The sequence below is a fragment of the Sorex fumeus genome, unplaced genomic scaffold (assembly GCF_029834395.1).
Source record: "Sorex fumeus unplaced genomic scaffold, SorFum_2.1 ptg000095l, whole genome shotgun sequence".
NCBI classification, from domain to species: Eukaryota; Metazoa; Chordata; class Mammalia; order Eulipotyphla; family Soricidae; genus Sorex; species Sorex fumeus.
The window spans coordinates 12,983,107-13,126,718 of record NW_026606152.1 but is presented as its reverse complement, the minus strand read 5'-3'; the positions used below and the strand labels follow the sequence as shown (position 1 = coordinate 13,126,718).

General features: G+C 47.9%; 2 protein-coding genes across 2 annotated transcripts; both read left to right on the top strand.

Annotated features, from left to right (window-relative positions):
- Positions 1 to 58,493: 58,493 nt before the first annotated feature.
- On the top strand, positions 58,494 to 60,008 carry LOC130040719 (arf-GAP with GTPase, ANK repeat and PH domain-containing protein 2-like). The gene has a single exon (XM_056132710.1). The coding sequence runs from the start codon at positions 58,494 to 58,496 to the stop codon at positions 60,006 to 60,008; it is 1,515 nt and encodes a 504-aa protein (XP_055988685.1).
- Positions 59,874 to 139,874, top strand: SPATA13 (spermatogenesis associated 13). The gene is made up of 11 exons (XM_056132762.1): positions 59,874 to 59,912; positions 83,002 to 83,146; positions 116,979 to 117,115; positions 118,277 to 118,456; positions 119,277 to 119,459; positions 122,981 to 123,160; positions 125,719 to 125,951; positions 128,680 to 128,809; positions 131,415 to 131,787; positions 134,538 to 134,612; positions 136,704 to 139,874. The coding sequence occupies exons 2-11, from the start codon at positions 83,131 to 83,133 to the stop codon at positions 136,877 to 136,879; spliced, it is 1,683 nt and encodes a 560-aa protein (XP_055988737.1). The 5' UTR covers positions 59,874 to 59,912; positions 83,002 to 83,130; the 3' UTR covers positions 136,880 to 139,874.
- Positions 139,875 to 143,612: the final 3,738 nt, after the last annotated feature.

The following is a 143,612-nucleotide window of genomic DNA, read 5'->3' as shown; positions in this document are numbered from 1 at the left end:
CCCCACTGGGTGGATCCTGCAGGCTGATTCCCCACTGAGCAGCTGCCACAGGTTTCCAGGAAATCCCAGCTGACGCTGATCTGCCCACTCAATTGCTCTGTGGGAGTTCCATGTGATTCAGGCTCCAGTGGGGCAGTGCTGTGGGGCTGAGCTCAAAGCACATGGAAGGCCGTGCCTGTGGCCAGCCTCGGGCATCCAGTGCTGCCCTGTGGCACGAGGCGAAGGGACTGGGCCCTGCAGGGCATCTGGAGGTCCCTGCTGTGTGCCCATGGAGCCTGGATTGTGGACCCGCCATAGGGGAAGCTGTGTGCTACTGTCCCTCTGGCCCCATGTCTCACTACAATCCACTCTCCTTCCTCGGCCGTGTGATGTTGCTGACAGTGGCAGCATCGCCAGAGTGAAATGACAGGCTGCAAAAGGAGCAGGAGATAGGCTTGGTTATGTCCAGCCATGGGATTGGATGGGGCGGGGGGCCGTGGCAGGGGCTGCTGTGGTCCTTGCTGGTGTGTAGCTGGCAGCGTCCTGCAGTGCATGGAGTCTGGCATCAGTTCTGGACTCTTACCTAACTTGTCCTTGAGGTCTGGGTGTTTAAAAAAGGGCTCTCTGAAGTAACTCTGAGTTTCCACTTTAAAAGCTTACCCAAGTTCCCGGGGTTGCTGTGTGGAAGACATAGCAGTCATATGTTAATTCTTTTCTTCAGCTAAGTAATGTTGAAGGTCAGTATTTGGGGCCAGACCTGTAGGACCCAGGTTCCATCCCAGGCACTCTATAGGGTCCCTGCTAGCAGAGATTCCTGAGCAGAGAGCCAGGAGTAAGCCCTGAGCACTGCCAGGCATGGCCTAAGTAACCTAAAACACAACAACTAAAGTCAACATCTGACCCAGATGATGAAAAAACTTGGAATAACATCTTGACAGTAGGGATTTGCGAGTTAAAGTACTATGTAATTGTTTTGTAAATTTTTAAAAAAAACTTTTTAAAATTAAACTCTACTTTGAAGTAATTATAGATTCACAGGCAGGATATAGCATGGTGTATTTACACAATACGTTACAAAGCATCAGTGAAGATACCATCATTGATAAACCCAAAATACATGGGCCCCTCCTGCTTTTTTACAGACACTCCTACTTTCCTTACTCTATCTATCCCTGGAAACCATTAATTTGTTCTCTGTATGATTCAGTCATTTTTAAAAAAAAAAATACAGAAGAGGAATCATATAGTATGCATTCATTTTTTTTTCAGTTAGCGTAGTTCTCTGAAGACATACAACCTTTTTAATACATGTAGGTTTGTGCTCTCTTGCTATATAAGCTGTCTTTTTACTAATTGTATCAGAAGAAAAAATTCTGATATTGATGCAGTTCGATTTATTTACATTTTCCTTGTATGGATCATGCCTTTAAGCTCACTTTTTAGTTAGCCTTTACTCCTAGATCCTAAAGATTTTCATTACATTTTTTCTAAGATTTTTTTTCTTTTTTGTGGGGGAAGCACGGTCCACACCTGGGGGTGCTTGATGACTCCTCCTGGCCCTGTGTTTGGGGGTCAGTCCTGGCTGTGCTGGAGGTGGTGAGGGTAAGTGATGCTGGAGATCAGATCTATGTCTTCCACATGTGCCCCCTGCACTCCAGCCCTGCAAGTCTCTCTCCAGCCCTAAAAGTCCACATAGTGTCACATGGTATAAAATTTGTCATAACTCTTTGAGTATGGCCCTGTACTCCATTTTTGTTGGAAAGGTTGCCTCTGTTCCATTTTATACCTTGACCCCAAATCATTTGGAAATATGTATGCCCTTTTAAGGGGAACTCTGAGCTCAGTGCTCCAGAATCCCTGTCAAGAGCATTAAGGCAGCAGCTCTGCTCTGTTTTCAGAACATTCGGCTACCTTCACTTTCTATACCACTTTTAGAATAGTAACTTTCTTGATCTCTACAAAAAAATCTTGCTGGACTTTTGGAGAGAATCAATACTGTTAGTACATTGAATCTTTTGTTTTTATTTAGGGGGTACACCTAGCTGTGCACAGGGCTCACTCCTGGCTCTGTGCTCAGATTCACTCTTGGTGGGTGGGGCTCAGAGGACGTATATGATGTCTGATATCGAACCCATGTTGCTGTTTGTAAGGCAAGTGCTTTATTTGCTGTCCTGTCTTTGATTGCTGTCCTTTCTTTTTTTGTTGTCCCTTTTCAGTCTCACTTGATTCTTAATCAATGAGTATGGTATATCTCTCCATTGATGTCATTAACAAGAATTGTACTTATTTTATTAGGTTTCTCCCTAAGCAATTTTTTTCTAAGTGATTGTTAATGGTATTGTATTATAATTATTATTGTTATAGTTTAGGGCTGCACCTGATGGTATTCAGGGCTTTCCCTCTTCACTTACTTGGGAGTAACATGTAGTACTGAGATTTGAATATAGGGCTTCTATATATAAGCATGCACTCGGTCTGGCATTGTATTTTTTAATTTCTGTGTCTGTGTGTTTATTGGTAGTACATAGAACTATCTTGCTCTGTGTGTGAGAGAGAGAGAGAGGAAGAGAGAGAGAGATTAGTCTGCCCCTACAGCCTTACAGAGCACACTCTGGTCCTAGTGTTTTTTTTTTTAATTTTTTTTATTTTTTTCCCCTTTATTTTATTTTATTTTTTTTACAGTCCTAGTGTTTTTTTTTTGTGTGTGTAGTCTTTCAGATTTTCTATGTAGATAGTCATGGCATTTGCAAATAGGGTTAGTTTAGTTTCTTTTTAATTTGTATGTTTTTTATGGCCTTCTTTTTAAAAGCAGAGTAGCTTTATTTATTAAAAGAAGTTTAGAGAGATGTGAAGTGGGACAAAGAGATACGTGTCCAAGAGAGAACACAGACTTTTCCAGAGGGGACAAAAGTCTTTATTTACTTTTCTTGTCTTATTTCATCTGATAGAACTTCTAGTACTATGTTAAGAGGGATGTTAAGAGTGAAAATCTAAGTCTCCACTTTTTGTAATATATACAATTACAGTCTTAGGGGGGAGCATTCCACCTTAGACCACTAATCTAGCTGTAGGGTTTTGGTAACTGGTTCCTATCACATTGAGAAAATTTCCCTCTATTCCTATTTTTCTAAGAGTTTTTAATAATAAATAGGTGTTGATTTTTTAAAATATTTTATTTTTATAAAGTTAAGGATTATTTATTATATTCAATATTCCAACATAAATCCCACCACCAATATTTACAATTTTCCCAACCACCACCCAATCCTGCCCCAATAGAAGGCCCTAAATAATTTTTTTAAATATTACTTGTTATGAGTAATTTGCTAAAATTGATCAAAAAAGATTTCTTTAGAAGAAAGTGTGTGACGATTGTTGTATTTCACCCTGGAGCCATTAAGCCCTTGTATAAATAGATTACTAACATGTTGTTACAGGTTAAGCCTTTTGTGTTAATATTTTCTTAGTTGGGATTGGTTGCCTTCTGCTTTACATCCCATCCAATATGGTGTGCTTCTCCTTGTATATCAGTGGTGTAAAGTTTGAGATGGCATTCATGACTGCATGCTCTCGGATTTCAAAAATTTTGAACAGGGTGATACAACTGGAGTTAAATTTTTAACTCGATGGTGACTTTGGAGTCTGGAAATATCTCTGCAGCTTTTTGATCTCTTTTGAGATTTACTTATGAGTCTCTGGATCATGGCTGGTTAATGAGTTTATATGGTGCTAGAGGCAGTTCGTGGGCATGATTGCTAGGCTCCTGGAAGAACAGGGAGATGGGGAGAGGTCACCCATCCCCAACTATATGAGAACCTGGAGATTTTGTCACAAAACCCACATACTTGAGCTTTTCAACAGATTCACTCATGGGTGAGGCTCATCCTGAGTGGAGTGGAGTCTGGCCATGAGCATGGCAGCATTGGAGTATGGAGGTTTTTGACTGCTGAGGTTTGGGCGGGTGGTAGGCTCACCAGCCCATCTCCTGGGTGCTCCAGATATGAAACTCAGCCTTGCATGGGTCTGGAGGCATCTCTGTGGGTGTTGATATTTTAATATTTTTTGGTATCATTGATGTGGTTATATGTTTTTCTTTGTTTATTCTGTTAATATGCTAGATTACTAGTTCAACAATAAATTAAATTATATACTGTTACTGTCCTCCCGTTGTTTATCGATTTGTCGAGTGGGCTCAGTAACATTGTGAGACTTGTTACTGTGTTTGGCATATCAAATACATCACGGGTAGCTAGCTTGCCAGGCTTTGCCATGCAGGCGAGATACACTCGGTAGCTTGCCAGGCTCTCCAAGAGGGGCGGAGGAAATTATATACAGTAATTATAAATATATAAATGAATATACTTATATCTGTCACTGTCCTCCCGTTGTTCATCGATTTGCTTGGGCAAGCCCAATAACATTGTGAGACTTGTTATTACTGTGTTTGGCATATCGAATACATCACAGGGAGCTTGCCAGGCATTGCTGTGCGGGCGAGATACTCTCAGTAGCTTGCTGGGCTCTCCGAGAGGGGTGGAGGAATCGAACTCGAGTTGGCCAGGTCGGCCACATGCAAGGCAAATGCCCTACCTACTGTGCTATCACTCCACTTGTATCAATTATTAATTATTGAAATTATTATTTTAATAACCGTTATGACTTTATCAAGGTGGGGACTTGGCCCTCCCCCTTCCTGAGATTGCACTAAAGTTTAGGCCGGGGACTGGTGTATATGAGAAATTTTTACAACTAGTTAGTGTGTGATCATTTTTATGGATAGCTGAGTTCGATTCTTGTTTTATCAAGCATTCCTGTTCATAAGGGATATTATTCATATTGGTCCCTAGTTCTCTTTTTTTGTCTGTGTTTATTAATGCTGTTTTATCTCAGTTTTGGTTTTTTGTTTGTTTGGGGGCAATACCCAGCATTGTCCAGGCTCTGTGCTTGGGGTCACTCCTGGCAGTGCTCCAGGCCAGGTTGTGCCAGGGATCTCACCCAGACAGAGCTTGTGTCAAGTCTGTGAGCCACTCCCGAGCCCCTTCTTTATCTGATTTTAGTATCAAGACAGTACTAGCTTCATAAAATGAACAGAGAATATTCCCTTCTTTTCTGTTTCCTAGTAGCGATCAACTAGAATTGATACTAATTTTTATTTTTTACACCCTTCACTCAGACCACCTGGTCCTGTACTTTTCTTTTGAGGGATTTTGAAATTATTGATTAAATTTCATTGATTATTAAGGACTGTGAAGTGTCGTTTCATGAAATCCGGTATTTAGACGTCTACAGAGTTATTAACAGCATTCCCTCATTGCATTATGAATGGCTGCTTGGTCTACAGGAATATGTCGTTTTGTTTCTAATTTAGTGATTTTCCTACTGTCTTTCCAGTATTGGTTGGTAATTTATTCCATTATGGTGGGTAATAACATTCTGCATGACAAAGTTCTTTTAAATTTATTAAGGTTTGTTTTGTGGTGCAGGATCTTGTCTGTCTTTGTATCACTTACGTGGAAATGTTCTCAGCGTTCTTGAGAAAGAGTGTGTGTATATTCTAGCTCATGCTCCCCTCTCCCTGCCACATCTCACCATTCTCCTTGGATTTAGATCCTCACTCAATAAAACGATTTACTTAAAATAATAAAGGACCACCAGGTTTGCTCCCTCGAATCCTCTAGATTCCCCAAGTCCACCAGGAATGATCCCTGAGTATAGAGCCAGGAGTAAGTCCTAAGCACTGTCAGGTGTGGCCACTAAACCAAACAAACAAACGAATATCTAAGTATGGTATATTCTGTTGTTGTAGGCTGAAGTGGCCTATGAATACCCACCCAGTTCTGTCGGTTGATGGAGGGGAATGTGTTGTTGTAATGATGTTGGTAGCATTTCTTTGTTTCCTGCTTTTATTTGCTTTTCTGGGAAAGCTCAGGGCATAAGATGTAGCAAAAATTTTGAAATAATGTCTTCTGGCAGAACTGAGACTGAAGGTTGTCATTTACTCTTGGGGTAACTCTGGCACTCAGCCAGGAAGAGAGGAGATTTTACTTTCTCTGTAGTAAAATGTATGATCCAGAATGTCTCATCTGTCCATAGCCTTGTGTTAAAATGTCTGAAGAAAACCAAGCTGGGTAGCCGAGTCAGAGGCCAGAAAACCAAACTTGCCAAGCTGGATTGGAGGGTATGGATATGTTTCAAGGTTAACCAGAATACACCACTTCTGCTTTAAAACACACACACACACACACACACACACACACACACGCATGCACACATGGACTTTTAAAAGATTAATTTTTTAAAATAAATTCTATTTGAATCACCATGATTTATAACACTGTTGCTTCTTGAATACTGTTCCAGAGTGAACTAATTTACTAAATGCTTGTTCAGTCACCATTTGAGTTAGAGACAGAGCACAAAAATTGTATTATTGTTATAAACTCTGGAGTCATCTATTCTAAAACATTTGCCAGGTAAGTCTTCTGTTTCAGACAGAGCACATACTTACCGAGGACATAAAGATAGAAGCACGGAGTCATGTGTCCTTTGTTGACCCACAGAAGAAAAATCTAGGAATTCCAGAGGCTTCGGCTGAGAGCCATGACTAGAAAAGTTAAGAGCCAATGTGACCTTGATGATTATTTTAGATTCAGGTGATGCAGTTTGTATTTGAAAAATACTGTTGAACGTGCTTTGCAGGGAAGCTGTGTTTTATCATCTGTTTGCATGATCACTTTCACTGGGGGTCAGGGGGCATTTCTCACTCCTCTCCTTTGCCATGGATCAGGGAGTCTGCACTTGCTTGACTACTGCTCTGTTTCTTTTTTCTTCAGTTGGAAATTTTTTTAGATACCAAATGTAATTTTCTTAAGCTTTCTGTTGTTTTATTGCTGGAGGAATAGAAGCCTCCGGGTAGCCTGGCCAGATGTATCAATGTAGGCTGTCTGCTCAATAACACAGCTGTATAAAGGCCCGCCCACCTAAGTGCTGTCGAACTGAAATATTCAGCATTTCCAGTAGCTATCAACTCTGCAGTTCACCTCGTATCATTTTGTAAACACACCATTAGTGTAACCTGTCTGACCAAGTCCATGTCAAAAGGGCAGTGACAGAAGACCTTGTCTTATACTTTTCCATGCAAAGCAGCAAGAAGCTGGAAAATGTAGGGTCATATAGCAGAGCATTTGCTTCCCTTCTGTGACATCAGAGTTTCCTTCAACTGTGTTTTTGGGATCAAGGAAACATGATGTTTTTCCCAGAAAACTTGTTGATTTGATTAATTAGGCCAGGCCAGTTCAAGGACAGAGAAAGCATATGGGTTCCTGGCTTGAGTCTTGGAAAGGATCCGGTCTTCTTTTGCTCACCTCAGGGCTATTTGATTTAATTGCTGTGTTCCCTGAGAAAATAGAACAGGTAACTTTTAAAAAGTTGCCTCTACTAAGTCAATTATGTAGAGCAGGTAAATGTTGTTTGATCCCTAAGTTGGTTGATCGTTGCTGATTGTTATGGATGAAAATCCCAAGTTTCATTTTGTGTCATTTTATTAAGAAGTCCACTCTTTTGTTCCTAGAATAAAAATAAATTGAAATTATACTGCTTATTCAACTGTTTTGTAATTTCTTTTATTTGTGTGTAGGGGGCTGCCCCCCCAGACCTGCACAGGGGCCACCAAGGCTACACTCACATTGCTTAAGGGGCCATGTGGTACCAGGGATTGAATTTGGGGTCTCAAGCATGTCGTAAGGCAGATGATCTCTGCCACTGTAGGCTGTTTCTGCAGCTCTGCTATATGTGTGCTTGTGTGTTTCAGTATGTGCAGTGCTGGGAATGGAACCCAGGTCTGTACGTATGAGCATAAGCTTTATGCACTGAGCCACATTCTCAGCTCTGGCTCTGTTATTTATCATACATGCATTTTGAGGTGTGGTTGGGCCATGCCTGACCCAGTTATTTCTTTTTGTTGGGGATGGGCATGTGAGCACACCGTCTCTGGACCAGGAATGTTGGTGAGCTAGATGGTGCCCAGGAGGCACATTGTAGGGGTGACAGCCAAGCGGGTGGGGAGCCGGGGAGGGACAGCCCAGCACCTCTGCAGCCATGCGGCATGGAGATTTAGTCGAGGAAGCCGCTTACCTGGGCCTTGCTTGTGGAAGCTCTTGGTCGCTGTGATTCCACCTGGAGTAGGCAGGGAGACTGCACCTGCTCCATCTGGGGTGCCCTGGTGAAATTGGCTCGATGTGGGCCTGGAGAGATCTCTGGCTCTGTGGTGTCTTCTGGGACTCTTTTGATCTCTTTCGAGATTTATTTATTGGCCTCTGAAGCAAGGCCAGTAATAGAGATTACAGGGTGGCGCTGGAGTTGGTTTGTGGACGTGACTGCCAGTGCTTCCATGTGTATTGAAAAATTGGGAAGGTAGCCCACCCCAACTCCGTGAAAGGCTGGAGATTTCAGTCACAAAACCCGCATACCCGAATTTTCAGCAGATTATGTCTTAGTGAGGTCCGTCCTGAGATGGTGGAGTCAGGCCTGGGATATGGCGGTGATTTTGGATTGTGGAAGCAAGTGGTTGCTGGGGGCTCTGCCTGGTCAGGTACAGGCCAACCTGCCCCCCTCCAATTTACCTCAGTCTGTTCAGCTATGCGCAGGTCCGAGATTAACTGTGGCTTTTGGTCTCTTTCGAGATTTAGCTATGGGTCTCTGAAATAAGGCCAATAAATGAGCTTGTAGAGCTGAGCTTGAGGTGGTTTGTGGGTATGGTTCCCACATACCCATCTTTTGGCCATTTAATTTCTTGGTAAACATGGCCCCAAGCTGTTGGGGTTTGGCCAAAGGCACAGAGGCTGTTTTGGGGTGTCAGGAAGCCCAAAGGCACCATGAGGCTGCTGATGCACTCGCCCCGCAGGTACAGGTTGACCTGTTAGTGGCACCATGCCCCCTCATCATTACTTTTTTTCTACTTATGTTATTGAACTTAAATAGAGCTCAAGGTTGCAGGGCTCCTGCTGTCAGTCCTTGGCTCCTCTGTGTGGGCTGGACAGTTCTCTCCTTGCATCTTGCAGTGGTCCTGCAGACTGTGGCAGGGGTCATACCAGGAGTATGTCTGGGCTTTGTCAGCTCTCTTCCGCTCATCACCATTACTCTATTAGGTTAAACTCTTATATATTTTCTTTTAAAATTTTATTTAATTTTTAATGTTTTTTTGGGGGGTAGGGGGGTACACACCTTGCAATGCCTAAGGACTTACTACTGGCTCTGTGCTCAGGAATCACTCTGGCTGGACTTGGGGGACCTTATAGAGTAGAGTGCCAGGGATTGCCTGGATCAGCCACATGCAAGACAAGCACCCTATCTGCTGTACTATCTCTCCGGCCCCTGGTAGGTTAAAGTCTTACAGATATTTGGAAGAAAGCAATCAGGCACTTTTTATTCCTTCAGACATGTTCCCAGTGAGTCTTTCTGATGGTTTGTCTTTGAGAAATATAGTAGCTTGTTCGTTGGGACCTGATCTTCCCTACTCTGTGGAAATGAATCTGGCTGCAGAATTAGTGACTCTGCTGAGCAGGTATGTCTGTTGTCATTCTCTCCTGCAAGTCTGTTTCTGTACTTCATGGAGTGAAGAGCTCTGGCATGTTTTCCATGCTGTGTCAGCCTGAGTCTGCCCAGGTGTGGGGTGATATTGCTCCTACCTGCAGGCAGATAAGAGAGGAGGCCTGCAGCCACTCACTCCAGAGGCTCTGCCTGGGGGTTACAAGGGCAAATTAGATATTAAAAAATGAATTTGGTCTTTAAAACCCCTCAGTGTAAACCAATAAATGGCATGATGACTTCTCCCCAAACCTAATACTTGCCCACCTTACATGATCTTTATTTTATTTAATGTTTAAAATTGATTTTTTTGACTGGAAAAAAAGTGTGTGTGTGTGTGTGTGTGTGTGTGTGTGTGTGTGTGTTGAAATATACAGTTACAAGGTTGTTCATGCCTGGGTTTCAGTCATACAGTGTTTCAGTACCCATCCCTTTACCAGTGTACATTTCCCACCATCAATGTCCCCAGTTTCCCTCCTGCCCCCCTCTCCATCTCCCCACCACACCACACCCCCAGCTTGCCCCCATGGCAGGCACTTTCATTCTTTCTCTCACTCTCTCTCTTTCCTTCTGAGCATTATGGTTTGCAATATTGGCACTGAGAAGTTGTCATGTATATCCCTTTACCTCCTTTTAGCACTCAGCTTTGTCTAGAGTGATCATTTCCAACTATCATTGTCATACTGGTCCCTTCTCTGTCCTACTTGGCTTACATGCTCTTTAAAAAATGCCTGTTGCGTCAAAATGGTTGGTTGCATTGCATTAGTGGGTAGCTTCTGTGTGAGACCCCCGACCTGCGTGGGTCCGTCATCTCACGGTAAGAGGGTTTTGACTACCTCTTAGTGAGGTAGGGCATGCCTCACTGAAACTGGACGTTCTGTGAATACTCATAAGTGCTTTAATGAAATAAGTTTGTTCTGTTGCTGTGCATGCATTGCTATGAGGATAGAATGATTTGTGGACAAAGGATGTATAAATAGAAGATTAGAGTTTCTAAACAATGATCCAGGTGGACACATTCTGCCTAATGACTGAGCCAAGATGACAGTCCAGCATTTTATTCTGCACCACTCTTACTAACTCAGTGTTTCCCAAAGTTGGTGGCACCCTACTCCCCACTGGGCAGTCATGGAGGGAACCAGGGGATGTGCAGTTAGGGGAAGCTCTGTGTGTTTGCTTAGAGAAGGTAATTTTTTTTTCCAAAAAGAGAAGGGTAGCCCAAGGCAACCTTTGACTAGCATGAAAGTTAGCATGACAGGTAAGCAACTGGCGTGATTTCTTCCTCTCCCCTCTTTAATAGCAGTTTCATTGCTATATAATTTACTTGTCACATAGTTTATCCATTTAAAGTAGATAATTCAGTTATTTTTATTTAATTAATATTTGTTTTTGGAGCACACCCAGCTGTGCTCTTTATGTCCACACCAAAAATGTATATGTATTCACAGTGGCACTACTTCTAATTTAAAACCTTCCTATCAACTCATGAATGAATGCAGTATGGCATACATATGCAATATTTGACAAAAAACAAAGTGACTAATACAAGCTGCAACACAGATAAACCTTTCACCAGAAGGGTGAGTAGAAGAAGTCAATATGCCAACCCAGCTGTGCTCAGAGCTTACTCCTGATTCTACTCAGGGATCACTCCTGGCAGGGCTCTGGGGACCATGTTTGGGGGTGCTGGGGATGGAGCCCTGGTCAGGCACGTGCAAGCACATGCCCAGTCTGCTGTTCTAACTCTCCCGCCCGACTTGAGTTGCTTGTGGCACATTCCCAGAGTCATGCAGTCATCCCCACAGTTAGAGCATTGTCAGCTTCTTGGAAATCCTGTCCCCAGAATTCTGCCCACAAGCTGTCAGCCCTGGGAGATGCTTATCTCTATCCAGTCACTAGATTTGCCTCTTCTAGACTTTTATCTAAGTGTAATCCTACAGTAGGTGGCATATTGACTTCTGTTACTCAACCCTCTGGTGAAAGGTTTATCTGCGTTGCAGCTTGTATTAGTCACTTTATTTTTTGTCAAATATTGCATGTATATGCCATACTGCATTCATTCATGAGTTGATAGGAGGGTTTAAAATTTTTTTTTATTTTGGCTATTAGAAGTAGTGCCACTGTGAATACATATACATTTTTGGTGTGGATGTAAGTATATATATTTTTAAATTTGCAGGCGTGTAGCACAGCGGTAGGGTGTTTGCCTTACACGCGGCCGATCTGGCCGACCTGGGTTCGATTCCTCTGCCCCTCTCGGAGAGCCCGGCAAGCTACTGAGAGTATCTCGCCCGCACGGCAAAGCCTGGCAAGCTACCCGTGATGTATTCGATATGCCAAACACAGTAACAACAAGTCTCACAATGTTACTGGGCCCACTCGAGCAAATCGATGAACAACGGGAGGACCGTGCTACCGTTCTAGAACACCAGTGGTTCTCAGGGCTTACTCCTGGCTCCATGCTCAGGAATCACTCCTGGTGGGGCTTGGGAAATCATATGGGGTCTTACGGATAGAACCCAGGTCACCCACATGCTCGATAAGTGCCCTACCCACTGTACCATTTCTCTGGCCCCAAACATAGTTTTTATTTCTCTTAGGTGCGTATCAAGTCCCTTGGCAACTCTGCGCAGCTTTTGGAGAAGCCTCAGACTGTTCTGTTCCATGGTGACCATTGATGTTCCATCCACATTCACATGAGCCAGGTCCAATTTTCTCCACATCCTCACTGGCACTTGTGGCTGATTTTTTTTTTTTGGACTGGTAAAAGTCAAGCAGCAGAAAATTTTCATCTTTTCCACCTTAAATTATTTTTTCCAATTGAGATTCTGTGTTTTACAAAACTATTCATAACAGTTTCTCATTCACATAGTTCCAGCACCACACCTTTTACCAGGCTACCACCTCCTTCCCCCAAAGAGTGAGTCATTTTGTCATTTGTCATTTTCAAACCACCGTAAAGTTGAAAGATCATAAGTCATACTATGTAAGTCAGGGAGCAGCTCCATATGTATAAATATTGATATCTCTTGAAAAATAATACTCTTTGATGCCATTAAATCTATGTCATTAGGGGGCTGGAGAGGTAGAACAGCAGGTAGGGTGATTGCCTTTGACATAGCCAACGTGAGCTCAATCCCTGGCATCCCATATGGTCTCCCCACACAAAACAATTGTTCATCAATTTGCTCGAGCGGGCCCAGTAACGTCTCCATCGTGAGACTTGTTGTTACTGTGTTTGGCATATCAAATACGCCACGGGGACCTTGCCAGGCTTTGCTGTGAGGGTGAGATACTCTCGGTAGCTTGCAGGGCTCTCCGAGAGGGGCGGAGGAATCGAACTCGGGTCGGCCATGTTGGCTGCGTGCAAGGCAAACGCCGTACCTGCTGTGCTATCGCCCCAGGCCCAATTAATAATAAATTATAAATAGTAATACTATAATGACTGACCAGCAAAACATATATGGCAAAACCAATAGAATTGGATGGTGAAATACACAGTTCAATAGTAACAATTGAAGGTTCCAATTCCCCACTCACAATAAACTAACAAAAAAGCAGGAGGGCATGGAGAACTAAACACACCGTCCAAGTAGATCTCGCTGGCATTAACAGAGCACTATCCTCAACAGTCTCTGCATTCTATACTGGGTGGAGATGTTTTCCAGGTGAGAGTCTGTGTTCATTGTCTCTAAGCCTACAAACAGCTCTCCGTAGATTCCAAGAGACAGAGACCACACAAAGCACTTCCTTTGACTGCTGAGGATTGAAGCTAGACATGATTACAGCCAGAGAGGTGGCTCAACAGCTGAACACATGCTTTGCATATACGTGGGGACCTGGGTTTTGTCTTTAATCCCTGACACCACATAGTCCACTGAGCACAGAGCCAGCAGTAATCCCTAAGCACTGCAAGGTGTGGTCCAAAAACCAAACCAAAAGAAAGAAAAAGAAAAGCATTGATTCAGTTCCACACATAAGCCCCAAAGAACTGAAAGCTAGGACCCAACACAGTCCTCACCTATGCTGATGGGAATGCTATTTTCAAAAACCTAAAGGTGGAAGCAACCTAAATGTCCCTTGACAGATGAATAAGTCAAAATCATAGGCAATACTAACACTGCAAAGTCACTCACTCTTAGAAAGAAAGGAAGGAAAATGACATAGGCTACGGCATGCACAAATCTTGTGGAATGGGTCTGCCACAAAAAGACAAATGGTGCAGTTCACTTAGAAGAGGTATTCAGAGTTGTCAGGAATATGAGTATGTTTTCTTATAACATTTAGCAGTAGTTGCAGGGGCTGAGGGAGTTACTATTTCATAGGACTGAGTTTAATTTCTGTGAGATACACACAGTGGGGGTGGACAGTGAGAATGGTCATATGGCAATGTGAATGTGTTTCATACAGCTGAACCATAATGACTGTGAAATGACGGTCTAGTCAGTTCTGTTATATGTATTTTACCAGCTAAAAGAGATAAATCAAACCACAGTAACAATCGAAAATGCAGATTTTTAAAAAGGTATTTGTGGGAACGGTAGAAAGAGTACAGTGGGCAAGGTATTTGCCTTGCACGTGGCCAATCTGGGTTCAATCCCTGACACCCCATATGGTCCCCTGAGCACTGCCAATCATGACTCTGGGGACATAGCCAGGAATGATCCCTGAGCACCACTGGGTGTGGCTCCCAAACAGAAAACAAAAAATATTTGAGACCTGAAAAAAACTTAAATTTAAAAATAAATAAAACTACAAGAACAGGTGACACCAAGACAGGAAGTGGTGTGGTGGAACAGAGCCTGGCAGTACCATGAGATGGAGATTCTGAGGAGAGTTGGCACAAGAACATCCATGTTCTGAACATGATTGAACTGTACACTTAAAAATAGGGAAGATGATCCCCAAAACACAAAAACATTAATTTGAAAAGATATACGCACTCTATGTTTATCACCACACTAGAACAATATCCAACATACAGAAACAACCAAAACGTCCCACTCTGGATGAATCAATCAAGAAGTTGTGATCTATATACGCAATAGAATTCTATGCAGCCCTACGAATAAAATCATGCGATTTGCAGCAACATGGATGCAACTGAGGATATCCTGCTAAGTGAAGTCAGAGGGAAAAAGATACACAATGATCTGTCTCACAGGTGGGACTTAGAGATACACAGCAAGATAACAGCAAACGGCCAAAGCAATTTTTTGGCAAAACTGATTCATACATACAATTGAGCTGGGGGGAGGGTTGAAATGTACTCTATGGAAACTGCACTGGGGGTATTGGGGCAGGGAGATGGCTTGAAGGAGAGCAGATAGTACATACTTTGAATGCAAGAGCCCCAGCTTTGGTCCCTAACTCCTCACAGTCCCCCAGTCACCACTAGGTAGACTCCACAACACAAATTTTGTTTAGAGCCTGGTTATCTAAAACTCTTCCTTTATTAGGTTTTCTGACAAATTGCACATGTTTTGTCTACTAGTTTCTTGGAATGCCTCAGAAATTGCTGTGGAAGACAACATGTCTGCCTTAACCACAAACTCCAGAGGAGGTGACTAAAAGCGCGGGCTTGGAGACAGACCCTCGACCCAGGGTTAGGAACTCATTAGCTCTGTGGTTTTCCCCACGTCCTCACCTGTCATGCAGCCACGATTCTGAGACTGCAGAGAGATTCTCGGTGAGAAATAGTTAGCATAGGACCCTGCATTATTAAGAAGTGCTCAGTCTCAAGTCTCATGTTCTTCATCATTTCAGGACGCCATACAGTGGCTGGCTCTTGATAAATGTTTGAGTGAATATTATTTTCTTTCTGGGGGCCACGCCTTGTTGCTTATTCTGTGCCCTGCACTCAGGGATCACTCCTAGAGGGTTGGGGAAATCAGGTTGGCTACAAGCAAGATTAGGGCCTTAACACTGTCTTTTCTCTCTGGCTTGAGTGAATAGTTTCATGGAAATTATTAACCACTTGTAAAAACCAACCATAAGAAAGTGTTTCCCTCCACCCCCTCCCAAGCAGCTTTCACTAAGAAGATCTGAGGTTGGAATTCAATGGGCTGAGTACATGCTTTCCACACAGGAAATCTGGAATCCCTCCCCAGTCTAGCATTGTCTCCTGACCACCTTGGAAGTTGTCCCCAGGCCCCCAAAGAAAATGGTCTGATTGAGTGAGTGAGATGCGTCCTATTTCTACATAGGCTGAGCGTCTAGAATTAAGAAAGAATTTTTTCCTCCTCTGCTCCTATTTTTTTGTTTTGTTTTGTTTTCGGGAGGCCAAACCCAGTGGTGCTCAGGGCTTCCTCTTGGAGGGTTCACTCCTGGCAGGCTTGAGAGACTGTCTGGGGTGCTGGGAATCGGCTGTGTGCAAGGGAAATGCCCTACCCCCTGTTATATTGCTGTGTCCCTGCCCCATCTTTAAAAATGAGACTTGGGGGCTGCAGTGCTGTTTTATGGTTATTATTTGTCCTGCATTATGGCATATTCTTGAAACAAAGCTTTTGTTTCTAATAATGTGTGTTTCTAACAGTAGTACCTTCAGTTAGCCATGCAGATTTTATCAACACTGGAAATGCCCTGGGTTGATCTCCCTCATTAGTCAGGCTCAATGTCAAAGAAAGGGTAAGCCATTAAGCCAGTGGCCCTCATGAAATTGTTTCTGTTGACCTGGGTTTTCTGGGGTTAAAATGTTTTCATGGTGATTTAATAAACCAGGGGAAAAAATTCAAACATAAGCAAAAGTAGAGTGAACATGTTAATTTATATGGAGAGAGAGAGAGAATATCTCCTATAATCTTTAAACTGAGGTTATTTTTTCAAAAAAGAATAAATTCTCACATATATTAGATTCAACAAACGTCAAAAAATTATTTTCTCTTGGGTGCCGCCTAGATTTTTTCAGATAATGCTTCACATCCACAACGCAACACCTTGAATAGCTATTATAATTCCCTCTATAATCAAGGAGGAAATTAAAGTTCCTAAGATTGATAATTTGTTAAAATACACAGAAAAACTCATTTCTTTTAGGACTGCTGGGAGAATTAACATCAAGTGTAAAGTGAAAAGTTAACGGGCTGTGGATCTGCGGTTGGAACCTTTGTGGTGTGTGGGGCCGTGTTTGGTGCCTGGCTGTGAACAGGTCTTACATAGGAAGACAACCACTTCCTTGGGGAAGTCAGTGTTAGACTCATTTGGATGCTGAAGATTCTCTGTGGAAGAACTTGGTTTTGTAGGAATCCAACAATAAAGAACTCTGCTTTAGGTGAAACCAAAACTAACCCAGCTCAACAGAACCCACCTCTGTTGTGTGGGTTACAGATAGGCTGGGCCATCATTTTTCCAGCCATTGCTTAGACAAAGCAGATGCCCTCACACACTTGGGAAAGTATATGTGAGTATGAGTGTGTGTGTGTGTGTGTGTGTGTGTGTGTGTGTGTGTGGTGTCTGTAAGCCTGCAATACAAATAGAGGCCAGCCCAAACAGATAAAGATTATCACTTTTACTGCTGTTGCCAAGTTTTTTTTTAAGTCTGTATATTTAAACATGTGAATTTTGTTACCCTCTCTCAGATGTATAATTGTTGTTATACATTAACTTAATGCCAGGCAATAGCACAGACTTGCAAAACACACTGGTGGGTTTTTGTATTCCATGCAGGACAAAGGTCACAGCTCCAATAATTTCATGGTCTGATGCTCCTGCTGTGCAGCTGACCCTCAGATAAAATCCTGTCCACTGTCCTCTGAGACCTCTTTATTGGCCTTCAGAAGACTTGGGAAAGGAGGCCGAGTCTGACTTATGGTGGGTTTTGAACAAAGTCGTTCTGTGGTGATTTTTAATGAGGAAAACACTTTGTTTTCCACCTGAACTGAGTTTTGAGTCCAATGTTGGAGCCTGCAGTGCCCATTGCTCCATTGTATTTGAGTCGGAGTCAGTAGCAAACACCTTCAGGGCAGGCAGTGGGAACCAACCAGTCTCACGGAGAGCATTTATGTTGTGTTGTTTATTTATTTATTTATTTTATTAGTGAATCACTGTGAGGTACAGTTACAGGCTTACAAACTTTCATGCTTGTGTTTCAGTCATACAATGATCGAGTACCCATCCCTCCACCAGTGCCCATTTCCCACCACCAAAGGTTCCAGCATCCCTCCCACCACCCCCTCCATGTCCCCTCCACCCTACCCTGCCTCTGTGGCAGGGCAGTGTTTATTTTTTTATTTTACTTTTTTTTTTTTTTGCTTTTTTGGGTCACACCTGGCGATGCACTGGGGTTACTCCTGGCACATGCACTCAGAAATAACTCCTGGCGGTGCTCAGGGGACCATATGGGATGCTGGGAATAGAACCCAGGTCGGCCGTGTGCAAGGCAAATGCCCTGCCTGCTGTGCAACCACTCCAGCCCCGGCAGTGTTTATTTTATCCAGGGGACCTACTCAGAATTTATTACCAGCTCGTGGGGGGCAACTGGTGGCCTTGGTAGGGCATGAAGGGAGGACCGAAACGTCCCCCTTCCCATGAGGTTTTAGTCGCCCCCACACCCCCGGCTCATACCTGCTGTCCACAAGGCTCCCATGCAGCCGCCATCTTTCTTTCCAGAGAGGAGAGGGCGAATGGGGCAACACCCTTTCCCCACCGGCAGACTTGATGGCCTGGATTAACGCATAGTCCATTCACTTTTCTGCTCCAAGCTGCCGGGTTCTGCATTAAGTCCTTGTGCTTCTGGGGCCGTGGCTATGCTGGAGAGCCACTCACGGGGGGGCAACTGGTTTGCATGACTGAGACCTAAACCTGAAAGCTTTGTAACCTTTCCCACAGTGATTCAATAAATAAATAATTAAAAAAATGGCATGGAAAAAAAAAGAATTTATTACCAGTTCAGGCATTTGCCCCTTACTTTTCTGTAACCTAATACAAGCCTTTCCTAGTAACGGAGGTCAGTGCACCTAACCTCAATGTTCTCTTTGTGCTTCTGAGCAGCTGCTGGTCTTTGTTACACAGGACAGCACAGCAGAGGCTGCTGACACTGACAGTACCCTACACGCACGAGAAGCACTTGGTGACACTTGTTGGATGAGATTTTTCCCCCACGAGAAGTTTTATCCATTTGCAATGTTTTTCCATAAGCATGATTTTCAAGACCTTGTGATGTAAAATAACCAGATTCAGGAATGTAATTTACTTTAAAGCTATCTGGAGATCCATTGAGTAAGAAATAATTCAGTGCAGAGAATTAAGGACTGGAGATTTGAAAGGACCACATTTAGTTGCGACTTTTTATATCACTGCTGGAACTAATTCGTCCTTTTATTTTCTACTAAGTTACATGTGTGCCACTTATTTGAAGGTGTGTGTGTATTTATATACACATATATATATATATATATTTGTGTTATATATAGATAGATAATCTCACGAAGCAATGTTCATGAGAAACGGACTAGTTCCTGACATTCCATTTGCTTTCAACGAAACAAACATCTACTAATGCAGCAGTTGTGTGACCTAGGACAAGAACTCAACATGACTAAGGACTGACTTTATTCAGCATGGTACCCTCTAGTTTCATCCACGTGGCAGCAAATTATATAATTTTCTCTCTTTTTTTTTTTTTTAGAGCCGAGCAGTATTCCATTGTGTCTAGTACCATAGTTTCTTTATCCAGTCATCTGTTCTTGTGCACTTGGGTCGTTTCCAAATTTTGGCCACTGTGAACAGTGCTGCAATGAACATAGGAGTGCAAATATTTTTTCTGTGTAGAGTTTTTGGGCCCCCAGGGTAGATGCACAGAAGTGTGATTGCTGGGTCATATAAAAGCTCAGTTCTTAGTGTTCTGAAGCATGAGGAGTGTCAATATTGTTTTCCAAAATTGTTGAGCCAGTTGACATTCCACCAGCAGCGGATGATGGTTCTTTCCCCCGCATGTACAACACTGGCTGTTTCATTCTTTGTGATGTATGATAGTCTCATTGGTGTGAGATAATATCTCATTGTTGTTTTTGACTTCATTTTCCTGGTGATAAGTGAGAGCGTTTTTTTCACCATGGTTTTTAAGATCCTGTTTCAGTGATTCATAAAGTTAAGGTTTGGGGAGAACAAGCATCACACCTGTCCAAATGTATGTCAGATACTGTTCCCCCACCAGGGTTCCAGTGTTGTCACCTGGTCTCAGTGTGCCCCCACCCCTCACCCCGTCATCTTTGCTTCATCTGCTGACCACCATCTTGTTCACAGAATGTAAGAGTCCTTGTGTGTTCTTTTGCCAGTTTGTTTGCTTCAGTTATTTATATTCCACATATGAATGGAACCATCCAGTAATTGTCTTTATCCTCTGGCCTTATTTTACTTGGCTCAGTCCCCATGAGTTCTAGCTGTGTTATCTTGAAAGTTCCGATTTTTTCATGTAGTGTGTGTGACCAAAACATCTTTTTCCAGTCTAGCCCAACCCAGTAACAACAACAGGTTAAAACTGTCCAACTACCAATTGTTTTGATTGGAGAGTTCAGACTGATCACATTTAGGATTAATTATTGACACATGGGCGTTAATGACCACTTTCCGATCTGATTACTTTCTAGTTATTTTGTTTTTTGCTATTTATTTTCCTGCAAGTTTCTGTCTGCATTTTCCTCTAGACAGTTTTCCTCTGATTCTCTGGATTTCTTCAATGTTTTTCCAAGTGTCTGCTCCATATTTTTGTTTTGTGGTTACAGTGAAGTTTGATCCAGCTGTCTAGATCTAAGATAATCTTTCTTGATCTGTTGGTATTAACTCTTCATTTTTAGACTAAACAGATCTGTATGGTTCTTCCTACCTTTTCGTGTTTTGTTGGTCATTTTATTCTCGTTTATGCTTCTGTATTTTTGTTTATCACTACACTTTTTTAAAAAATGTTCTTTGGTTTATTTTTTTTTCCTACAAAACATTCCTAGTTCAGTATTTCAATATTTCTTGTAGTGATGGTAAACACTGTTAGCTTTAGTTTATCTGGGAAAACCTTATTTTTCCATTATATTTTTTGAAGGATAACTTACAGATTAGAGGTTGTTGTTTTTCTGTTTTTTTTTTTCTTTGGGGCCACACCTGACGATGCTAGGGTTTACTCCTAGCTCTGCATCTCTGCACTCAGGAATTACTCCTGGATCGGGGGACCATTATGGGAATCCAGGAATGAAATCTGGGATGACTGCAGGCAAGGCAAATGCCCTACCTGCTGTACTATTGCTAAGGCCCCAAGATTAGAGTATTCTTTTATCTACTTATTTTTAATGTGGAAGTGCTGCTATTTATTCAGCCATTGATTAAGCTGATTTAATTAGGTACGAACTCCACATTGCTTGCTTTTTTTTAATTGAATCTCCGTGACATATAGTTACAAAGCTTTTATGTTCCAGATTCAGCCATACAATGATCGAACACCCGTCCCTCCACCAGTGCACACTTTCCACCACAAGTGTCCCAGTATACCCCTCCCACCCTCAATTCCAGTCCTCACCCTGCCTCCATGGTAGGTAGGCAATTTCCTCAGTACTCTCTCTCTACTTTGGGGCATTATGTTTTGCTTGAATTTTCTCACCACCATTCAAGCCTACCTGCCAGGGACAGATGCTAGATCGTTTATTGTCCATTGCTCATTTTGAATATCTTGGGTGCCACAGCTGCACGCCTCTGGAGTCCTAGATTGTAAGTGGTTGGGTTCCAGAAACATTTCTGTAGGGCACCAGTCTATTTGGGGATTAAATTGTGCATCTCTGGACCAGGACTGTTGGTGCGCTAGGATGGCTCCCAGAGGCACAGTGTGGGGGTGACAGCCAGGCGGATGAGTGGGTGGGGAGCCGGGGAGGGACATCCTGGCACCTCTGCAGCCATGCGGCATGAAGATTTAGTCCTGGAACCCATATACCTAGGCCTTGCTTGTGGAAGCTCTTGGTGGCAGGGATTCCATCTGGAGTAGGCAGGGAGACTGCACCTGCTCCATCTGGGGTGCCCTGGTAAAATTGGCTTAGTGTGGGGCCCGGAGAGATCTCCGGTTCTGTGGTGTCTTCTGGGACTTGCGTCTGTGTCTCTGGCTTTTGATCTCTTTCGAGATTTATTTATGGGTCTCTGAAACAAGGCCAGTAATAGAGTTTACAGGGTGGCGCTGGAGTTGGTTCGTGACTGCCAGTGCTTCCATGTGTATTGGGAAGTGGGGGGAGGTAGCCCACCCCAACTCCGTGAAAGCCTGGAGATTTCAGTCACAAAACCCTCATACCCGAATTTTCAGCCGATCATTGGTGAGGTCCGTCCTGAGATGGTGGAGTCAGATTGGGGATATGGCGGCAATTTTGGATTGTGGAAGCAAGTTGCTGCGGGGGGCTCTGCCTGGGCAGGCACAGGCCAACCTGCCCCCCTCCAATTTGCCCCCATCTGTTCAGCCATGCACGGGTCTGTGATTAACTGTGGCTTTTGGTCTCTTTCGAAATATAGCTATGGGTCTCTGAAATGAAGCCAATAAATGAGCTTGTATAGCTGAGCCAGAGGTGGGCATGGCTCCCACATACCTAACTTTTGGTCATTTAATTTTTTGGTAAACTTGGTCCCAAGTTATTGGGGTCCGGCCAAAGCACAGCGCCAATTTTGGGTTGTCAGGAACCCAAAGTCACCATGAGGCTGCTGATGCACTTGCCCTGCAGGTACAGGTTGATCTGTTTGCAGCACCATACCCCCGGACTAGAATATTCTTGACAAGACATTTTCATTTCTGTAAGCTATGAATATTCTATTCTACTTTTATAGCCTCTAGACTTTCTGCTGAGAATCTGGTGATAACTTGATCATAGTGCTTCTGTGTATCACATACTTGCCTCCAGCAACCTTTAATATTTTCTCATTATTACATATTCCCCCTCGGGCTGTTTTCAATGGTTCGTTTTTTAGTGACCTCCCCAGTGGTGCTGAGCGTCACTCAGATTGTACCTGACAATACAGGGATGTCATCCAGTGCTGGGGGGGGGGGGGGTCACTGTCCATGCCAGTATGTGCTCTCACCCTTTCAGCTGTTTCTCTACGCCTTTGTCATTGACCTTTGATCAGTCAACAATGATATATCTTGAAATATGCCTTTTTGCACTTAGAAATTTGACCATTCTTTCAACTTCTCAGATTCCTATGGTTACTTTTTTCCTTAGCTTTGGGAAATTCTTAATTATTTATTTCTTTGAATAGACATTTTTTCTCCCCCCCACCTCTCTCTCTCTCTCTCCCTTCTCTCATCACCTTCTGCCATGCCCATTAGCTTTATCCTACCTCTTCTAAGATTCTAATTGAATTCTTGAATGGTTTCTTCATTCCTCCCCCCCCCACCTCATCCCATCAACCTTATTTTTCCTCTTCTATTTGAGTCATTACTGCTATTTTATCTTAAGTTTCACTTATTATCTTTCTTTCCTTTTTTATTTTTGTTTTATTTTGGGGGCCATACCTGGCAATGCTCAGGGGTTACTCCTGGCTCTGCATTAAGAAATTACTGCTAGCAGTGCTTGGGGGACTATATGGGATGCTAGGGATCGAAACCTGGTTGGCCATATGCAAATCAAGCCCCCTCTCGCTGTACTCTCACTCTGGTCCTCTTTTCCTTCATCCTTTACTGAGTCCCTGCTTTCCTCCTGTTTACCCAGGGCTGGTCCATGGCAGAGCTCAGCAGAGCTGCTGGGAGTCCTTTTGGGCATACTGGCTGGTGCCGGACACAGACGTGGGGTTGCAGCCCACAGCTTCGTGCTTGCTGGCAGCACTGTATTGCTGAGTTGACCCAGCCCTCATGTTTATGGGCTGATTCACAGGCACCACGGCCTTCTCTTTGGAGTTCTCTGTCATCTGTTGGGCCTGCAGATGTGGAGGGAGAGGAGCCATCTGTTAGCAGGAGCAGGCAGGTGGTTACTCTCCTGGACGGGGAGGTGGAGCTGGAGGCTTTCTGACAGCTGGAGTCAGAAAGTATACTTCTTATCCTGGTCTGTGCTGCTGGTGCTTTAGTGAAGGCTGGGTTTGTACTTATTGGAGCAGGAATTGCAGGCTTGCCCCACTGTGCCGTCCCCTCTGCACACTCGGATACACAGGGGAGGTTTGGGTAGGCAGAGGCCCTGGCAGCAGCCACAGCTTGGTCTGATGGTGTCTGTTCAATTGACGCTTGGACAGCCGTGAGCAGACGGGTGGATCCTTCTCCTCTCTGAGGAGTCAGACACTGCCCTGGAGACTTGTGTTCCTGTTTGTTTGTTTTGCTTTGTGCCACACCGGTAGTTGTCAGGACTGACTTCTTATTCTGTGCTCAGATGGTCACTCCCTCCTATGCGATGCTGAGGATCGAACCCAGGGCAGCCTCATGCAAGGCAAGCACTCTACCCGCTGCACTTTCTCTGCGGCCCCAAGATGTGTGATCCAGTGCTGGCCTTGCGTTCCTAAGTACTTGGTGTTTGCTTTGTAGCCTGCAGTCAATGTGGAAACTAAACTCAGAGGGTGCTGAGGATTGCGGGATGGAGGCCCCTTAATGCAGTGTCTGCTGCAATGTCATGCCACATCCCACTTTGGCAGCTCCTCTGCGTGGTTAGTATGCAGAGGCTTTAAAGCACTTTTCTTGGCCTCAGCAGTAGTGGGATCTTTGGTCTTTCTCCTGTTGTATCCGCATCATGAGCACTGGGTATACTTCTTCCCAAGGACTGGTGCTTGGGTTGATTAGGCATCTCCTACAGGCTGACAAATGTTCAATTAGCTGCGTGCTTGGTGTTCTGTGGATTTGTTTCCCTAATGTGGTTTCTGCCTCTGTGTTCTCTAGGCATGTAGCCCATAAATGTTAAGTCTGTTTGCAATTGTATTTTTTTTTTTACAAAATCACACTTTATTTAAAAGAAGTTTGCTGATTATTGACAGGTCTGTGTGTCTAGTCTTTCAATCAGTCTCATTTTGGAAATTTTCAGTCAAGATTTTTTGTTTAATAGCTGTGGCATTTAAAGATCCCATGATACATCTTACTGATGATGTGAATTTAACAGGTTTATCCAGAGAAGCAAAACTAATAGGATGTGTGTGCATGTGTGTATCTGTGTGTATGCACAAGTGTGTGTGTGCATGTGGTGTGTGCAAGTGTGTTTTGCTAATATGTGCTGATATGCGTGTGTGCATGTGTGCATTCATGTCTTAGAATAGATAGAATAAATGAGCTCGTGAGGTTGTGGGAGCTGATTGATCTAAAACCTGCAGGCTGGAAATTCCACCTGGAGTTGAGTCATATGTTTGTTTGTTTGTTTGGGGGCCTCATATGTCAGTACTCAGGGGTTACTCCTGGCTCTGCACTCAGGAGTTACCTCTGTGGATGCTCAGGGGGCCATACGGGGACGCCAGGGATCCAAGCCGGTTGGCCACATGCAAGCCCTACCTGCTGTGCTGTTGTCTCAGCCCACCCTGAAGGGAGTCTGAGGCCATCTACTCTGTCCTGGGGACCTCTGATTTTAAGGCTCTCTGCTGACTAGTAAAGCCCACCCTCAGGATGAAGGATCAGCTTTCCTCAGACTCCCAATTTAATCTGAGTTTCAGGAAAGAAATCTTTCACAGCCACAGTGACAGCTGGGCAAGTGTTTGAACAAGTAGCCGCGCCCCATGGCCCACCCAGGTTGATGCGAGAAGTGACCCATCCCTCACCAGCAGGGAAATGGCCCCAGATTACTTATGCTGATGGACAAGTCATCTTCTATCCTTCGCTCGTCAGAGGAGGGAGGAGTAGACATTGCAAACTGGGGAAAGATAGAGGGAAAGTCAACAGCCAGTAGAAGCAAGTGATTTAGGAAAGGAGTTCAGGGAGTCAAGAGGAAACGAATGTGGGAGCAGAAACAGGAGCAGCCCAGCCATGCTGGGGACAGTCCCCTGCAGTGCCAGGGAACACACAACTGGAGAGTAACAAGAACACACAACTGGAGAGTAACAAAGTGAGTCCAGCTGAAGTGCTTTTAGCTCATCATCGGGAGCTAAACCGTGCCCCTGTGGTTAACTTGAGGGCTGCAGAGACCTTGGAAAGACGCTCAACCCTCTGCTTGGGTACGCCAGAGCCAAGCGTGATGCTCTTAGTTGCAGGCACATTTGACTGGTTCCTGTAGGTTTGGGGGAAAAGTGCTCAGTTAGAATAACTTGTTTGAAAAGGAGCAACAGAAGCATTAAAAATCAAGTGGAGAGACAGAGGGAGAAAGCAAAAGTCTTAAGACATCAAATAGAAAATAGCAGTGCATTTGTATAGCAGCTCATCTGCAGCAAATTCTAATGGGCTAATTTATCAAGAAAGTGATTTCCTGTCTGTAAAGTCATTCTTACTCTACCCTGTTTGGTTGAAAGCACTTTAGCCTGGGCTCAGTATGGAGTTGTGGGATTATGCAAATAGAGCAGAATCCACAAAGGGCCATTTGTTACTTGCTCCAGGGAAGCACTAGGTTCTTTGTAACCCGACTTGGGCAGGAAACTGTCTTTCAAAGAAATGTCACCTATATTGTCACTGCCCCAGGTCTGCCAGGCCTTCAGAGCCCATTCAGTCCTCCATGGCTCACAGGCCAGAAAGCAACAGGCCAAACCAGTCCTTATTGCAGGTTTTTTCCCTGCCCCAAGTTAGACACCAGCACCAGCCACACGGGAGCGGGCAGAGGAGCCAGCACGGGAGGGCTCTTCTAAGGAGTCCTAGACATGGCTTCTCGTCTGAATGTCTTCTTTCAATGCTGCTGTACCTGCTGTGTTTCTGAGGGAACATGAAGTGTTGGGGATCAGAGCCACGGCTCTTGCATGCAAAATATGCGCCCCAGTTTTTGTGGCCCTTGACCCCTGCCCTCAGCCAACCTGCCTCCACCTTCCCTTAGCAGCGTGCGGGGCTGGGGACTGCAGTTCACTCGGTCTCTCACACTGCACTTATTTTGAACACTGGCATTTGTCATTTGGGACTTTTCCATCTGAGCGGAGCCAGTCTGCTCTGTGTCCAGCCAGTCTCTAACTCTGCAAGAGATGAGTGGAGTTCTCTGGGACTCATGATTCTCTGCAACCTGAGCCATCGTCGACCTGGCTCTGGCTCCTTGAAACTGCGTGCCACTGTGTCACCTGCTCTGCCCAGATGCTGGCCTCTGTTCTCCTGCTCCTGGCATTGACTGTAGGTGTGATTACGGGAGATCAGTTTCCAGCATGGTTCTCAGCTCCAGTGCTCCTATGGCCTAACCCCGCATCTTGACCCAGCATGCTCCACACCCGGCTCAGCCTGGTTCCCTAAGACAGGCCGCTCTTTGGAATCAAGACCAGAGGTTTGGGCCACCCTAATGTCTGATGTGGAGCAGAAGCACAACAGTCCCCTCTGGCCAGGACAGAGTCTCCATTCCAGGAGAGAGCTTGTCTGCCCCTCACAGGCTGTGCTTGGGGTCAGGGCCGTGAGATGCAGAGCAGGTGTTGCTGGACAGGTGGGGGTGTGTGTCAGGAATGGGTCTCCTAGTTCTTGGCATCACACACAAGGTACCACATGGGACATGCATGGTGAAGAGTTAGGAAGAGTGAGGGCTGACCTGGGCCTGCAGATTGCCCTATGAAGCAGAGTGACCCCGTTTATTCTGGTCTGAAGGGGGCATCCAGGTGCCCAGGGTGGGGTCAGGGTGGCTTCTGGGTGGCTGGGACTCTTGATTGGTGCATGCAGGGGACAGAAGAACTCCCAGAGCCTGTGGGGACGTTGTGAGTGGGGGTTTCTCAGTTTTTCTAACATGGCTGTGGAGTGGCCACATGGAATATCTGGGAGGGTGTGTGCACCCTCAGAGCAGTGGCCAGGAAGAGTGTGTTTAAGTAGACAAGGGTTGGTGCAGTGACAGAATTAGTTGAGCAGTTTAGAAAGGGCTTGGGATCCCAGAAGCACGAGTTAAAATGTACAGTTCACTCACCTGACCTCCCGCTTTCCTGCACATCACACACAGGAAGGGGATGAGCCTCCCTGCTGAGCAGGCGTTCTGAGCAGGTGGAGAGCAGTTAAGGCAGTTCCTGCAGAATCGGGATCCATTGCTATAAGCCAAGAAAAGACAAAGTTCCAAAGACTAGAGAAACATAAAAGGAGACGCAGGTGGTCCCCAAGAGTTTGTGGGGAACACTTGCACGCTCAGCTGTTCACATTCTGGCTCTCTGATAAAGAGTTTTTATGGTAAATTAGGTGTGGTCAGAGAACAACAATTGCTAAGCAAAAATACAATAATTATAACACTTTACTATCACCCATGTCCTGTGTGAATGCTTACTTGAGTCTCAGAATATCTTAATGTCTACGATATTTTCAGACCCTGGTTGACTACAGAAGCCATAAGGACCAAAAGTAAAAGTGCCGGTCTGGGGGTGGGAGCAGCTGAGTAGGCAATGATGTCAATGTACGTTGATTCCCAGCTGAGCAGGAGTTGCAGGAGTGGTGGTGTGAGGGTGCAGAACTTGCACACCCGAGTGGCAGGTTTGATCCCTGGCATCACATGGTTCTCCAGTACTGTACGGATGTATTCTGAGCACCGCCAGGAGTGAGGGTAGAAAAAAGAAGAGAGACGGGAGAGAGGGGGATGGAGAGAGATTGAGAGAGACTGTTCCAAGTGTTCTGAACTTTGCATCATTCTAAACATACAAATCGAATGAAAGAATAAAGAAAATTCCTACAGTTCCAGTTCCTGAGATTTCTTTTCCACTCTTGGCCATCAGGATAACTCAAGAGTGTGCCTTAGCACTTAGGGGAGGGGGGACCCGTTGGTGGACTGTCCATAGTGGAGCCAGAGACATAGGTGCGGGTAGGGCCAGCACTCTCCTACCCAGGTTCTGGGTCCTGAGAACATTCAGGGGTGCAGGAGCCTTGGGAGTAGGTTGCTAATTCTCCCTCCACCTTCACTCCTCAGGTGACTTTCAAACATGTTGATGAATTGGCTTAGTGATAGGTAACAGATCTAGAACCTAGAATGGGACTGCTAGTTTGTATGTTTCATTGTACCTCGATGTGCTCAGGACAAGGATTTCCTGGCTAACACTTAAGTTTATGTGATTTGTGCACTACCGAACTAGTATAAAAATAGGCTGAATCATTTGTGCTCTGTTAAAAATTCCACCTTCTGAAAGACTTGTGGAATGAACCTACTGGGGGTTACCCTCTGATTTCATCCAATCAAATTTCTTATCCATAGGACAGTGCCAAATACTTCCTGGAGTAGGACATTTTAAAAAAAGAGTCTTGTAAGGATGAATTATCATGGAAAGTGAACTATACAACTTCAAAGAAGTTTCTTCCTCCCCGATTCCCTGCCTTTGGCAATGCATAGCCTACTTTTTCTGGATTTCCCTGTTCCTTTTCTGGGGGCCACACTGGTGGTGATCAGGGCACTCCTGGAGGAGACTGGGGAACCAAATGGGATGCTGGGAATCAAACCTGAGTTGACCACGTGCAAGGCAAGCACCCTTCACACTGTACTATCTCTTTAGCCCATGGATTTTCCTGTCACTGTCACTGTCCTCCCATTGTTCATCGATTTGCTTGAGTGGGCCCAGTAATGTCTCCATTGTGACAATTGTTGCTGTGTTTGGCATATCGAATACGTCTCGGGTAGCTTGCCAGGCCCTGCCGTGTGGGCGAGATACTCTCGGTAGCTTGCCGGGCTCTCCGAGAGGGGCGGAGGAATCGAACTCAGGTCGGCCATGTTGGCTGTGTGCAAGGCAAACACCCTACCCACTGTGTTATCACTCCAGCCCATGAATTTTCCTATTTCAGATAAATGAAATCATATGCTAGTGTCCTGTTCTGACTGGCTTCTTTCACTTGTAATAATTTTTCCAAGGTTCTTAAATGTAGCAGGCATTAATACTCCTTTTTTATGGTCATTAATGTTCAAATACATGAATATGTGATTTTTGGTTAATTCCTGCATGGATTGAGGGATGCTTGGGTTGTTTCCACTTTTTGAATATGAACAAGATTGTTACTGTAAGTATTCATGTGCTTTTTGTATGTGTGGAGACGATGGCTTCCGTTTATGTATAGGCCTAGGAGTGGAATTGTTGGGTCACATTTAACGGTGTTTTTCTTGTTTGGAGAAACTGCTGAATTGTTTTCTCAAATAGCCACACCATTTTCACAGCTACCCGTAAGGTGTGAAAGTCTGATTCCTTCCCATCCTTGGTAGAACATGTGGATCTGAACACAGTGCATTATAATAGCACACTCCTCATAATTTAGGCGCTGATTATCTGGTAAGTGGGTTTTCTGGGACTTTTATTTCTCTTTGTTTCCCAAGCTACCGATTTGTTGGTTTCACATGAAACATATCTAGTTTCACTTCTCTGGGGACAGAAGGGTGAAGTAGAACAGGGTGAAGGTAAATTGGTTAATGTGGGTACATATTAACACCTGTTAGCAAATTATCTAGGAGGGTTTAAAGGGCGGAAAGGCTGAGTGTATTTGCTTAAGTGATGCTTTGTATTAATGGCAGGTAGCCCCGTGGATGTCTGGGGATATATTCTATGGTGCTAGGTATGAGAACTTGTAAATTTTCTGCTTTCATTCATGAAGCTACTGAGTGCTAATTAAGCATATTCCATAGCACCTGAATGCTCATTATATGGGGAAAACAGCTGCTTAATTTTAGTGCCTTTGTTTGCATATAAGTGTTAATTCTGAGGTGCCTGGAAATTCAACTAAAGTGATTACTCAGTGCAGATAATTCAAAATATCTTGGGGCACTGGAGCAATCTTTCAACAGTATCCTGGATTATTGACACGGGGTGAGGAGTTTTCGCAGTTAGGACTTGTGCTTGTCTGTGAAGCCTGTAACCATGGCTGGAGCCTCCCAGAGGGGCTAGGGTGGGGCATACAGGCCTCTGCCACCTCTTTCCAGCAAGCACATGGACTGACACTATTCCGCAACATCCACCTATTAGATCTCTGAAGCTTAGTATGAGGTAGTCTTGAATTAAAAGATGTTCAAAATAGTTGCTCTGTCCTCTCCATGCTAAAATGTTTTCCATTTGACACAGATGTTTACACTCCTGTCATCTGTTCATTTAATACATGTTAGTCACTTTCCACACTGTGGATATAAAAAATATCAAGATCTTGGGGCCAGAAAGATATATATAGATATATATAGATATATAGGATAAGGTGCTCCCCTTGCATGTGGCTGACCTGGGTTTGATCCCCATCATCTTACATGGTTCCCAAAAGTAATTCCTGAGTGAAGAGCCAGGAGTAACCCCTGAACATGGCCAAAAACATATGTAAATAAGTAAATCATGAATTTTGGCATGGAGTTCCTAGCTCAAAGAGCTGCAATACCTGCCCTGCCCATCTGAGGCTCTGAACTCAGCCCGTCTGTGGTAGCTTTCACATTCCAGGGTCCGAGTGCAGGGCTGAGCACTCGACTTTGAAAGTCTCACAGCCAGACTGCAGGCTCTGTGAGTGGCCCTGGGTCCTTCAGCACTGCTGGGAGGCCCCGAAATCAAAGGAACTGAAGGAATAAATGGAGAGAGATGGTATTGGTTCTCTTTAAGAATCTGTCAGGCATTACATTGAGGAAATTAGACTAAGTGATACAGCAAGTCAGCACAAAGCCACATACTGGGAAGAAGAGGCCAGAGTGCTCTGGATAGAGGTCTGGGGACCGGGCAGGTGCTGAAATACCCAAGACTGAATTGTGGGGACAGCAGCATTGAGCTGTCCCACCTCTCATATTTGCCCTGTGATTTGGTCCAAGTGAGTGACCCTTTCTAAGTAATCACCTTGCTTTTACTGACCAACCAGGAGCTTTAGTTCATATGGAAATTTCTAGAACTGGACCAGTTAAAGTGGTAGTGGGGCAGAGACACATCAGATTCTGTTACTTTACCAGAATTTTAAGGAGTGGGGTGGTGATTGAAATCCCCACCTGGCTGTGCTCAGGAGCATTCCTGGAAGCGCTCTGGAGGTCATATATAGGGTCCAGGAAATTGAACCTGGTTGCCTGCATGCAAGTGCCTTTCATCTGTACTATCTCTCTAACCTCATAATTTGTATGTTAAATTCAGACTTCTGCTGGGTGGCCTTGGATTTCTTTGCTAAGACTCTTGGACTTTGCATCCTCATCTATGAAGTGAAGATAATTGGAATAATCTGTGGATCAGGGCCTGTTCCTGATCTTCTCACACATGTGGACATTTGATCTGGAACCTGGAGAATAAGTGGAACAAAGAGATCATATTTAAAAGCTAGAAAAGCAAAACAGGTTCTAATAGTATGTTGGAATATGACATCTGAGTAAAATTCATAGCACAATGGAGATTTAAAAAGCACGTAGGTGGTAGAAGAATAGAAGGGAAAGCCAGAGGCCTTTGCAGAACATCGCTGGCATATCATGTATTTAGAAATACAAGATTGCAGTGGATTGGAAAAACAATTCTGGTTTCTCTTTGTTCATACACATGAATAGTCAATTATAGTGTCTGGCACTTGGTGTGCAAAACTAACTTGCTAAAGAAATCGACAGATCAGTAGAAAGAAGTACATTTTAAGAACATAAATCAGACATAGCTTATGAATCAAACTAGAATACTGGGCTCACTAAGAAAGGAATTGGAGGTGGGGGACAGAATCGGCCCTGGGCCTGAGGGTGGAAGAAAGGGTCTTCTCCCATGGAATCATGGTCATGTGATCAGAACCTCTGGGGACCCAGCCAAAGTTATTAGTACACATTTAATTTTATTTGGTGGGGAGAGATTGTTTGGGCTACAGCCTCCAATGCCCAGGACTTCCTCCTGGCTCTGTGCTCAGGGATCATACTTGGTGGTGCTCATATGGGATGCTGAGGACTGAACCCAAGTCAGCCGCATGCGCTGTCTCTTTGGCCTCCCAGCCAGAGTTCTAACATCCAGCATTTGCATTGGGGACAGGGTCGTAACACTAACCCCTATAAGCATCTCAGGGTGGAGACTTCTTTTCCAGGTTCCTTTCAAAGGCTATTCATATCTGTCGTTGGAAACATTGGGCTCCTGTAGATCTGACACTGACGCAGCCAACCCTTTACACTCACACTAGATCTCTTTCGTCACCGAGCAGATAGAGTGTCCGGCTAGGAAAATGGTACAGTGCCTCTTCATCATACCACTGTTAACCGAGATCATGCTGAGGAAGTGAGCTTGTCCACTGCAGGAGTCCTTTTCTTGGGCAACCAGAATCTGAAGGAAGACTCTGACCTCTTTACTGGAGGTTGCCATAGAATGTGCTGCTGGATCTGCCCCTGACTAAGGCAGGATTTCTGTGAGAAGAAGGCACTGGGATTCTGCGAATATCAGGTCTGCCTGCAGATCTCCTGCACATAAATCACGGAAGTCCCGGGAAAGGAAAGTCCCAGGATGATGGCCAGTGTTTGTTAGTAGGAAGATAAAGAAGGTGTGTTAGGTGGGGAAGAGGCATTGCAGGAAGTAGATGTTTGGGAAACTTAGAACAGAGTTCGGATGCATGGAAAATGTATAAAGGAGTAATACAGATGGCAGGGATTACCTGTGTTTAATTATTTGTCTCACTAATTAGTGATAAAGTGAGGCAATTAGAGGTGAAACAAGTACACATGGGGAAGCAGGTGGGCAGGGCATCCAAGCAATCCTCTGGGGCCTCCTTCCGGTGCCTCTTGGCCAATCAAGTGCCAATTTAGTCCCAGCACATCAAGGATGTGGTGCTTCTCAGACCCTTCAATGCTGGGGACCCCTTGGCCAGCCCAGCACTGTTCAGAGCGCCAAGCGGTGCTGGAACCCAGCCAGGGCCAGCTCTCTGGGCATGCAGGGCCCCTTCCTTAGCCCCCCGCACTCAATTTCTTCTTGCTTTGTTTGTTTGGGGGCCATACCACATGGTGTTCAGGGCTTACTGCTGTCTCTGTGCTCAGGGATCACTCCTGGTGGTTCTCAGGAAACCATATGAGGTGCTGGGGAATCAAACCCTGGTTGCCATGTACCCTGCAAGGCAAGGTCCTTGACTGCTGTGCTATCGCTCTCCTCACCACCCCCTCCGTGCCACTGTACTCAATTTTGAGGTCGGTTTCATGGCATCATAAAAGATAACAAAAATGTGTTTCATAAAGTATAATCAACTGCAGCCTAAGGGGTCCAAGTTTAGAAGCTGGGATATTCAGTGAAAGTGGTCACATTGGTACAGACAAAACTGTTCCCCAGGCATCAAAGTTGACGGTCAGAGCAGATGTTTGCTTAAATGAAGTGTGTGCTGCAGGTCTGCTTCAGCTTTCAAGGAAGAATATTACTCAGGAGCTAGTTTTGTGACAGGAGGTTTGTCACTTTGTTAGGTAATGGGATAAACCAAACATTTGTGGGTTGGCTTTTTTCTTTTAATTTTCATAAGTGAAACAGAGTCCTTAGCAATTTCAACAACCTTTCCATGTAAATGTTAGCTTCCCTTGTTCCAGAGCAGAGGGAATGATCTACTTAAAAATAATAATAATATTTCAAAATTTTATATTGTTGCTCATCTCTAATTTTTGCACTATTAATGTGTAATGATACCCAGTGACAGGTCCAATTATGGCTGAGGTTTTAACAAATGGTTTATATTAGTATTTTATAATCACAATAAATTTTGGCTTAATTGCAAAGTAATAAAAGTGAATTTGAGGCTAAAAAAGAGTTTAGTTTTAAAATGATAAACAAACGAAAAACCAACTGTATCTCATGGTGTTTCACTAATTTAAAAAAATGAGCAAGCAGCTGCCCAGTGTGGGTAACTAGTGGTGTGGTATGTTGGAAAAGTGACTCATTACTGAAAATCTTATCTATGTGGTAAAAAAAATTGTCTATTGCTTTTATTATTTTTTTTCAGTCTTTAGAAAAGGCCTTTTGGGGGAAGGATGTGCTTTTAATGATGGTCCTCAGATGTTTAATTATATGCTTCACACTCATTTATCCATTTCATAATTAATGTAATTGCACTCATGATGCTCGTGTGACACAGAACTTGAGTGCCTGTCAATTGTGACAGATTCAGAGAAAGAACTTACAGGATGGGAAAGGGTAAGGGGACACTGGTGAATACGTGGATCAAATACGTGAAATTGCAGTTTTCAGAGCGTTGGAAACTGACTGCCCAACAGACTCACCTGCACGTGTGTCAGAGATTGATTTGCTCGTTAATGAGGGAGGTCTGGCTGCTGCCCTGGCCAGCACCACCGAGGAGCGCAGATTCATGCAGTTTGTCCCGAACATTTGCTGAAGTGTTTGCTAAGTGAGAGGCAGCTGGTTAATGTCCAACAGGGCAGGTCAGCCCACCGTCTCCGCAGAAACTGCTTCTCTCCTGGACAGAAACCAGATCTACAAATTAACCTGTGACTTACCCAGCCCCAGGAACTGGCAAGTCTAAAATAAGGTCCAATCCCCACAGAGAAGGAACCTTGAATGGCCCCATTAAGACCTTCTCTCACCGTTCTTTGTCTTTTTTCCATGTCTGGTTAATATTTTAAGCAATGGGTGAGGATTGAAGAAGGTCCATGAGCACCAGGTGATGGCTTGGATGCTGACAACTTAGTGAATCTGTGTGTGTGTGTGTGTGTGTGTGTGTGTGTGTGTGTGTGTGTTCTGGAGGCAGATTCTTCTACTGAACTCAAGTTACCCGATAATATATACTTGTTTCTTTGTGGGCATCCCAAACGGTGTCCCGGGGCTCCAGCCCCACTCCTGGAGCTACTCTGCCAACTGGGCCACATGGTTCCACTCTCGGGCCAGAGACTGCAGGGCCTCCGGGCCCAGAGATGCCAGGGGTTACTGAGGCGCTCTTTTGTATTCTGAAAAGTTTCTGGGGCTAGACCTGAAGGCACTCCAAGGGGCATGCAGTGCCCCAGATCAAGCTGGGATCTCATGCTTGCAACGCTTTTGACCCGCATACTTTCTCTTCTGCATATGCATTAGTCTCTCTCTCTCTCTCTCTCTCTTTAAAAACATTTAAGCAATTTTGACTTTTTGGAACACACCAGTGACACTCAGGGATTACTGCTGACTCTGCGCCCAGGAATCACTCCTGGCAGTGCTCAGGGGACCATATGGGATGCTGGAGATCGGACCCAGGTCAACTGTGTGCAAGGCAAATAAATACCCTACCACTGTAATGTCACTCTGACCACTGTAATGTCACTCTGGTCCTGTATTGCTCCCATTTAACTCTTCACCTTCTCCCTTTCCTCACCTGTTCCCTCATTTCGTTTCTAAACTGATGGTGCTAAACCAGGTTCACAGTCTTCTCTTTATAAACCCCGTGCAGATAGAGACACATCACAAAGCCTGTTTTGGAGACAGCTTGCACTGCTGTGTGTTCCTGAGGTGGGGGTGGGGAATGGGGAAACAAAAGTGAGTAGAGCTCTGAAACCCGTTGCCATGCAATCTGTTAATCAGGAGCTTTCTGCAATTGGTGTCATGGAATCACTGTGGTGGGCTCATTCTTTCTCGGTCTTTGTGCAGTTCACATTAGGTCCCTAAAAAAGTGCTGTTCACAGTAGAATCTGGTAAAGCAGAGTTGATTTTCCTGTTCTGCAAACCCGACTGTCACCTAGTCGGCTGTCCCCGCACTTGGTCAATAGGATGTAGAAGATCATCGTCTGAGGAGCTCAGCAGGCTTAGAAGGTAGAGTTTCCCCTGCATGGCACACTCAGCACACCTTTCCTGAAGGGGACTTTCTGAAAAGTGGCTTATGGAAAACTATCCTTGGAGGAGACATGCCACTAGGAGAGGGGGTTGGTTTGGGGGCCACACCCAGCAGTGTGCAAGAGCTGCTCCAGGCTCAGTGCTCAGGGGTAGCTCCTGGCAGTGCTCTGAGGATCATGTGATATAGAGACTGAGTCTGGGCATCCTGCATTCAAAGCATGTGTTCATCCCACTGAGCTCTCCTTCCTCCCTTTCTCTCTCTTTCTCTCTCCTCTCTCTCTCTTCTCTCTCTCTATCTGCCTCTCTCTCATAGAAGAGATCTGTTTCTTCGTAGGATCATGAAGGGTGGAGCTATTATCAGAGGTTACGAATCTAGCCTCTTCTGACTTGTCATTCTTCATTATGTGATCCCAGAAGTTTCCAGGTGCAAAGCCTGAACTTGGCTGGATGGCATGCTCCGTTTCTTGGATATGTGTAAATTCTCTGCTCCCAAATGGGGAATGCTTAATTCTTTATACAGATTCTCCTAGTATATTTAAAAAACATTTTTCTAACTGATTGAATTTCTATGGTTATGATATTGATATGATATGATATGATATGATATTGCTAATTATGATTTCCCATAGACATAATTCTAACACCATAACCCTCTCCAGTGTACCCACCTCTAAGGACCCCAGTGCCCACTTCCCCCCCAACTCAATTGTGTGGGTCAATTCTTCCTCCCATTCTGTTGCCTTTGGACCTTTGTTGCTACCTTGCTGTGTATATTTAAGTCCCACATATGAGTGAGATCACAGTGTACCGGTCTCTTTCCTTCGGACTGACCTCACTCAGCATGATATCCTCTAGTTCCATCCATGTTGCTGCAAATGGCATGATTTTGTTATTTCTTGGAGCTGCAGAGTATCCCATTGTGTGTATAGACTACAAGTTCTTGATCCATTTATCCATAGTTGGGCATTTGAGTTATTTCCATATCTTGGCTATTGTGCCAAGTGCTGCGATGAATATAAGTATGCATATCTCCATTTGAATGAACACTTTTGTGTTTTGAAGATGGAAGCCAAGAAGTGGTATTGCTGGGTCTATGATAGTCCTGTTAGTATTTTTTTTTCGGGTGGACTCCATATTGCTTTCCATAAAGACTGAATCAAATGAGAATGTAGATGAATCTCTGCCTTTTAAGGCATCACCGTGACAGCTTTTCTCAAAGTTGTATTTTCAGTATGAGTGCCAGAATCCTTCTATTCAAGAAAGGGTCGATTGGCAGGTGGTTGTTCAAACCGTTGTTTGTTCTTTTTTTTTCTTTTTTTGCTGGAGGGGGAATCTCCCAAACCCCCAGTATTAGGGGACTCAGGGGATATTCCCAGTGTATTCTCAGTGATTCTGGACAGTTGGACCAGATGGTTCCTTGTGAAGGTGTGGCACTATTTAGGCCTTATGATGCCAGAGACTACAAGGGCCGCCCCTGCGGCATTTTGAACTGGAGACACTAATAAATTCACAGGCCAGTGTGAATTCATACACTACCAAAAAGCATATGTACATCATAGAGTCTCCACAGACTCCAAACACTCTTCTCCCCTCCCCCCTCTTCTCCCCTCTTCTCCCCTCCCGTCTCCTCCCCTCCCCTCTTCTCCTCTCCTCTCCTCTCCTCTCCTCTCCTCTCCTCTCCTCTCCTCTCCTCTCCTCTCCTCTCTTCTCCTTCTCACCCCTCCACAGATTCCAGACCCTCCTCCTCCTCCTCCTCCTCCTCCTCCTCCTCCTCGTCCTCTTTCTCCTCCTCTCTCCCCTCCCCTCTTTGTCTTCCAGCAAATCTGGCCCAGGGTCTCACCTACAAGGCAAGACTGTGCTTCTTTTGATCCTCACACTTCTCCTGTTGAGTGTGTGGACCCAGAGTTTATTAGAACTTCTGAGGGTTGCAGGACAAAATGACAGAATTGGATCATGTTGACCATCTGATTTATTACATTCAGGACAAAGTTAGGTTCTCCATTTCTCTCTACTCCCTTCTCCCCTCCCCCTCCCTCCCCCCCTCCTTCTCCCTTCCCCCTTTCTTTCCTCCTCTTCCCCTTTCTCTTTCCCTTCCCCTCCCTTCCTTCCTTCTTCCATTCTTTCCTTCCTTTCCCCTAGCAGTAAACAGGAGTCACTCCTGGTGGTGCATGGGGGGCTGTTTTGGTTGCTAGGGATCAAGGCCTTAACCCATATCTCTCTAGCCCCAAAGTTGGGTTCTTTTTGAAATAAATTACTTTTATGTTAAGTATTCCCATCATGGCCCTGCTTCAGTCATTATAATGTAATTTTTAAAACCATAACTGTGAATATTTATGATAATAATGAATAAATTTTATCAGAGAAAGGAAAGGCTGGTTGGATGGAGACCATCAGTTGGTCAAACCCTGTCTCCTTCCTTATTAGCTCCATGACCTTGAGATAACTCTGGCCTGCGGCCTGCTGGCTGCTCTCCTGCTGCTGGCTAGGCTGTGAGAGGTATCATTGCTTTCTGCCATTTCTCCTGAGCTCTGCAACCTGTTTAACTTGAAAACCACCTGACTGCAGTACTCCTACATTAAAAAAAAGAAAACCACCTGACTGTTACTATCCCTCTTTTTACAGATGCCTGAACTGCAGCTTTGTTATGTAACTTGTTCTTTGTTTAAAAGCTACTAAACATTGAAAACTGGAGTACTGGTCTGGCCCCTAGCAATCATCAGACTGTCTGTTATTAAAATTATTCGTATTTCCTGATCCATTCTTCTTACACTTATCTAACTTCTAAAAATTGTTTCATTACATCATCAGTTTATATAAAGAATATTTATACCTGACACATTTGTCAATTCAAACATGAACAGGTAGCAAACGTGAACAGTATGAAATAGAAAATGTCACCTTCTGTGAATGTTTTTAATTGTCCTCTGCCACCCTTCCCAGGGAACAAGCCAATCATTCCACATTTGGGAATTCACTTTTCTTTCTTGGTTTCCCACAAATAAATATAATCCTCATTATTATTATTATTATTATTATTATTATTATTTTGCTTGTTTGGGTAACACCCAGCGATGTACAGGGGTTACTCCTGGCTCATGCACTCAGAAATTACTCCTGATGGTGCTCAGGGGGACCATATGGGATGCTGGGAATCGAACGTGGGTTGGCTGCATGCAAGGCAAAAGCTCTATCTGTTGAGCTATCACTCCAGCCCCAGTAGTGTTATTTTTTTTTATTAAATTTATTTATTTATTTTGAATACCCATCCTTCCACCAGTAACCATTTCCCACCACCACGGATCCCAGTAACCCTCCCACCCCCCATTCCATCCCCATCCCATCCTGCCTCTGTGGCAGGGCATTCCCTTTTGTTCTCTCTTTCCTATTCGGTGTTGTGGTTTGTAAAAGAGTTAAGCCTGATTTTCAGGGAAAAAACGTTGGAGAATTTACTTTCCATTGATCACTTTATATATAAGAAGATGTCGCGCAGCCGCATAAGCGGCCTCGCAGTTTGCAGTGAGAGTCCTGGTTCCTGCATAAGCGAGCTATGCTTGTAGAGGCTCATGGTCACCCGGTTCCCTCTAGAGGAGGCGGGATGCGGCACCTACCCCATCTGGGACTTCCCTGTGATCTTGGCTCTCTTTGGGACCGGGAGCATGTAGCTGTGGAGGCCCCTGCGCGGCCTTTCTTCTCTGTGGCTGTGTGCTGTCCAGTAGTGTTATTTTTAATGTAGTTGTCAAGTTGAATAAATTTACGAATGCGGTATGACCTTAAAGCAATTTAGTTTTTTATTCTTCATGATTCCTTCAGTTATCTAATTTTCCCCCAGCCTTCATGGAAACTCAAGCAATTATCCTAACTTAACTGGTCACTTTTGGGTCATCAAAATCTCAAGGTCATTTTTAGTTAAAAAAGATACTATTCACCTTTGTAATTAAAATGCTCAGTTTTATATTATAATTAAAATTTTAATCTTGGCTTTAAAATTGAGGCTCTTAAGATTGATGGGGAGGTGGAGCTGGAGAGCTGGTAACAGCAGGTAGAGCCCTTGCCTTGCATGAGGCCTACCCAGGTTTGGTCTTATATGGTTCCCTGAGCACTGACCAGGAGTGATCCCTGAGTATAAAGTCAGAGTAACCCCCGAGCATCGCCGGGTGTGCCCCCCAAAAAGGAAAGGTTGATTTGGGGGATGCCTTTCACCTCTTTGTCCCTCTCTCTCCCCCCACCCTCTAGGAGGTGTCCCAATGCTTGGACCTTTTATGCATATTATCTTTTATTATTTTTTTGTTGTTGACTTTGATTTGGGGGCCACTCCTGGCTCTGTGCTCAGGTGTCTCTCCTGACAGTGCTCTGGGGACTGTTATGCAAACCAAGTCATGCAAGACAACTGCCCATTTGATTTATTTAACTGTTAATTGATTACATTTCTATGATGTACAGCACTGGGTATTTATTTTTTTGTTTTGGGAGGAGCAAACCTGTTGGTAACCTCAGGGCTTATGCCTGGCTCTGTGCTCAGGCATCACTCCTGGGTGGGGGGGGAGGTCCCCTGGGGCGCTCAGGGGACCATATGGGATGCCAGGGATGGAACCCAAGTGGTCTATGTGCAAGATAAATGCCCTCGCTCCATCCTTTCGCTCCAGCCTCCCTTCTGTGAATTTCCAGGCCAGCCAGCTGTGCTTACATGCACCCAGCTTCTGTTTGACTCGGAGCTGAGAAGACTTTCTCGGTCCCTGTACCTCAGGCCTCATCTCCCGCTCATTCAGGAGATTCGTTTGTGTATGCTTATACAGTAAAGAGAGCTTTCATGCTTCCATCCAAATGGGTTGGGACATGCTTCCTTGCCTGCATGTAATTTCTTCTGTGTTACTAATCCTTTCCCTCTGTATGTGACATGTTTGTTACATGTATGAACTGATGTCTCCATGCTAGCAGGAACCTGTCATTAGTTCACATTAGGATTTATTCTTGGCGTTGTCATTCTCAGGCTCTGACACTTGACTCTTGTGAAGCCACATGGCTGCTCACACAGAGCAATGTCCCTGCTCAAACAGACCCTAGTGTCTCCTCTGGATCCCCCTCCCTGAAGCTCTCATCTACTCTCTGCCTCCATAGCTTGGCCTTTCTCAGAAAGCTAAAGAGCTGGGATTGTGCTGTAGATGGCTTTCCACACTGGTGCTGCTCATCCATCAAAGGTGCTTTTTTTTTTTTTAACCTTTTCCACTTGTTTTTCAGGCCTTGATTGTTCCTTCCTCTTTATGACCAAATAGCATCCCGTTGTGTGGATGAGCCTCGCTAGCATTTCCATTGGCCAATGGAAGGACATCTTGACTGTTTCCAAGTTTGGGCAGTTATGAATAAAACTGATATAAACTTTTTTACTGTTTAGTTTTGCTTCAGAGTTTCGTTTGTAGAAATCTGATATTGACTGTATGTTTTATTTAATTTTGTTGTTTTTTGCTCTTGGGCTATATGTGGCTGTTGTGTTTAGGGCTTACTCTTGATGGTGCTCAGGGGATCGTAGGTGAAGCTGGGAGATTAAACTGAGGTTGGCAATGTTCAAGGTGAACACCTTACCTGTGAATTATCTCTCAACCCTTTTTATTACTTCTAACATGCAAAAATCCCACTTGTGAGTATGTGTGTATATCTGTGTGTATATGTGTGCATTCACGTATATGCCTCTGTGTTTATGTTGTATTATGCATATGTGCACAGTTATATATGTATACATATATGTGTATATGGATATGTTTATATATGTATATATGTGTTACATATGTGGGCTGGAGCGATAGCACAGCGGTAGGGTGTTCGCCTTACAAGCGGCCAACATGGCCGACCCGAGTTCGATTCCTCCGCCCCTCTCGGAGAGCCCGGCAAGCTACCGAGAGTATCGTGCCCACACGGCAGAGCCTGGCAAGCTACCCGTGACGTATTCGATATGCCAAACACAGTAACAACAAAGTCTCCAATGGAGACGTTACTGGGCCCGCTCGAGCAAATCGACATATGTGTATGTATGGTATATGTATGTATTTGTATAGCTATATATGTGGGTATGTGTGTAAATATGCATATTTGTTATGTATGTGTATATAAATGTGTATGTGTATAAATGCATGTATAGGCAGGAGGCTGCATTTGGACTGAGGGCAGCTGGGAGAGCACTGGGCAGTGATGGACCCCAGGACCCTTGTACAACATAGTGCATGTGGAGCTGCTTGGGGCACTGACAGCCACAAAGATCAGACTGACCAGGTGACTCCCCTTGGGTTTGAATCCCCAGTTCCCACGTGCACACAGCATGATCTACTGTGTGTCATCCCTCATGACATGCACAATTTCCAGCCCTAATGTGGCCAGAAATAAAGGATGCAATCCTGACAAGCACCCCTTGAAGTGAAGAGCAAGTGTGTGCAGCAGGGAGGTAGGAAGTGCAGTCCCGGCCAGGACCAATGCAGCCCTCTGCACGGCAGCTCAGAGGAGCAGGCACCTCAGGAAGCCCAGGAACTGAGTGCCCACATGACCTCCAGGGACCCACAGCCTGACTGTGCGCAAGCCCTGGGCTCCCAGAGTGGGGAAGTGGGCTAGCAGGAATTAAAAGAAACAGAAGCTTTCAAACTAGGATGCTCCATAGAGCTTTGGAGGAAGGGACTCTGAGGAAGGAGATTCCAAATAAGGAATCGTCGCTGAATGGAAACCCCAGCAGAGCTCTGGACACTGCTTATGGCTTCCTAAGTTAGGGCTCTGTCCTTATCAGCTACTTGACCACCCTGATGGACAAGCGTGCAGAGAGCTTCAGTTTTACAGCCTTCTGTAGTACACAAGAGGGTTTGCTGAGATTATTCTTTCTGATCTCTTGTGTTATCTTTGATGAGTGAGAGTTTCTAATGCCAAATAATAATACAGTTAAAAGCAAGATGAAAAATAACACCCACCCTTGTTGGGAGGTTCCTCCCAGGATGGGAGATGCGTGATGAGAGTAGACTATAGACTGAACATGATTGCCACTCAATGCCTCTTTTGCAAACCACAGTACTCAAAAGGAGAGAGATAACAAAAGGGAATGCCCTGCCACGGGGAGGGGGGGGGGATGGGAGGTGGGAGGGATACTGGGATCAGTGGTGGTGGAGATTGTGCACTGGTAGAGGGATGGGTATTTGATCATTGTATAATTGAAACCCAAGCACAAAAATTTGTAAGTCTACAACTGTATCTCATGGTGTTTCACTAATAAAAATTTAAAAAAAGAAAAATAACAACCACCCTTCGCCCTGCCCCCCCCCCAAAAAAAAAGCCCTCTGTTTAGTGAGAGAGGTGTGGTTTTCATCTGCTTTTGTCTTCTGAACAAAAATATTGCAACTATTATTCTGCAGGAGTCTTCCTCCTACTCCCTTTCAGGTGTTAACCCTTAATATAAATTTTCATCTCCAATTTATTCATGTGCAAAAAATCTCAGGAATGTCTAATATTAGACCTTCAATTAGAGAAGCTTAAAAAAGGGTCTTTGGGCTGGATAGATAGTACAGGAGTAAGACACTTGCTTTGCACACAGCTGACCAGGGTTTGATCTCTGTCACCGCATATGAGCCGTGAGTAAACCCTGAGACAGATGGGTGTTGCCATAAAACCGAAACGGGTGGGGGGGGGGGTAGAATTTAGGTCGCTGACTGAAGTCAATACTAGGGTTTAGGGGCTGGCTGGGTAGAGTACCCCCACCTTGTACCAGGGTCTTGCTGAACTCTGGTGCAGATGGAAAAAACACCGAAGCACGTATATGTAAACTGGTCTCAAGAATGGGCTGTTCTCTGTGGGACCAATCGCCCTTAGGATCATGGGCAAAATATTTACTGTTGCTGGGTTGCGTAGTCAGAGTCTGTCCAGCTCTTCAATGAGAAGGGGCTTTGGGAAGTGGGGGGTGGGGGTGGGGGACAGCCACAGAAAGTCCAAATTCTTCACATAATGAGATTATGAGTGTTCTTCTGAAATGAAATTTGAGATCTGTTTTAAAAACAAGCGCACAGAACATAGAACAAAGACTCCCCTAAATCCGTTTTGGGGGGGTGGGTCTCCAAGTACTCCGAGGGTCCTGAGGGCCACACCCAGTGCTGTTCCCGGGGCCCCAACTGCTCTGTGCTCAGGGCTTCTGAGTGATGCTGGACCCACCCAAAACCACACTTAGCAGTGCTGGGGGCCTCCAGGCTGCAGCCCTTGGAGCTGGGCTGGGACCATCAGTTCAGAGTGGAGGCAAGGCAGGGGTTCTGGATCCAGGTAGCTGAGTTGGTGCTGAGACATCCTGGCGTCGTGTTTGCACTGTGAATGTTTCCTCAGATATTCACTAGAAGCTTGCCGGTGCCAGGTGCTGCCATGCCTGTGCTGTGGCAAAAGGTGACTGGGAGGCTTATTTCCAAGGAGTCTTTGTGGAGGCAGCAGGCACACCACTGGGGTTTCTGTCACAGGCCCATGTGCACGTGATGAGGGCAGGCCTGCTCTACCCACTGTGTGCAGAGAGGGCCTGCACAGTCTGTGTGTCTCTGGAGGTAACCTGTACAGTCTGTGTGAGCTTAACGGGATCCTGTACAATCTCGCGTGTACTTGGCGATGGGCCTGTACAATCTCACGTGTACTTGGAGGTGGGCCTCTATGTCTAATGTGTCCTTGGAGGTAGGCCTCTATATCTCGTGTGTGCTTGGAGGTTGGTCTGTAAAATCTTGTGTGTACTTGGAGGCTTCCTGTACAGTCTCATGTGTACTTGGAGGTGGGTCTGTACAATCTCGTGAATGCTTAGAGGCAGCCTGTAAAAACTCATGTGTGCTTGGAAATGGGTCTTTATGATGGTGTGTGTGCTTGTAGGCAGTCTCTGCAATCTTGTGTCTGCTTGGAGGTGGTCTGCACAATCTCATATATTTGGAGGATCCCAGCACAATCTCGTGCCCTGGGAGGCGATCTGCATGATTTTATACCTGCTTGTTTTCAGTTTTCCCTGGTGCAGGGACATTTGAAACTATAAAGTCATCAGAAATCTTTTTGAACCAAATACTTTTGGGGAAAGTTTTCACTGAAGTGGTCAATTATGAAAAGGCTTTTTTTTAAAGCCAGAGTTATTTCCTTTGGTAGTAAAAGATAAAGATCATTAAAAATTACCTTGCTGACTAATTCAATGACCTTAAATGCAGTTTTTACATTGTCTGTAACTGTCACTACTCACCAGCTACAAATTGTTCCTGTCTTCCCAGTTTGAGACTCTGAGCTCATGACATGTTAATTCCACATTCCTTCTTGCCCCCATTCTGCAGAAACCCTCCTATTTTCTGTGTCCTTGGTTTTCCCTAAGTGTTGCCTAAGGGATAGACATAGCACTTAGCCTTTTGTGAGGGCTTGCTTGAGGCAGCAGATGGCAGACCCCTCTGACCTGTGCAGACAGATTGATGTCCATCGTGTGGATGCCCCTTACCTACACGGCACTGACTCCTGCATCTGCCAATGCTTCCATCTTTTGACTTCTGGGAATAACATGGCTGTGAGCATTAGTGTGCAAAACCTTCATTCAGGCCTGGCTTTCAGTTTGGGTTCAGAGGCTGAGTTGCTGGAGCACTGTGGCTCTGGGTTAGTCAGCTTGCAGCCCCCAGAGAGGTGCCTTACAGCTGTATAGTTACTACCGTTACCTTTCTCACCAACTGAACACAAAGCTTCTCATTTTTCCCGGCCAACGCCTGTTCCTTCTGTATTTTAGGTAATACCCACCTCTGAGTTTGCCAGAGTCTGGCAAACTCCCCGTGGTGTACCAAATATGCCAAATACCAGTAACAATGATGGGTCTCATTCTCCTAAAGAGCTTTGAATATAATCTCAAGGTTAGGATGAAAGAGACGTTACTGGGGCCTGCTTGAGGCAATCGACGAATCGACTAATAACCCACCCCTGATGGGTGCAGCTGGAGGCATGTTCTTTATTGTTCTTTATTTAACACCAAAAAGTGTGCCAGCCTGACACACCATGGAAAGCATGTACTCTAGGTGACCTGTGCTCAGTGACCACTGCCTTCGCCTTACCCCGAGATGGGACCTAGTCGTCCTGAGCCTCCAGGGAGGTGCCGTGGCTGCAGACTTGGGTCTAGGCTCCAGCCTTTTCTCTTGCATGATCTCAGAGCCCAGTCTTGGACTTCCGGTCTGCAATGGGTGTGATAATAAAGATGTCTAGAGAAGCCTGACCTGGAGACTCCTCTCTCCTCCCTGCCCTTCCCCTTTTTTTTTTTCTCAGTCAGTCCCCTCTGCCTCTCTCTCTCCCCGATTGCCTTCTGAGGGACGGAGAGAGGAACAGTGGTGCGGGCAGTGGAGGCCAGGCAGAGTTGCCCACCCCACTCCTTTTGGCTGCCCAGGATTTTGTCACAGCTCCTTTGTCAGCAAGCAGAGGATAGGTCTGTCATGTCTGAATGTCTGATGACCAGAGTGACTAAATTCACTTGAAATGAAGCTATGGTGCCCACTCCCAACCCCTACCCCCTCCACCCCTCCATCTCCCCCAACCCTCCAATTGGCAATCCCTGACCAGGAGGAAGTGACTTCAGTTTCTCCTCCGTTTCCTCTTCCAGGCTCTTATCTCTGGCTGTCACTGAGGAGATGCCACTGGACCTTTGCACTGGCCTGGCCCCAGTCTTAGCATTTGTTACTCTCCAGAGTGAGGCCTCCTGAGCCCAGCCTGCTCGCCCCAGCTTTGGGGTATATCCCAGCTGCTTCCTGGGCTCCTCGTGTCTGTTCCCAGATCAGCATGTTGGATTTGGGGCTCTGCCTCTGGCCTTCGGATCTCCCCACTAACAACCTTCCTGTGGGAATGTCACCAGCTGGCCCAGCCAGCTATCTGGAGTCACACCTGTCTCTTCTTCCAATCCCTGTTGGTCATCAGGCCACGTGGGCTAGGTCTTCGCTCCCCTTCCCTGCCCCTGCATTTGTGCGGCTGTACCTGCAAAGTGCCGGGATCTGCAAATAAGTGCAGGTTGCCGGGTCCTGGCTTCCCCCTGCCCCCCCCCCCCCTTTAGCCTAGTCTTCAGCATCAGCCCTGGGACACTTCACACACACACACACACACACACACACACACACACACACAAACACACCATCCCCCCTAGGCTGGCATGGCAGCACTCAGCACCTCTTGGCCATGGTTGCTTATGGGTCCTACAGATGCCCCTGATTGGCTGGTAATGCCCAGATGAGTTCCTGAAGCCCAGGCCTCTCCCAGACCTCCCAGTCTTGGCCAGGGCACCAATGGAACAGCATCAAGTTGAAGAATGAGGGCCGAGTTAGTTCCTGAAGATGAGGATGAAAGATAAATCTTCAGACCAAAGCAGAGGAGATCTGTGTACGTTGTGAGGTCATCAGTGTTGGTTTCTCTCTAAACTGCATTCAGGCCAATGGTGGCCATTTTGGTGGACCTTGCTGGGGTGATTGTTGTAGTAGCTCGACTTGGGTGCTTCTGTGAGCACCCAGAGGCAACCGCGGCTGTGATTGCTGGCAAGACATTAGACATTTGCACTGGACATCTAGTCTCGGGAAACTCCTGGGGCCTAGAGAGCCAGTTGCTCTGTCATTAGACTTCAGAAATTATCATTAGAGAATAAATGAAGCAGTTGCTTTGGCAAGTGCCTCCCTTGCAGGAGAGACATGAAGCAGGTTGTTTTGTAAGTGAGAACAGATACAATTAAGTCAGTCAGAAGCAGTTTTATCCTGAGCAGCTGCTTAGTGAAGAAACAAAAAAGGCCAACTTCTAAGTGCTGGGACCATGCATCTGCTCACAACCTGTCTTCCGAGAGGTCCCTGCTCAGGTTTGGGGAAGGACCAAAGTCAGATCTGCAGGTGAGGCAGGAGAATGTTCCCGGGCTCCTAGGAAGCGAGGCAAGTGTTTGTTTGTTTGTGGGCTACCCCCCATAGTACTCATGCCTTACTCCTTGGTTCTACACTCAGCTGGGCTCACCGGCAAGGTTCAGGGGACTACATATGACTGGGTATTGAATCCAGTTGGCAGTACGCAAGTTAAGTTCTTTCCTGCTCTCTCTAGCCTGGAAAGATATTTAGAATAACTTGTCTCCTCAGTGTGCTGCCCTGTTAGGAGGTGGAGGGTTGGTGAGAGAGTAGATGATGGGCGGACGGAGTCAGTGATGGAGAGAGAGGATGGTGAGATGGAGCAGATGAACTAGATGATAGAGATGGACTAGATGGTGGAGAGATGGACTAGCTGATGGAGTAGATGATAGAGATGGAGTAGATGGTGGTGAGATGGGATGGATTAGACCATGAAGTAGAGGGAAATGATGGAGACAGGCTAGATAATGGAGATGGAGTAGATGATAGAGATGGATGAGATGATGGAGTAGGTGATGGAGATGGAGTAGATGATGGAGAGCAGTGACTGGAACCACAGGATTGGTGGGCACCTTACCATTGCCTCAGCACCTTTGCACAGCATCAAGTGGGCCCTTCCCCCCAGCAGGCATCTGTAACAAATAAGTGATGTGGGAGTATGGCATGTGATAGTAGGGTACCTACTTGTTCAACCGTCCTTAAGTGGAAAGTATAGTGAAGTTCCAGAGAAGCTGCCAATGAGCCCCGCTGAGTCGGGATCCTCACAGCCCTGCAGAGAAGTTGGGACTGATGGAGCCTGGAGAACAGCTGCTGCTTCCTCTGTCACTCACTTTCCTCTCTGGACTTCTGCTCCTGTCTCTCTCCAGGCCAGGTGGCAAGTGAAGGGCATCTTGCTTTCCTGAGTCCAGGCAGAGGGTGAGAATACGGATTCCTTGTCAGTCTCTGGGAGTTTCCTTTGTCTTTGAGCAAACAGTCTGTGCACCTCAGCATTCCTGGGGAGATTTTGGGCGGTTTCCTGAGGATGGCCTGCAGAATCCCTGGCACCTTATCACCACGGCAGGCACAGAAGGGGACCCAGAAAGGGAGCTGTTTCTCCATGGTGTCACCTCGTTGCTGTCCAGGGCCACTCATGGGGAGATGGTGTCGGGAAGGACAGAGCCTCTTGGGGAAATGCAGCTTTCAGTTCACGTGGAAGGAAACCGTTCACAGTATCCTGTCTGCCACTCGGCAGCTGCTTTCGGATGAAGACTAAGTGGGAATACCCAGCCAGAACGGAACAGGCAGTGGAGCGTGGAGTGTGAAGGGACTCTCCGGACCTCTCTCTTGAGTGACAATAACAGAGCAATGCTGTGACATTCTCTCACCAGGCCTAATCGGCTCATGGTTGGAAATGCAAGCTGGAAGTTGATCTTTTCCCCAGAACACAATGTTCAGAACCGTGTTCTGTGCTTATAAACCCACTACTTTTCTTGAAAACAAAAACAAGAATCTTGAGTCGTTCAGGGAAAAAAACAACACAGCTACATGTATGTACAAACAGTTATTAAGAATGTTTACCCCAGCACTCAATGTACAAACCACATGATCCTTCTAGAACCTTCTCTGCAGCCTGCAACGTTTCAGACTGAGCACAGTGATGCAGGACTCTGGATGCTGCTGAGTCTGCCTCAGTGTCTTTGTTCCAGTGACCTTTTGGATTAGACCCACCCATCTAAGAAACTGTTTTAATTGTTTTAGCTCTGAATGCTTAGAGCAGCAGCGGTACAGGTTCCAACATCTCTAATGTTGGTTGCAGAGTTTTGCTGATGTCACTTACGGCATCAGGGGTGGGGCATCAGTTGTAGGACTTCTGTGACATCACTTCTGGTATCGGTTGCAGGTCTTCATTATTGATGTCACTTATGGCATCAGCTGTAGTTCTCCCGTGATGTCACTTAGGGCACTGACCGCAATCTTAGGTCGCCCTCAGTATGGAGCTTGGCACTTGCTGTTTAGCCTTATAACCAGTGGATGGAGGTAGATAGGGATGAAGTCCAAGGAGTCACAGCATAAGCCATCTTGTGGCCCAGTGTCTCAGGGCTCATTCCCCTTTGAGGTTTTAAGCGGAGAGAACCAGAGGCTGTGGCTTGGTGAGCAGTGGCTTGGTCACGGCAGGGAAGGACAGTGTTGAGCATCATGTCTGCTCTCCAGACACCCTCCTCCTCCTGCCTGACCCACCTGACCCCTGACTTCAGAGACAAAAGATTTTCCTGTCTTGTTTGTAAGGTTTGTCTGTGTAAATGTTCATTTTCTCCACCCCCGCTGCCCCACAGGATTGACAGAGCAAACATCCAGCTCCATTGAGAAACCCCATTCTCGCCCACAGGAATGTGGCTTAGCCCAGTAACCCAGATAAGGCAAGCCAGGACAGCCCTGCGCTTGGACAGAGTTGACACTATTCTCAAAGAGACGATGATCTGGTCTCATCCACGCTTGATGTCTTTAGACTCTCCATTTTCAAACACATCCTGATTGGACATTGAACAGAGTCAGTCACCCTCTTTGCAAGCCAGTGTCTTAGTATTCAGAAAGAGACTCTGAGGGTGCTGGACCCCCGGGGATCTCCTTCACCCCTGTTGAGGTGTGCGCAGGGGGTGGGAAGGAGAGGGTGGGAGGTTTTCATAAAGAGCTGGGGAGTGGGGAAAGGAACTTCCCTGTCAGAACTAGAGCCCAGAGTCTCTAGTTGACTTTTCTCCTGACCTGAAAGTATTATAGATGAGGGTACAGTTCAATTTTCTCTTTAGTCTGAACTACATATAGTCTGGATTATTTATATATATGTGTGTGTATGTGTGTGTACACATATATATATGTAATGTCAGACTATAGAGAAGTGGATTTCCCATAGGTAACCCTTTAAAATGCAATCTGTTCATAACCGGAGGTTCTAGAAAGTTTAGAAATTCTGTTTTCTGGTTAGAATCTTGTTTTCAGGAGGGCTCTGGAAAACATTTTAGAATGAATAAAGCAAGGCAAGGAAGAGAGAGGGAGAATAAAATGTGGAGTCTCAGCTAATGAAGCCATCCTTAAAATCTTTCTTTCTATTAAACTTCAGTTAACTCAATTTCAGGTTGTCTCAAATAAAGGTAAAGGTAAGGTAAAGGCCCTCCCGTTGTTCATCGATTTGCTCGAGCGGGCCCAGTAACGTCTCCATTGGAGACTTTGTTGTTACTGTGTTTGGCATATCGAATACGTCACAGGGAGCTTGCTAGGCTCTGCCCTGCGGGCGAGATAGTCTCGGTAGCTTGCTGGGCTCTCCGAGAGGGGCGGAGGAATCGAACTCGGGTCGGCCATGTTGGCTGTGTGCAAGGCAAACGCCCTACCGCTGTGCTATCGCTCCAAATTCTATATAATTGAAATAAAGTAAAACTATTAACTGATGTTTTAATATTTATCCAAATTTATTTTAGCCACACATTGTGGGGGTTTTGCTTTTTTTTTGCAGGACCACACACCTTTAAGGCAAATGATCTACCACTGAGCAATGTCTCAGCCCACATCTGAACATTTTTTAATATCCATCTTGACTTAATGATAGTTAAGTAACTTGTGTATTCATTTCACAGACACATAATCTATAAATGGGTTAGTTTAATATGACTATTTGGCTTGATTATTCTCAACCTACATATTATACATTTATCCTTAATTTATGGATAAGAAGTTTACAAAGGGAAAGGAGAGAGTACAGGGGTTAAGGTGCTTGTCCTGCAGGTAGCTAACCCTGGTTCCGTCCCTGGCACTGAATGTGGTCCCCTGGCTGCTGCAGAAACACTTTACGAGTAATCCTGTTTTTAATCCTTCTCTCATCTCCCACTATGCTTTTCTCATTGGCTGCTCTGGCCGGAAGCCATCTGTCCGGGGAGCCTGGGAATCTCTCACCACAATACAGAAAGACATGACTGGGAGAGAATCTGAGAGCAGACGCAGACATACACAAAAGCTCTACTGCATGGGAAAGGATCATGGGAAGTAATTCCACATGGCTAGGCTGAAAGGGATTGTGTGCTAGCTTGAGGAGATCCATCGTCTCGAGTTCCTTCAGCAGCCTGGAACATTACATGCAGTGAGAATCTTTGCAGTCTGAGAAGGATACCATGGGGAAGTCACAGGTGAGAACGGCTGACAGGCAGATTTATCAGAAGGCCCTTGCAGCTGTCCATGTAGACAGACCTTTCATCTATTTATTTAGGTTTGGGGGGCCTCACCTGGCTGTGCTCAGTGTTTATTCCTGGCTCTCTGTGCTTAGGGGTCTCTTCTGGTGGGGTTCTGGGAACCCTGTGATGTGGATTGGACCTGAGGCAGCTGCATGTAAGACAAGTGTCTTAACCATGTACCATCTTTCTGGCTCTCAGAAGCACTTTTTAAGTGGTAAAAGTAAGGCGATGGTGGTACATGATGAGCAGGTATTGTAGGGATGCACTGTAGAAAGAAACTTTGAGGACCGATGAGATCTATAAGAAGTTGTCACAGCTTATGTGTGTGTGTGTGTATGTGTATATACATATATATATACACACACACACACAAACACACATACACAATGGAATACTTTGCAGCTCTGAGAAATAACATAATCATGCAACTTGCAGCAACATGAATGTAACTAGAGGGTGCCACGCTGTTGAGGGAAGGCAGTTGGAAGGAAAGGGATACAGGAAGATCTCTCTCATCATATGTGGGACTTCAAGGGAGCAACAAAGAGCCAAAGGCAACACAACTGAGTTGGGGGGATTGAGAGGGAGGAGTATTGGGAGCCTTGGCGGTGTTGGGATTAGGTGTATGAGAAACCATTATTAACGGTATTGTAAATCACAGAATATCAATCAACTAAAAAAATTAAAGACAAAAGCCAATGAGAATTGGAGAGAGACATCTAGAGGACAGCCGGCAGTCCTCCTTCGGACCAGAAGGGGGCAGTGCTGGGCCAGCTCACAGCATTCAGCTGCGGTCACTTCATGCTTTTGCCGCAGGCCAGCAGGGGACTGTGCTGGGCCAGTTCAGTGTTCATCTGCAGTCACTTGGTGCTTGTGTTTCTCAGACCCATCGGACCCCTGTGGCCTCATCTTAACAATCAGGCCTTGATGTTCCCCAGAGCTCTGCAGTGCTGTGGGTCAGGGAGCAATACTTTGGCTCTGTTCACTCTTTAGATGTTTTTTCCTGTTTTGCCTGTCACTTAGTAGGAACATATTTTAACAGTCATCTTGTTTGTGTATTTAACCTAGTATTTAACTTGGTATATATTCCCAATCAAGTACCAATTCTTAATTTAAAAATTGTCCCGTGAGAGATGTTTCCAGAGCATTCTCATTACAGCTGAAAGGAAATCTATTCAAATTCATTTACCCCAGACTCTCACTTGTAGACAATAGATTTCACAATATCCCCTCCTAAAATTCTTCCTTCCAATTCTGTTCATAAATATGTCAGGCTGAGCTCATACAATTTACAAGACTTGGCACAAAACCACTGATTGAATTGTTCCCCTTGTTAATAGAGGTCAAAGTACTAGTTCTAAATAATACAACATGGTATGCTACTCAGAAATTCCAGGAGAAGCTTTTCTTGGTTTTCGGTTTTCTTCCAAGCATTTGACAACAATCATGGTATTCAGCTGCTCAAAGGAAATGGAACTTCCTTGGAAATCCCGCCTCTCCGGGTGCATAGGAAGGAGCCTAAAGATTTTGGAGACTAGAAGCGTGAGACACCTTCTGTGTAAGGGTCTCTGGTATTTTCAAAAGCATGTTGTCCTGATTTGATACTAAATTTTCTCTGTGTTTAACTAGACCTCTACTAAAACTTAAAACAAGTTGGAGTAAATACTTAGACTTTCCAGAGTTGTGTGTGTGTGTGTGGGGGGGGGGGGGGGAGTCTAAGAATTTTCACATTAAAAACACATGGTAGGGGCTGGAGTGATAGCACAGCGGGTAGGGCGTTTGCCTTGAACGCGGCCAACCCAGGTTCGATTCCCAGCATCCCATAGGGTCCTCTGAGCACCGCCAGGGGTAATTCCTGAGTGCAGAGCCAGAAGTAACCCCTGTGCATTGCCGGGTGTGACCCAAAAAGCAAAAAAAAAAAATAAAATAAAATAAAAACACATGGTAATACAGAATGATGAATTACATTGGGATAGATATTAACAAAACAGAATAATGGCTACAACTTCACATCAGTATATTCTAAATAATCAAAGTGTATAGATACCATCAAGCTGCTTCTTAGGGGCCTCATAGTTTCGTTCTGAAGGAAACCATCCCAGTAGGTTCTGATGAAGCAACTTACAAGACCCCTGTATCCACAAGTGGGGTCCCAGTATTCACAAATAACCTGACCCCTGTAGCTAAATCTCACCGTGTTAGCTTAAGGGACTCCTGACAGTTGAATCCAACAAGTCCATCTTTTATTCTGATCACTGCTTTACCGTGAGCCATTCTGCCCTACTTCCTGCTGGGTTACTAGTGTGACCAGAATGTTCCTGGTCTTAACCCCTGAGAGCTCCTGAAAGCCCCTGTGCTACCCATATTCTACTTGCTGTTGGGTTACTAGTGTGAACATCACATTCCTGGTTTGAGCCCTGAGAGCCCTGAGGCTGATCGGGTGACCGGTGGGAGAGCATCTCCTGGGAGGCAGCTGGTCACCTCACTTCCTGCCTCCCCATCAGGCGAGGCTCCCGCCTCTCTTCTGCGCATGCCCATCTCCCTTTCAGCTGAACCATCACATCTCTCTGTCTGAATCCTCATGGGGCCAGCACATATCTTTGGGCTCAGACGACTCTGCGTTAAATCAGACCCTCCCCGCACTCCTTGAGTCCTCAGGCCAGCGGCCAGCTTCACCTCCACTGTCTCATATCCCAAGGTGCTTTCTAGTTGTGATGCCAGGTGGTGCTGGGTGCTGGACTGTCCCCAGTGCCCATGCCAGCCACGGAAAGAGCCTTTGCACTGCATGACCCACGACTGGCCCCAGCTGTGTGGGGAGAACAGCTTCCTTTCAAGCTCAGAAAAGCTGAGACTATGATAATCCCATGTCCCTCCTAGAGCAGGCGAGGCTGGATGGACATTTTGGGTCACTGACAGTAGAGTTGCCACCCAGCCTCAGTCTGGGGGACTCCATATTCTTTCTTCATTGGAGGGTTAAGATGCAGGGGCCGGGACGCTAGCTCGAAGGGCTAGAGCACCCAGAGCCACCCAGTGCTGCTGTGTGTAGTCCCAGTGGCCCCCACACTGCTGGCAAGGTCCCCCCAAATAAAAGGATCTTAATTGCACAGGGTTTGTGGAGACCCCATCAGTGCACAGGCAAGTTGGGTTTTGTTGGTTTTTTTTTTTTTTTTTTTTGTGGTGCTGCGCTGCAACCCAGAACCTTACCCAGGCAAGACCCAAGCTCCACGCTGAGCCCCAGCCCCACTGCACAGCAGTCCTGGAAGGGATATGTCCAGCCAGAAGCCCCAGAGGCAGGGGTCTTCGCCTCCTCAGAAATTCCTCTTCTCTGGTCATGATGTTGGAGTACATGCAAAAGGAACTTAGAGATTTGGGAGAACAGAAGGAAGAGACTCTGTGAACTCAACATTTCTTCTAAGAGGGAGGAGTCCAATCAGGACTTAACCTCAAATTCTGTCACCCTGTCCTCTGTCCATACTGTTGCTTACCTTGACAGTTATCTTGCCCAGTGCTGGGACTTAGATCAGGGCCATGTCACAAAGCACCGAAGCTGGGGTCTGCTCTGCGCTGCCCCTGTGCATTCTTTGTGCATTCGTTTGAAGCAGCCAAAAAGGAATGTCGGTTTTAGCTGCGACAACTACAGCAGTTTCCCAAGAAGTACTCAGCCTGACCATGCCACTTGGTTGTCCTGAGAATCAGTTACAGTTACTCTGTTGAGTTTGTAGGTTTGTATTCGTGCTTTGTGGAGAGTTGAACTAAAAGCAGAATCTCCTAGGTGCCTGTGGGATAGCTTAAAGGACTGTGGGGCTGTGCTGTCCTTTTGGGAGTCACTGCCTGCGATCTGAACACCAAGTAGACCCCAAAGCACCGAGCTGGATTAGCCCCTGAGCACTGAAGTAGCACCACCAGGCTTGGCTCCTAAACAAAACAAATAAGCAGTCAGTATTGGGGGCCACATGTGGACAAGTGGAGGCAGCTAAATAGCTTTTTGTGGTCATCAGCTTCCTTTTTTCCTTCTTTCCTTCCTTCTCCTTCCTTCTTTTCCTCCCTTCCTTCTCCTTTCTCCTTCCTTTCTCCCTTCCTTCTCTTTCCCTCCCACCCTTCCTCCTTACCTCCCTCCTTTCCTCCCTCCCTCCCTCCCTCCCTCCCTTCCTTCCTTCCCTCCCTCCCTCCCTTCCTTCCTTCCTTCCTTCCTTCCTTCCCTCCCTCCCTCCCTCCCTTCTTCTTTCTCCCTTCTTTTCTTCCTTACTTCTCTTCCTTCCTTCCTTCCTTCCTTCCTTCTCTTTTCCTCCCTTCCTTCCCCTTCCTTCCCTTTCCTTCCTCCCTTTCCCTCCCTCCCTTCCTTCCTTCTTTCCCTCCCTTCCTTCTTTCTTTCTCCCTTCATTTCTTCCTTACTTCTCTTCCTTCCATCCTTCCTTCCTTCCTTCCTTCCTTCCTTCTTTCCTTCCTCCCTCCCTCCCTCTCTCACCATCCTTCCCTCTCTTCCACTTACCTTTCCTCCCTCCCTAGTCATTCATTGAGCGCAGGGCTCTAAGCCCATTCTAGAAGACTGAGCAGACCATGAGCAGGGCCCATAAGGGATTCTGGTTTGGGGAAAGAGTGTGGACACAAATTGGGGGCCTCAGGGCTTGTGAGAGGAAGGAGAGGGACAGTATTTGGTCTAAGTCATTGTGTCTGGATTCCTGGTCCTTCAGTATCACCCTCCCTTGCCCCCTGTTATCTTGATGGTTGAAGATTCACAGAATCTTCCAGGTGGTAACACATTGGTTGTAGCTCTCTCTTTTGGGGTATCTGCCGTGCTCAGGGCTTACTCCTGCTCCTTGCTCAGGGATCACTTCTACCGGAGCTCAATGAACCATATTGGGGAAGGGGAGAAGAGGGGCATGAACCCCTGTCTGCTAGGTGCAAGGCTTGTACTGTCACTCCTGCTCCTTCTGGGGCACTTCATAGAGAACAAGCAGCTGAATGCATCTTGTTCCTCATTACACCGAACCCACTTAAGCTATGTTGAGTTCCACGTGGGCTGCCAATTCACAGCCACATACTTCGGATAGCTTTTATGTGCAGTGTTTCATAATTAAGATCTTCCATTTCAAATAACGAAAGAAGATAGTTGAGTGGATATCTGGGCTTATTTTTTCCATTCCTACTGTTTATCAAAGGTTTATTATTATTATTATATAGCACAGCGGTAGGGCATTTGCCTTGCACGCAGCCAACATGGCCGACCCGAGTTCGATTCCTCCGCCCCCCTCGGAGAGCCTGGCAAGCTACCGAGAGTATCTTGCCCGCACAGCAGAGCCTGGCAAGCTGCCCGTGACGTATTCGATATGTCAAATACAGTAACAACAAGTCTCATGATGGAGACGTTACTGGGCCCACCAGAGCAAATCGTTGAACAATGGGAGGACCGACCAACCGTTATTAGTGAAACACCATGAGTTGTAGATTTACAAACTTTCCTGCTTGGATTGCAGTTATACAGCCATCGAGTACCCATCCCTCCACCAGCAGTGCCCATTCTCCACCACCAATGATCCCAGTAGCCCTCCCACCCACCCCCCACCCCACCCTGCCTCTGTGGCAGGGCATTCCTTTCTGCTCTCTCTTTCCTTTTGGGTGTTGTGCTTTGCAATAGCGGTATTGAGTGGACATAGTGTTCCATCTATAGACTACTTTAGCACACATCTCGCATCCCGAGTAAGTCCTCCAAACACCCTTTTCTTGGTGTTCCCTTCTCTATCTGAGCTGCTTTTCCCCCCAGCATGTGCTGCCAGCTTCCAAGCCGTGGAGCAGACCTCCTAGTACTTATCTCAACTATTCTTGGGTGTTCGTCTCCCATTCTTTTACTTTATATTCCCCAGATGAGTGCAGTCTTTCTATATCAAAGGTTTTTACTTAAACAAGCTCAGCAAATCCAAGAGATTACGGCCCTGTTTGAATGCATCACCCAGAATTTATCTTTTTTTCCCAACAGCCCGCATCCTTCCCCTCTGCCCCATCTCTGCAAGGGGTGCTCACTGCGCTGTGTTTTGCGTTGCAGGCGCTGCCCCGCGCCGAGGAGCCGGAGCCGGATGCGCGCTGCAGCGGGCGTGCGAGCCAGGCGGCTGCGCCCCGGAGGGCCGACGACCCCGACGACCGCGACGACCGCGAGGACGGCGAGAGCAGTTGGGGGCCGGCGCCCGCCGACGCGCACGCGAGCCGGGAGAGCATGAGCGCAGCCCGGCAGGGCGGCGGCGGGCGGGCGGCGGCGGCGGCGGGGCCCGGCGCGGGGCCCGCCCCGACGTGTGAGAACGGCGGCTGCGGCGCGGCGGACGCCCGGGAAGCGCGGCCCAGCGCGGCCAAGCTCCTGCGTCTGCTGTCGGGGGGCCGCCCGCGGCTGGCCGGCGCCGAGCGGCCCCGCTCCGTGGTGCTGGTGCGCAGCGCGTCCACCTGGACGGCGCTCGCGTCCCTCCGCAAGGCGGGCTCGTTCAAGCGGCTCAAGGCGTCCGTGCTGCAGGGCATCCAGAGCCGCGGCGACGGGGCGCGCGGGGCGCGGGACAGCACCGCAGCGCCGGGGCCGCCGAAGTCCGTCCCCAACGGCGCGCCCTGCGCCTGCCCGCCGGCCCGGGGCCCCTCCCCCGCGCGCGCGGGCGCGTCGGACGGCTCGGACCCGGAGGAGACGGCCGACGACGCCTTCCAGCGCAGCACGCACCGCTCCCGCAGCCTGCGCCGCGCCTACGGCCTGGGCCGCATCCGCCTGCTGGACGCCGACGCGCCGCCGCCCCGCGCCCCGGGCCCCGCCGGCCCCAGGAGCCGGAGCTCGGACGGCGCGCGCTCCCCGGCGCAGAGCACTTGCAAGCGCAAGTTCGCCGCCAGCCTGGCCGAGCTCAAGAGCGCGCGGGACCAGCCGGCCCCCCGGAGGACGCTGAGCAGCTCGTCGGCCGACTCGGAGCGCTCGGGGGGCTCGGAGAGAAGCACCAAGCGCTGGAAGAGCCCGGTCCGCGTCCTGAGGCTGGTGAGCGGCTCGGCCGAGGGCGCCTGGCGGAGGGAGGCGGCCCGGGAGCCCCCGCCGAAGCCCCGGCCCCGCAGCGCGCTGCACGACGACTACTCTCGCCGCGCGTCGGCGGGCAGCGAGCAGGCGCGCAGGGGCCGATCGGCATCCCTGCACAGCGTGTACGCAGCCGTGGACTTCGGGTCCGTGCCCGTGGTGGACGTGGACACGGCGGTGTTTCCCCTCGAACCCGCACCCCCCGCGGCATCTGCGTCCGCAGACGCTGGACCAGGAGCCGGTGATGCAGCATCCAGCTCAGCTGCGCCGGGAAGCGCGGCCGCATCCAGCTCAGCTCAGGAAAGGCGTGGAGAGCTGTCGGATGCCCAGAAACCCGGCCGCCCGGCTCCCGGGGATCCCGAACACCTGATCTCCCCGCCCAGGCCCGCCACGCCCAAGCCCCGCAGTCCGCAGAGCCCGTGTGCTGGGGGTCTCCGCAGCCTCAGCTCGCGGCCCTTGAGCGCGGTGACTGGTGAAGACGGAGCCCAGGTGCCCTCATCCCTCCGGGATTCTGCATCCAGCAGGAGCGACGATGATGGCCTTCTAGACCCGGCCGGCAACCATGCCCCATCGAGTCCCAGGGAGGAAGGGAGAGAAGAGGTAAGGACTGGGCTTGTCCGGGTAATGCTGCTGTGGGTGTCTACCCTGGCGTTGCCCTGCGAGTTCCGAGTCTCGTGCCCGTCTCCTGGAGAATGAGCAGGGCCCGGCGAGCGCCTGGAACTCGGCGAGATGTTGTTGACCTCCTGTCCCTGGGGAATGTGTGGCATCTGTGAAACCCTGTGCAATGCCACTGAACCTGCAGCTGAGCTCCATGTCCGTCCCCAGCGTGGATGTTAGTGGCAGTGTCTTCCCTCCCCCCTCCCCGCTCTTTTAGCGTTTGAGTCGCACCCTGTGGTCTCAGGGTTTACTGCTGACTCTGCGCTCAGATAACTCCTGGGGGGTGGGCTGGGTTTGGGGGGGGAACTATATGCGGTGCTGGGGAATCGAACCCAGGAGCCAGCAGCGCGCAAGGCAAGAGCCCTATCCTTTGAACGATTTCTCAGAGCTTTCCTTTTCCCTCCCACTTCCCCCTCGCCCCATTCCAGTGAGGTGTCTGGCCTTAAAGAAGTTTCTTTGCCGTAATGGCGAGGTTTGGTTTCTGTCACCCCCTGCTTTAAAGAAATTTCTCTGAGCGTTCTGTTTTCAGGGTGGAACTGAAACCTCCACTGCTTCTATAACTGGTAGCTGTTGAAGCTTCAGGAGCAGTGTTCTTTTCCTGCGGGTCAGGCATCTCATTCATTTTCCTTCTCTGCATGATCTTCCCTTTATAACTGCATTCACTGGCACCCCCTACAGAGCTGAGAGAGGAGGAAGCCTGTCCACACACCTGTTGCAGATCACTCCCCCAAATGCACCACAGGTATAAATTGGCTCTCGCCTTAGTAAATCAGCCCTTAACGTCCCAGTCTTGCCCCAGCCCCTGGGGAGGAACTGAGTTTTGCCTTCATGCCCAGAAGCCAGGTCTGTCTCCAAGCTGCTCTGTATTTTTGCTACACAGAGAAACTTAGCAAGAGAAGCCTGTGTGTCACAGTCAGCCTCAAGAATCCCAGGCACCAGGAGGAGTGACCGCCTGACTTTCTGTGGAGGGAGGCTTATGGGGAAATCTCAGGGCTGGTCACCTTCTAGGAGTTTTGTCTGTTCACTCCCTTGCATATTTCCAGAGAAGCCTTGTGGGATAGTTGTAAGGACAGGGCTGGTTGCCAGCCTTGGGAAAAGCTTTCAGTCCTGCAGACTGTGGTCGAAGAATTGACTGAGTCCCAAACCTGTCTGGGCTCTCCTGGTGAGGCTGAGATGGATTCTTATTTCTGCCACCAGCTCTACTCATGGAGGATTTGTGCAGATCTAGAAGGTTCTTGATGTTAAAGGTTAGCGTGAAAATTGTGTAGATGTTGATAATTCTACAAAATTCCTTCAAGAGTACACATGTCAAATCTGCATGCAGTGTAGTACTGTACTCTCCTCCCGTTGTTCATCGATTTGCTCGAGCGGGCCCAGTAATGTCTCCATTGGAGACTTTGTTGTTACTGTGTTTGGCTTATCAGATACGTCACGGGTAGCTTGCCAGGCTTTGCCGTGCATTTCCACAAAATTTCTATGTAGCCATCAAGCTTCCTCTTGTTCTTTTATTGTTTGTTTGTTTTTGATTTGGGTCCACACCCAGCAGTGCTCAGGGCTTATTCCTCGCTCTCTGCTTAGGGATCACTCCTGGCAAGGCTCAGGGAACCATATGGGATGCCCTGGATCAAATCCAGGTTGACCACAATCAAGGCAAACATTCCACCTGCTGTACTGTCAGTCTGACCCTTTCTCTGATTTTCTTTCAAAGTCACACCGTCATACTGTCCTCCCGTTGTTCATTGATTTGCTCAAGCGGGCCCAGTAACGTCTCCATTGGAGACTTTGTTGTTACTGTGTTTGGCTTATCAAATACGTCACGGGTAGCTTGCCAGGCTCTGCCGTGCGGGCTCTCTGAGAGGGGCGGAGAAATCGAACTCGGGTCGGCCATGTTGGCTGTGTACAAGGCAAACACCGTACCGCTGTGCTATCGCTCCAGCCCTTCTTTCAAAGTAAATATTAAATTTTAAAAGTCTGTGATGGTTTTGCTCAGTTTACATTTTATACATTGCAATCTTCTCTGTCAACTGGGAAAGAAGTGTTTGTAAAATATAAAATGAAACATTCCCTTTATTTGACATTTAGGGAGGAAAAAATCAAAAATGAAATGAAAACATATGAAGAATTGCAATAATTTTAACCATTATGGGTTCAAAAGTTTTTGTTTAGTGGCTCATTACAGAAAAAGAAAGTTGTTTTTACTCTATTTTAATGTACAGTATATCATTTTTATTTGCTTATTTGATAATTCTACCATTCAGAGGTTGTACTTACATTTAATAGTAGGTTAATCTGTGGTTATTGTTGACTATAAAAGTTGTTAACTTTCGGGCTCAGCAATAAGTTGTTTTACTGAATAAAACAATTTTATTAAATAAATTAAAAGCTGTAGAAAATGGAATTTAAAATAAGTATGACACAATTTCTAGTAAAGGAAAATGTATTTTTATTTAGAGTATGTATTTACAATGGAATATTCTAAACGTGACAAAGTAATCTTTTAAAATTGTCAGCAGTTTAACAGGAATTTATGTGGCTTTAATAATCTTTGGGAATATCAGAATGTTCAGAAAATCAACTCATGAGTGTCACAGTCCTGCCCCCTAGTGGTAAGCGTGTTCTAAGCCCAGTGGCCTGAGAATAACAGGAGTCCTGACAGACACTTCATCAACATTATCACACTATGGGGCTGGAGACAAAGTACAGCAAATAGAACATTTGCCCGCTGCCAACTCAAGTTTGATTCCTTCATCCCATATGGTCCCCTGAACCTGCCAGGAATGATTCCTGAGTGGAGAGCCAGAAGAAAGTAAGCCCTGTGCACCACCCCGCCCAATGCAGTTTACCTTTCCTGCTGTTGAGAGCCCTAACTGTTCTCTTGAGAAGGGCCAGGCACTGTGTTGTTGCTGCTTTTCCTCCCTAAGCACACAGTAACTCCTTTGGGGGGCGTCAGAGAGCCCTCAAAGAGAGACCTGTATGTGCTACGTACAAACTCAGTGGGCTTGGATAGTGCGATTTATGCTCTATAGGAAACTTTTCTTTCCTTATGGACTTACATTTGGGGTTACACTGAGCACGACTCAGCTACTCCTGGTATGTTGCTTTCGGTTCATGCCTGGTGGTACTCAGGGGACCATGCGGTGACACAGGTCATATTCAGGGTTCCCACATGCCGTGCCTGTCCTCCAGCCCTCTGAGCATCTCCTAGGCCTCGATGAGGATCTTTCAAATGAGAAACCATGTGACTCCTTCACAGGGTGTTCTGTGAATATTAATCTTTTGGTAAATGTTTGCAGTTGATTGTTGTCTTAGCTCTGCTACTGAAAGTTTGGTGATATTGGGATAATTGTTGAACTTCTCTTGTTTCAGTCTTCTCAAGGGTGCCAGGTAGAGTTGTTTGATTTGCCCCAGACTAGTAAGAGTTGAAGTGAGGCATATCAGACACTTAACCCAGAATTAACACTGGTTGTCCCCCTTGTGATTGGTGATTTATTTTATCCTACGTGCACGTAACCTGATTTCTTTAGATTTCAACTGCTAGTTAGCATTTCTTTCTTTTTTTTTTCCTTTTCCTTCAAAGTAGTTTTGATACTCCGTTGTCATAGTCTCAGATAAAACTGAACTTTTCAAATAATTAGTTTGGCTTTGTGTTCGAAATAAATGCATGAGAGTTAGGGATTCCAATAAAACCAAGTATTTCTACGTTCACTCAATAATGAATCAAATGTATTGCTACCAGATAAAACACTTAAGTATTTTATCTGTAAGGCAGCATTCCTCAAACTTCCACACCTGTCTGCATACTCAGCGGCTGGAGGGTCGGCATACTTAACCACAGGTCTGCACTATGACCCACTGAGGTATGTCCTTGGTTTTCAACCTCTCTAACCCTACAGACCAGCAGTTGTATGGGGATCAGTGGTTGAAAACTTTTATTCTAAGGTTTACTGGATGATATCAAGGAGATGATGAGTAAGTTAAAGTCAGCTAAGTTACAGAGGAACTGTGCAGAATGTACTACGTTCCATAAAAGAGGCAAACCTGTAATGCTAGAGAGTGGGGGAGAGTTTCAGAGGAGTTTCTTGCTCCTGGGCCATGGTGTAAGGTGACCACATTTTTACAGTGGGCTTACTCCTGGCTCTGCGCTCAGGGGTCATTCCTGGTGGGATTCAGGGGACCATATGGGGTTCTGGGGATCGAATCTGGGTTAGTCGCTGTACTGTCGCTCCAGCCCTTGAGTATTAACCAAATTTCAGTTGAGGAAAGGCGAGGTGGCTGTAGAGGGTTATGAAGAAGAAGGTGGGACATTTCAGTGACCAGATAGGCTTAGGCTTTCTAGATCTAGAGAACGGGAGTGACATCATGAGGTTTGGTAAACTGGGGTGGGGGGCGTCGGAGGGGGCTCAGATCATGGGATTCCAGTTCAGGAATTCATATGCTACTGAGTACAGGGAGCCAGGGATTTTTCTGAATAGAAAAGGCAACCCCCAGAGCTATATGTTTCAGAACTGCAATGATGCAGCACATACGAAGTAAGAGAATTAGAAAGTTTACCAGAAAGGAACCAATGAGTTTATTACCCAGGGGAGCCCAGAGGCAAGAAGGCTCTGAAATATGGACATAGAAATGGAATGTGTCAGGTAGGAAGAGAGGAGTGAACGAGCAGCACAGAGTAAATAACAGTATGCTTAGTCATTCAGCAGTTTTCTCACCTACCTGATATTCCAGGTAGAGGAGAAAGGAAGGGTGGTTGTCCAGCCCTCCTCCCCAAGCGATCTGTATTCTTTTAGGTTTACAGTATGATGGGTTGATTCAAATGTCTGCAAATCGTGATGGTGATGCAAAGTGACAGATGTCTAATGAGAAGTGTACAAAGTACCCTGTGAGTACAAAATGATTAACTCTGGTGCAGAGGAATGTCGTTAGAGACAGGTAGTGGCTGGGGCCCTTCAGAAGACCAGGGTGGGGGGCAGAGGCTTGAAAGGAGGAGTATGGAGATCAGATGGCTAAGCTGAGTGGTTCTCTCATGTCTTCTGTTGTTCCTCCTCTACAGAGGGGGCCTCAAGGAGGTAGTGACAGCGGCCGCCTCGCTTGGCTCACGGGGTCATCGTGTGACTGAATGAAGCAATGCTAGACGTGAGCTCTGCATGCTTGTGTCCACACAGTGACTAATACTCCATGCTCAGGGAACTGCAGCTTGCTCATACCGACTTTTGTATGGGGTGGTTGGGTGGAGAAGGGAGAGATAAGGTGGAGATTGGAGGATTGGTCTGTAGGTAACTATGAAGGGCCTTGCTTGCCACTTTGGAGTTTGGACTTTCCCCCAGCACAGCCCAAAGTCAGAGAAATGTTTAAGCAGGGAACCAGGAGGAGGCCCAGCTCTGTGTGCAGGATTGGGTAGTGGGGGTTGGAGGATGCATGTCTCTCGGTGGTCTTGTCCACAGAAATGGGGTGGGGGATTGGATTCCACTATGATTTCCCAGTTAGTATTTTCAATTAGTGTTTGACGATTTGGGCTGGAGCGATAGCACAGCGGGTAGGGCTTTTGCCTTGCACGCGGCCAACCTGGGTTTGATTTCTCCATCCATCTTGGAGAGCCCAGCAAGATACCAAGAGTATCCTGCCCACACAGCAGAGCCTGACAAACTCCCCGTGGCGTATTCGATATGCCAAAAACAATAACAGCAAGTCTTACAATGGAGATCTTACTGGTGCCTGCTAGAGCAAATCAATGAACAATGGGAGGACAGTGCAACAGTATAGTGCTTGACTATTTGGGGAATGAGAAAAGTCAGAGTTCAGCTGATGGGGGGGTGTGGGAGGACCAGTGGTGAGATTAGAACTCAAAAACACACAAAAACAGATTAGAACTGAATGTAGCTCTCTTTTGGTTTTGATTTTTGGGACACAATAGTGGTGCTCTGGGCTTACTATACTCAGGAGTGATCTCTGGCAGGGCTCTGGGGACTATATGGGATGTCAGGGATCCAACCTGGGTTACCACATACAAGGCAAGTGTCTACCCAGTGTATGATCTCTTCTGCGTGAAAGTGCTTTATCCTCCTTCCACTTGACAGGAGCACACCCTGAATCCCTTTGTCAGGAACTGAGAAATATTTATGGGTTTTATCCTTTTTATCCTCATGGATTTCTGGTTCCAAAATTGTTGGAAGGGGTTGTTGAACCACTGGGTCTCATGGTGTTAAAAGTTTAACTGAAAAAATATCTGTTCTTTAGAATCACAGTGTGGTTATCACAGTGTGTGGTGGTCCATTAGGGGCCATGATTTACAAAAGGTGTACATAATAGAGCTTCAGGCATAAAGTGTTCCAGCCCCACCCACCACCAATGTCAGCTTCCCTCCATCAAGTTGTCGGATTACCTTCCCCACCCCACGCACCTCCTTAACAGATATTGTTTTTATTTTTGGGTTAAACCTGGCGGTGCTCAGGGCTTATATCCTGACTCTACACTTAGGTGGGGCTTCGGAAACCATATAAATTGCCAGAGATCAAACATGGGTCGACTGCCTGCAAGACAAGTGTACCATCTGTCTGGCCCCAACAGGCACATTCTTAACTTACATTATTGTACTATGAGCATGAGCTTACCCACAGGGGTTTCTGGTTTGCCCCAGGATATTTCCAGGGTGTGCCCTAGTCTCTTCAGTGGAGATTTTAGCTTGTCCTGGATTCCACTGGCACCTAGGAACCATCTTTATATTTTATATTTTGTTCCTTCCTCAAGGAAAAAAAAGAAGTGGGTTTTTGTGGCACCACATGCATAAGGTCCTGAAAACAAACCTTTCATAAAACCAATTTATAGCCCTAGGGCAATCCTAGCAGGTGACTAGATTCTCAAACTGTGGAGCTTTGTGGTGGTGGTGGTGGTGGTGGTGGTGGTGGTGATAGTGATTATGGTGATGGTGATGGTTGATGGTTGATGACGATGGTGATGATGGTGGTGATGATGGTGATGGTGATGATGATGATGTGATGATGGTGATGGTGATGATGATAATGGTGGTGATGATGATGGTGATAGTGGTGGTGATGATGATGGCGATGGTGATGGTGATGATGGTGGTGATGGTGATGATGGTGATGATGATGATGATGATGGTGTTGCCCCCAAGATGCTGAGGGGTTGTGTGATTTAATTAGTTGTAGGTTCACAACATATTTTTTGACAGATTGTTCAGGAATTAATCTTTTTTCCCTATTTTTCAAACTTCATTTAAATGCCATGGTTTATAAAGTTGTTTCTAATACAGTTGTTTTGAGTATGCAATATTCCAGCACCAATCACACCAGCAGTGTGACCTTCTCTCTGCCATTGTTTCCAGTTTCCCATGTACTCCTGAACCTGCCCCTTGGCAGGTACAAAATAATTTATTTTATAATGCCTGTTTCAATATAAAAACAAAGAATAATAAAAGTGGAATTATTAAGTAGAATTTTGTGAAAGTTTAACAGTAAGAGAAAGTTCGTGAACATTTTATATCTCACAGTGGTGTTGTTAAAGTCAAGGCCTGAGGATTTACTGAGCTGTTTGTTTTTAGTTGAGCTTCTGTATTGTTGCTTTTGCTTATTGAGCTCAGTGGACTTTGATGCTACTTTCCCATCTAATTTGCTGTGCTCCTACTGGGCTGTGAGTACTGTGGAATTTGGAGGTTACCTGGGAGTTTCATCAGCTTAGCATCTCTGTAGAGATGCAGTGAAGCAGTGAAATTTGAAGCAATGAAGTTGGGCTGTTCATGTGGTGGCAGTGGCAGGGTGTGTGTGTGGCTGCTGGGGCTTCAGCAGGGCAGAAATTTGGCCCACCCCCCTCCAAGGGCACCCCAGAGTTTTCAGCCCAAAGACTAGTGTACCTGTGAGTTTCAGTGGATTGGCTTGGCGTCTCTCCCGAGGTGATTGGTGAAGCTTTGGGATTTACACCATTTACACAGTGGGGCTGTGGGATATAGGTGCTGCTCTGGGGCTGGGATAGGTGGGGGTGGCTCGCCCTGACCCCATGAGAACTCCAAAGCTTTCAACCCAAGAACCACTGCACTAGGAAGTCTGGGTGGCTCAGCGTCTCTTCAGAGATTGGTTGTGAAGCAGTGAAGTGGGGCTGTTTGTATGGTGGCAGGTGCAGGGTGTGGGTGGGGCTGCTAGGTCTTTCGGCTGTTCCCTTCCCAAGGGCGCCCCAGAGTTTTCAGCCTAAAGACTGATGTACCCATGAGTTTCATCAGCTTGACTTCCATCTCACAGGAATTATTCTTTGGTTTGCCCAAATAGCTAGTTGGGAAATGGAACACACAGAGGCTGGCACTGTGTGTTAAAATTGCACACACACACACACACACACACACACACACATTCACACACACTCAGTGTGTTTAAAGAGTTCTCCTGGAGGCTCTGAATTATCCTCAAAGCCATTCTTAGAAACAGAGATGAGATTTTATAGAGAGAAGTAAATCAAGTGGCCAAAGAAAGTCTACCCAAGGTGTTTTTAGTAGTTGTTGAGATATTAAATGCGTATCTCACTAATTGCAAGAAATAGTTTGGTGATTTTGGAGGGACTTACAATCAAGAACACTTCTGTAGCCCAAATGTATCTCCTGTGCCTTTTGCGCTTGATTCCTGCTCATACTGAGGACTCACAGGCAGCTGCTGAACTGCTATTTTTACACCTTTTCATCTTTTTCTTTTTAAAAGGGGAAAAATGGTGGTCACTTCCTGACATTGCTTCAGGTGCGCCAGGGCTGCCAGGAATTGCACAATGGGTCCTGGATGTGTTCGTGGTGTGCTCTGCCACTGATCTCTAGCCCCAGGCCTCTGTGTCTCTATTGTGTGTATGTGTGGGGGGTAGGCTGGCTTGGAATAGTTCTTTACAGTTGTGCTCGGTTCTTACTCCTTGCTCTGTGCTCAGAGACTCACTCCCAGCAGTGCTTGGAGGACGATATGTGGGGCTGGGTTTGACATGGTACACGCAAACCAAGTGTTTTAACTCTTGCACTCTCTCTCTAGCCTCCCAGGCTCTTCATTTTTCACTTGTATTGGGCAGAGAACATGCCCTCTGTGGTGGCTTCTGGCACGATGCTCAGGGTAGGCTGCTCGTGATCAGACTTGGAACTCCTGTGTGTAGAGTATGTGCTTCAGTTTTTAAACTTCTCTGATGCCCAGTCAGTTTTTCTGTCCTTTCATACACAGGTACTTCTTTTGCAGTGGAAAGTTTCAGAAATATTTCTGAATGAATATTTAGTATTTACTAGGCAATGAAATATAAAATATAAAAAATCACGATCACAATCATTCTGTTGTTCGTCGATTTCCTCAAGCAGGCACCAGTAACGTCTTCTTCCTAGCCCTGAGATTTTAAAAGAGCCATTTCAATGCTCTTTCAGGATTAGGAGAATGAAACCCATCATTGTTACTGGAATTTGGCATATTGAGTACGACACGGGAAGTTGCCCAGACTCTGCCGTGCGGGCAGGATACTTTTGGTTGCCTGCCAGGTTCTCCAAAGGAAAAATAAGATTGATAAGATGTCCCAGCTTCCAGGAGCTGGGTTTTATAGTCTCTGTGTCTTGGCCGTTGATGGGACCAACCTGGCGCTGGCGGCAGCTGGTGGGTTTGACGCCTGCCTACTGGAAGATGGGGGCCTGGGTGGAGAAGGCCCAGTCCCAATTCGAGTAGGCTTGGAGATCTCAGCCCTGGGACCCGCATGCCTAGGTTTCTCTGCCAGTTCTTTCATGCATGAAAGAATATATATATTTATATTTATAAAAATATATATTATTTATATATAATATATTTATAAAATATAAAAATATAAAAAATGTAAAATGTAAAAATGCTTCTTAAATGTAAAGTCTAGAGGCCAGGGGTTGAGGCTCAGTGATAGAGTAACTTCCCTTATGTATATGAGGGACTGGGTTCTATCAAAAAAAAAACTGAAAAAAATCTGAATACACAGCTAATTCTTGAATTTGCCGGTGGCTCATTTCTTGAATAGCTTCTCTCAAGTGAAATGTCATCAAATAAGCTTTTCTCATTAAGTAAAAGTAGGAGAAGGGGACCCAATTATGTGCCTGTGGGGCAAGGAGGGGTCTGGTCCCCAACGCGTGTCGACCTTGTCAGAATAACTGTGTAGCCAATACTGAGTGATGTCCTGGGATCTCTATCAGTTCTCCACAGTTTGTGGGACCCTTAATGTCTAGACACTGCAGGGCCTGCCAGAACCCCCTTGTCTCCCCTGACCTACTGCTTTGTCCTGATTTGTGGATCACAAAGGCTTGGCTGAAGCCAGCCCTGATTAGGGAGGAAAGAGGGGCTCTTCTTGTGGGGGAAATTGTAGTTTATAGCTTCCCTTTTAATGATGATTTTGGTCACAATGGAGACATTACTGGGCCCACTCGAGCACATCGATGAACAACGGGAGGATAGTGACAGTGACAATAATGAAGTTGACATCAGTGTATTTACTTCTCTGATTTTCACTTTCTTTCCTTTTTGTTTTTTGTTTTGGGGACACACCCAGCGATGCTCAGGGCTCACTCCTAGTGGGCCTCAGAGTACCATATGGGCTGCCAGGGTTTGAACCAGGGCCACAGTGGACAAGAAAAGTGCCGTAACCCCTTTACTATCTCTCTGGCTCCTAGAGTGACTTGAGTCACAAAACTAGATCTGATTGTGGAGGAAGCAAGATTCTCTGTTCCTCTTTCTCTTCCCTTTTCTTTTTGTTTTGGAGGCACACCTAGTGGTGCTCAGGCTTAATCCTGTCCCCGTGTACAGGAATCACTGCACATAATGGACACAGGACCATACACAGTGCTGGGAATCAAGCCAGCCTCAGCTACTTTTGAGCCATACCTGGCAATGCAAGGCAAGTCCCTAAGCCCCTTACTGTACTGTATTTGCTGTACTGTATTTCCACCCCCGGGCCAGTCTTCTTTTCCCTCGCCTACCAGCGTGTTTTGCCTATTCTGCCCTGGGCCTGCCAGCACTCTAGTAAGAAATAGAGTGCAGTGGCTGGGGACATTATCACGCCTGGACCCCAGCACTGCATGGTTCCTGAACAGTGTCAGAAGTGATCCCCAGAAAGTAACCTGCAAGTACTCTAATGTTTAAACAAGTTCAGTTATGCAATGAGTTTCTAACATTCAGATCTAAAACATGATTATTTATTTGAGGATACTTGTCATTTTTAAGGCAACATTAAAAGAGGAAAGAGATAATTTTGATAAAGATGATACTTTATATTTACTGAGAAAAGAATGCTTGAATAGAGCTATATTCTTCAACATGTGTTTCAGAGATTTTTTTTTTAATATTTTTGGTGGAGGGGCAAGGTGGGCATATCCAGCGGTATTCAGGGGTTACTCCTGGCTCTGCACTCAGGAATAATTTCTGGCAGTGCCCAGGGGACCTATGGGATGCCCAGGGTTGAACCCCGGTCGGCCATAGGCAAGGCAAATGCCCTGCCCACTTACTGTCTCTCTGGCCCACGGACGAAATATTTTTAAAGCCAGGATCACAGTGGACATTTATTTCATAATACGATGGTTTTAAACTGTCTCTTTTCTCTTGATAAGTCCAGGTCTAAAACAGCAACCTGCAGTTCTATTTCTTCTCTTCATGGGTGTGAAATTCAGCATTGCGATGCCATTGATTTTGAGATAATATGGTAGTCTGGGTTTTCTTTTTCTTTTCTTTTTTGTTTGTTTATTGTTTGTCTGTATATTTTTAATACTCAAAGCCCTGAAAATAAAGTTTCTGAAAAGAGAGAGAGTACAGTGGGTAAGGCATGTGCTTTGCATGTGGTTGCCTGGGGTTCCAGCCTCTGCATCCCATATCATCCCCTGAGTACTGCCAGGAGTGATATCTTGAGTGCAGAGCCAGAAGTAACACCTGAGCATTGCCAGGTATGGCTCAAAACCAATAACCAAAAATCTTGTGAGGGATTTTGGCAAAGGCTAAGAGAAAAAACCTCATTAGTAAAAGGTTTTTCAATTAGTATTTGAGCCAGCTGAATTAAATGAAGTCTTCTCTAGAGCACAAGCATTGGAATTCTGAATAAATTGCTTATTCTATCCATAAAACAAGGCAGAGGCAGAAACTCTGTGTTTGAAGTGTGTCTTCAAAGACAGGCAAAGACAATTGAAGTATCTGAAACCAATACTATACTCTGAGGGAAAGGAGAATCAATTGAGATACGTCTAATGAATGGCCCACCTCTGCTAAGGGACAGACCCCAACTTTCACAGAGCACAAGACTTCACTCCTGTTCTTTTGTTTTGCTTATGCAGGAATCTTTAAAAGTCACTTCAGAATTACAATTCTAGGAATAAAGTTAAAACTTCTTAATTTGGGGAGCTTTGGACCACACCCGGCAGTGCTCAGGGGCTACTACTGGCTCAGTGCTCAGGGGTTTCTCATGGTGTTGCTAGGGATTGAACCTGCTGATCTTTGACTCATAGAACTTTACATTTTAAGTGATATATATATATATATAGCTCCTGGGACTGGGGGGGGACCTTGAGGGGTGCCCATAAACCAGACCCTCACACCTGATTTTACAGTGGGGTAAAATCCTTTAAGAGAGTGGTAAAAGGGGGATAAAAGCTTTATTTGTGACAGGGAATAAAGGGTAATTACCACAATAAGATCCAAGTACAAAATAAAAAAAAAATTTTGTAGGAGTACTGCTATTTATTCAGCCACTGATTAGCTGATTGAATTGTGCATGAACTCCACCTTACTTTTTTTCCATTTTTTATCATTTTATTTATTGAATCACCGTGAGAGCAGTTACAAAGCTTTTGGGTCTAAGTCTCAGTCATACAATGAAACACCCGTACCTTCACCAGTGCCCATTCTCCACCACCAAAAATCCCAGTATACCCCCATCCCACACCCTCCCCCTGCCTGTGGGGCAGATGATTTCCACATTACTCTCTCTCTACTTTGATCACATTCACTATTTCGACACCAGACCCACCATTATTTGAGATTTTACCCCAACACTCAGATCTGCTGAAAAGGCAACAATAGACAATTTGTGTTCTATTGCTGGTTATGAATAACATATGATGTCGTGTGGCTGCAGTAGGGCCATGTGGTTTTGAAATTCCGAAATTTTAACACTTAAATCTGGAGGGATTTCTGCCAAAAGCCACTGGGTTTAGAGATCTGCTCCTGAGTCTCTGGGATCATGGCCGTTGAGCAGCTTGATGAGGAGCCAGAGAGGCCGTTTGTGGGCAATGACTTGGGGCCTCATTGGGGTGGGGAGGACAGGCCCGGCTCCGCCCCCGCCCCCATCCCGTGAGGCCCAACAAGTTTCGTCACTGTGGGCCCAAGCCTGACTGTCCAATGGCCTCTGGAGGATGACAGCCACCAAGTCACCAAGAGGGAGCAGGCGGAGGGACAGCACCCATTCCCCCCCACTGGGGTGACCCGGCGACAGTAACCTACTGTGGGGTCTGGACGCATTTCTGCGAAAAGCCGCTGGGTTTCGAGATTTGTTTCTGAGTCTCTGGGATCATGGCCGTTAAGCAGCTTGATCAGGAGCCAGAGAGGCCGTTCGTGGGCGATGACTTGGGGTCTCGTTGGGGTGGAGAGGACAGGCCCGGCTCCCCTGCCCCCCCATCCCGTAAGGCCCAACAAGTTTCGTCACTGCGGGCCCAAGCCTGACTGTCCAGTGGCCTCTGGAGGATGACAGCCACCAAGTCGCCAAGAGGGAGCAGACGGAGGGACAACACCCTTTCCTCCCTGGGGTGGCCCGGCGACAGTAACGTACTGTGGAGTCCAGATGCATTTCTGCCAAAAGCCACTGGGTTTTGAGATATTTTTCTGAGTCTCTGGGATCATGGTCGTTAAGCAGCTTGATCAAGAGCCAGAGAGGCCATTCGTGGGTGATGACTTGGGGTCTCGTTGGGGTGGGGAGGACAAGCCTGGCTCCACCCCCATCCCATGAGGCCCTGTGTGTCTCGTCACTGGGGGCCCAAATGTGACTATCCAGTGGCCTCTGAAGGATGGCGGCCACTGGGCCGCCAGGGGGAACAGGCCAAGGCACGAAACCTATTCCCACCTGGGTTGGCCCAGCACCGGTAGCCTACTGCAGAGACCAGATGCATTCCTACCTAAAGCCACTGGGGTCTGAGATTCGTTTCTGAGTCTCTGGGATCATGTCCATTGAGCAGTTCAATCAGGAACCAAAGAGGCCTTGCCTCCAATTATATAGCTGAGCCGGAGGTGGTTTGTGGATGTGTTTCCCACATACCTAACTTTTGGCCATTTACTTTCTTGGTAAACTTTGCCCCAATTTTTGGGGGTCTGGCCAAAGGCACAGCAGCAATTTTGGGGTATCTGGAAGTCTGAAGGCGCCATGAGGCTGCTGATGCACTCGCCTCACAGGTACAGATTGACCTGCTGGCAGCACCATACCCCCTTACAAAATAAAATTTAATGCACCATGTTTTCGATGTCAGAGGTGAAAACTTAGTTATATAAATGAAAATAAGTAGTATACTATATTCTATAAAATACTTTGAATTTTATTTATTTGGCTTGGGGTCCACACCTGGCTGTGCTCAGAGCTTATTCCAGGTTCTTTGCTCAAGGATCCTGGCAGGGCATATGGGATGCTGGGGATAGAATCCAGGTTGGCTGCATGCAAGGTAAATGCCCTTCTCACTGTATTCCAGCCCCCAAATACTTTGAATTTCTTTATTTACACAGGTTAAAATAATATCACAATCAATCATCACAGACTATAAGTTTTATTGGAGCAAGAAATATGGAATCAATTAGTTATGTACCTCTCCAGGCAGGCCAGCTGAAGGGTGGGAGAGGACCTAGGGACATTAGTGTTGGGACACTGTATGCCTGAAATGACTCTAATCACAGTGTCTTCATTAAAATTAAAAAAGAAGAGGGCTTGGTCATTTTCATACTTCAGAACTAGACTGAAGTTGGTTCTTGAATGTTGCTCTCAAACCGGTGTCCATCCTTGGGTGCTTCTCAGTTTCATCTCAGATAGTGCAGTGGGGAGAGCCAACTCCAGTTTGAATCCACAGTACCATGCATGTGACCCCTGAGCACAGCAAGGTGTGGTCCTTACACCCAAGTCAAAGAGGACAGGGGAACAGGAAACAAAGAAAGTTCCAGGTTATTCTCCACTGTGTCGTTTCTCAGTTGGAGGCAATATGGTGCCCCCCTCTCCATGAGTCACTCATACCTTTGGGGAGACTCCCAGACGGTGCTCTGGAGGCCCGGGGGTGTGCCTGCAATTCTCAGTCGGCCAGGTCTGCTGGTCATGCACAGGCCTAAGGGTGTGTGCTGCCCAGGCCCTTTGGTGCCCAGGATCCTGGGGACCAGCTGGTGCTGAAACTGGAGGGAATCTCTGTACCTGGCCCAAGTATCTGCTTTCTCTCCCCGCTTCTTCCAAGCAACTCTGCCCTTAATGTCAGGAAAACCTCCAGCACTGTTAGCAGATCGGGCCTCAGCCAGGGCCAAGGGATACAGACTTTGAAAGCAGATGCACTGGGGTTGCAAGCCTAATTTGCACCCCCCTCCCCAACTTTTGGGGTTGTATTAATCAAGCAGATGATTTTGTGTGTTTGCGCACCAGTGTTCTCATCAGTAAAACATGGTAAGAAGAACCAGCCTCGAATACCAGCCTCCCTGGAACCTCAGGAGGAAGTCCCAGTTTTTGCTACTTTTGTCCCAGCAGCCTGTTTGTTGGTTTTGGGTTTTGTGGCACATGTGGAGATGTTCAGGGGCTACTCCTGGCTCTGTAGTCAGGAATCACTCCTGGCTCTGCAGTCAGAAATCACTCCTCACGCTGCTGGGGGACCAGCCCAGCTGTGCTGACAGTCTTGTCTGTGTGAATCATCTGGAAAATGAGAGAGTTCCTGCCATCTTGCTGTTCTTCCTGGTAGAGGGCGGAGACCAGACTCCAGGGTGGTGAGGCCCAGCTGCTCACCTTTGAGCCCCGTAGTGCTCCTGGCCCAGGTGTCTTCCCTGGCAGCCTGGAGCTCTCTGTGGCACCTGAATCACATGGTGTCACCAGGAAACTCGCTGCCATCTTTGAATACAGTTCAGTCTCCTGTTCATACGATTTTTTTTTCTATATTGGCTTGTTGTGTTCACTTCCCATGCCTCGGGTAGCCCAGGGCTTGGCTGGCTTGAAGCCACATTAACTGGAGAGGCTGAGATCTCACACATCGGGGCCAGGCTGCACCCTCAGCACGTTGCCTCTCTCCCTTTTTCTTCTAGTTCTGCTGAGGGTCATGGCAGATCCTGGCATTGGTTGGTTGATGGGTACTTTGCCTCAGTGCTTTGTCCCCCATGGCTTTCTTCCCAGGGTCTGTGTCTGCATGTAGGTGATCCCCTTAGGACACCACCACCCAAGCTCAACTGGATTCCGGCTCCAAAGACCATGTTTCTATGTATTATGGAGATCAACCCAAGTTCAACAGGGTCTGTTGGTTGGGTTTGCACCTAGAAACCTCTGGGACCGACTCTCCTCTCCATTCCGGAGCTTTCAGCCTGTGTTACTCAGAGCAAGCTTCTTTTTATTTTTTATTTTAAAAAAATTGATTTTTTTAATTGAATAACAGTACACAGTTACTAAGTTGGTCGTGATTGGGTTTTAATTATACAATTTTCCAACACCTGACCCTTCACCAGTGTACACTTCTGACCTCCAGTGTTCCCAGTTTCCCTCCCTCAACCCCCCCCACCTGCCTCTATGGCAGATTCTCTCTCTCTCTCTCTATATATATATATAGAGAGAGAGAGATGCTGATATATATATATATCACCTTCTCCCTCTCTCACAGAGCAAGTTTCTGAGTAGCTACCATCCATCTTTCCTCCGGTTGATCATTTCCAATCAGAGAGGTTTCAAAAAAATGTTTTGAGTTTTTGTAAACTAGAGGTAACAAGATCTGTAAGATCTGTCTTGACTTTTTTCTTTCATAAACAAAGATCTTGTAGGGACAGGAAACAGATGAGAGAGAGACAGAGAGAAAGAGAGAGAGAAAGAGAGGGGGGAGGAGAGAGGGACAGAGAGACAGAGAGAGACCACTGGCATGTTCTTTAACATGAGCTTGAGGAACAGTGGGTAGAAAGGCAGCCGAACCAGTGACAAGCCAGTTGACGGAAGTTTATGGCCTGGGTGTGAATGTGCAGTGGAGAGCTCCCCGTTCACTGGGCACTCAGCAGCTATTGATGAGGCCGTGTGTTAGGCGCAAGGAAGGTGTTCCCGGAGCGTGGACATGAAGAAATGCTTGTTTTTCCCATGTGTGTGTGGGTCCCCACCGCCTGATGCCAAGTCTGGGGTAGGTGAGGATCACTGGTGAGTGTTGGCTGGGTCCCAGAAGGCCAAGATTCCAGCTGGGAATGTACATCCCAATTCACAGGCCTGTGGGCCTCTCTGGCTCCGGCCCCCTGAATGTGAGCTGAAGTCAGAGGGATTGGAAGCCGCCCCTACTGCCTGCTCTGCTTTCTGCTTCTGTGTTGTGCATTATTCTGTGAACCGGCCTTGGCACTTCTTAGAACACTGTCCATTTATTTGGTTTTGGTTTTGGGGCCACAGCGGGGGTGCCCAGGGATCTCTTCTGGCGGTTCAGGATCGGGGGCCCTCTGTGGTGTTGCGGGTGGAGCGCGGTCAGTACCTTGCTGTCCTGTCTCTCTGGCCCCACTATCCTACCTAGGGGGAATCTTTCTTCCTGACTCTCTGTGCTCTCCTGTGGGGACACTCAGGGAGGGGGCCTCTGTGATAGGACTGAGCCCCCTGCCGCATCCCCTGCTATCTGACTTCCTGTCGGGCCCAGTCTGAGCCTCTTCTGGGTGGCCTTGTACTCTGACATTTGTGTTACCTTAAGAGAGCTTTTTATAACCTAATTTAAAATGTTTTCTTTTTATGACCTTTTAAAAAAAACATGTTTTCTCTTTGGAATCAGTGAAGGAAGGCAGGCTGCAGGCTGTCTAGGTGCAGAAGGGATAGACCAAGCGTGTGGCCTTGTGGCCAGCTGCCCAGACTAGGTTCCATGGCGCTATTCTCCTTCTGACCCTGTTTTCAAGCCCTCTTCCCCCGGGCTGAGAATGCAGGGGGGTTGAGTCTTAGCTTGCACATGGACTTTATTTGGCGACCGGGTTTAATTTGGCTCTCGCGTCTTCTGTGGTGCATCATTCTAGAAATAATCGCTTTCCCATGCTTTCTCTCATTTCTCCATGGTGGTGTCAGAGAGGAAAATGTTCCTTGTACCTTTTTCTGCTCGCTCTTTGTCACAGTGCAAACTGAACAGAAAAGGTGGGGTTTTGTCCATGCAGGTGGGAGTTCACAGAAACCGTAATTGAGGAAGGAGTTTATTACTGTAGCACTGTCCTCCCGTTGTTCATCAGTTTGCTCAAGCAGGCACCAGTAACATCTCACAACATTTTGTGACACTTGTTGTTACTGTTTTTGGCATATCAAATACATCACGGGGAGCTTGCCAGGCTTTGCCGTGAGGGTGAGGTACTCTCGGTAGGTTGCCAGGCTCTCCGAGGGGGGCAGAGGAATTGACCCTGGTCTGCTGGGCAGGTCGCATGCAAGGCAAACACCCTACCACTGTGCTATAGCTCCAGCCCAGGAAGGAGTTTATATACCGTTTTATTAGGGGTGCGAGGGGGCCTTGAGGGAATACCAGCAATTGTCAGGAAAGCTCTGGGGACTGTTGGGGTATCCACTCCTGGGGCATGTTTCCAGGACAGATACTTGAGTGTGGGCGTCTTCTCTTGGCAGTCACTGGCTAGTGGGGCCTCTGTCCCCACACAGGGTCTCCTGGCCAGTGGGTCATTTGGGGTGCCTCAACTTTCGGGAAGACAGGAGGGTCCAGAGATCAGACTCTTCTGAAACGCTGTCCCCCACCCCCAGTATTATTCTGGACCCAGGATGCTTGAATTGAAGGGGGTGTCCCACAGAGAAGTCTCAGTAGGTCTCAAGGCTCATGCTGGCTAGATCCCATTTGTTTCTCAATAGAGGCGGGGTGGGGCACATGCTGAGAGGCCCACACTGTGGGTTTCCTGGGCACATGCTGAGAGGTGGGGTTCCTGGGCACATGCTGAGAAGCCCACACTGTGCTTCTCTCCAGGTCCTCCTCTTGCTGTTTCTTCCCCATTTAAGAATAATCTGTCAGGAGGGAGAAGCAGAGGTGCCGCGCCTGGCTGGCCCACAGACACACGGCAGTTGCTGGCCACAGATGTGTATAGTGCCCCTCAAGCTGCCTCCCCTGTGTGCAGGTGCTGTAGTGTTGCCCAGCTACAGGGGGTGTCCATGCGGGTGAACCTGACAGGGTCACTCCAGGGCTACTGGACAGTCATCAGAGGGGCTGGTATGGACAAGCTCACTCACTCACTGTCTGTGTCAGCCCTGGCAGCACCCAAGGGACAGGCACATGGTGAGGAAATTAGTACCCATCAGAGGTGATAAAGACTTCGTGTATTTGTATTTTTTTAAGGCCATGCTATTACTTCTGAAAAGTCTTGCTTGAAAGTCTAATTGTCTAAAAAATTAGAGAACCTTTCTTGTTGGCTGGAATGATAGCACAGTGGTAGGGCGTTTGCCTTGCACACAGCCAGCCTGCCTGGTTGAGCCGGGTTCGACTCCTCCGCCCCTCTCGGAGAGCCCGGCAAGCTACCGAGAGTGTCTCGCCTGCACAGTAAAGCCTGGCAAGCTACCCATGACGTATTCGGTGTGCCAAACACAATAACAGCAAGTCTCAAAAAAATGGAGACTTACTGGGCCCGCTCGAGCAAATTGATGAACAAAGGGAGGACAGTGTTTGTTTGTTTACTTGTTGGACTATCCTAGATTTTGGAACAATGGAATTCTTCCCTCTGAGAAGTCCACATACCGTTTTTCACATAGACTGAAGAGATGACAGTCCCACCCACAGTGAGTGAGGGCACCTCTTCCCGCCCCATCCCCCAGTGCTGGTTGTTCCTGGTCTTCTTTATGCATGACACTCTCAATGATGAGAGATGATGTCCAATCGGTTTTTGTCCCTTTGTTTGGGGGCCACACCTGACAATGCTCAGGACTTATTCCTGGCTCTGTGCTCAGGAATCACTCCTGGTGGGGCTTAGGGGGACCCTGTGGGTTGCACGTATGCAAGGCAAGCACCTTACCTTTGTACTCTCTCCAGGCCCTTGCTGTTAGATGTGCGTTTTCCCAATCATTGGGGGCGAGGAGCACTTTCCATACGAGGCTTGTTCTTTGAAGATGAGCTCAGTGCTCTCTCCCTCTCCCTGGCAGACTGGAGTGGAATCGTTGCCTGTCAGGCGCGAACAGCCCAGCTTAATCTTCTTAGAGCGCCTTCTATTTTCACACTTTCTTGAAAGAAAATCCCTGAGAGAAGCAATGTCTAGCATTACACATTTATTCCTTCTACTTGCAGACCTGCATTTCTTCTATTGTTATGTATATTGGGGTGACACCTACCACTTGGCAAACAAAGTTTTTATTTTAATTAATTCATGTTAATAAAACACTGACCTTTTAAATATCTTTTCATGTAGCTCATCTATCCTTCAGGTACCCAGCATCATCATTTCAATAATTTTTTTTTCATTCAACCTTCAGTTTGCTTATGTTAATTCACATTTCCTCCACGTCTTCCTATTACACAAATAACCTTTTAGGACAAGCAAGTAAATCAAGAAAGACTTGTGCCAGGACTCGGGACGTAGGCGGTGGGAGTGGGTGTACGTGGTGCTTTGCTGATACCTTCCTGGCTGTTGGTGCTCACCTGACTTGTTGCATTGAAAAGGTTGTGGCTGAGGAATCGTGCAGGCGGGACCCACCCCAGGAGGACGACACCACGGAGCCTCAGAAGACCAGCCGGCGGAGATGGGGCTCAGGGAGGAGGTCCAGGCCTCGGCCGCTGTCTGACTATGGCCACTTGGTCAGCCGAAGTTTGTCTATTCCTGAAGATGCAGTTGCTGGAGACCCCCAGGAGGAGGCCAGTGTGACCAGTGCCCCCCAGCCAGGCATGGCCTCCGTGGAAGCTGCAGAGCCGAGTGCGGGCTCAAGCTGCCCCAGAGGGAGCCGGCGAAGACGCCCCATGTCTGTGATAGGCGGGGTGAGCTTCTATGGCCAGAGGCGGACTGAGGAAATAGAGAATCTTCTGACCCAAGTAAGATCGGGTGTGCGTCGGCCAACGCCAGCGGCCCTCTGCTTCCTGTCTCTGCCACAGGCTCATCAGGCCTCTGCTTTCTCTCCTCTCTCTGCTCGAGGATGACCCTTACTCTCCGCCTTTCCTCCTGACTCTCTGAAACATGCCTCCTACAACTAACCACCTGGTTACTCGGACGCTTGTCTCTTGCTTGAACTCTCATCTTGTCTGGGAAACTATTGTACAGATTGTTCCAAAGCAGCTGATATTTGAGTTAGGGGGTAGCAGTGCCTATTTAGGAAGCACTCAAAGAAGAAATTTCTTTCATTTCCTTATTTTTTGGTGTTTGGGGCCATACCTGGCAGTGCTCCGGGCTTATTCTTGACTATGTGCTTAGGGACCACTTCTGGTTGGGCTTGGGGGAGGGGGTGGGATAAGGGGTACTGGGGATCAAACCCAAGTCAGCCACATGTAAGGCAAAGACTCTATGCATATGCTATCCCAAGAAGAAATTCCTTTTATCAGTGTCCTTATAGACAACAGGTAAAGATAAGAGGGTGAAAAAAGAGAAAAACAATTTTTTTTCTTCAGTGGATCAGCAATCTTTACCCCTCAGTTGTAGCTTAATAGCTGTTTTGGCAATAGATTAGGATATTACTGTTATGCCCTTTGTGAATCAAGAACCCAAAAAGCTCTTTGAGGTTACAAAACATTTAAATAGTGGCCCGTTTCAGAGGGAAATTCTGTTATTGGCAAGACGAACAATTCAGCCTGGGCTGTTCTCGGAACAGTGTATGTATGGGGAAGTACCAGTTTCAGTTTTGAAAATTGCTCTCTGATAGTATCAGATAACTCACAGAATTTATATTAAATGGAAATTATACATCACTGCGGAATCAAATGTTCACTTTGTGCCCTTGGAGCCCAGGACAGGGCCTCATTTGTCTCAGACGCACCCCAGACTCCCCCTAATCAAAAGCGAATTCTCCATCAGGTTGGAAGATGCTAGTCTCTTCTGTTAAGAGGTTTTACGTGCCAGCAGTAATGCTGAACTTTACAAAGTAAATGAAGCTGTTACCCCGTGGCCCAGGACAGAGACTTAGGAGCACTTCGGAATGATTTCACTTCCCAGCTCCTTCTGAAAGGCGCCTGCAGGAAGGAGTTTGCTGCTCTGCCAGCGAGTGGCGGCGGCTGGGTGGGAACGGCCTGCCATGCTCCATCCTGGCATTCAGCGTGTCTTCCTACCTCCGACAGTCGTTTGCTGATCTGTGGTAAGGCAGGAAAGTCGAAGGGTCTGGCTAAGATTCTCAGAGTCTGGCACACGGGCGGAAAGCCAGCGTTTCCCTGGGAAGAAACAGAACCAAGCTCTGTTGTCACGCTAGCATCTATAGGGAAATGGGACACAGACCTTGACAGGTGTACAGAGTCAGCCTGTGGGTGAGTCAGAGGGTGGCAGGGTCCCGTTTCCGGCTGGCACAGGGTGCCAACCTGACCATGGCCTTGGCACTACCCAGCACTTTCCGGGCCTGCAGCTGGTAGCACCTCCCAGCCCCCGGGCCCTGCACGTGCACGCGAATCCCGTCGCTTTCTGAAACTGCATTTCTTCTACTCAAACCCTTTGCTTCTCCTGGGCCTCCCCCCTGCCCCTGTCCCAGAGAGGGAGATGCACGCGTGAGCAGAGGGCCTGCGTGTCGGGGTTTAGGACTGCCCAGGACGGCGGCCATCGGGCCTGCAGGCGGCCTCACACCTTGGCGGGGCCGGAGCCCCACAGCCCGTGTGCAGGCAGCCCTGAGGTGAGCAGGCCCAGCCATGCAGCTGTGCTTGCGGCTCACCAGGCTGCCACTTCCTGGCATCTGCTCACAGGCTTTTGCTTTCCTTTTGCAGCCAGCAGCCAGGCCGCCCGTGCCCGCTCACCAGGTGCCCCCCTATAAGGCCGTCTCCGCCCGCTTCCGGCCGTTCACCTTCTCCCAGAGCACCCCAATCGGGCTGGACCGCGTGGGACGGCGGCGGCAGATGCGTGCGTCCAATGGTGAGTCTTCCCCTCCGTGCCCGTGCCTCCCCCAGATCAGCCTGCTGCATGCCTGGTGACCGGCGAGGCTGGCCTCTTCCTCACTGCCCCCTCTCTCCCATGATCCAGAGTGTGATCCTCTCCCAAATCTAAGCGCCAGTAGGTGGGCTCCAGCTGAGGAAGCAGTCTCAAGATTGCACCTGAATTGGTTTTGGTTTGGGGCCGCATCCGGCGGTGCTCTGGGCTCACTCCTGACTCTGTTCAGGGATCACTCCTGCGAGGCTTCGGGCCCCTGCACAGTGTTGGGATTGAACCACGTCTGCCATAGGCAAGGAAAGTGCCTTTACTCCTGTCCTGTTGCTCTAGCCCTTCACCAGAACTTTTTAAAAACTCTCCGGATATTTGAGATTTACTGATTTACAGCTTGAACACGAAAGAAAACGATAGCATAGTTATTTACTGTGCTGTCATAGGGCTTAGTACTGGTCGATTTGCGCTAATACTTAGTGTGTGGGGAATGACTTTAAAAAAAATTTATTATTAAATTATTATAAAATTTATTATAAAATTATTTTTAAATTTATTATTTATTAGTGAAACACCATGAGGTACAGTTGTAGACTTACAAATTTTTGTGCTTGGGTTTCAATTATATAATGTTCGAGTACCCATCCCTCCGCCAGTGCCCATTTTCCACCACCACTGATCCCAGTATCCCTCCTACCCGATCCTACCCTGCCTCTGTGGCAGGGCACTCCCTTTTGTTCTCTCTCTCCTTTTGGGTGCTGTGGTTTGCAAAAGAGGCATTGAGTGGAAGTCATGTTTGGTCTGTAGTTTACTTTCAGCATGCATCTCCCATCGGGGGGAATGACTTTTAAATCCCCCAGAGAATCTTCCCCTGTGCTACTGTTCAGCACAGCATCGATGAGAGATTGGCCAGTAGCATGACCCGGCAGGCACTGGGTAAGAAGCGTTAGTGGTGGTCGAGCACTTGCCTCAGGGCCGGCACTTGCCTCCTCTGTCATGTGGAGGGTCAGTTCATCCCTTCAGCAGCCACGTGCCCTGGTGGACACTGCAGTGGACCTCATTTCACTGACAGGGAACCTGAGAGTCAGTGGATGAGCTGCAGAGGGGCGGAAAGGAGACTTGAACCTGTCGTCAGGTAGGACTTTTCATTCCAAGAACCTGGTTTTTAGGCATTAGACTACACTGACTCTTTAACGTGTGGCAGCTATTCACAGTCATCGTTTCAGCTGCTGAGCTGGCTTTCTTTTAAAACATTTCTTGGATTTGCTTTGGGGGTCACTCCTCTCGGTGCTCAGGAGCTATTCCTGGCATTGTTTGGGGCACCTCCAGGGCTGGAGGGTGAACCCAGGCCTCCTACTGCCAGGCATGCTCTCCTGCCCTTGGGCCTGCTCTCTAGCTGCTGACTGTAGGGGAAGAGGGAGGAATTGGGCCACACACCTTACTGCTGGCTCTGGCCTGGAGTGACCCCTGGTGGGGCTTAGGGGCTGTGTGTGTGCAGGGTGGAGCCACAGGTATGGCTGGCTCAGCCCTATATGAGGCGACTGACCTCCTGTCCTGCCTCTCCTTCCCCTGGTCCTTTTGAGGTGAATGTCCTGTAGCTGGTGAGGGGGGAAAAATTGGCTGAAGAACAGGTTGGTTCTGGTTGCAGCTGTGCCATTGATGGGCTGTGTGGGAAGTTCTCCACATGGACATGGGGCCCAGGGCCACAGGGTATATGGGGTTTAAGCAAGTCTCTCCTTTCAAGTGACTTAAGAAAGTTGAATCTGGAGAACATTTAGTTTTCTGGGAGAGGTTGGGGCAGCCGAGGGTCACATGTGAGGAGGGAAGGAAGTCAAGACTGCGAGTAGAAGTCACTAGGTAAGGGAGATGTTTGCACAGGTTGAAGAGGGTAACCCTGGCAGCCAGAAACGGGGCCAGGAAAATCACTGATGGATTCTGACAAAGACATTCTTCCTGGATTCAGGGGCCCACTTGGCAGTGCTCCGGGGGAGTGCTCTTGGCTGTCCCTGGGGGACTGTGTGGTGCTGGGGATCAAATTTAGGCTTCCTGCATGTGACCCACATGCCCCAGCCTCTTGAGCTGTCTCCCCAATACAAACATCCCTGACAGTGTTCTGGGCCAGGATCAGGGGCCAAGGAGCTAGAGGACAAGGGAGGAAGAGAGAGGAAGAATCACCAGCCTTAACGTAGGAGGAGCAGCAATGAAAGTCTGGGAGTGTAAGAGGGGCTGAGGGAACAGGCCATCAGAGGAAACATCTGTGCTCAGAGCTGAGGAACTGGACAGCTGAGTCCCCTCCCCACACAGACTGCCCCCCCACACCCCAACACCAGCTGCGTCTGCCCCTGCTAGGTGCTGGCTGTGTCCCCAGCTCATACTCCCAGCGAGCCCCTAAATCCTGCAGCTATTGACAAGTATCTACACCCGATTCTGATCTGGCCTCTCGCTCCTGAGAGCCCCATCTCACCCCTACCCCCTCCTTCCTCTCCTTTCCCCATCTCAGCATCCCTTCATTCAGTACTCCAAGCTCCCTGCCCCGGACACTCTGGGTGATACCACACGTGCATCCTATCCTTCTGCAGAGCAACTCAGCAACGGCTCCAGTTCTTTCTCTGACCCAGTTGATAACTTCTGGCAATGCATTTTGAGAAAATTATCCAAAAGGTTCCAAAGAAAGAAACAAATGAAAATTGAACCTTCACCCCTCCCCTGCCCACCCTCACACACCTTGCCAAATGTTCTTTCGTTATGATTTGTTGTGACACAAAAATTAAAACAAGGTTAATGTCCAGTTACCTTGGAATGGGGGAGATGGCTTTGAAGCAAGTGGCTAGGTACTTAGGAGAACCTGAAAAATAACTGCCACGATCATAAAGATAAAAGGAGGAAGGGAAGTCACCTGAGTGCTTAAGAACTCAGGGCTGCCAGAGCAGCATTCTATGGCTCAGCTGACCTCAGCGGCAGGTGTTGACCTCACTTCTGGAGGTGGGACGTCCACAGTCAGGGTGTCTGAGGGGCTGGTCCCTTCCTGGGGCCACGGGGGCATCTCCCTGGCCTCTTCCTCATGTGCGTGGCTTCAGTAGCCTGGGCCCTGGCATCGCATCTCTACAAGAAGATGTGGCATTTCCCCAAGGCAGTCAGACCAATGATTCACTTTCACTTCATTATTTATAAAGAATTTTATTTCCAAACAAGGTTGCATTCGCTGGTGCATTTGGAGTTCAGCACATTTTTGTTGCTGGTGGTAGTGGTGGTGGTAGGAGATAAGAGTTAGAATCCATCTTCTAGCATATATCCTGATGAAATGCGTGATGTATACACATGTGTGGTCACGATATTAATGACACTAGGCAACAGTTAAATGATATTGTTGTGTGGTGGGGTTGGAGCAATAGCACAGCAGGTAGGGCGTTTGCCTAGCATGCAGCCAACCTGGTTGACCCAGGTTCAATTGCTCCGCCCCTCTTGGAGAGTCCGGCAAGCTACTGAGAGTATCTCGCCCACGCGGCAAAGCCTGGCAAGCTACCCGTGAAGTATTCGATATGCCAAACACAGTAACAAGTGTCACAATGGAGACGTTACTGGGCTCGCTCGATTTGCAAATCGATGAACGATGGGAGGACAGTGACAGTGACAGCTGGATGGTGGGGAGGTGGGGGGGGGGGGTTGGGAGTGGGGATGTTGGTGGTGGGAGTTAGATGGAGGGGAGGTACGTGGGTGGGAGGTAAGTGGGTGGGAGGTCAGTGGAGGGGACATCAGTGGTCAGACTCTGGATGACCCTTCTGCTGATTGAATTCTCATGGAGGATGGACATGAATGAGCACTATAGAACCATGATGAGGGGGCAGTGTGACTGACCTTCCTTTCTTTCCATGGTTGGTCTCTGGCCCCCTCTCTTCTGGTGATGCCCATTGTAGTGCTCACATAGCCCCTGGGTGCTGCTCGCCAGGTGCCAGGCTTGTGCACACGGTGCTTAGCCCAGCCATGGTGTCTGCACTGGGCCGAGCGCTGGCACAGACTCATTGCAGTGCTTGCCAGGGGCCATCCCCCTCCTGGCTGCACTCTCCCGGTCCTGGCTGTGGTCACCTGGAGACAGCACAGGTGGCACCTCATATAGCGCTTGGGCTGTGCTCAAGCCTGCGCTTGCCGGGGAGGCATTTTTTGCCCTGGAGCAATCATTGGACCCCTTTATCATTCATTTATTTTTTTTTAATTTTTATTAGTGAAACACCATGAGGTACAGTTGCAGACTGACATATTTTTGTGCTTGGGTTTCAATTATACAATGATCAAATACCCTTCCCTCCACCGGTGCCCCTTTTACACCACAACGGATCCCAGTATCCCTCCCCCCCTCCTCCCTCTGTGGCAAGGTATTCCCTTTTGTTCTCTCTCTCCTTTTGGGTGCTGTGGTTTGCAAAAGAGGCATTGAGTGGCAGTCATGTTCGGTCTATAGTCTATTTTCAGCATGCATCTCTCATCCTGGAAGGGTCCTCCCGACACCCTTTACTTGGTGCTTCCCTCTCGATCTGAGTTGCCTTCTCTGTCAGCATGTGCAGCTGGCCTTCAAGCCATGGAGTGAACCTTCTGGTACTTATCTCGGCTATTCTTGGGTATTAGTCTCCCAATTTATTACTTCATTCATTTATTTTTGTTGTGGTGACTAGTGTAGGGCTTATAAGACTGTTCAGGGAACAGTTCCTACTCCACACCTGACCCCCCACACCAGCTGCCCACTGCCGCTTTGGTGACTCAGTTCTGCATCATCCAAGGCTCCCTCGGTTCCTGTGCCTTGCTCTGAAGTTGATGGCTCATAGTTCCCCCACCTCCTTCTGACTTCCTGTCCTTAGCATGCCACCCGCATTTCATTCCTCTTGCCACAGAAGGCGAGATTTCATCTTCTAGAGTGCAGGGCTGTGTTTCCGTGGTGGTCTGGGTTTGCCTACTCTGTTCTTTCGCCGCTTGTGGTTGTTGGACACCGAGGTTATTGCAGACTCTTGTTGTTGTCAGTGGTACTGCAGTGAACAGGGGCATGCCAAAGTCTCTTCAAGTGAGTGTTTCTGTGTCCTTGCATGATGCCCAGAGTGGAATTGTTGGATCGTGTGAGCTCTGGTGGTAATATTTTGAGAAGTCTCCATCCTGTTTTCCATGAGCCAGACCCAGTTTATGTTCCCGCTGCTGTGTGTGGGTTCCTCTTACTCCACACTCCCACACTCTGGCCAGCACTGCTGGGTTTTGAACTTCTGGGGATGGGTGTGAGCAGATGATGGCCGTCTCACTGAGAACATTCACCTGTAATGAACCGCATTCAAACACTGTCAATTTCAAAAGCTCCAAAGACTCACTGGTTTCCAGACATCTCTGGGAACAGAGTTTGAATATTTTTTATTTTTATGTAACTGGAGGCAAATTTAAGCCACACAATGGGAGATAAGAAATTGGCCATTTTCATATATGAGTTGTGGCATCATAGAAAAAAAAAAAGATTTTCCTCTGCTTCTAGTTCCAAGGCTATGTATGGCATTCTGAAATTTCCAGGACCTTATGTGGCCAAGACCTTTGCATTAGAAGTGACACGAACCACTCTGAAGGCTTCTGGGGCCGTTATGAACCCCATCCACTTGAGTCTGCCTTGTTCAATCCCCTTTCTCAATCAGTCAGTGGACTCTAGAAATGTGTGAGCTGTGCTTTGTTTTTATCATTTGGCACTTGGCAGAGAATAAAAAAGAAAGTGCGTATTCTAAGCATGCAGAGACCCTGCCAGTCAATAGGGTCATCTCCCTGATTGCTCTTTCCAGCAGGGTCAGGTCCTCCCCCCTCTGTTATGGAAATGTTCATTGCAACCAGCTTCTCCCAGGTAGCTGTCTAGTTCCTTCATGGTCTACATTGTTAACTTTGTTGAGGGGATGCCCGTGGGTCAGGCTGTACTTGGTCTCCATCCCTGCATGGGGCCTACTTTGTCAGTATAACCCAATATTATCAAGATGAAGAAATGAGTTGACACGGTGAGGTAATGTCCGCCCGGTTGTGAAACAGCCTTTTTCTGCTGTAGGATTCACAGGCGATGCTCTTGGACGCTCACGGGGGCGAGTGTCTTCTCCTGATTTCAGTGTAGTCTGCTCTAGCTAATCATGCTCTTCCTCAAACCAGCCCTGGCCTTTTTTTTTTAATGAATCACCATGAGGTGAAGTTACAGACTTACAAACTTTTGTGCTCACATTTCAGTCATACAATGATCAAGTACCCATCCCTCCACTAGTGCCCATTCTCCACCACCACTGATCCCATTATCCCTCCTACCACCCCTACCCCATTCGCCCCCACCCCACCTCTGTGGCAGAGTATTCCCTTTCTTTCTCTCTCTCTCTCTCTCTCTCTCTCTCTCTCTCTCTCTCTCTCTCTCTCTCTCTCTCTCTCTCCCCTGCCCCCCCCCCCCCATTTAGGGTGTTGTGGTTTGCAGCGCAGGTACTAAGTGACCCTGGCCTATATTTTGGTTGTACATTGCTCCATGCCTTTCCGCTGCATCCATACCAAGACCTTCTCAGCGCCAGTTCTGTCTTGAGCATCTTTCTTCCTGAGGGCACGAGTCACCAGAGTTGAAGGTCCCCCAGGGAAGAGTAAGGAGAAATTGTGAGGGCAAGCACAGTGCCCACTTCAGGGTCACCTGGCTTCTGCTTGGCAATAGACCCAGAAACTGAGCCCCACTTGATACCTGAGTTGGGTCTGTTCTCTGCTCATTAGCTTTGGCTATTTTCTGCGACTGTAATCAGAAAGGGCCAGTTTTACTCTTCACTCAGCATTCTCCTCTAAGGTCTCATATCAGTGACCAAGCTGATTTTGTTTCCTGCTTCAAAAACTACAGCTGCCCTTCCTGTGCCACATGTCCCACCTACATGTAGGTTCTGGACTCAATTGTGACAGAAACTCTTTGTCCAGCTTCTAACCCTAGAGACTCACAGCCTATTGCTCAGGGAAATGGGATGGGGGAGTGCTTACGAGATCATTTCCATTGTGACTGTCTCTGACCTTAGCATCTTTCCACATGCCAACAACCGCCTTCCTGTGGGTCCGTAGACACTGGCAGGTCGTAAGCCACCCACTTGCTGGAATGGTGTCATTGAAGGCACAGCTTCTGGCCCATGCCACCCGAATAAAGACATTTCATTTAATCAAATAAAATGTATTATTGAAAAACTATACATGCAACAATTGTAGAATGTGAGCCTTGTTTTTACTAACCTACTTTTATTATATTTTTAAAACATATTGAGGTTCTGTTATTTACAATATACTGTTAATGATGGTTTTCATGCCTTGAGTTTCAACACCACACCTATCACCAGTGATCCCACCTCAAGGACCCTAACACCTCCTATTTAATGCCCCCCACTCAGTTATGTGGATCAATTCTCCCATTATGTTGCCTTTAGCCCATTGTTGCTACCTTGCTGTGTATCTTTAAGTCCCACAGGTGAGAGAGATCACTGTGTAACAGTCCCTTTCATTCTGACCGACTTCACTCAACATGATGTCCTCTCATTTGATCCTTGCCATGGCAAATTGCATATTTTTGTACTAACCAGCTTTAGAGTGTCACTTGGAGGCAAGTCAGGGATTTTTCACGTGGAATGAGTATCTAGTGTCATCAAGAAACATTTATTTTGTTAATTTTTATTTTGGTTTTACATTTCATATTTTATTAAAAGTATTTACTAAAGTAGAGGGCTGGAGCGATAGCACAGCGGTAGGGCATTTGCCTTGCACGCAGCCAACATGGCTGACCCGAGTTCGATTCCTCCGCCCCTCTCGGAGAGCCCGGCAAGCTGCCGAGAGTATCTCGCCTGCACGGCAGAGCCTGGCAAGCTCCCCGTGACGTATTCGATATGCCAAACACAGTAACAACAAAGTCTCCAATGGAGACGTTACTGGGCCTGCTCGAGCAAATCGATGATCAACAGGAGGGCCTTTACCTTTTTTATCTTAACATTACTTTTTGATTATGTTAGCTATTTTTAAGTTCTTATTGTTTATAGTACACTATAATACTTTATGCATGAACTGAAATTTATTTTTAGAGCTGGAGTAATACTACAGTGGGTACTATTCTTGCTTTGCACATGGCTTACCCAGATTCAGTCCTTGGCACCCCCTGAGCAGTGCCAGGAGTGATTCCCTGAACACAAAGCCAGGAGTAAGTCCTGAGCACCTCTGGGTGTGTCTTAACCCAAATAAAGGAATGGATTTGTCTTCAAATGCTCCAAAAGTTTGGGAGAAATAGTTGAAAAAAAAGTTAAAATATTAATGTATCTTGCTTCATCATGCAGATTTCTGAGTTTAAATTATTCTGTAGTAATACATCTTTATATTTACTTATTTGAGTTTTGGGCTTTGAACTAGATTCAGGATTCAGGGTTGGCTTCTGGTGTATTCGAGGATCACGTGGTGCTGGGATCAACCCCAGGGCTCCTGCATGCAAGCCACGTGCTCCAGCCCTCTGAGTTGTCTCCCCAGGCCTCCTTCTGGGGTAGGGAGGAGAGTGCTGGGACTCGAATCCAAGATCAAACATGCCATGCCAGTATTCTACTGCTGAGCTATGTTCCCAGCCCAGACAATTATAATATGTTGTACGTATGTTTCCTCCTCCCTGGTAACTTCCTCTCAGGACCTCCAAATTCAGGTCAGCCCACAAGGGGCAGGAGTGCTGGGAGGCTGGGCTGAGGCCTTACAGTGAGTGGGCAGACCCTGACTTCCTTCTGGTACCACATACAGTCCCTGGACACACAGCCAAGAGGACCCTAAGCACAGTGCTAGGAGTAAGCCTTGAGTATCAGTCATGTACCCACTCCGCCGCCCCCTGAGAAAGAGACATGCCCACAACTGAATTTTTCTCAAAATGTAAGATCTTGACCAGTTTTGTTTCATCTGTTGTTGTTGTTGGATTTTTGGGGGGGGTGGAGAGGGTGGGGAGGCGGGGCGGGGAGTGGGGATTGAGCCACACCTGGCGATGCTTAGAGATTACTCTTGGCTCTGCACTCAGGAATCACTCCTGGGGTGCTTGGGAACCATATGGGATATTGCGGATTGAATCTGGTTATCATTTGGTATCTAGCAGAGTATAAGGTGTCACAGAAAGTGTATATTCTAGCATGCAGAGGTCCTGCCAGTCAGTAGGGTCACCTTCCAGACTGTTCTTTCCAGCAAGGTCAGGTCCTCCCCTCTTTTCTAGAAAATCCATTGTATAAGGAATTCATTGCAGTCAGCATTCCAGGTATTGACTGGTTCCTTCATGGTCTGTATTATTAACCTGTTGGGGGAGTGCCTGTGCCTGGTCTCCATTCCTGCATGGGACCTTCCTTTTCAAAGTAACCCAGAGGAAGCATCTTCTCTAGCTGCATGCTAGGCAGGTGCTTGCCTCTTACACTGTCCAGCCCCTTGTTTTGTTTCTTTAAATTACGTTCTCCTTTTAGGCGAATGTGAGTGTCCCCTCTCTGGGCTTCCAGCTCCGGCCATGCTCTTGGCTCATGCTCTCTCTTGCTTTGCCCAGAGTCCCACCTTATCTCCTTACCCAGGCCTGCTCCTGCTCAGTGAGGAACCCCCACCCCATGCCAGATTGCAGGGTGGAACTTAGAATAACAGACTCCAGTTCATGAATCATGGTGCTCAGATAAGCTCAGGGTGGGAGGCTTCGGGCAGCATTCCAATGCCCAGGCAATGCCCACAGCCCTGTCTTTTCCCAGGTCGCAGCTGAACAGGCCAGGTGCTGTGAGAACTGGATCAGGGACTGTCTCTGCCCTGCCTTTCACTTGGCTCTTGCATGATGCTCGTCTCTTCCCTCATGGCCTACCTGCTCGCTCTAATTTTCCCATATTTGCTCCAGTATTGTCTGTTTTTGTTTTGTTTGGGGCCATACGTGGTGGGACTTGGGGCTTACTCCTGGCTCTGTGCTAGGGTTGACTCCTGGCAGGGCTCAGGGGACCATTTATGGCGTGGTGGGACGCGAACCCGCGTTGGCCACATGCAAGGCAAGCCCCTTACGCTCCACTTTCTTCCCAGTCCCTTATTAATCTATTTTGATCACTTTTTCAAAATTCTCATTTTCATGTTTATTCTAGCCTCTTTCTATCCATCCCCCTATGTAGTTCAGATTAGTTTATTCCTGTGACATGAATCAATCAATTGCCTGAACTGGTTTCCAGAAAGAAAAAACATTCAGGTTTTCTTAGCTATTTCACTGAGACTTTTTATGAATTTTAAGTGAAAAAGGAATAAAGCACACCCCTGCACTGAAGGCAGTAGAACTGGGTGGACTCACAGTTCAGAATATTGGACCAGAACAATAATTCAGCGGGTAGAGTGTTTTCCTTGAACACAACTGATCCACTTTCAATCCCCGGCATCCCATATGTTCCCTCCCCCGCCGACTCAAACACCACCAGGAGTAATTCCTGAGTATGAGCCAGGAGTAAACCCTGAGCATTGCCAGGTGTGGCCCCAAAGCACAAAAGAATATATGGTAAGAATATATGAGAATCCTATGTGTTACCAAGTCCAGAATCATGGTAGCTTTTTTAATTCTTCTTTTCATTATCACAATATGAGGCTGGAGCAATAGCACAGATAGTATGCGACTGACCTGGCTTCGATCTCCAGTACCCCATATAGTCCCCTGAACACCAGCCTGGTGTGCGCCCCTCCCCCCAATTATCAATATAATGTCATTCAAGGATGTGCTATGCTTAATACTTGTTACGGTAATTTTTGTGGTGGCAAAGATTGAGACCAGCTTCTCTGCACAGAAAGCAAGAGTTTTATTACTGAGACTCAATCCCTTCCCACTTTTAATAAAATTTAAAAGCTGATATATTAAGCAATAATACTGTAGAGCATTTTTTTAGAGAAGAACAAGATTAGGTATAATTAAAAAAATATAAAGAAAAAGAGAAAATTGGGTTGGAGCAATAGCATGACCAACTAGGGTTCGATCTGGTACCACATAGGGTTCCCGGAGAGAGAGAGTCAGGACTTAGCCTTGAGCACAGCGTGTACCCTTCCACCCCCAAAGAAAAACAAAGAAGAAAAATAAGATTGTTTTCTGAAAGGATACAGACATAGTAAGTTGACCTACTTGGGCATTTTAGGATTGTAAAGCTTTCTATATTAAATGCTTGATTTGATCTTAAGAGTTTTTGTTCATTTGTTTTTGCATTTATTTTCTTCCGATTATAGTCACTTTTTTGCAAGCTTCGAGAGATTGCAGGGAGATTCCAACCCTCTAGTGACCACAACTGGAATCTGTCTTCAATTGAGTGATGTAATAATCTGAGCTGCTAACAGTGGGGCTGGAAAATTCTAAATCATGAGCACCCAGCCACCCTTTTGGTTAAAACATGGTAACACAGTCTAGGCTCCCAGAAATGGCTGAAGGGTGGAGTGTCCTTCGTAGGCATCAGGACTAGATGCCACTCCAGCACTGCTGTTCGGGGGTCCCTGGAAGCTCCACAAAGGCTGCAGACCCCAACGCATACAGCCAAAGTGGTGGATCCCAACTGTGAGTATCACAGAGTGTCACAGTCCAGAGTTTGTGGGGCTCCAATCACTGCAACTAAAACAAGAAGAAAGAGAAAGGGTCGGGGGAGACCCACTCTCTCGCATATTCATATATATGCTATCTATGACCTGTATATACTTTATAGGACCTCTTAACCTATAGACAGAAAAAGGCCCACGTTGTATGCTGGTCAACCTGCTGGTGAAGGCCATGGCACAGCCAATGATGGGTGAGGGAGGAACTGACTCATAAGTCTAGCCGGGAAGGATTTTTAAATCCTGGTTCTCCTGTCACCAAGAAAGTAACAGCAACAGAAATATTGCAGCCTGAGAGAGAGTATAGCAGTTAAGATATCTGCTTGCCTTTTACAGCTGACCCAGGTTTGATCACCAGCACCTGATATAGTCCCTGGAGTACCACCAAGAATGATCCCTGAGCACAAAGCTAGGAATCAGCCCCAAGCACCACCAGGCATGGCCCAAAAGCTGTCACTGTCACTGTCCTCCCGTTGTTCATCGATTTGCTCGAGCAGGTCCAGTAACGTCTCCATTGTGACAATTGTTACTGTGTTCGGCATATTGAATACGTCACGGGTAGCTTGCCAGGCTTTGCCATGCAGGCGAGATACTCTCGGTAGCTTGCCGGGCTCTCTGAGAGGGGCGGAAGAATTGAATTCGGGTCAGCCATGTTGGCCGCTTGAAAGGCAAATGCCCTACCCACTGTGCTATCTCTCCAGGCCCAAAAGCTAACGTAAAAAATTTACCTGTTACATTCAGGTTGATATTTTGATTTTGCTGGGGTATTCTACCACTAGAATTGTTAGGCATAAGGATTAGAAATTTCTGACAATAAATGACACCTTGATGAAATCAGTTCAACCTTTGGCCTCAAGAATAAGTGGACTGTTGCTGAGAGACTCCCAGCATCGCTGTGTCCTCCTGGGACATGGTCCCATGACCCTGTAGCCACTTTTTCTGTTCCTTCTGCACTGTGAAGAAGCGGCCTGCACTAGGCCTTCTGCAGGGACAGGCTGGGAAGCTCATGTACCCGAGATGTGGAAGCCCGGCTCCTGCAAGCCAGAACCCCACAACCTGAGCTCCTGTTAACTGGGCTCTTGCAAGCCAAGCTCCTATAAACCCAGGATTCCACGAGCTGAGCTCCTCAAGCTGAGCACCTGCAGGCCAGCTCCTGGATGCTGGCCTCCTGCAAACCCGCTCCTAGATGCTGAGCTCCTGCTCGCCCCATGCCTGAGAGCTGGGATTCTGGATGCTGGGCTCCTGCGAGCCCTGTTCCTGGATGCTGAGCTCCTGCAAGCCCCACTCCTGGATGCTGGGCTCCTGAGAGCCGGAATTCTGGTTGCTGGGCTCCTGTGAGCGGACTTCTTGTCTCTGGTACTGCAGAATCTGACCTGGCTTCTGATAGACACTGCACACCACCAGGATGCACCACCCCTTCTCCACTTCACACCTGCTTGAGTATCCAAGAGCAGCCTGGAGAGACCTGGGGAGACACTTAGGCAGTTTCCCAGGACATTATTGAAGGGGCACGGGCATCACCTTGCTGATGTCAGTGACAGTGCTGAAGGAATGGCATTGAAGGAAAGGTTGCACCAGGGGGCAGAGCCTGGCAGGCCAGGCCTTGGTTCTGGCTCTGGGGTTGGCATTGTCCCCACAGTAAGGCCCTTGGCATCCATCAGTCACCCTTGTGCCTGCTTATGCAAGGGTGGGAAATATAGGAACTGCTCACGTACAGGCGTGAGGTTAGTGTAGCTCAGAGAAAGTGTGTTGAGACCTTTTACCATCCTTAATATCTGGTGATTTTAAGTCTGAGTGTGTGTTACTGCTCGATGTCCGTTTTATTTGCTTTCGTTTGGGGGCCACACCTATCTGTGCTCAGCACTTACTCCTGGCTCTGTGCTCAGGGACCGCTCCTAGCAGGCTCGGGGAACATAGGTGGTACTGGGGATCACACCCTTGTCAGAGTGTCATGCACGCGAGTGTCCCAGCCCCCGAGACATCACTCTTCCTCATGCCTGCACCCCATCCCCCTTTATTCACCTGGCCTACACTGATGTGTGTGCTGCCCAGAACTGAGACGATGTCCTCACGCCTGTATTGTTTTTATTCCTTATGGTCCGGGAACTGACACTGGTTGTCAGAGTGAGTGTGTCCGGCCTTTCTGTGAGGTGGGCACCCTTGAGAGGATAATGGACTTGGGGACCCAGGGAACAGCAATGCTCAGGAACTGTTCAGAGGCAGGGGAGGCTAAGGGTGAGCTGTGGGGCCTGGATCGACACATCATTCCTGTACATGTGCACACACGTGTGTTCATATGTATGCATATTCACGTCCATTTCCTTATGAATGTGTGTCCATTCAGATCTCTGCATATCTGTTCCTGTATGCAAGCATGTGTCCATTCCTGTGTGTAGAGGTGTCTATTCTTATGTGTGTATGCACTTTTTTTTTCTTTTTTGATCACACCTGGCAATTCACAGGGGTTACTCCTGGCTCTGCACTCAGGAATTACTCCTGGTGGTGCTCAGGAGACCATATGGGATGCTGGGAATCGAACCCGGGTCAGCCACATGCAAGGCAAACGCCCTACCTGCTGTGCTATCCGACTAGCTCCACTTTTCTGTTTCTGTGTGTGTATGCGTGTCTGTTAGTCTATGTGTGTGTATGTGCATGTCTGTTCCCTACATGTGCGTATGTACATTTCCATTCCCTTATGTGTTTATTATGTCTATTTCCCATGTGTGTATGTACGTTTTCATTTCTCTTGTGTGTGTATGTCTCCATTCCCTTATGTGTGTGTATGTATGTGTCCATTTCTCTCCTGTGCATTTATGTTTCTGTGCCCTTAGTATTTATGTGTCTGTGCACCCCCTAACATGTGTGATATACACATGTCCATTCTTGTACATATGCATGGACCTGCCCCTGTTGTCCTGGAGGCAGAGGACTCTCCTTGTGCTCAGATGTGAGGCACATCTGGATAACCAGTGTAATAGCACTCCAGGTATGTGTGAACAAATCATGTACCTCAGACCGGGTAGCCAAGAACCAAAGAGAATGGATGAAGCATGGGAGATGAACGGGAGCTGGCGGAGTTGTGGGGGCTTGGGGGAGGGGTGTTCCAGGTGATGAGAACAGCACATACTAAGGCGAGTGCAGAGAACAGAGAGGATATTTAAAGGTCCCAGAGCAGGCTTGCCCGGCAGACTTGGGTGCCCCAGAGCCTCGGGTCCTGCTGAGCCAGGCATGAGCCTGCTGAGAGTTCACAGTTGCATCCTTCTCAGTGCCCAGGGGTCCAGTCCAACCCTGGGAGTAGCGGCTGGGGTTCTTAGGACAGCATGGAACTTACTAGATGTAGACAGACGAACTGGAACCATGAACCATGAACTGGAATGAGACAACATGTGAAGCCTGAAGTCTGGAACGGTCCAGTGATGCCGGGCTGCCTGCAGTAGGTTTATGTTTGGCTCAGGAACCCAGGAGAGCAGATTAGAACTGGCAGCTGTGGGGATACAGAAAGACCAGGCCTCTCCGCACAGAAGGCTGGACCGTGCATCTGGTTGCTGCTTTAAGGAACATGGAACTGGAAATCCTAGTTGGCGCGTTCTGGGTGTGGGCTGTGCACAAAAGTATGCAGGATTCCAGCTAGATGAGTGTAGTCCCAACGCCTCTGGTTCTGAATGATAGTGAAGATGAGTGGGTTGTACCTGTATGCGTTTTTTACCTTAAGTTGTTTATGACATGGACAGGGAGTTTCATTGTTTTCTGACTTTTTTTTCCCCATCGGTGGGTCTAGACCGGAGACCAGACCATTATCGTTAACTAGAAGACCCTGCCTGTGTGGCTTAGGGCTTAGACATTATGTCTCAGGAGTAACCAGGAGCCCCTGAAGCGTTTCTCCTGGCCTGCATGGTCAGGTTTGTATTTTGGAGAGAGATCACTGACTGGCCAGATTGCAGGCCCGCCTGGAGAGGGAGGAGTCTGTTGCTTCACCTAGAGGACAGAAACCGGGAGCTTGACAGAGGTGTTGGTGCTTCTACTAATTCTCTGGACCTTTTGGGTGCTGGCAGTGGAGTGTGCCCCTGAGTCGAGGCTTGATTTACCTCACACACTTGGAGTCCAGAGACCCCAGTGCGCCTGGTGAGCACAAATGCCTTCTCCATGCCCTGGAGCTTCAGGTCTGACTTGAAGGAAGGAGACCCAGGCAAGAGGTGAGACCGCAAGAGCATCAGTGGTTTCCAAGCTTTGGGAGGGGAAAATTAACATTGGGGGGTGGGGAGAGGTGAGAAACAGGAGTGGATCAATGACATGTAGGGACCAGTGGCAGGAAACTTCTTGCAGAAGCGAGAAAGGGAAGAGCCAGACAGGTAAGGGGAAGCCCAGCTGTCGAGGTTGGAGTGACCAGTGTTAGAGGTTTTCAGAAGGGAATGAGACAAGCCAGTGGGTAAACAGTTCCCATCGGATTGGATGCCAGGGTCAGATTGTTGACCTTGTCAACAGCCTTTTTTTTTTTTCTTGGTTCACCTTTCGGAGAAAAGCTAGGGTAAAGGGAGTTGAGTTGCTGATTTACAGTTTGGAGGGAATTTAACAACTTTGTTTATCTATGTTGGTTTTCTGATTTTTATGGTAGAAAATTCCCCATAAATCATAGGAGCAATTTAAAAAGATTTGTTTTGCTACTATGTTAAGATTTGCATCGGCTTAATTTCTACAGTTCATTCGTGTCAGTATAACCATTTATTTCTTTTTCTTTTTGTTTTGGGTTACACAGAGGTTCCTCGGGGCTGCACCTAGCTCTGTGCTCAGGGATTGCTCCCAGAGGTGCGTAAAAGAACATGCAGTGCCAGAAATTGACACTGGGGTCTCTTCTTGCAAAAAGTGCTTATTTCCATGAGATGCTTTTGAAAGCAATAGTAATGTTACATATAATCAGAATGTTTGATTTATTTATTTAGAGTTACAGAGGATACTATAACATAGGGAAGAGAGGGAAATGTAAAATCTTAAAGTTAGAAAAATTCACTAAAATGTTTTAGATTTCTCTCTTAATTGGGGATGGGGGCTTGGGGCCATACCCGGTGATGCTCAAGGGTTTTTTCTGGCTTTGCACTCACAAATCACTCCTGATGCTGCTCAGGGACCACATGGGGTGCCGGCAATTAGACCTGGGTCAGCCATGTACAAGGCATGCACCCTGTGTACTATGACTCTGGCCACTAGATTTATTTTTTTCATTTGGTCAGGGCAAAAATAGCTTTATTTCCTTAGTCTTTGTTGCTTGAAAACAAACAGAAACCACTCTGATTAGTTCCAGATGAGCCCTGGATTAAGCGATAGCCCAACTGAAGCAGATGAGGGCATATTTCAGTCCTCCAGAGTGTGAGCAACCCAGCGAGGCAGGGCGCACTCTGGCTGGGTCTGGGCTCACCCTGCCCCGACAGCCAGCCCCATCGCTGTCTCCCTTCCCGCGGCATATGGATTCTTTGCTAACTGGACCTCGCAGATCCCAAGGGAATAGTCCTGTTCCATCTGATGATTGCCGCCAAGGCTATCTTCTTACTCACTCACCTTGGAGGTCAGGAAGTAGCCACTGCCCCTTTCTGTCCCTCGGTAGACTCCTTAGCCCTCGAGGGCCACTGTGCTGTCCATGACAGGGGATCTTGGTGCCATGTGCCCCATGTGCACAGGGAGCGGGCCGTCTACTCGCTGCCAGGCTCCCTGAGTGCTGAAGGCACCTGCTGGCTCACAGGGGCTGAGGAGGGGAGGAGGGGACCAAGTCTGCACCGTTCCTGAGGGACGTACACTGGCCAGCACCTCCATCTCAGACACACCACTGACCTCTCTGGGGCGTGCGGAGCTCAGGTTGTCTGTGCTTCGCTGCAGAGCGAGAACATGTCTGCCCTCGTGTGCCAGAGAGGCATGGCTCGCGCCCGCCTGCCCATTTTCATTCTTTGGTTTCCTCTCGGTTCCCTCCCCTTCTCTCTTGGTCCTTCCCCCCCTCCTCACTGTTGCTGTCATCAGTATTGCCGGTGCAGTGATGGAGTCACACATGGGCCTGACTCTGCCAGCTCATTGTAGCTTACACATGTGCTGGCCAGGAGTCACCCTCAGTGGAGAGGACACTGTGCGGGGCTCACAGGGGCCTCAGCTGAGAAGACACTATGGCTGTGGGGGTCACAGGGGCCTCAGCCGAGGGGACACTGGCTGTGATATTTCCCAGAGGCTTTCAGCTGGGAAGCTGGGGAACGGGTGTAGGAAGACACTGTAATGGGGGCTCGTGGGGCTCTCTGGGGTCACTGTGAGGCTCATACACATGCCTCAGAGTTCACACCTCCTGGCCATGGCACTCACACCTTTCTAGTGATTGTGAGCTTTGGGGTCTTGCCCCTTCTTTGGTGTCACACACGCTTGTCTGGGGTGCCAGGAATCAGAGCTCACAGAGCTGCCGGCGTCCAAGCAGGACCCCAGGTTCATTTGGGGCATCAGGGATTTGAACTTACGTCTGTGCACTTCAGCAAGGTGCTGTGAGTTCTCAAAGATGCCATGGGCCCTTGACACAGAGCTCAGGGATAATCTAATGATGCCCCAGAATATTACCTGGGCACTCCTGATTGTTTGGTTTGTTGAAAGGAAGAAATGCAGTAGCAGGAATTGAGATACCTTTGTGGTGTCTTTGAAGTTATTCCAACTGCACCATGAGTTTTGTGTTCCAGTGTGTATTAATCTTTTACTGTATCTTGCTAAAAACTATCTGTGGATTCAAAAAGTAGAGACTATAAAATCAGGGCCCAGAGCCATAGTGCAGCAAGTGGGGTGCTTGCCTTGCACATAGCTCACCTGGTCACCCCATCTGGTCCCTGAGTCTCACCAGGAGTGATCCCTGAGAAATGCTGGTATGTCCCAAAAAACCAAAAAGAAAGAAAAAAGAAATAGACAATTGGCTCTTATTTGCTTAGCACCTCTTGAGATAGTTTCCTGGGAGAGTTCTGCCTCGGTGGCCCAGATCTTTGAGTGTTGTAAAGGGTCACATGCCTGTCTGGTTCCCTTCTCCTCACCCCTCTCCTGCTCTGCCCTCTAACACCAAGGCACACGGGACCGGGGATGTCTGGATTTGTGAGACACCATGATTGGTTTGCGTTGGCTTCAGGCAAGCAGCTGCAATGGAAGTGCTTCCCTGGCTGCTACGGGGAAGCGCATCTGCACCTGCTGCAGGAGAGTGCAGGAGTTTGGCAAGCAGGAGAAGGAGCAAGCGTTGCGATTCTGGAGCAGGGCCTGAGACCTCCACCTGCCCCTCCTCGGGGCTGTTAGCGACAACAGCTGTTGCCCTAACTGGCATTTCATGCCTTATCTGGCTGATCAAGAGTGTATTTGAAAGGGAACACAGTGTTCTGGTCCATTTCAGAAAAAAGTGTAATCTTAGGGAAGGGCCGCAGTACAGCAGGTACGGCATGGCTGTGCACCGGCCAACGGCCAACCAGGATTTGATCCCATAGAGCACCCCAAGTACCACTAGGAGTGACTCCCGAGTGCAGAGCCAAGAGAACCCCTGAGCATACCAGGTGTAGCCCCAAAGGAAAAAGAAAAAATAGGAAAAAGAGGTCATCAAAGGAACAAATGTCAGTCAACTCGCAAAGTTACCCTCCAGTAGTTAAGAAATTCTTAGATGTAAAACTTGTTTTGGTGCAAATATTCCTAAACCAAACTCAAGAGTTAAAAAGTAAAATGACTAGCAGGGCCATATCTCATACTGTCCAGTTCTCAGAAGCTGGACATGGAAAGGAAAAAAAGAAATGCATTAAGGACTCAGATGTGGCTCAGCAGTGGCACACACACTTGGCACATATGGTTTGTAGTACCGCCAAAAATTTAATTATATATATATGTGTGTATGTATTAAAAATTATTAAAGGAGGACAAAAATTGTTTCCAAGCAAATCTAGGCACTTGGCAGACAGTCATCAGAAGCCTGCACTCAGTTCCTGATTTATGAATGTGAGGAATTTGAGAGTTGGAATATGGGGAGATAGCGCAGAGGGCGGAGAGCGTGCTTTGCGTGCCTGGGGCCCCCGTGTTGATTTCTGGCTTGTATCACCCCTGCAGGCCTGTGGTCCCTACACACAGCTAAGTGTGCTGTCTTGAAAATGTCTAATGAGAAAGTGGGCAGGCAGCGGGGAGAGGAGACAAGAGTGTATTTTTGGCTAAACAGCATTGAAGTTGTGGGTAGTGAAGATCATACTGATAGGAAAGTGCAGACGCTCATTTTGAATTTTTTTTAAATTTTTAAGGTGGGGTGGAGGGGATCCCCAGCCGTGCTCAGGAGGCCCAGTTCAGTGCACAGGCCTGAGGAGGCAGAGCTCTGCTGGCCTAGTGGGGCTGGGGGTTACCTGGACCCCACCGCTCCCTGCAGAGCCATCACCCACTCTCTGCACCAGTCCCGTTCTTTGCCTCCTAAGAAGGTCTGATGAGGGGCACCAAGTGTGGCCAAGCATTTCCTGATGTCACAGCCACCTCAGATGACTCTGTTGAACATCATATTCATCGTGGTCCGGGTCTTTTCGAAGACCAGACCCTGATCAGTACTTTTTTAAACTCACACAAAAATAAAGATCAGATTCCTCTAATTCATAGTTTGCTCTTGTGAGTCTGACCCAGCATCTTGTATCTTAAGGTTCCAGAGGCATCAGTAAATTCAGGAAAGAGGCAACATGTGTCTGGGCCTAAAAAAGGTGTTTGTTGGGGACAGAAGAAATCACCATCTGCCACTTGTTAGCATCTTATTTTCAGAAAAAAATTGTATGCATTAGGAGCTCGTTAACAAGTGCTAGTCCAGGACAAGGAATGGTATTTCAGCTGAAGCTTATTTTTTTTTTTATTGCTTTTTGGGTCACACCCAGCGATACACAGGAGTTACTCCTGGCACTGCTCTGCACTCAGTAATCACTCCTAGCAATGCTTGGGGAACTATATGGGATGCTAGGAATCGAATCTGGGTTTACTGTGTGAAAGGCAAATGCCCTACCCACTGTGCTATCACTCCAGCCCCGACGCATTTTTTTTCTTTTCTTTTCAGTTTTTGTTTTTGGACCACACCCAGCAGTGCTCAGGATTTAGTAAATGTGCACTCAGACTTCAGTCCTGGCAGGCTCAGGGGACCATAAGGGATGCCAGGGATCAAACCTGGGTCAGCCATATGCAAGGCAAGCACCCTACCCTCTGTACTATTGCTCTGGTCATGCTGGAGCCATTTTTTATGAGACTTTTGCATGGAGAAGATGGGGCTGATGGGAAGATTCATTCAGCTGCTGTGGACACATCTTCCATCCTTCTCTGTGCAGACCATTGACCCCAGACTGACCAGCGCTGTGAAGGCACAGAGGACACTTCTCTATCACTTTCCAGAGAACAGTCTGAGGGACCAGGGCGATGTGTCCTGATAACTTGGCTCCATTTTACATGTGCTTGGATGACGGGCCTCCCCTTTTGTGATCCCAGGAGACCAAGCACAGGCTGGCAGCAGACTGTGGTGGCGTCCGGTGGCAACTCTGTATGCATGAAAGTGCAGTATGCTGAACCCAGTGTAGCTGTGCACTTATGATCAGAAACCCGTTTCCTAAAGGGATTGCTCAGGACCCACGTGGTTTCTGCTGAGGGCCATGGCAGCATGCAGAGAAACTGAGAGACAAAGCAGATGGTTTCCTGGAAGGCCCTCCCCACTCCTGCCTGTAGCCACCAAGCAGAGAGCACTGCAAGGGCCTCTTCTTTTTGGGCAGTCATTGCTAGTCCGTGGAGCTGGGACTTCAGCTCAATGCAGCTAGCAGGAGGGGCTCCTTGGATTCTGGGTGAGTTTCTCAAACTGACCCTAGTGTTGGGCCAAGTAATCATGTGACTCCATCCTCCAGTGCTCATGGGAACAGAACTGTATTCCAGCCTGTGGGGACAGAGCTCCTTGGACAGTGTTGGGTTGGGGGGTCTCGGCTTTGTGGTGGGGGGGGGGTCTTCTGCTTTGACGAGGCAGCAGCAAGCGGGGAAACTGGTATGAAGGTCTGTGCCCAGGACAGAGGGAGCATTACTCACTGCAGGTCGGATGCAGTAAAGACCAGGCTGGGTGCGGCAGCCTGGCAGGCTGGTTTGATTTGCAGTGTTGCTTCCTGCCTCCCTGCTCACGCACTGGTGCTTCTGTCCCATAGAGTATGGATCTGAGTCTCGGGGCTATCTGGCTAGTGGAAGTAGTTTTTCTCGCTCTACAATAAAAATAACAGTCATCTTCCATGGGGGGTTCTTTGTCCTCTGACTAATGTAGGTTTCAGGGGACTTCTCCACTGATGGGTCAGTCTGATCCCTTTGCTGGAAGTTGAGTGTGTGGTGTTGCCAGTAAGGCTGATTTTCAGTTTCCCGGTTCTGATCAACTGTATAGCATCTGTGTCTTGCCTTGACAGGACCAGTGTGTGAGTGGGGGTGAGAGACTCCCCCGCAGAGCCTGGCCCCTGGGCCCTCTTCCTGCTGCTATGGGCCTGGATGACTCCATGCAGCCCAGTGATGTGTGATGATCAGCCAAGTGGGACTCGGGGACCCTGCAGTGCTGACACTCAGCCCACAGGCCTGCGTTGGCCCTTTGAGCTGTCTCCTTACCCTGCCCTCTCCCTCCACCCTGACCCAGCTGCTGGATTTTAGGGTTTCTCTTTAATTAGGCTTCTGGTTTTATTTGCAGTATTTTTTTAAATGCTAAAGAACTGTGATTTACAAAGTTTTTGATAGTTGAATTTTAGGCACATGATATATTTCAATACCGATCCCACCATCATTGTCAACTTCCCTCCACCAGTGTTCCCGTGATCCCTTCGTTCCCCAAACCCCTCCCCATGTCAGCTTGACAGGCATATTACAGGGTTTCAGTGGTTGCAGCTTAGAACTCATGTTTTCCGTTTTGTTGGGTCTGTGTTTTGGGATATGTGGCTACACCACTCACCTATAAAATAACTGAAATCCTGATGCCTGTTCCCCCATTCCTCCCTGTGCCCGTCTTTCCTCCTTGATATTTTTCCTTCTCTGTCCTTCACTTCTCTAAACAATGGGATGAAGGGAGATCTAGGCCTCCCCCCTTGACTGCAATACATTTCCTCATCCAGTGTTCTATATTCACAGTATTATATTGGCAATTATAGGTGCATTTGGGGGGAGGAGATAATGTCTAAAATCAAATCTATTCTGTAGCTTCTTCCAAAAATACCTTGAAAGGTTGTTTAGTCAATGTCCTTTGGGATGAGGCCTTGAAATGCAGTTTTTGTCCTTTAATCTCTTCTCTGTCTTATTGCACGTGTGCAGTAGTTGATTTGGTGAATGCCTTTTACTCAGGAGCCTGCAGTCACAGGGTTTGGGGCAAGTCTCTGGGTAATAGACTGTGCTAGCCACCAGTGAAAAGTGAGAGCAAATCTGTCCTGGGACAATCAGGAATTGTGGCAAAGAGATCTGTTTCTCTTGGAAAATCCGAGATTTTTAAGCCACAACCGAAATAGAAAAATAGAGGAAGAAAGTGAGAGCCGTCTGGAGTCACTGCCTCCTTCCTGCTGGGACCCAGGTGCTGTAGGAGGTGCATAGGGGTCCCAGTGTTTGCCCGCTGCTCTGTCTCTGCGGTTCAGCTGTGTGCTCTTCACTCTCTCCTTTCTCTGGTCTTCATTCGCTCCTCATCTGTCAGTCCAAGTGTTCCATTTCCTTAAAGAGCGCGCTGGTGTTGCCCCAGCGAAGTTTCCTGGGAGTTCTCAGCCACACGGACCGCAGGTGCCCTCCATGCTGCCATAGAAGAGCTGGGACCCACAGCTTCCCTCCGACCCAGCAGTTGTATGCCACTCCTTGGCCCCCCGGTCTCAGTCCGGGTGCCCCTTCTTCCTGCCAGAATTCTTCCTTCCCAGCAGTGCTGGCGTGAACAGAGCCAGCGAGCTCCCTGGCTGAGCAGGACCCAGAGAGTGACGGAAGGATCACAGACACGCACCACTCTGCTCCTTCTTCCCCTGCTGCTCTGCATGGCGACTGCTGCACCCTCTCTCCTCTGCCCTCCTTCTGCCTCTGTCTCACCCTGGGGAGCTGTCACCGGGTGCCTGTATGCTGTGTTTCCAGCACTCATGTGCCCCAGCTCTGGGGCACCAGGGCAGCTGTGCCTATCCTGTGTGTGCCAGGACCCTGCAGCCATGCGCAGGTGAGCATGGGGTGCAGAAAGGCACTGTCTCTCAGTCACTTCCCCAGCACACACACACACACACACACACACACACACACACACACAATTTATATGTAGATTTTTAACTTACATAGAGATCATATATATTTGTTTTATTTGGGGGCCACTCCTGGCTGTGCTCAAGGCTTACTTCTGACTCTGCACTCAGGACTCAACTCCTGGCAGGGGCCCAGGGGATCACATGGAGTGCTGGGGATCAAACCCAGGTTGGCTGTGTATAAGGCAGGTGCCCTACTTGCTGTACAATATCTCTTTTACTTTAAAAGATGGTGGGGTTCTTCTCCAGAGCTGTTGGGAAAGAAAACACGTGCCTGTGATGAGTGGGGGGCTGCATGTTTGCCCTTTGGGCCACTCCCCAGCCTAACCTAATTTGTTTCTAAACAGTCTTTTGAAAGTGATTCCATCTGTGGCTGATAAGATTCTCTGTTACAATGACATGATCTGCCAGATCGGCTTGCTCATGACAAGTTTTCATCATGCTGTCATGTGAAATCGCAGCTCTGGTCTGAACCCTGCGACCTCTCTCCTTTTTCTCCCCCTGAAACTGAGGCGTTCCCAGAGTAGCTGAGGTCCAGTCCGGCTGAGGGATTGGCAGGGCAGCAGCAGCAGCAGCAAACGCTCTGTAGCCGCTTGCTCCGCGGCTGGGGCCCCACCTGAGGGTCTCTGAGCGTGGGGGATTGGTGTGGGGCGGCTTCCTCCCAGCCCGTGCTGTCTGAGCTGAGCACAGCGCCGGGCAGTGAATAAGCAGTTCTGCTGTTTCCGCTGCTGCTGAGAGCGGGGCTCCGTGCCGCTCGTCACATCCCAGCCTGGCTTCAACTGTGGCTGCTGCTCCGACCGGAGGATGGTGGCTCGGGAGGAAATAACACGATTCTGGAGTCTCGAGAGCCTACTCATGGGTATGTGTGAGGAGCAGGATGCTGGGTGCAGACTCCCAACTCCGGCTGCCTGCGACCAGCTCTGGGTCCTCAGGGCACTGGGCAGTGACAGGGGGAACGTCAGAGAAATAGGATTTGTTTATGGTACCGCTGTTAGCATAAAGTGGGAGATAAGGAGAATCAGACACGGGCACCTCTTCAGTTACAGAGCTGAATTTTATGAACCTTTTTTTTTTACTTCTGTTACTTGAACTTCCTTTATTTAGAAGTTTATTGTTAGGTTATAGAAAAGTTGTCCTTGCTGATTTGGGAGAGTTCAGATTGGAGGCTATGAATTGCTTTTTCAAAAAAATAATATATGGCGTTTTCAAAAGTGATGCTACCCAGTGTTTGGGTGTTGCTTCACTGTTTATCATGTCCTGATGTCAGTATTTGTGTGAGTATTGTCCACTGGGCTAGTGCTGTGTAAGAGAAGGGAATGTGGTCTGCTTACACTAGAAGTTATATGTGATTTTGAAGAATTAAGAAGGGGAAAGTCTTCCTCAGATCAGAGCTGTCTGCTGCACGTGGACATGGCAGGGCTTCTAGAATGTCATGTTTCTGGGACTGGCGTGGTAATACCACAGGGAGGGCATTTGCTTTGCGTGTGGCCAACCTGGACTTTATCCCCAGAATCTCATATGGTCTCCCCTGAGCCCTGCCAGGAGTGATTCCTGAGTGCAGAGTCAGGGGTAAGCCCTAGGCATATCCAGTGCGGCGGCATGCATGTACACACACACACACACACACACACACACACACACACACACACACGCACACACACACACACACACACCTTGTTTCTGGCTTTTGCTGGCAATCAGTACAGTACTTAGGCTGAGATAAACAAGAATCAGAGTGAAGGCTGACAGGCGGGGGTGGGGGGGCAGTGTAGCGATGTGGCTGGCAGTTGGCGCAGCTACTTGTTTTGGTTGGTTTCCTGCGCTGGCTGAAAGCAGACCAGGAGCTGGTCAGGTTTCTCTATGTGCTGGGTTGTGAAAACAAGGCCAGCATGGGCTTGATTCTACTGACAAGAGTGCAGCAAGGGAGGAACACATGGTGCGGTGATTTCTACATTTCGACTGACTTGCCCGCAAGTGTCGGGTCAGCTGAGCATTGAGGCCCCATGGCTCTCAGATCCCCCCTGCTCAGTGGAGCAAGAGCAGAGCTGTCAGCTGCTTATCTTGCACACCAGTGGCAGGTCCACAGGGTTCCTGCGACTCCTCCCTCCACATTGCTCCTCTGCAGCTGAGTTTGGGGGCAGCCCACACCTAAGCAAAGGCCAGGGGAGGTTCAGGGCAGAACTCTGTCCCCTGTGTGGACAGACCCTTCGTCCATGCCTCTCTTCTGTCCTTCATCACGGTTGGATGTGTCCCACAAGCTCATGGCTCAAGCTGTGTCTGTGTGATGGACAGGCCACACCAGGAACCCAGGACTGCCCATGTCAGGGCCGGGGAGGAGCAGGATGCCAACACTGCCCGTGGCAGTATTGTGAGGTGGAAATGGTGGCAGCAGGGTCCTGTGGCAGAGGCCATGCAGCCCCGCACTGGACAGCAGCATTCCATGATTTTTTTTTTAAAGTTATTCATAGTTCTCAACTTTACAATCAGCCATGATCAAATTCCATGTGTATGGTTTACCCGACCTCAGATCTCAACCCCATCACACCAGGTATCAGACTTCACTCCCGCCTGGGCTCTGGGGCCATATGGGGTCCCAGGGACCGAACCCAGATCAGCTACATTGCTCAGCCACATTGCAAGGCAAACGCTGTAACTGCTGTCCTATCACTCTGGCTCTGTCCATGTTGTTTTGAGCCACAATTTTTCCACTGCAAGTAATGATCCTGTGAGGTGCAGGAGCCCAAGGTACCACTGATCCACAGCACAGAGCTTGGTGGACAGGAAGAAACTGCTGTCCACATGGTTTGCAACACCTGCAGGCTCTGACTCTGGAATGGTGTAGCTGCAAAGCAGTGTTGGGGCTTGCTGGCCAGAGGAGACCTGGGGAGCTGCCAGAGAGCAGGCAGGGAGAGGGGCCCCAAACAGCCTCAGTGGCTTCTGAGGGGAAAGTGGATTGCAGGCCACGAGCCAGAGCCCAGACTCTGAGGACTTTGGGATGGCCAGGAGGCCAGATCTGAACTCACTGGGTTGCACGGCCAGTGTCACTGCTGGGACTCTTCGGGAGGGAGCTGGGTGTCCGATATCGCATTCTTGGGGGTGTTGGGAGGGAGCTGAAGCTCCCAGGAGACCCGGCTGGCCACTGTCTGCTCTGGGGCCTCCTCCTGCCTTTACAGCATTCCAGGACCTGCATATTGATGGGCCCGACCCCTCTTAACCTTTATGAAGAGGGAACACTCCTGGGATGGCTTCAGATACAAGTAAGAAGAGCGTTTGTGGAGCCCAAAGTTGCTGTCAGGACTGGCGGGACCCGAGCTGGGTCCTGATGGACTTTGGCTGCCACATGTCCTGAGCGCATGTCAGACTGAGGCAGGAAGTGAGCATCCCACCGGAGCTTTGCTGTGGTGAGCCAGTGAAGCAGTGGTGAGGCCAGCGTGGTTGTGTCAGGGCCCTTTAACCTCTAGCCAGTAGATTTGAAAGACTGAAAAATTCAATTTATGGGAAGTCGTGTGAAAGTCTCTATGAATCATGGTAGTGATTTTCCTGTCAGTGACATCTTAAATCTTCAAACAATGAAAGACATTTGGTGCCTTGTTGAAGTCCACTTACACTGACACAAAAGTATGGCTTCGGGCCCGAGGAGAACCTGGCAGAGAAGAGTCAGAGAAATGACATCCAGACCTAGAAATAAGTGACTATAATACTATAGTCAGCAGTGAAAATCTAACACCAGTAGAGAAGTGTGATGCTCTTCTGAAAAAGGAAAGCCTCCTGTGCTTCCTAAACATCAGAGACAAATGCTTCATGTAAAGGGCGGGGGCAGCAGCAGAGAGAGGAGAGACCCCAAGTCCTGGACTCTACCCTAGGGAATGAGTGAGAGCTCTGGGGCTGAAGGAGTGAGGGGTCTGCTGCTTTGGGGGCAATTTGTCTGGGCGGAGAAATAAACTTAGGTGAGAAGATCATTCTCTGGTGTTTTAAAGCAGGAATTTTCTTTCAGTTGTTTTGGTTTGGGGGACCAAACCTCTCAATGCTCAGGGTTTATTCCTGACTCTGTACTTAGGGATCACTCCTGGAGAACTCAGGAACCGTGTATGGTGCCGGGGATGAATCCTGAGTCCCTTGTGTGTGTGGCAAGTATCTTCCCCAATGTACGATCTCTCCGATAGTATCTAAAGCAGCGAGTTTTAGAGTAAACTAGTATTTTCCAACCTGTGACTGGCTGCATGAACAGGCAGCAAAAGGAAAACAAGTCCTGGAACAAATCTGTGTAGGAGCATCTGAGTAACTTCCGCCTGAAGTGCTCTCCCACTGCTGGAGATTAGCCCGGGTCCTTTACGTGCAAGGTCTCGGCTCTCTCCCACTGCACCATGGCCCAGCCTTTGGTCCTCACGACGCTCTCACTGGCCAAGCCTGAGAAGCACTTAGAAGACTTCTGTCAAATATTTCCTCTCTGCCCCATACCAACTCATATCAAGAACCTGCTTTTGTGGTCTAGTTTAGGGTTTATTATGTTCTCCGTCGGACCCGAGATGCTTAACCTTCATTGTTAGTGAAGCAGGAGAGAAAATGTCCCTACTGGATCCTGAAGGTCAGGTCAGTTTCTGTGACCCAGCGTCATGCTCGTTCAGGCTCCTGTGTAGGGTTTGGTCCACACAGCAGTAGCCCCCAGGAGTTACAGAAATTGCTGGGCTCTGTGTGTGTGTGTGTGTGTGTGTGTGTGTGTGTGTGTGTGTTTCAGCAGGAGGTTGAGTGTCAGCAGATTCTTGTCAGTGTGGGAATTTCCCTGAATGGACTCATGTCTAGGGAAATCCCCAGGGAAGAAGCCAGTGGCCGGGTACAGATGAGATGGGCGCTTTCTTTCCAGAGAGTAGACTCAAACAGCAGACTCAAACAGCAGACTCAAACAGCAGAGCCAGGAGATGTGCCAGGGCAGACGCCATGAGCTTTGGCCTGCCAGTTGAATGTTTTTTAAATTCTGCCACACTGCTTCTGAAGCCCTTCACTGTGTTAAACCAAACGAGAAAAAGACTTGCATGATCTGAGCCGGATTCCCAGCAGGCTACATGCTGGGCCTGCCCCCTCTGAGCATAGATCAAGTTTCTCCAGGAAGTCTTCATGCTTCAGCATGTGTTAGAAAATAAGTTTCCATTCTGGTGCCCTTTGATATTTCCTGTCAGATAAGCCATCTTTAAAACCAGTGATCAGAGTGCTGGTTTTTGCAGAGGTGAGATCCAGGATCAGAAAGGTTGGTTGCTTTTCTGAGGTGCATGGAAGCTGTTAAAGCACACCCTTTAAAAATTACTTGTTTGGGGCTGGATTAATAGTACAGCAGGTAAGGTGCAGCTGACCCAGGTTTGATCCCTGGCATCCCAGTTGATCCCCAGAGCACTGCCAGGAGTGATCACTGATGCAGAGCCAGGAGTAAGCCCTGAGCACTGCTGGATTTGGCCCTAAAACAACAACCAAAACCCCCAAATCAAAACCAAAATGACTTATTCTCTTTGACTTAAATGATAGCATCTTTGTGGAGACCTATTTGACCAAACCTGAACAGTGGTGCTGGAACTTGCCACACCCCTGGGGATGGAGCTGCAGAAGAATTGTCTGTTCCCCCAGCAAGGAAGGGGGGGTGTGAGCACCACCCTCACCTCTGACTGTATAGGGACAACAGTGCCAGGGCAGAAAAGTGGGTACATCCAGTGCCCAGGGGCCACTCCAGAAGGATTTAATGCTGTGATGATTGAACAAAGAGGTTGCAGTCAATATGTTTCCTCTGCATTGGGAGACGTTGCACTTGTGATACCTCTGTCAGGATGGTCGCTAGCCCTTGTGTGCAGAGCTCAAAAAACGTCACTCAACCTGGATGAAGCTTTGAGGAGGCTTGATTGATCTTCTTTTGCTAGGAGTTTAGGGTTTTCAAAATCATTGCAGTTTGCCAGCAGTCTTTGTGCCATACTCCCAAGTTTATTCTCAAAGTTGTTCTTTCCATGCACATTAAATAAAGATCATGTGATTTGAGGGTGTGGAGAAATTCGAATCCTTCCACACAGGTGAGAAACTATGGAAGCTTGTTCAAAAAAGTTAGAATGACCGTATAAGCCAGCAATTCTTTTTCAGGCTATAGATGCAAAAGAAAAAAACATCAGATTCATACCCACATTCACAGTAGCCAGGAGGTAGAAACAGCCTACATTTCCATCTGCAGGTGCATAGATAAAGAAAATGTGGTAGGCCCACGTATGCAGGACCCATGACTGAAATCTCCAAGCTCACTTGGAGCAGGAATGGGCCTCCTCCCCATCTTCCAAGGTTACCAGTAGCTTGGCAGTCACACCCACAAACTGCCCCTGGCGCCTTGTAATCTCATCAACAGCCAAGATCTAGAGACTCAGAAATAAAGCTCTTGGAAGAGAGCAACATAGGCCTGACCCATGAGTGAGTCTGCTGTATAATTGTATTCTAAATTTTAGAATTCCTGGTGCGACCTCTAATACTCTACACTACTGATGTGCCAAGAGTAGCACACAACGCTTGACTGGGTTTAACAAACATGTTTGTAATCTCTTATACGAGGGCTAAATGGCTCCAGGATGAAATTCAGCAATCTTTATACACTTTCCTCTAAGGGAACTTTATTGGACCATTTTTAGCAGATTATTCATAGCAAGCAATACAAAATTAATTGTTTCAGTTCACTTTGGAAGGCACAATTTGGGATTTGGGGTGGAAACATTAGAAATATGGTGGTGGAAATAAATGGTGTTGGGAGGATCCTCTCAGGATGGGAGAAGCATGCTGAAAGTAGACTATAGACCAAACATGATTGCCACCCATTGCCTCTTTTGCAAACCACAACACCCAAAAGGAGAGAAAGAACAGAGGGGAATGCCCTGCCACAGAGGCAAGGTGGGATGGGGGGGATGGGGGGAGGGAGGGATACTGGGATCAGTGGTGGTGGGAAATGGGCACTGGTGGAGGGATGGGTACTTGATCATTGTATAACTGAAACCCAAGCACAAAAATTTGTAAGTCTACAACTGTACCTCATGGTGTCTCACTAATAAAAATTTTTTTAAAAATATGCTAGTGGGCAGAGTCTGGCAAACTCCCCATGGCGTACCCAATATGCCAAATACCAGTAACAATGATAGGTCTCGTTCTCCTAACCCTGAAGGAGCCTTGAATATGGCACTTTTTAAAAATCTCAGGGGTAGTACGAAGGAGACGTTACTGGTGCCTGCTTGAGGCAATCGACGAACAATAGGATGATCGTGATCATGATGGTGGTGGGAAGATGCAATGGTGGTGAGATTGGTGTTTGAATGTTAAATGTAATAAATTACTGTGAACAACTTTATAAAAATAAAATTTAAAATAAAAAAATGTGGTAGGGCTGGAGCAATACAGCAGGTAGGGTGCTTGCCTTGCACATGACTGACCCAGATTTCATGCCTGCCACCCTGAGCACCATTTAGAGTGCTCTCTGAGCACAGAGCCACGAGTTAAGGCCTTAGCACCTTCAGGTGTGGCCCTCAAACAGAAAGAATGTCTGCAAAGATGGAAGGGGCACATAATTAGAATCAGTGTTCTGTGGGTAGAGTGTGTTTTGCAAGAAGGAAAGTTCTGGAGCTCTGTTATACAAGGTGAATATCCTTAATATTCCCAAGGTCCATGCTGAATCCTTGTTTTTCAGTCTTTGGTTTTTATCAAGAAAGAAATTTGGTTCACTTTTTTATGACTAGATGTTCATCCCTTGTAACAGTGATGGATTCCACTTTGAGAGTTTGCACTGGGGTTGTGACATTTCTGAAAATGTCTCCATCAAAAGACCCTGTTACTAAACTTAATGTTTAGTTGAAGATCGGAAGTCCAAGAAGTCTGTGGTGATTTTGAAGGATCTGCCATTGGCCCGAGCTGACGGGCCTGCTCCTGAGCAGAGTTGGAGAGGTCAGGTCACCCATCAGGAGAGACAATGCCAGTCTCAGAAATGCACCATCTGCTTCCGGCAGCCTTGGTACCTGTGTGACACGGTAGATCACTGGTGTCACTTCTTATGAAAATGCTGAAATTGTTATTGACGAGAAGCTGCCTTTGCGTAACATATAGTGGCATGGAGCACTGCCCTACAGATGGGAGCACAGAGACTTGCTGAAAGATTCTTCTCCCAAGTCCTGGGACAACAGGAAGACCTGGGGTTGTCTTACGCCTCCAGCCCCACCTGTGTAGCCATGAAACAGCGACGCTTCTCTGAGCCTCACTGCCCTGTTGGCACTTGGTAGTTCAGTTAGAAACAGATACTGAGTGTCTCTGTGCCAGGCATCACCCGGGCTAGATACTGGCACACAGAAATAGACGCTGTCCAGCCTCATGGAGACACTCTTGGATCACAAGGGAAGTCAATGTGGGGACAGGAGAAATGAGAAATAGAAAGGTGCTGTGCCCAGGGGGCATCGTGGTGGAACCTGCAAGTCCCTTCAGTTGCAGAAGTCAACCCACCCCCACCCCATCACTAGGCTTTCCACAAACACAGGCCTGGCATCTTCCTAGGCAGGACAGCCGAACTGTACCCTGACCCACTCACACTGCAGTGCCCTCCCTGCTCTCAGAGGAGACCCCCAAGAGAGGGGCCTGAACCCCTTCCCATGTGCATGCCCTGCTATGCACACACAACCTCAAACATACACATGTGCACACAGCTCATCTGCACTGTCCCTGGGCCATTCACGGTGCTCTAAACCTCTGGAAGGCACTGGCAGGGTGTGAGGAGCTTTCTCCCAGCCTCTCACAGGCTTCCTGACTGCCCTAGGCCTGTCCTCCAGGTGGCTCCGAGTGCTGCTGACCTGTGGAAGAGGCCCCAGCACAGAGGCCTGGTCCAGGATTTCAGGGTGGGTCTCTTTCTAGGATGCTGGACTCCTGGTCACGCTACACTCTATCCTCAGAACCAGACACAGCAGCCCCAGTGCTTTTGAGGGCCTCCTGTTAGGGCACCCACCAGCCCATCCACCCCACTCTAATCCTTTCCTCCAAGTGCTGCTGTGTGAGTCTCAGTGCTGCACCGAGTGGCTGCATCTGTTTCCATCCCAGCTCTCTGCAACTCTTCAGGAAGCCTCGCGGGTCCTCTCACATGGACATTCTCTTTCTAAGATGCCCTCAGTTCAGCCGCAGACCCGGTGGGAGCATGGCATTGTGCCAGGAGAGGTTCTGCATTACGAGGAGGTCTGTGCAAAAATTCTGCAGGCACGCCCCCAAAGGGCCTCTCAGTTTCTGTGCTCGGTGCCTTGCTGTGAGCTCCAGCAACTCGAGGGACCACAGGTGCCTTGAGAGGCTGCTGGGACCTTTGACTCTTACACTATCTGGTGACACTAACTAGAAGCAGGACACTTGTAAAAATGATTTAAAAAATTTTTTTCACAATGGTTACCTTGATAAGAACCATTGTTATCTGTGTTTATGTTTTTGATGTCTTCTCTGGAGCACTGCTTTGCCCAGTTTAGAGAGTCCATCCAGCTCACAAAATGACACTGGATGGTGTTGGCAGCACTCCTGGGAATGTGCCCTTCTCTCCTGAGTGCCACGTGGCTTCTGCTTGGAAGGAAAATACATATTTGGAGATAGTGTAATGTGGAATTGCCTAAAAATCTAATAATCCCCATCAGTGCCTTGGAATCCCTTGTGCAGTAGACCAGTCATCCTTTTACTAATTTCTTACTCTGAGCTGGGTCAAAGTGTTAGCTTCATTTGGGGTCAGAAGAGAATACAGTAGGTCAAGCACTGGCTTTGCACGCAGGCAACCCGGGTTTGATCCTTAGTACCTGTATGGTTCCCCAAGCCTCTCCAGGAATAAGCCTTGAACACCACCAGCTGTGGGTCCAGAAAAAACAAAAAGTGATTCTAAAATTTATTTCCTTAGAATGTGCTCGAGTTGTGTGTCATGAGCAGTGTTCTGGAAGTCGGTGTCTCTCAAACCGTGCCATGCGGTTTCTCTCTCTCTTTGGTAGTGTCCTCGGATGGAGGTGCTGAGTCCTCTGCCCTGGTGGATGACAACGGCAGTGAGGAGGACGATAGCTATGAGGACCTCCGGCAGGGTAACCCCCGATTCCTGCCACCCGGCGGAGAACAGCTGGCAGTCAACGAGGTACATGACACCCCCGCCCCCCACAGCCACACAGTGCCCACTCCCACCCAGAGTCTGTCTCACTCAGTGTTTGCTACAGGCCAGAACTCAGAGTAGAGAGACTTACTGTAGCTGGATGCTGACATTCCCGGAGACATGTGTGGCTGGAGTTTCTAGATAACTAAAACTCGACCCTTTAACAAATTGGTGCTAAGACAGAGTTGGGAAGGGAGCTTCATCGTGTGAAATGCAATCCCCGGTGTTAGCACCTGTGAAACCTCATATGCAAGGGGACATGCCTGGCCTTATTCTAGCAGATACTCTGAGAATAATTGTCTGTGGGAAGGGACAGGACTGGACCTGAACCGATACTAACTGCTGCTCAGAGGACTTCCTGCCTCTGCTGGCAGCCCACTTTAAGGAGATGGTTCTCAGAGATTCCTCCAGTGACGGGAAAGATGGTTGAAAAGCTGGTGCATGGCTTTGGTTGCAGGATGGGCTCTGTCCACAGTACTTCATGGTCCCCTGGGTCCCACTGACTGTGCTCATGACCCCGATGAGACAAGCCACTCCACTGCCCTCTGGCACTAGTCTGAAACTTGGGACTTGTATTTTGAGGATTTTTTTTTCAAGTCACACTAAACAGTGCTCAGAGTTTACTCCAAGCTCTGTGCTCAAGGATCACTCCTGGCAGGGCTCAGAGGACCCAGTGCGGAGACAGTGGGGCTCTAACCAGGGTTGAGCACACATGAGGCATGTATCTGTATCCCTGCTCTCTCTCTCTCTCTGACTCCCATTAACACACTTAAAAGTAGGTTTGGGGGTCTGGCACAATAGCAAAGCGGGTAGGGCATTTGCCTTGCACGCAGCCAACCCAGGTTTGATCTGCAGCATCCCATATGGTCTCCGAGCACCGCCAGGAGTAATTCCTGAGTGCAGAGCCAGGAGTAACCCCTGTGCATCACCGGGTGTGACCCAAAAAGCAAAAAAAAAAGTAGGTTTGGGGTTCCTGGTTTCCTGTTGTGACCCGCCGAGTGGCATCCCGCTGTGTCAGACCCTGTGTTCCTGCACTCTGTGAAAGTCTCACTCTGGAGTGCTGAAACAGCCTCTCTCCAAGTGTCCAGGCCGCCCTCACCCCTTAGCCTACTCACTGCCCTGAGTCTGCCCTTGGCTTCATTCCAGCTGATCAGTGATGGCAGCGTGGTCTGCGCAGAAGCCCTGTGGGACCACGTGACCATGGACGACCAGGAACTGGGCTTCAAGGCGGGAGACGTTATCCAGGTTCTGGAAGCTTCCAACAAGGACTGGTGGTGGGGCCGAAATGAGGAGAAAGAGGCCTGGTTCCCAGCCAGCTTCGTCAGAGTAAGTGTGCAATGCTTGCTGCTTTCGGCGGGCGCCCTTGGGGGTGGAGGGCTAGTTTCCGTCAGCACTGAGCATCCCTTTAATCAGATTACTTGGAATGGGAAGGAGCCATAGGACGGTGGGTGGGGAGGGAGGGAGGGAGGGAGGGCGGGAGGGAGGGAGGGAGTGTTTGCCTTGCAAGCCGGGTTCAATTCCTGGCATCCTACACGGTCCCCAAGCACAGCCAGGGGTGATTCCTGAGCATAGAGCCAAGAGTAACCCCTGAGCCTTGCTGGGTCAGCCCAGAAACCAAAACAAGAGAAAAAAAAACAAAATTATTTCGGGGCTGGAGCAATAGCACAGCAGAGAGGGCATCTATTTGCCTTGCACGCAGCTGAACCGGGTTCGATTCCCAGCATCCCATATGGTCACCGAGCACTGCCAGGAGTCATTCCTGAGTGCAGAGCCAGGAGTAACCCCTGTGCATCTTAAGATGTGACCCTGAACAGTCACTGTCCTCCCGTTGTTCATCGATTTGCTCAAGCGGGCCCAGTAAAGTCTCCATTGTGAGACTTTTTGTTACTGTGTTTGGCATATCAACTACGTCACGGGTAGCTTGCCAGGCTTTGCCATGCGGGACGACACCCAAAAAGAAAAAAATAATAATTCCCTGAGCAGACGGGAGCGAGTGCTTGGCCCCACTGCTGTGCTGAGGGATGGGCAGGCCGTGGCTCTGTGGCTGAGGACACGGCCGGGCCCAGCTGCCTCCCTGAGCTGTGGAGACGGGACGGCAGTGCCCTAGGTCCCATGCAGCTCCCCAAAACCCCCTTGCTCCCTGCAGCTGCGCGTCAACCAGGAGGAGCTGTCGGACCACTCAGGCAGCTCCCAGGGCGAGGAGCAGCCGGTGAGTGGCAGGGCCCGCCACACGCACCCTGAGAGCAAGCGGCAGATGCGTGCCAACGTGGTGCAGGAGATCATGAACACTGAGCGCGTGTACATCAAGCACCTCAGGGACATCTGCGAGGTGAGCCCCGTGCTTCCCAGGGACCCCGGCCTGGCCTTGGGCCTCCCTGTTCTCCGCACACCGACCTCCTCTTCAGACACAAGGTCCACCTGCTACTGTAGCCGGGCCTTCAGAGGCAGGTGCCCCCTCATACTCTTACTCACTCCCCTCTCCTCAGGCATTCCCCCCTGAGTCTCTCCTCCCTGTCTCACTCTCACTCTCATCTCTCATTCTGTCGCCCTCACTTAAGAGAGCTAAGGCTCTCACGCTGACTCTCATTCTCCCTCTCTCACTTACTCTTCTCTCTCACACGCTCTCTCTCCTTCCCATTTTCTCCCTCTCTCATTCTCTCATTCTCTCCCTCCTTCTGTCTCCCTCTTATCTCACACTCCCTCTCTCATTTTCTTGTCCTCTCACTCTTTCACATTCTCTCACTCCTGTTACTCTTATTTCTCACAGTCCCCCTCCTTCTCCCTCACTCTTTCTCATTCTCTCACTCTTACATCTCATACTTGCTCTCTCATTTACTCCCTGCCTCTCATTTTTCTCTCTCCCTCTCTCACTCACTCTTTTACACTCTCTCACTCTCTCTCTCCATCTTCCATTCTCTCTCTTTCTCTCTCTCTCTCTCTCTCTCTCTCTCTCTCTCTCTCTCTCTCTCTCCCTCCCTCCCTCCCCTCTCATTCGCTCTCTCCTTCCCTCTGTCACTCTCACTCAGCCTTATGTCTCACACTCGGTCTCTCCCCCTGTCTCTCTCGCCCATTTTCCCTCTTACCCTCACACTCTCTCCCTCTCTCATTCTCTGTCCCCTCCGCCCCTCGGCCTCATTCAGCAGCCCACTGACTGCACAGAGTCACAGGCGTGTAACAGCCACAATGGGCTGTGTGATCAGTGACTCACAGAGGATCCCTGAGTCACTGAGAGCAGACCCAAAGGGTCAGTTTTACCCAGTGATTACCCGGGCTGACTGTGCAGTATCATGAGAATATGCGAGGCAGTACTTTTTATTTTCCCCACAATACTTTTTGTTCCGTCGGTTGTTTGGGGGCCACATGGGTCGTACTCAGGGGTTCTCCCCAGCTCTGCATTTATGCTTTAGTCTGCACTCAGCCCCTTGAGCTCTGCCCTGCTGTGGTATTTGGGGAGTTTGGTTTCTGTGACTTGGTTGAGGTATTCCACTGTTGTCTGCTCTTCAGACCATCACTGCTGTGCTGGAGTGACCCATCTCCGCATTCTCAAATCCAGACAAGTTAGGCAGGTGAGGGCTTCAGTGCTTGGTTTGTGCCAATGGTCCTGCTCAGAGAAAGAGCCATTTCTTACAAAGCAGCATCGTGAGAAAATAAAAGCGACCCTAAGGCCCAGACAGGGCTCAGTGGCTAAAGCCACCAGGCTTGCAGCAAGACCGAGGGCTGGACCCCAGCCTGCCCTCCATTCACCTCACGGCCTCCGTGCCCTGGGAAAGTGTGCGGAGCCCAGGCCCATACCCTGGTATGCTTAGGGCTTTGTGTCAGCAGCAACAAAGAGGAATCAGGGGGGAGTAATAAAATTAAAATGAGGGGCCAGAGAGATTGCATAGGGGGTAGAACTGTGCCTTGTACCTGCACCTGGCTAACCTGGGTTTGAGCCCTAACATTTTTATTTATTTATTTATTGAATCGCTGTGGGAAAAGTTACAAAGCTTTCAGGTTTAGGTCTCGGTCATGCAAATATCAGTCACATTCCCCTTTACCAGTACTTATTTTTCACCACGAAGAACCCCAGTAAACCCCCCCATGCCTGGGGGGCAGATGAATTCTAGTTAACACTCTATCTACTTTGATTAGCTTCATTGTTTCGATAAAAGTTGCACCATTATTATTTAGAGTTTACCCCCCCCCCCCCCCAATCAGCCATGCTGAAAAAGCATTGTGAAATGATTTGCTTTCTACAGCTGGGTTCAATAATTAAATGATGTCTTATTCATTTAATTTTGGACTTCTGCTATTTTACTTATTAACCCTGGAAGTATTTCTACTGAGAGTCAGATAATTAAGATTGGTTTCTGTGCTCTGGAGTCATGGCCGTGCCGGAGAGCCGCTCGTGGGGGGCAACTGGTGACCTCGGTAGGACGTGAAGGACGGGCCGGAACGTCCCCCTTCCCATGAGGGGTTAGTCGGCCCCTCACTCCTGGCTCAGACCTGCTCTCCAGAAGGCTCCCATGCGGCCGCCATCTTTCTTTCCAGAAAGGAGAGGGCGAATGGGGCAACACCCTTTCCCCTCCTGGGAGACATGATGGCCTGGATTAACGCATAGTCTGTTCGCTTTTCTGCTCCAAGCTGCTGGGTTCTGCATTAAGTCCTTGTGCTTCTGGGGCCGTGGCCGTGCTGGAGAGCCGCTCATGGGGGGCAACTGGTGACCTCGGTAGGGCGTGAAGGATTGGCCGGAACGCCCCCCCCCCCCCCCGCCGTCCCATGAGGTTTCAGTCGCGCCCCCACCCCCGAGCCCTAACATTTTATGTGGTCCCATGAGCACTGCCAGAAGTGTGATTCCTGAGTGCAGAGCCAGGAATCTTGAGCACCCTGGGTGTAACCCCAAAACAAAAACAAAAACAAAAAATCCCAAATAAATAGATAAAATTGAAAGGATAGCTAACTATCACAGAACACTGTCTTGGAGCAGTCCCTTCAGTGGTATTAGTACCCCCGGCAGTACAGCACACGCCATGTAGACCCATTCTGCTATGTTGTAGGCAAGGAAACCAAGACCAGAGAGAGACATGCCGTGATTGATGTTCAAGCCCTGCCTGACCCTGCCCTCTGAGCTCATCTTTCTCCATGTCATCGCTCTGATAAAACCCTGTCCAAACACTCAGGTCTATTTTACCATACAGTTAGCATAGACTATTGACCATCATGATGCTGATTTGGCAGGAGTTATCACCTGTCATTTCATTTGGTCCTGGTTTCCTACCTCATTAATTCCCAGACCATAGTGCCAGCAGCCTGCTGCATGCAGACCGTTCACGCTCTGAGGGGCCCCTGGGTATTGATCTGTGAGCACTATCTGTGGAGTTGGTATTGGCAGACCCTTGGGTGCAGGTTTCTTGATTCTTGCCTGTCACCAAGGGAATTGCTTGGCAGACAACAGCAATCTCAGCAGGACAAGTCTTCCTGCTGTGAGAGGGAATTGGGGATGGGACAGCTCACTTGACTGCCTTCCTTTCTTCCTCCCTTCCTTCCTTTTTCTAAAAGTTTAGGAAAGTATGGTAGCCAATTTTTGATTTCTAAAATTTGAAGTGAAACAACTCATTTCATGGGTATGATCTGGAAATTAACAGTTTCTTGGTTATAAATTCAGCCATGCCTTTACTCTTCCGATTTGAAACTGTTTGGGGCATAGGTTATAGTCTTGGAAGTCTGATGATGACATCCGGGACCCAGAGAGTTTCATTTTCCCTGATTAAAGCCTAGCCCAAGACTTTAGGCTTCTAAAATCGGTGTTTTTTTACATGGACAGTTTTGGTGAATTCCCATATTCCTCAAGGTTTTCCTTCTTCCCTGCAGGGCTATATTCGACAGTGTCGCAAGCACACGGGAATGTTCACAGTGGCACAGCTCACCACCATTTTTGGAAACATCGAAGATATTTACAAGTTCCAGAGAAAGTTCTTGAAAGACCTCGAGAAACAGTACAACAAAGAGGCTCCTCATCTGAGTGAACTGGGGTCCTGCTTCCTGCAGCACGTACGTCCCCTGCCGCGTCTGTGCGTCCCTCTGAGAGTAGCAGCAGCCTTCTGCACTGCTCTGTGCCTTGTTTGCTCGATTTCCCCACAGACTGGAGGAGCTGCCCCTTGTTAATGAAGTCTGTTGTTTTATATGGTTATTCCTTACCTGACTACCTCCATGTTCATTTTGTCAAAATTGCACCACTTAGGGGGCCAGAGGTAGGTGTTTGCCTTGCATGTGGCAGATCCAGGGATGCTCCCTGAGCACAGAGCTAGGCACAAGCTCCGAGTACAGCCAGGTATGGCCATAAAAAGCAAAACCCCCCCAAATTACATTGTTATCCTGGGGTCACATTCAGTGGTGCTCAGGGCTACTCAGGTCTTAGGGATCACTCCGAACAGTGCTCAGTGGCCCATATGTAATGCGGGAAGTTGAGCCATGGCTTCTGCCTGCAGCTGTCTCTCTGGTCCTAAATCTTCACACATATATGCAGTGGAGCTAGGTGTTTTGTCTGGAATTCTGCCTGGTCCTGGTTCACAGGACACACTGATTTCAGCTTTATTGCTGTGGCAAAGTGAATGAGCTTATGTCTTCCCTGGTGGTAGTCAGGGTGACATTCCCCCATTTCACAGAGACGGACGCAAAGCCCGGAGAGACCAGGACTCCCTTTAGTCAGTGCAGATGTGAACCCACCTGTGGCGTGAGTCTGGGACTCCCTCCTGGGAGGCCCCCGAAGCCTCATGAGTATGGCAGACATGGAAGAGGTTCCAGAGGGGGTGATGGTGTTTCTGACCTCGTGCTCAGGGTCTCGTGACAGGAGTGAGGGCGTGAGAAGGACCAGCACCTCTATGGGTCACTCTTTTTTTTTTTATGTAGGAGTACTACTATTTATTCAGCCACTGATTAGCTGATTGAATTGGGCATGAACTCCACCTTACTTTTTTTTTCATGATTTTATTTATTTATTTATATTCTTCTTATATTTATTTATTGAATCACTGTGGGAAAAGTTACTAAGATTTCAGGTTTAAGTCTCGGTCATACAATGATCAAACACCTCTCCCTACACAAGTACTCATTTTTCACCACCAAGAACCCCGATATACCCCGCTCCTACCCCTCCCAATGCCTGTGAGGCAGATGATTTCCACTTAACTCTTCTCTACATTGATTACATTCATTATTTCGACAAAGGATGCACCATTATTGTTTAGAATTCCCTCCCCCCCCCAACAATCAGAATTGCTGAAAAGGCATTGTGAAATACTTTGTTTTCTATAGCTGTTATGAGAATCATATAATCTCGCGTGGCTGCAATAGCGGCCTTGCGATTTTGGATTTCTGCAAAGAGCCAAATAATTACAAGATTGGTTTCTGTGCTTCTGGTGTTATGGCTATGCCAGAGAGCTGCTCGTGGGGGGCAACTCATGACCTCAGTAGGGCGTGAAGGACAAGCTGGTACCGCCCCCCTTCCCATGAGACTGCAGTTGCTTCTATGGGTCACTCTTGCTGGGCACTGACCCAGCAGCATGGCAGAAGCGCAGGGCAGGAGAGATGATCTGCAGCGGGAAGGAGGCCGTGGTGACCGTGCAGGGCACATGGTTGCACTGGGCCTGCCCTGGCTCCAGGGGACTTGGCACGTGCGCATGTGGCCCAAGCAGAAGGTTCTCTAGCAGGGCCTTTAGAAAGGAAGGAGGTTGGAGGTGAGCTCAGGCATGGCCTGATGATGGCCTCTGCTCTAGAGAGCAGGACAGGGACACCTGCCTTGGTCGCTACCACCGCTGCCCCTCACCGGAGCCTGACCTGGGCTGGGGTCAGGAAAGAGGACTTGCTGACACAGGCACATCTGAGCACGGGTGGGCTGACAGGAGTGGCCAGCGGGAGCGGAGAGGGGAGGGAGATCTGCCGATCTGCAGGTACTGACTCAGCGGGGAGACAGGGCCTGGAAAGACCTGCTTTCCAGGGACGCAGGCTACGTTCCCCAGTATGTCCAGGAGCTTGTCCAGAAGCTGGGTGTGGACGGAAGGAGAGTGTGTCCAGGTTGAAGCTCATGGGGAGTGACAGCCTGGTGGCACTAACAGAGGCTGAGCACAGGGTGATGCTCAGGTGAGGAACTTGCTCCGGGAGCAAGGGAGAATGGCAACCAGACAGCAGGCTGGAGCAGGGCGCAGGGTGGTGTGAGCAGAGCACTGCTTGAAGCCAAGCAGTAGATGCAATGGCCAGGATCAGGGAGCCACTCCCAGGAGGAGGAAGGCGAACTGGCTCTGGGGTGCGAACGGAAGCGACCGAGATCGGGGTGAGGTGCCCAGCTCTGACCCCCAGTCCCTGAGGATGGGTGATGCAGTGGGACCACTTGGCGTCCTGAGTGTCTCCTCCGGTCCACACAGAACCTCAGATACCACTGCCCAGCCACAGGCCCTGCCCGTCAGCAGAGCCAGCCCCCATCCCTGTCCAGGCCTGACTAACATGGATGGACATCACGGGCCCGTGGCCATTTCCGCCCCCTTCTGTTGGTTCTGGTGCCGCCTCTCTCACCGCACCTGCCTCCCTGATGGTCCATGCTCTCTCCCCCACAGCAAGAGGGCTTCGCCGTCTACTCGGAGTATTGCAACAACCACCCACGCGCCTGTGCCGAGCTGGCTGGCCTCATGAAGCAGGGCCGCTACCGACACTTCTTTGAGGCCTGCCGCCTGCTCCAGCAAATGATTGACATCGCCATTGATGGCTTCCTGCTGACTCCTGTGCAGAAGATCTGCAAGTACCCGCTGCAGCTGGCTGAGCTGCTCAAGTACACGCCACAGGACCACAGGTGCGCACGGGGGTCGGGAGGGCAGGGGCAGAGTAAGCTGGGAGCTGTTAAATGGGGCCTTGGACAGGGCCTCAGATGGGCACATGGACGGGTCAGGGCCAAGAGACACTGCTGGGAAGACAGTGTCATATCTGCACAATCCCAAGTGGCCCCTGACATTGTGTGGCACCATGTCCCCATTCCCAGCATCCCTGAGGAGGCCCAGGTCATCCTTGGGGCCGTCATAAGCACTTCAGGTTCTTTATGGCAGGATTTGGTGTGATGATTTATAAAATACATCTTGACAAATTTACCAAACACTCTTGGTGCTAAGTAATTACTAGAAACATTAAGATCAGCAGGCTGGTGTGATTGTAGCTTCAGAAACATTTTCTCTCTTCTGTTTCTTCACCTGTTTCATGCTCTCCTTCAGAGCATTATTCTTCACAGCAGCTCAAGAAGGGGTAGGAGCATGCCAGGTCTCATCTCAAGACTAGCTGAGTGGAGGTTGTGCCTGAAGACACCCTCAGAGACCCTTCTGCGCCCAGTTCTTCTCACACAGCCTGCTGAGTGCTTCTCAACCCCAGCCTCTCTTGCCCAGCTCAGCCACTTGCTCTGTCTCCACATGCCTTTGCATCCCGTCCTTCTTGCTGCCAGCACCAGGTTTCTAACCAGATTCTTCCAGGGCTACATTTTCTATTGGGGCTAACCTTATGCTGAATGCTCGGCTCTTGCAAGGAAAGGTCCTCAGCTTACTCTACTGCAGCACATCCTTCCCCTCCCTGCACAGAGATGGCCTCGCTGTGGTGTGGAGATAGTCTTGGGCCTCAGGGAGTTGTGCATGCTCATGGGCCGCAATGTGAGAAAGTCCCTGGTAGCTGACCTAGCTCTTTTCTTCTGCTTGTTTGTTTTTTGAGCCATACCTGGAGATGGTCAGGGGTTACTAATGGCTCTGTACTCAGGAATCACTCCTGGTGGTGCTCTGGGGACCATCTAGGGTGCCAGGGACCAAACTTGGGTCAGCCACGTGCAAGGCAAGCACCCTACTCACTGTCTCTATAGCCCCAGGACCCAACTCTTAATGCCCTTTAGTTGGTCCATCACTTGGGTGCCAGTGGGGACACAGGCTCTCAGATAAAGCTTCCTGTTGCACGATGAGAATCTGCCCTTGCTCATGCTGTTCATGTTGGAAGGACATTCACAGAGGCAAACACAGCCTTTCTGGCTTTGGACATCTCAGAGCAGCCAAATCTCTTCTGCCTGTTCTTGGCCCTGCAGGGAGCAGTAGCAGGTTCTTCTGTCTTTTTGGTCCGCCAACTTCTGGGGAGAAGCAGAGCTTGAAAAAGAAATCTTTTTCACTATTCAGTTGGAAGGTAGAAGGAGAAGAGACTGAACAGTGGAGCTTAGATAGGGTGTTAGTAAAGAAGTCCGTTGAATATAAAAAGAAAAGAACTTAGTTTTTCCCCCCTTTTTTTCTGATGGAAAAATCATTAAAGTGTGGTGGAAAGAAAAATAGCAAAGTGCAGAGTGTGTCACAAAGTTATTATAATATGTAACCAGAGGATTAAAAGGATTAAAAAGCACACGTGTGCCGCGGTAGGTTTTTGTTTAAGAGCAATAATTTCTAAATATTTAGAAAGGGAATGACAGAAGAGCCCATTTCCTAAACAAACAGAAGCACTTTAAGAACAGTCTACTCTCTCCTCTGGATGTTCACAGAAACCCCGTGAGCCAAGGTAGAGCTATTCAGCGTATTTCCTTCTCTGATGGGAACTTCCGGGGTCACTCCCTCTACTTTGACAGTCCGCCTGCATCACTCCTCTTTCTCTGCTTTGCTCTTGAAAGCTAATAGGCCTGACTGCACACAGTAGGCTCTACTGTATGCAGAGGTGCCCAAGGACTGCCCAGGAGCAGAGGGCTGTTGTGTTTCTGTCAATTGAAAGGAGAATCTGCTTCGGGTGGGGGGGTTGTTTCTGACTGTGCAGGAGGGCTCTGATTCAGTCCCACCAACTGACAGAGACTCTGATAAACCAGAAATGTCATTCATGAACTGGATGACTGCTTTCCATCTCCCCACGTTACTAACGCTGAGCAATACTTGAATTGTAAAACTTTCTAATGTGGACACGCTCTCTTCTAGGCTGAGTGTGAATCAATACCACAGTTTCAGTTTTTCTGATGCCTTTCTTTGTAAAACACATGGGGACAGGAGACTTCTGACTGTGATATATGGAAAGTGACAGAAATGTAGATCTGTTGATAAAGTCAACACCAGTTTAGCTTTTACATAACTGACCACATCAGATTTCTGCTACTTTATACTCTCCTATACTCTCATGCAAAATGAGACTCAGAACAAGTAATTACTCTCAAGTAGTCAGAGATAATTAAAGTAATTTATAAAGCAAAACTAGCTGTAGCAGATTAAATCCATAATCTTAACTCTCATGTATTCATGAAAATCATCTATTGTCACTGTGACTAACGTGTATTTCTCATGGCATTTACTTTCATTCATTGTGATCTCTGGGAAATGAATGAAAACATTCTTGTTTTAGAGAATGCCAAACTGCATTAGGTCAGCTCCCTTAACCTCTGAAGACTGTAGTCTATTGATGGACAAACAAGAGGGAAGACTCAATGGCTGGTCCTTAAATGCCACTTTGTCTAGACCGTCAGGACACAACCAGGGATGGAGTGTGTTATTCATTTGTGAATTGCATGTTCAAATGATCCACCTGCTTTGCAGTGATTACAGCAATATCAAGGCAGCATACGAGGCCATGAAGAATGTAGCCTGCCTGATCAATGAGCGCAAACGCAAGCTGGAGAGCATAGACAAGATAGCCCGGTGGCAGGTGTCCATCGTGGGCTGGGAGGTAAGTGGGAATCCCCTGATCCACTCCCACACACCAGTGTTGTTCCTCCCCCCACCTTACCCCCAGTCTCCCCTGGTCTCCTTTGATGACACTCTAGCATCTGTGGTTTGAGACTTGACACTCTGGGCTTTCAGGGTAGATATATACTGAGGCACGCTATTGCACTCACTGGTCTTTCCCTCCCAGCTGCGCCATGAGACTTTACAGAGTGTCTATTTGACATATTGCCTGTGCTCTCTCTCTCCAGCTAAATCAGCTCCAGGGTGAGTGGAGGGCATTGACAGAGTGGGCCAAGTGTGGGAGGAGCATGGACTGTGCCCTCACTGCCCATACCTCAGGTTCAGTGGGCTGGGCATAATGCAGTTGGGGTGGTTAGAGAAGGAAGGCCGTTGCCTTGCATTTGGCCATCGTGGCCCCTCCCCAGCACCACCAGGAGTGACCCCATGAGCCAGAGTAAACTTTAGCACCTCTAAATTCGGCCCCAGAAGAAAGCAAAGTAAGATTAGTTTTTGAACCTATGTAGTGGGTAGGGCATTTGCCTTGCACGCGGCCAACTAGGTTCAACCGTCTTCAATTCCTCTGCTCCTCTCGGAGAGCCTGGCAAGCTATCGAGAGTATCTCACCGGTGCGGCAAAGCCTGACAAGCTACCCGTGAGGTATTTGATATGCCAAACACAGTAACAACAAGTCTCGCAATGGAGATGCTACTGGGCCCGCTTGAGCAAATTGATGAACAACAGGAGGACAGTGCTGCTGCAGTACTGGGAAGGAAGCTGTTGCCTACTCTGTTCACTAGGGCAGTTGTGAGGCTGATGAGAGAGTGGAGCTGCAGTGCATGGCAGGACTCAGGATGATCCAGCATGCACCTGCAACTTTCTGATAGAAATAGTGAAGGGGACAGGATGTGGCTCAGTGACAACCTGTGTGTGACTTAAATGTGTGACACCTGGGTATGAATTACTAGTGACAGTTACCGAGTGGCAATTACTAGTGCCTCTGTTGTCTTCACAGCAGGCCAGGTACCTGTCTGAGCCATTTATGTATATGAACTTAATTCCCTCTACTATCCTATGAAGAAGGATGAAAGTTAAGTACAGAAAAGTTAAGGAGGGGCTGGAGCGATAGCACAGTGGGTAGGGCATTTTCCTTGCACGTGGCAGACCTGGGTTTGATCCCCAGCATCCCGTATGGTCCCCCGAGCACCACCAGGAGTAATTCCTGAGTGCAGAGCCAGGAGTAACCTCTGAGAGTCACCGGGTGTGACCCAAAAAGCAAAAAGAAAGTTGAGTTTTCCCAAGGCCACACAGAATGTCAGAACCAGAATCACACTCAAGTAGGATTCCTGGTCTCAGAGTTCATGCTGGCAGCCACTGAATCTCACACTGTCACTAGGATAAGCAGATTCCATCCAGACGGTTTTGGGACTGAGCATGGGCCATCATCCTACGTCAAGCTCATAAGCCATGTCTTACTCTCCCAAATGATTAAGAAAGTTTGGATGCAGTGGTTTTTGTCTAAACTGGGGTGTAGCACTCAAAAGTTGGGAAGATGGATTTTTATTTCAGCAACCTTACAGACTGTGGCTTTCAGAGCTCAGAGGAGTCCTCAGAGATCACACTTCGTAAAGATGTGAAGAATGTAGGTCATAAGATTGCCCTCGCAAGTAAATAAAATTTTTTTTGGAATTGAGTTCCCTTTCTTTCTCCAAAAATGTTGGGTATGACTAGAATTAAAGGAGAATAAAATCTTGCAGATCAAAAGCTAGTATCAGCAAACACCATAATATTACACTGGATCAGACCCAATCTAAATATTACAAAAATGTGGAATTTTTTCTTCTCTTTCTGATCTCCAGTGCTTTTGGAGTTATATCTCATCAGAAGATCACCACATTCTTGTTATAAATTGGCCGTTTTACCTTTGGTTTTTAGGACCCCAACCTAACCAGAGCGATAGCACAGCAGTCGGGCGTTTGCCTTGTGCACAGCCAGCCCGGCCGAGCCAGGTTTGATTCCTCCACCCCTCTTGGAGAGTCCGACAAACTACCAAGAGTATCTCGCTCGCACAGCAAAGCCTGGCAAGCTACCCATGATGTATTTGATATGCCAAACACAGTAACAGGAAGTCTCAAAATGGAGACGTTACTGGGCCCACTCGAGCAAAATCGATGAACAACAGGAGGACAACCTAACCGTTATTTCAAACTGTTTATGCCTGGCTCATAAGCCAGAGTCTGGTTGTATGCACTGTCCAGAGAAAGGCCCTGCCACCACCCTGCTCCCCCAGAACAGTCTGGGTCAGCTGCCTTTCAGCTCTCCCTGGGCTTCCATAGTCCAGGCTTTTTCCCGCCAACATTTCTGATAAGTAGGACAGATCTAGAGTACTGTAACATGCTCTCATTGAGTGGCAACAAAAGAAGAAAAAGCTCACACACAGGGGTGCAGTAAGCTGGGTGTGAGCGGACGTGGACACCTTCGCCCATTTGTAAGGGGTCTCGGGGAGCTGGAAAACAGCTGAACAAATCCATACTGGGGCCTCTCTCAGTGGTCCTGACTTGGAAGAGACAGAATGGGAAAAATCTGAAAACATGTTCTCCTCCTTCCAGGGGCTGGATATCTTAGATCGAAGCTCAGAATTGATCCACTCTGGAGAGCTGACCAAGATCACTAAGCAAGGCAAGAGCCAGCAGCGGACCTTCTTCTTGTTTGACCACCAGCTGGTTTCATGCAAAAAGGACGTTCTGCGCCGAGACATGCTCTACTACAGGGGCCGCACTGACATGGACCAGATGCAGCTGGTTGACCTGGAGGATGGGCGTGACAAGGACTGGAACTTCAGTGTGAAGAACGCCTTCAAACTCGTCAGCAGGACCACCGACGAGGCACATCTGTTCTGTGCCAGGAAGCTGGAGGACAAGGCCCGGTGGCTGCAGGCCTTTGAAGACGAGCGGAGGCGGGTGCAGGAAGACCGGGAGATGGGTGAGTGGGGTCTCGGCACAGCTGTTCCAGCCTCAGGTTCCAGCCACTTCCAGTCAGACAGCCTGGGCCACCCACCTTTCTGCTTTGTCTGGTTCTGTCCCCACCTGTGGATGCCACCAAGATCCATGTCATAGAAGAATTGAGACATCTGGCATTTGGCTACTTTTATAACATAGTCTAGTGGCATTGGAACCATGCTGGAGCCAGAGACATAGACAGCAGGGAAGCATGCACAGTGCATGTGACAACACTGGGGTGACCCCAGATAAGGGCTGCAAGCACTGCCTGGGGTGACCATAAAAACCAATCAGATCAAACAGAATAAAATAAAGCCATTCTGGTGCTGGAGTGATGACTCAGTGCGCTGGAGCCTGTGGTCTGCTTGGGAGAGGCCAGGTACCCTGACTTCCACCGGGAGTGGCCCAGGAGTGCACGCTTAGTTTCCTCTTACCTTTGAGTTTCAGGCTCTTGAAAGCTGCTGGTCCCTCCAGATCCAGCCCCTCCGTGTGTGTGTGTGTGTGTGTGTGTGTGTGTGTGTGTGTGTGTGTGTGTCTGAGTGTCTGACTATACCCAGTGAGGCTGCTGAGGGCTGCTGGTCCCTCCAGATCCAGCTCCTCCGTGTGTGTGTGTGTGTGTGTGTGTGTGTGTATGTGTGTGTACATGTGAATGTGTGTGTGCGTGCACATGTCCGTGTGTGTGTGTGTATGTGTGTCTATCTGACTGTACCCAGCGAGGCTGCCAAGGACTTGCCCTGTCTGCACTCTCATCCTACACTTGCTCCTGTTTTCACTCCCTCTGGCTGGTTCTTTGGGTGTCAGAATCTGAAAAGGGATCAGCTGCCTCAGGCCACTCTCTTCACAGGTGGTGGAGACCACAGTTGCTGCTGTGGCATAGGGAAGCTTGTGGGGTTACAAGTGCAATAAGGTAGAATTTAGACATCAGCGCCGTCTCCTCTGAACCGCTTGGCAGCGGTGGCTGCATATGGGTTATGCCTCGGCTTCAGGGCATGGAGTTCCCTTCCCCACTGTTGCTTTCCAATGCAGAAGTGCTCTCCATGCAGAAAGCCATTCCGCTGACTTCTGCTCTCACAATAAGACACGTCTCTCTGATGCTGAGAAGACTTCAGATTTTTGCAGATAATCAGGATTAAAATGCAAAATAATGTCCCAGAGATGATAGAGTATAGTTGGTAGGGCACTTGCCTTGCAGGAAGCCAACCAGGATTTGATCTCTGACACCACAGACAGAGTGAGCATTGCCAGGAGTGATCTCTTAACACAGTCAGGAGTAAGCCCTGAGCACTGCCAGGTGTGACCCCCCAAATCAAAAACAAAGTAAAATGACAGGGTAAGAGAGTTCTAATTTTATTTGCCACATAGTATCTAGTGCTGGCCCCAAAATTATGCCCTAGTCTGAATTTCCCCCGTTTCTTCTCATACAGAAACAAGATAAACAGCATCTAAATACTCCTCTGCTCTGCCCCAGAGAAGATTTTCAGGAAATACTCGTGTGCATGTGTAACTGCGTGTATGTGTGCACACCTGTATGCATGTGTGAATTCTGTGTGTGTGCTTACCTGTGTGTGTACATGTATGTTCCTGCGTGTGTGCATGTGTGCACTATGCCTGAAGCCAGTGAGCTTGGGCATGGCACAGGTGTGAATAGAGACATTTATGCATGACATGCAGGAGATGATGTGGCGACTGTGCTGTAAGCCAGGCAGGAGGCAGGTGCTGACTAGGTTGGGCTTGGAGAAGATCCCAGGTGTGAATCTACTCCAAGCCCAGCCTAGTGTGGATCTCAGGAGTCAGTGCAGGGGCCTGAGGACATGGAGGACAGGCCCAGGGACACACAGATGCTGGAGGCAGAGGCCACCCAGGGGCAGGTTTGTGAAGGCAGAGGAGAAACAGCCCTCAGGGCTTCCTGTGAGTGGAGCACCTGTCCACGGAGGACACTTCCCATTCTTCTGTCCAGCCTCGAGGCTCCTCATACCCTGTGCCCGGCTCCTCTCTGCCCACCTCATCTCTCGCCTCTGTGCTTAACCCCTCCCTGCAAGACTGCGTAGACAGTCACTGCCCCAGCCTGGATAGCAGACCTGAGGCCCATGGCACATGCTCTCCATGTTTGGTTCACAAAATTCAGTTCTCATTGCTCAGATACCTCTGTCCAGGTGACCCGGGGCCCAGCTCCATTTCCACTGAGGGTGCCTGGAAAGAGCTTGGGAGGCCCCGTTGGTACAGCTCCCCTTCTGGGTCACCTCCTGGAAGAATTAGAATTGGGAGGGTTAGAATTGGAATTATTTGACCGCAAGGTATGGTTTCCCCTCAGGCACAGTTTGGCACAGTTACAGCATTCTGTAAATGTCCTAGTTTGGGCTGAAGAGCCAGCTCTGAGGGCAGAGTATGTGGCCTGTTATGTGCCCAGCACCACCAGCTCCTCCACATCCTCAGGGTGGCCCCTGTGTTCCCAGGTGACACTCATGGGTCCGAGCTGCCCCAGCCAAGTGTGGCCCTCAAACAAAACAAAACAAAACATCTTGGGTTCAAGCATGCTTTCATGGCTCTCCTAGTGGTTCTTCTTACAGGTTCTCCTTTATCATCTTTCCGAACTCCTCCAACTCCCCAAGGATCGAGGTGCTTTGCTTTGGGTTCTGGTGAATTCTTCAGGGCCTATCAGGTTTGCGGTGAAAATTGTATTCTCATGTTCTTATTTATTTTAAAGACATGTTGTGTCTATGTCTAAATTTACAGGAATGGAAATTTCAGAAAATCAGAAGAAACTGGCAATGTTGAATGCTCAGAAGGCTGGACATAGCAAGTCGAAAAGTAAGCGTGGGAAGCATTGTCTCCTTAATCGTTGTTAAAATAGGGGTGTGTTTGAAATTGGTACCTCGGCTGTCAGCCCCAAGGGACAGGAAGAAATGTGAGTGAAATTCATAATGACAGACTTGGGCTGGAAAGATAGCAGAGTTCAAGTGCCAGCACCATAGAAGGCCCATGAGCACATAGCCAGGTGAGGCCCAAAGGACGTAGGGGGATCCAAGATTACAGACAGTTGAAAATCATTGCATTTGGTCTGGGATGTGCTCTGTCTTTGCATACAATTAAATTCAATCTGAGTGCATGCTTTGCAGAGAGGAGATCCAAATCCCGCCCCAGGGACTGCATATGCCCCTCCATCCTGCCCATCACCCAGGCACCACTAGGAGCAGCCCTGGAGCACAGAGCTGAGACTAGTCCTTGAGCACTGTGGGTTATGGCCCAACACAGCAAAAACAAAAACAGGAAAAAATGTGAGCTTAGAATCTATGTTTTGATTTGCATCAAAAATCGTCCATCCTTTCTTGCTTGTGATCCCTCTATGCATCATTCTCTGTGGAAATGGTGGGGTTCTTCGTCACATATGACCAGGCCTGTGTCCAGGTAGAGCAGGTTTGCATCTTTGAGAAAGCGAAGGCAGGAACCTCAGGTCCTACTCTGCTTGCCAGCTGAGGGCTGTGTCCTTGCTTCGGGAAGAGGAAAGATTGAAAAGGCAGTCTTGGTTCCAGGAAGTAGCGATTTTGACAAGAGAAAGATGGACTTACCAAGAACAGGACTTCTCAGCCCTTCCCACACACTCTGGTCTCTGGGGAGCCTTAGAAAGGCTGGCATACTGTGTGCTGAGTCCACAGAGCAGATGGTACAATTGCTCTAACCCACCAGGGATGAAATAATAGTTTTTACTATGATTGGATATTATATCCTGAGAGATCATTTTCAGGCTCTGCACTCAGAGGAGTCACTGCATGAGATGTGCCCAATTCTGCCTCTCCCAGGCTACCAATGCAGGCACAGGCACAGGAGCTTCTGTGAGCTGTGCCAGCCCACCAGGAAGGATTCATCACCCACTGCCCCTCTGCTTAACTGTGCAGAGCCTAACCCCCAACCCCCACCTTCTGATGACATTAGGTAGCAACATTTTGACTTTGGGGCTACATCTGGTATGCTCAGGGATCACTTCTGGTGGTGCTTGGGGGATCATATGTGATACCAGAGATTGAAACCGTATTAGCACATGCAAGGCAAGCACAGTATCTACTGCATTCTCTGTTCTCGTCTCACTCCTTTTAGTGTTAGGTGATTGAAAAGTATAGTTGGAGTTGGTTTGTTTATGTCTGAAACTTCCAAGAGTCATTGGCTTAGCTATCAGGCAACTATTGAATGGAACAAACACTAGAATTTTGGAGTGGTAATTCTTGTGTTGGCCTGTGCTACACATTTGCATTTGATTTCCTCTCGGTTGGCTTCCAGAATTGAGAAGGCTGTTTGGCAGGACAAGGGCAGGGCAGGTTCTGAAGCAAGCAACCCAGCTCCTTCAAAAGCCGGTTTGTAGATGTTTCATGCCTCTGTGGCCATTGAGATGCCTGCTCTGAAAGGAGATCTTGATTAGTATCATCAGGAACAGGAGCAGCCCTGTTCTGGGCACACTCTGTGTGAGCCCTCTTGTTCTCATCGCCGTCCTATTTTAGGGGCAAGGTGGTAGAAGGCTCCAGCAACAGCAAGTCCTTTCCCCAGTGACAACAGTCAGTGTGTGCAGAGACTTGGGCCTAGGGAGTGTGGGCTCCAGGTCTCATTGAAAATGATTCATTGTGTCTCACTGATCCATCTCCACTTTGGCTTCCATCCCTAATGGCTGTGGGCTGAGGGACTCCTCTGTCACTCACTGTATTGCCCCGTCCCTTGATGGTTCTGTTAGAGCTTCAATGAGCCAGTCTGGCCGGGCTGATGTCTGAGCAGATGCTCCTTGGTGTCCAGTGGTCATCAGGAAAGCAGGAATGAGGATGAGCCAAGGCCTCCACACCTAGGTCCCTTTTAGGTTCTTCCTTTCTGACTAACAAGTGACCTACCTTGTGTCTCATCTCTCTCCCTCCTGTGCAGGCTACGGGGGATGCCCAGTGGCCCCACCGCACCAGAACCTGCACCCACTGCAGCAGCGCCACGTCACAGTGCCGCCCAGCGTGCCCCAGCAGCAAGTTTTTGCCCTGGCCGAGCCCCGGCGGAAACCGTCATTGCTGAGGATCAGCTTGAGCAAACTCGCCCCCTTTCGGAAGTGAGCCAGGCCCAACCGGAAGTGTGCTAGGCCCAACTGGAAGTGAGCTGGAAGTCCAGAGCAACCACTGCTGACACACCCTCAGAATCCATGGAGAGCAGAGGAGGACCCAGACCCACGCTTCAGCCATGCAGAGGCCCAGGGGGTAGGGTCAGAGCAGGTCAGACGCTCATCTGGAATCTCCCAGGAAGCTTCCATAAGCTGCACTGAGGTGCGGAGCTTGGAACCCTGGACATGTGCTCACCTGGATACCACATGTTGACCCCAGCCGGCTGCTGCGTGGGAGCTGACCATCCCTCTGCAGATTCTGAAGGGGCCTCTCCCTAGGTACACTTTGGCCTCAGAGCATGAGAGGAGGGGGCTTGGCTGGCAGGCTGAGGTGGCCTGGTGTTGGAAACGGTGAGGATGGCCTAACTCACAGGCACCGCAGGCAGCACTGGCTTCATCCGAAAGTGCTGGGGTTGGGGTCCAAAACCCAAGGTGAAGGGGAAACAGAGAGAATGGCCCTCCAGAGGGGGTGGAGCAGTCAGGAAGATGGGCAGATCCCGGAGAGCTCTGTTTGTCCTTCTACCTTAGGGCTCCAGTGATGGTGAGTGGGGAGAAACAGGCACATCTGTCCATTTGCAGTGGACAGAACCCCAACTGTCCCCCATGGTAGAGTGTTTGCACGTTACACCCACAATCTGTCATCAGCCTCCGTGGCATTGCACCGATTATGAGCTGGGATTTGTGTTCACCCCACTAGGAATATGAGTGCGTCCAGCCATCCAACATCTTCCAGCTTGGAACAGATCTTGTTTAATAAAACCAGAACAGTACTGCCAAACTGTTGTCAGCCTGTCATCAGGTGTTTGGAGACCACTTCTTTCCATTGAGACTTTCACCAACCATGTCTCAAAGATAGAATGCTTTGAAGGGAGGCTGCATGGGCCACTGCCCTTACACCATTGATTTTCCTGTCTTTGCACTGGGAGTGCACTAAATGATGATGAAAACTCAGTATCTCCAGAACAGAAAAGCTCTGCCAGAAAGAGGCCAGCTGGTTGGCCAGGCGCATGGGGTCAGCCTACTGCTGTGCTTGTGGCTCTCTGGAAAGGTGTCTCCTCTAACAGACCAGTGCTGACAACAAGCCTGTCAGCCTCCAGGTGTGAACTCTGCCCTTTCTCTACCCTGCCCCCACCCAGAGCTACTTCAGTAGGAGGTGATTCCTGTACCAAGATGTCGCCAGCACTTTGGATGTTGTGGGAGCATGAATGAGACGCACCTACCTGTTGTTGGTCCTTCTGTGTTGTGTTGTGCTCGCTTGCAGGTGACCTGGCTGAAGGCTGGCCCAGCCCATGACCTACTACCCTGGGCTGCTCTTGTGGACCCTCAGGCAGTGTCCCAGGAAGCATCTCAGGAGGTGCTGTCGCTGTGTGTGTGTGTGTGTGTGTGTGTGTCTGTGTGTGCCTGTGTTTCCATATTTTTATAGACATCTCAGTTTTAGTTGCCTTTATAGAACTAACCTTTTTACTAACAACAGATGGTCTATATTTGAAAACCATGTTTAATATGCTTCACTTGGCCCCCTTACCAACAACTGTAGGGGTTTCTGTTAAATAGTTGTTTGTATATATACAGCAATGTTGAACACGTTTTTATTTTTATTTTTATTTGTTCTGTAAATAGAACTATTTTGAGAGAGTACTGAGTACCATTTTCTTAAGTTACTTTTCCAGTTACGATTTGGGTCAAGACTGTTTTGAGGGCTTCCATGGAAGAGGCATGGAAAAATGCTTTTGTGATATACATAATAGTGATCCCTGACCATTAGTCCTCCCTACCCTCCTCCCTTCGCCCAGCAGGAGAGGCCATTCACGCACCCATCAGCCTCACTCAGTGGTGGCCCTGGGTCAGATGCTACCACACTAGGGCTGCTGCTCAGACTCCTGTGTCTAGATAGGACAAGACACTGGAGGAAGGACAGATTGTCCTGGAACGCCTGTCCTGTTTCTAGCCGGGATTCCAATTTCCAAGTGTCCAGATTCTAGATGGAATAGACAGCTGGAAACTCTCATTTTATTTTTTGCCAAACTTCAGCCTTGATTTTCATCATTTATTCCATTTGAAAAGAGAAAACTGAGAACCTTCTGTTTGGACTACGGATGAATTTCATTGGGAATCTCCCATTGTCTGTCTTCCTCCATGTTTCACCCGACTTTGTATAATATGGGTTGAAAATAATAAAATGATGATGGAACACTTAGATGAATTTCACTTAGCATTTATGTTTCTGAATTTGTTGACTCAAACGCTGTACAACAAAGAGAGTTAAAGTGGCCTTTGCTTAAGCAACCTCAATTTTAATCATATCTAAAAGGTGTAGCAACCTTGTCAAAGATTTTAAACAATTATAGCAGAATATTTATAAAGTCCTGGAGAAATATACCCCCCCCACACACACACATGCACACACATACACACTTGTCCCTGGCCTACGAAATAGAGAACAGGTATCAGCAACTTGCCAGGGTTTTTATAGACTACCATCTGCATAGTTTGTTTTCAGTAGACCTGATTCCCCCCCACCCCAGGATCCTAGTGTAATTGGGGTTTTTGGTGTCACACCCAGCAGTGCTTGGGGGTTACTCCCAGTGGTGCTCCTGGAACCACAGAGTGCTGAGGACAAAACCCAGGCCTCCTTCATTGAAAGCAGGTATTCAGTCCATTGAGCCATCGCTGGCCCCTTTGATTATAAATGAAAACGTTTCAGGATCATTTTCACAGTCTCTGAACAGAATTGTGCTTTTTTATACCTAATGCAGACAAAAATGTAGCACCATGTCAGTTCAGAAAATCCCCTTAAACCTAAATTGCTGCTGTCAAGAAGGAGAAGTACATGTAATTCAAAATTTGGTTTATGGGGGCTGGAGCGATAGCACAGCAGGTAGGGCGTTTGCCTTGCATGCAGCCAACATGGCCGATACAGGTTCGATTCCCAGCATCCCATATGGTCCCCCGAGCACCGTCAGGAGTGATTCCTGAGTGCATGAGCCAGGAGTAACTCCTGAGCATCGCGCAGGTGTGATCCAAAAAGCAAAAAAAAAAAAAAAAAAAAAAATTTGGTTTATGATAGAAATCTTCTCTAAATGCCATGTTCCAGCAATTTATGTTGGAAATCTTTACATGCCTAAAGATTGATATTCCTCAGTACAAATCAGCTTAGGTACCTAGTCAGAATAGAAAAACCGGATTTCCTGGGGCTATGGATAACATTGGTTTATTATTTTGTCAGGGAGAGAAATTATAGATGTATTTCTCATTGGACCATGCCAGCACATGTAAATAAAATGTGTTTTCAATGACCTGCAGGCCAGGGTTGCTGGGCACAAATCACCTGGGTCCATTTGCTGAAATAACACAAAACACTGGTCTTTATAATCAGTCCTATCCTACAAATGTTCCCTTGTTAAAAGTGGGTATGGTGGAAAAGCTACAGTTCTCAGCATGGATGAAATCTAAGTGGAGTTCAAAAATATTTTGGGGGAAAAAAAAGGGTAGAAGCCATCTCATCTTTAAAAAAAATATTTGCTACAAATATCCTTAGCTACAGTATGCCTAATATTACTATCAGTTATTTCATAAGCATTAACTTGTCTCTGATTCTGTAACTTAAAAATTGAAGTTTTGTAAATATTAGCATGGTATGTTTGACTTACCTTCATGGCAAGTCTTTTGGGAACCTTTTCCTTTTACATGAAGGTGATATTACCAATGAAGTCAAGTAACAATTTCCAAAGTGATGAGTGACTTGTTAGCAAAGTATGTTGTCCAAGATCACTGTAACTTGTTGTGTATTTTTGTTGAATGATGTTTTTGTACAAAACTTATTCACGATGTTATTTGACATGATTGTTTTGTAAATGCTGTGAATCTATACCTGTTTTGTATCTGTGTATTAAAATTATTTACCAAACTTGTTCTAATAGTACCTGTTTTTAATGGAAAGAATGCCAGGAGGATTATTTCTGGCCTGGAAATAATAATTTCCATCCTGGACCTCTTTAGCAACAGCATGCGGTGTGCTAGAACAAATTAGGGGATCGTATGGAAGAAATAATGCTTTGAGGGCGACAGAGAGGCCACATGATTTGCAAGAACATCATTACACAGAACACTAAGTGACAGGCTGATGACTTTTGCAGTCCTTTTATTGTTTTAACATTGTTAGTAGCAATTTTGGGCATTCAACATTGTACCTGCAAACCCACCACCAGTATCAGAGTTCCTTCACTAAGGGTTCAAAGTTCCTTCTCACCCACATTCAAGGCAAACTTTGTTTAGCAGTTCACTTATTGTAGTTTGAGTCACATGCTGACACTTGTGTTGACTTGTGATTTTGATATACATAGTTACACCAATATATCACTGAAATGCCCAAGACCTGTAGTCAGTTCCCTTCTGTTTTCGCTGTTCGTGGAATACAGAGTAGCAGGACAGAGAATGGGAGGGATCAAACAGCCAGCTCCTGGCTGGGTTGCAGAAGGAGGGGACTCCCAATTCATCTGTGTAGCAACAGCTTTTATTGCAGGGGAGTACCAGTGTCCAGTATGTGCTGGTCTATGCCTTCTCTTCCAAGCTGCTGGCCTGCAGAAGGGCCAGGTGTCATCAGGGGTTCTGTACCCCTTTTGTGGGCAGAGTAGTGAGAATTTCCTTCATTAAGCAACAGCTCAGAAATGCTAAGTAAATAGCCCATTGTTTGCTGTGAATCAGAAAACATCCCTCCAACAGCTGCCAAGCAGCTAGTTCCTGATCCAAACACTTATTTCCCAAACTGGTTAGGTTCAACTGAAAGGGCAGGGGAGCAAGTGTAGGTGGCTGGGAAGGGTGGTAACCCTGTCTCAAAGGTGCCCCCTCCCAGACTCAGTGCTGCCATTATAGTAGTGGATGCTGAGGGTGGTGCAGTTTCCTCTGGGAAGTAGAAGGGATGACCTATGCAGAGACCGTTGCAATGTGTGATTCTTCCCAGGGCACATGAGGTTGGAGAGCCCAAGAGGACAGGTAGTCAGAACCGTGTAAGTGAAATTCAGCGTGTGTCCATTTGGATAGAACTATAGAGACTAGAATCCCTTCCCCTGGTGAGCCTGGAAGCAGGAAGATGAGCTTGCTCCTGGTGGGCTGACCTCACCCAAACACTGAGAATAAGCCCCCAGGTAAGGCATGTTTATGTTGCTGATGTCATGAATGCCCAAATGGTGAGTGGAAACTGGGTTACTAGAGAACAGCAAGCCAGGATGAGGAGCTGGGACCTCACTGTAGCCAAGACAGTTGGCTCCATGTAGGGGCCACACCCAAGTAGAGCAGTGTGGGAAGGTGTCCCTCCCTCGAGTGTTCAGGGTCTCTTGCAATGCTCAGGATCCCACTAAGGGCTCCAGCCTCTGCCATCTCCCCAGACTCTGCTGCAGTTTCCGGCAAGGAAAGCTGTGGTCAGGTTGTTACAGGAGCTCATTCCAGAGAGAAAAGGGGACCATAGAAGCAGCGGCAATGAGAACTTTAGGATATGGGGTCTAGCAAAGACAGAGGGGGTGGAGGCTGGCTGCAAAGGATGATCAGTTGTCTGTATGTAAATTTGTAGCTGTTATAGCAGGTGTGTTGTGAAATCCAGTTATGGAGTTTAGGGGAGAGGGAGGTCAGGGTTAGAAAAGACACGCATCCCCATGGCATGGTTAAATCAAAGGATGCAGCTGGGCCTGCTAATAGGCAACTGGTGAGGGCCAACCTGGGAAGTCCCCGTTATCCGCTCATATTCTCTTCCCGCCACTGAGCAGGCAGGGGCAAGAGACAGCTCAGAGCACAAAGGGTTAAGCCAGTGCTTTGCATGTGGGGGAGCAAGGTTGGATCCCTTGCGACCATGTGGTCCCCCAGGCACCACAGGAGTGACACAGCACCATCTGGTGTGTGGCCAAAGGACAGGCAAAGGAAGATAAAGCAAAACCTATGTTTTGGAAGTGAGAAATTAGGGATTCTTGCCCAACTAGGCAAATGCTCAGAACTAATGAGGGTCAAGAGCTGAGGTCAGAAATAAAGTTCTCGGAAGGAAACGACACGCCGCAGGGATGCCTCCAGACCGCACGCCAGGCTGTCTTATCAGGGGCACCCGGGAGACCAGATGAGCCTCCCTCCCAGCTCCAATAGAGCCCCAGCAGCCAAAACCGTCCAGAACTCAATTGCCACCATGCTCACAACCATTCTCCACAGGCTAGGAGGAGCGTCACCCAGGAGTGAATCTGCTGTATTTTAAATTTTGGAATTCCTGGAGCACGGCATATCATACTTTATACCCCCGCTGTACCAAGAGTAGAACACACCACATTTGATGGGGTTTAAAGGAATACACACACACACACACACACACACACACACACACACACGCACACACGGCTCAACCTTTAAAACATGTTAGTAATCTCATAGAAGGGCTTAATGGCTCCAGGGTGAAGTACAACAACCTTCACACACTTTCCTCTAAGGAAACTTTTTTGGGTCATTTTTAGCGGATTATTCATAACAGGTAATACAGAATAAATTGAGTTCTGCTTTGGGGACAGGATTTGGGGTTCAGGGTGGAAACATTCTAAATATGGTGGTGGGAAGGTGTAATGGTGGTGGCGTTGAGGTTCAAATATTAAATGTAATGCATTATTGTGAACAAGTTTATAAAAATAATTAAAAAAACAGAGCTGAAGTCAGTCTAGGGT

Bases quoted from the DNA above. Each gene is read 5' to 3' on its own strand.
- LOC130040719 (XM_056132710.1), top strand. From the start codon at position 58,494: ATGAGCGCAGCCCGGCAGGGCGGCGGCGGGCGGGCGGCGGCGGCGGCG.
- SPATA13 (XM_056132762.1), top strand. The intron at 125,952-128,679 runs GTGCGCACGGGG...CCTGCTTTGCAG, and splicing joins TACACGCCACAGGACCACAG to TGATTACAGCAATATCAAGG. The intron at 131,788-134,537 runs GTGAGTGGGGTC...CTAAATTTACAG, and splicing joins GCAGGAAGACCGGGAGATGG to GAATGGAAATTTCAGAAAAT.